Source organism: Eubalaena glacialis, chromosome 2, assembly GCF_028564815.1.
Source record: "Eubalaena glacialis isolate mEubGla1 chromosome 2, mEubGla1.1.hap2.+ XY, whole genome shotgun sequence".
Lineage (NCBI taxonomy): Eukaryota > Metazoa > Chordata > Mammalia > Artiodactyla > Balaenidae > Eubalaena > Eubalaena glacialis.
In genome coordinates, this window is record NC_083717.1 from 147,880,117 (window position 1) to 148,024,295 (window position 144,179).

The 144,179-nt window shown below is 39.0% G+C and overlaps 1 protein-coding gene, 1 non-coding gene and 1 pseudogene across 2 annotated transcripts; 2 read left to right on the forward strand and 1 right to left on the reverse strand.

Moving 5' to 3' along the window:
* Positions 1 to 35,756: 35,756 nt before the first annotated feature.
* FERMT2 (FERM domain containing kindlin 2) lies at positions 35,757 to 108,845 on the reverse strand. The gene is made up of 15 exons (XM_061180846.1): positions 108,653 to 108,845; positions 108,076 to 108,241; positions 85,057 to 85,290; positions 66,198 to 66,332; positions 56,432 to 56,657; positions 55,780 to 55,882; positions 54,302 to 54,409; positions 50,578 to 50,712; positions 49,818 to 49,867; positions 48,516 to 48,640; positions 42,189 to 42,295; positions 41,833 to 42,054; positions 38,524 to 38,648; positions 38,053 to 38,194; positions 35,757 to 37,037 (listed from the first exon to the last, which is right to left on the reverse strand). Exons 2-15 carry the CDS (start codon positions 108,230 to 108,232, stop codon positions 36,864 to 36,866), a joined length of 2,043 nt encoding a protein of 680 aa, XP_061036829.1. The 5' UTR covers positions 108,233 to 108,241; positions 108,653 to 108,845; the 3' UTR covers positions 35,757 to 36,863.
* On the forward strand, positions 47,373 to 48,381 carry LOC133085778 (Golgi membrane protein 1-like; annotated as a pseudogene).
* Positions 108,846 to 134,189: 25,344 nt separating the features above from the next.
* Positions 134,190 to 134,296, forward strand: LOC133085935 (U6 spliceosomal RNA). The gene has a single exon (XR_009699733.1). It is a non-coding gene; the product is annotated as a U6 spliceosomal RNA (small nuclear RNA).
* The last annotated feature ends 9,883 nt before the right edge of the window (positions 134,297 to 144,179 follow it).

Consider the following 144,179-nt stretch of genomic DNA (forward strand, 5'->3'; position numbering starts at 1 on the left):
GTGAAAATTTTAACCTCTTTATCTCTATTAAGGCTTCTTGCCTTAAAGTTTATTTTGTCTCATATTAATATGCCATACTAGCTATCTTTTGGTTGGTATTTGCACAATGTATATATTTTAATATCTTTTTACTTTAAACTTTTCTATCTGCCTTATGTTTTGGATGTCTTTCTTTTACAGAGGGTATCATTGGGTTTTTTATTTTACTTAGTCTGATGATCTAACCTTTTCACTGGAGCATTTAGTCCATTATCATTAAGTATCATTTCTCATATATTTAGCTTTAAATCTGTCATTTCATTTTGTGATTTCTATTTGTACAATTTATTTATTTTTCTCTTCTTTATTGAATTCTTTTGGGTTGATTGAATCCCTCCATGTTTTTCCTTTTATTTGGAAGGTATACTATACTGTTTCTCTTCTTCAGTGATGACTAGAAATTTCAACATGCGTATTAACTTACCAAAGTCCTAAAAAGCAATACTTCTGCCTTTGGTATAACATAAGAACTTTAGAACACTTTTAACTTCATTTATCTTCCTCCTTATTTATGTTATTGTGATTGTGTATTTTAATTCTCTCTTTTCTTTACTCCATAAGGCATTATTATTATTTTATATCTGTACAGTATTTACCAATAAATTTGCCACTTCTTTTTGCATCCCAGACCATATAGACAACTCCTTTGGTTAATAACAGTCTTCATGAGTTCTCTTCTGCTATCTGTTGTTTCTGTTGGTTCTTACTCATGAGTCCTTGTTTCTTGTGTGCTTGGTTATTTTTCTTACTGTAAGCTGCTCATTTCCCTGAGAATTATTTGTGGTGATTCTGTGAGGCCTTGGATGAGGGTGAATTCCCTCAAAGAGTGTTGTACCCACTTCTACCAGGTTCTTAGAGTTCTCCCAATCCAGGACCACTTTAAAACTGTAGCTTGAGGTGTCAGGAATCATCAGGTGGTGTTTTAAAGAATATTTTAAATGTTTATTAAGCATTTTTATTTGTCTGTGGGAGGGACTGTCTGTATAAATGAGTATGCCATATTGAAATGGAGGACATTGTCTACATTTTCTTCTGAGTTTTTAAAATTGTGATAAAATATACATAACATAAATTTTACCATTTTTACATGCATGGTTCAGTGGCTTTTAAGTACCTTCACACTGGTGTGCAACCATCACCACCATCTATCTCCAGAATTTTTATCATCTTGCAGAATTGCAACTCTGTACCCATTGAAGTAACTGCCCTTTCCTCTCCACCAGCTCCTGACGATTATATCTACTTCCTGTCTCTGTGAATTTGACTAGGTATCTAGGTACCTCATATGAGTGGAATAATATGGCATTTTTCCTTTGGGATTGGCTTATTTCAGATATTTTCAAATTTCATCTGTGTCGTAGCAGTTATCCTTCTAAGAGTTTTAAAATGATTTCTTTCATAGTTAGGTCCTTAATTAACCTAGGATTAATTTGTATTGAGCTGTGAGGTACAGATCTAAATTTATTCCAATATTGATATCCTGTTGTCTCAATACCATTCGTTGATTATTCCATCCTTTTCACATTGATTTGTAATGTCACTTCTGTCATATATCAAATATTCATATAAATATAAGCCTGTTTCTGAGCTATATGTTTTGCTCAGTTGGTCTGTTTATCTATTCTTATACCAGGAAACAGTATTAGTTATTAAGGCTTGAAAATAATTCTTAATATATGGTAAGGCATATCCCTCCATCTAGTAAGTCTGGGGTTACCAAGCCTCAGCTCAGCTCATAGGGAGCTGCCCACAGTCCTATAGTTGAGGGTTGAGAGAAGAGCAGGAATGTGGTACTGTCTGTGGGCCGAGTGTAAACCACCTGCATTGTCACTCTGCTTGTGCATTCAGGTCCTGTTGGGTTCAGTTCAGATATATTGTTTCGACCTGACTTCTGGAAATGGCTCAGGTTATAGCTAAGTGGAGCAGAAAACACCCACCTCATGGCACTGCTTAGACTCGGTGGTCTGCCAGGGTCCACTGTCTTTTCAGAGCCTAATAGCTGCCTCAGGAGTTAAAACATTCAACATATCCATTGAGTAAATATTTATTGAATGCCTACCATATGCTGGCACTGTAGGTGTAGTAACAATCCAAACAAATGAAGCCTCTGTTCTCATGACATTTATGTAAACTATTCTAGTTTATTAAAAGGGAAGTAGTTATTTTTTTGTTGGGTTCAGTGCTTTACTAAAAAATGCTAAGGGTCTTCTGCATGATTATTAATGAAATTTGGGCCTACTGGTCTTTGTTCTCTATATTTCACATATTTCTGAGGATATGAAGACATGTTGATTTGAAAACTGCTTGATTGCTGGTGATGAAATCTTCAACAAAGATCAGTGTTTTAAAGAGCATAGCATTCACTGGGCAAAAATTTACAGGCATTTGCATAATTGAGGCCAAATTTATGACAGCAAAAAAAAAAAAAAAACCCCTGCAGGAGTGGGCAAGGCTGCCACCAAAACCTCGGCACACTCTGAATACACCTACCCGCCTGCGTCCTTCCTGAAGATACCTTACCCCAGGGAATGTGCCTTTTTACTTTCTCAGTCTGTGAAGTGGGGTGGTTTAAAAACAAAAGTAAATTTTGCATACAGTTTTACTAATACTAGCCTTTTAATGCAAACTAGTCAGTCACACAAAGAAGTAACTGAAAAATTGCTCTTTTGGATAGATACATGCTGGCTCAGGGGAAAGTACTGGCAGGAATTTCTTTGAACAGGTTTAAGTTATTTCCCTTCATAGAGAACCAAAAGATATCACAACAAACTGTTAAAATCTAAGTAAGATGAATGGGGACTTCCCTGGTGCCTCAGTGGTTAAGAATCTGCCTGCCAATGCAGGGGACATGGGTTCGAGCCCTGGTCCAGGAAGATCCCACATGGCGCGGAGCAGCTAAGCCTGTGTGCCACAACTCCTGATCCCACGTGCCACAACTTCTGAAGCCTGTGCGCCTAGAGCCCGTACTCCACAGCAAGAGAAGCCACCGCAATGAGAAGCCCATGCACCGCAACGAAGAGTAGCCCCCGCTCGCCGCAACCAGAGGAAGCCCGCGTGCAGCAACGAAGACCCAACACAGCCAAAAATAAATAAATAAATAAATTTAAAGTAAATAAATAAGATGAATGACTCCATTGTTCATCTTACAAAGTTGGCTTTACTTAGTAGATTCAGCTAACAACTGGAAGGCAAAATTATACATTTCTGTACAAGATTGCTGTAATTAACATTTATCATGGAAACTATCAATTATTTCAGATTCTTCACTCATATGTCATAGAAATTATAGTATTCATGGTAAAAATCATCATCTTCAGTCATCTTTCTTTTCTAAACAGTTCTCTGACAGATACGTCTCTTAGATTCTAAAAGAGACTGACAAAGTATCAGAGAATATTTTAGCCCAATAAATGACATAAATGTCTTACCTTCTTGCCAGGTAATACTTATCAAAATGTTACCAAAATTAGGCTGCAGTGTTGCATTCTATCACCTCTTTTGCGATGGTCTGTGTATATCTTGTCAGGGATTAGCCTGCCATAACTCACAAAGATTAAAAAATTGTTTGCTATTTATATCTCTATTTTTATGTGAATCTAGGTTCTCAAAATCCTGTGACTCAAAAAAAAAGAAATTGCCTGGATGCTAAACTTATATTTGCTATTGGCTTCCTTTTAATTAGTGTCCAAATTTGATATACCCTATAGCCTGACAAAACAAATGGGAAACTCTTTTCCTCCTTGATGCTAAATTAAAAACCATTTTTAATATTAAAACAAAAAAAATGGATCTATTGAATAGATACAAAATTGGCATGAATTGTAATTGTTATCCTGTAGCAGGTCGCTTGAGGCAGCTAATGGTGGACTGCTCAAATGTTTCCACCAAAGTACCTGGAAAAGCAGGGGAGTGTGGATGAAGGGCTGCCTCTACCTCGGTGTATTGTCACAACAGATTAGGTACTTTACCATCACATTTTCATGATAGTTTTTCCACCAGAATGGACAAGTACACCATGTTTCATTTATTCCACAGCTGTATATTAGTACCTGGTATGTCCAAGGCTCTGTGCTAAATTCTCTGAATATAATGGTGAATAATTAAAATACATCAGAATATTCAGAGGTAAGGACTTTATCACCATTTGACATAACAAAAAACTATCTCAGATTTTCTTGTGAAAATTAAATAGGAAGACCTGTGTAACCTGGGACAGAGTAAGCACCCAATAAATGAATGCTTCAAAAACAACATAAACTACATGTAATTTGTAGTCCTTGATTGTTTTTTTAAACAGCTATAAAGGACGTCCTTGGGACAATTATGGGCATTTGGATTTCAACTGGATATTAGATATTAGGGCATTCTTGTTGATTTTCTTGAGTGTGACAGTGACACTGGGGTTATGAAGGAGAATATCCTTGTTGTTAAATGATGCTTGAAGTATTTGGGGGTGAAGTGTCATGATATCTGTAATTCAGTTTCAAAGTTTCAGAAATAAATATAGTTACATAAAGAAGAATGTTAACAATGGTTAATGGTAGGTGGTAGGTGTATGGGTGCTTATCATACTATTCTTGCAACTTTTCTGGATGTTTGAAAACTTTCAGAATAAAAAGTTGGGAAAAGCGTTTAGTCCCTTTTTCTCTTCCCTGTTAAGAACAATGTATGATTATGCATTTCCCCAAAGGGAATCTATTCCCCGAAATATGAGTTAGAAATTGGAGATCATACAAATTTAAGGCAGTTTCAGAAAGGATTTTGTTGTTTTTCTTTCAAGTCTAAGTTACATCAGTCAAGGGTAAACTCAGGTCTTAGGCAACACTCTTTCTGAACGTTGTCACAACAGTTACTTAACCTTTATTTGCCCAAGCCCCCTTTTACCGTGTACATTCACATATGCCAGAGGAATTGTGTCTGCATAGCCACTAGCAAGGTACTTGTCACTTATTCCACAGAAACGTTCCCATTATGACAGGCCTGGAAGGTGGGGGGCTGGCCCCAAGCCATCAGAAGATGCAACTTCACTTGGCGAGCTTACAGTTTAGTTGAAAGGTTAAGCATGATGAAGCTGAAGAACACACTCAGAACAATTTAGAAAGTACAAATGAAAACAGTGCAGTTCCAGAGGGGGTTACAGAAGCTGTTCTTAATATCAGCGTGGAAGCAAAGTGTTGTAATATTCTAGATGTTAACAGCAATTGGACATCCATAGACTTATCTTTCCATAGATTAAAATTTTCCTCAAGTCCAAGTAGATTCAGGGCACCACCACTGGAATTTTTTGATGCTACCTGCGTTTTCAACCCAGGCATTATTTTCTCTGAAGTTGAAGCCAGGCAGTGACATTGTGTTTTAATCATGGAGAAATTGTGTTTTTATTCATTCATTCATTCATTCATTCATTCATTTATTTGGCTGCATCAGGTCTTAGTTGGGGCATGCAGGATCTTCGTTGCAGCATGTGGGATCTTTTGTTGCGGCACGTGGGCTCTTCGTTGCGGTGTGCGGGCTTCTCTGTAGTTGTGGTGTGCAGGCTCCAGAGCATGTAGGCTCAGTAGTTGCAGCACGCAGGCTCTCTAGTTGTGGCACGCGGGCTCAGTATTTGTGGCGCACGGGCTTAGTTACCCCGCGACATGTGGGATCTTAGTTCCCCTACCAGGGATAGAACTGCATCGCCTGCATTGGAAGGCAGATTCTTAACCGCTGGACCACCAAGGAAGTCCTGAGAAATTGCTTTTTGACCATGGTTTTCATCAAGTCCACAAAGCCTCAAAGGGTAAAGAATACCTCCAAATATGCCAAATATCTATCGTACACTACGATACATCGCATTGTTAAGTTATCGTGACATCTATGGTCCTTAGAGTCAGACTTCAGATAGTGTCATGAATTTTCTCAAGCAATGCCAATTTTCTCAAGGTTGATCCCCTAAAAAAGTGATAGTAGGAGGGCTTCCCTGGTGGTACAGTGGTTAAGCATCCGCCTGCCAATGCAGGGGACACAGGTTCGAGCTCTGGTGGGAAGATCCTACATGCCGCGGAGCAGCTAAGCCCGTGCACCACAACTACTGAGCCTGTGCTCTAGAGCCCGCGGGCCACAACTACTGAGCCCACACGCCACAACTACTGAAGCCTGCATGCCTAGAGCTCATGCTCCTCAACAAGAGAAGCCACCACAATGAGAAGCCCATGCACCGCAACGAAGAGTAGCCCCCGCTCGCCACAACTAGAGAAGGCCCACGCGCAGCCACAAAGACCGAACACGGCCAAAAATAAAATAAATTAAAAAAAAAAAAAAAGTGATGGTAGGGAAAAATGAGCTAGATTTACACAGGAGCTAAGAACTCTTGCAGATGCTGTGACAGATTCATTTTAAAAGTTTGATCCTGTATTATAGAGACTATTAAAATTCTAATACATTTATTCAGGCAACTTTTGCTAATATAAAATTTAGCAACTTGATATTTTGCTGAAGACTAAAGATTGCTTGTTAACCTAGGGAAAATGTATAAAAGTATTTCTTTTTACCTCTAGGTGGTGCTGTGTATTGTTTTATGTTAGGCACAACACTGCCTACTTTTGAAATGGGAAGATTCTCAAAGATTATGCATCTTGTTTTACAGATGAACACATGAGACTCATTGAAATTTGGCCTGTTTAAGATAAAAATTCTGGTTTGAGGCAGAGCCAGGACTAAAGCCTCTTTTTTTGCAAAATGTTTTAACGTATGATTTATTTGAGGAAAAATTAGTCATTCCATAATTATTTCATACAGTATTATGTATACTGTTGTGACAGGTTTAAGAGTTTATTTCACTTTATTGATCCATGAAGTTTTCTTTAGGAAGTTCTAAAAGAAAATAAGTTGCCCAATTAATGTGAAAATAGATTGTAAGGAAAGATAATGGAATATTATTATTTATTTATATATATATATATATGTATATATATATATATACATATATATATATATGAAATGTCTAAATTACTTTACCAAAGAAGAACTCTCAATGGTTGAAGGACCCAAAGAGGAATATAGATTGCTAGTAATTATGTGAAAACATATTACAACTCACTAACAATCAAATCAAAACTGAAGAGCAGTGTAGCGCCTCTAAAGTCTGTAACGCTCATCCTCAGAGATACGAAGGCAGTGGTAAGACGGGCACCTCATCGCTGGCAGAGGGAGTGTAAATCGGTACAACTTTTCTGGAAGTTAATTTGACAAATGTTAAAAAGAAACTTAAATTGTTCAAACTGACCTAGTAGTTCAGATTCTAGGCTCCTCTCTGTAGGAGTAATCAGGAATGTGGACAAGGGTTTATGTACAAAGATATTGATAACAGCATTATTTGTAGTATTTATAAATAAGAAAATCATTATATAAATTAGGGTGGGCTTATGATATAAGGCAGCCGTTTACAAACTACTTGCAAAATAATTTTAAATGACAAAAGAAAATGTTCATAGTACTTTACTGAATTAAAGAGGTTAAAAATCTATAAACATGGGTTATCTCATATAAAATATTACTGCATTTGGAGAAAAATAATGAAAAACATAGGCAAGCATTAATAGAGGTTACCTGGATGTGCCTGGAGAAGAATGAGTGCTTTTCTTCTTTTTATTTTCTCTCTGTTTTTTAAGTTTTCTACAAAGTATACTTTCTACAGAAGTATAAGAAGTATGCTTATAGACAGAAAAAATGTTATTTTTTCGAAGAAAGAAGTAGCATTTTAAATGATTTTGAAACCTGTCACTCTGTGGATCGTCTGAGGCCTGCAGCTTTTCTGCCTTCCTATTTTGTCCCCTTGTACTGATTGTCAGAGGGAGGAAACCCTACTGCATTATTTCCCAGAGCCAGAATTACTGCGTCTGACTCGCTTTCCCTTTTATCTCTTTGATTAAGAGTGACAGAATTCTAAACCCCAAAGTCTGAAGTTCATTTTGGACAGTGGTAAACAATCACCACGTCTAAACAAACCTCCCTCAAAATATGTTGTCCACTTTTCTTCTTCAAGATTTTCCTTCTCCCTTCTTCATTTTATTCTGTGGTTGTTACTGACTCAATTTGGGGGATCTATTTTTGTGCCTTAAAATGCGTGTTAAGTTTTCCAACTAATATAAAGTTCACACATTTAGATATTTTGCTAGCTGTTCCTTAGTTCGTACTTGAACTGGTTACTGAAAGGTTCTCAGTTTAATTGAAACTTAAGCTTGTTAAATTCCCAATCCCCAACTTAAAACCCTTCATTCTTGTCATAGGAGGAAATGTTGGCTCATCTGAACTTTCCTTTTTAAATTCAGATTGTCTCGTAATGATGCAACTCATAAAAAACGTATTCAGTGTTATATAGTGAGGAAAGGCTAGAACTAAATTGCAAGAGACCTTGACATTTGTCCTGGGGATTGCTTAGAAGGACAGTGAGGAATGAACAGTTGAGCATTTCCATCTGGCACTAATTACTTGTGTGATCTTTGGCAAATTATTTATCCTCAGTTTCTTTGCCTATAAAATTAAGGTGGTGGCCCAGATGACCTATGACTCATGATCTGACAGAGGAGCAGAATATTTGAAATTGTGCTTGCAGTGAAAAATCTGGGTCACAAGTCTCCCATAGGTTTAAGTTTCCTTCTGATTCTGAAATGCTTTTCTGGTCACAGTGTCCCTTTGAAACCACACAACTCAGATTGGGACTTGAACCCACTGGTTGGGACTCAAACCCAGCCAAAACTCAGACAGACTTGAACCCACTGTCTTTTAATTGATTGCACACCTGGCCTCAGGACTTGCTGAAGTCTCAGCGCAGAAGGAATTCAGCGAGAGGCATGGTGATAGGTAAGAAGTAAATTTATTGAGAGAGAGACACACTCCATAGACAAAGTGTGGGCCATCTCAGAAGGCAAAAGGCCCTGAAATACGGGGTGGTTAGTTTTTATGGGCTGGGTAATTTCATAGGCTAATGAGTGGGAAGATTATTCCAGCTATTTCGGGGGAAGGGATGGGGATTTCCAGGAATTGGGCCACTGCCCACTTTTTGGCCTTTTACGGTCAGCCTCTTGGAACTGTCATGGCACCTGTGGGTGAGTCATTTAGCATATGCTAATGTATTACAATGTGCGTATAATGAGGCTCAAGGTCTACTGGAAGTCGAATCTTCCGCCATCTTGGACCTAATTGGTTCTAACCAGTTTATGTTGTATTCTCAACAGCTATTTCATTCTTTTAAAGGTTGTGCCCTGCCCTCTTCCCTCCTGTTTCACCTTCATAACAGTATCTACAGCAGGAGCCTCCTGGGTCCTTTGTCTTTCAAGTTTGCTCCCAGATCCCATAGTTTAGAGGCCACTGCTTCTATTTTCTTAGTTATTCAGAGAAGGAAGTACCGCAGCTTTGGAGCTGGTGGCATAGGAGCTGCTACTGAACTCCTAAAATAATGTATCAGCTGCAGCCATGAATACATCTGGAAGGGTACAGCAGCATATGCACGAATGTTCCTTTATTTTTACAAGGATGTGTTAGCAGAAACTCTAACGTGTAACAATTCCCTAATTCTCTCTCTCCAGGGCCTGCCTTAAAGTGGACAGAATACATAGCTGGCATGATTTGAGGGGACACCAGACAGGGTGCTTCATTCAGAAATACTCTACTGCCTGTTAGTCCAACATTATTAAATAGCTTAACTTTGGCTCTTGAAAGCTACCACAAATGCTTTAAAAACACATCTTTCAAAAAATGGAAAGAAATCTAATCTTAGAAGAACAGGAACATTCATAGAATACAGTAGGTCAAGTTCAAACTAAAACTTTGGTGAGGCTTCAGTGAGACGTTAAGAAAGATATTTCAGTGTATATATCCTCTGACAGGAGGCCAAGGACATCTACTTCTAACCCCACAAACAAGTACATCAGCATCTTCACATTTCACATTTCTCACTATTCGTCCCTCGGTTATCAAGTGTACCATGCTTTAATGCTAAGTCACAAAGTCTTCTCTCAGGTTGCCTGTTTGTGTGTGAGTTGCTGTTGAAAAATAGATTTCAGGTTAAGACTTACTTTGTGCCTGTTTTTAGAAGTATTTATTTGATCTGAGTCATGTTCCATTTTTGGCCATCAATGTGTTTATAGGCAAACTTCTTACACTTATTTCTGGGTGCTTTGTTTTGACTACCTTTAAAGGCATTGATAATGAAATAAACGTTTAAACAAGAGATTGTGAAAATGTATTAAATATAGGGGAAATTTTTATGCCTTGGCGTTGTAAATTGTAAACAATGAACAACTTTATTTTCTGTCAAAGTTCTTAGAGTTATTTATAGTTTATAAACATAGTGATGTTATGTAAGCTTATAACATAAATTTATACTTTTAAACTTAGCTTATATTAATCAGTGATGAAGACAAAAGTAGATTCTGAGAAAACAGAATTGTGAGCATCCCAGATGAATAGTATAGTGTGACCTTGTTTGGCCAGAGCTTGCCTGTGAGATTTATGATGTGCTTGACCCATTTTGTTGATTTTTCTGTGATCCTTCTTCCTCCTGTACATTAAAAATATTCTCTGAAGCTTTAGACACCTATCCATTGGTTCAACAAATTATCTCTTATTCACCCACTGTGTTCTGGGCACTATGCTTGTGCCTGAAGCTACAAAGATAAGACAGTGTCCCTGTCAGTGTGAGTGGGTGACAAAGACAGTGACAACGTGATGATACACAAACAGAAGTAGGTTTGAGGTTCCAAGAGGTCTCCTGGGAAGGAGCTCCTTGTTCCGCTGGAAATGTCAGGGGAGACCTAGCTGAGGGAACAGCTACCTGAGGAACACACACCCGCCATCACGAGCTAGAACAGGAGGAGGCAGGTGTATGTGGTATGCGCTTGGCTGAGGGAACCCTGGGAGGCTGGCCAGGTGCACCTCGCCCCGCCTGAGAGGTTCTGGCGAGGTGCTTGGAGAAGGACCCACTAAGAGTTGGAGGAAAAATACGGAATAGGGGAGTCTTCCAGTAAGGCAAAGTGGAGGGTCAGGGCATGAAGGTGTTTGCTAACTTATTCAAACAGCTCAGAAAGGCTGGGAGACAGGATTTGTGAGGGGAGTTGATGAGGGAGTGGGTGGTGGCATATAGACCTGGGAAAGATAGCAGTAGCTAGTACTTCCTGAGTTCTTACCATGTGTCGTGCACCATTCTAAACCCTGACGTGTCTTAGCTCATTTAATCCTCATGTAACTTGATGAAGTTACTATTATTATCTCCATTTTGCAGAAGAGGACATTGTGATGGTATTAAAATATGTCCACAAATTCTTTGAGAGGCTTCTCTGTAAGTATACCCTAATTCTTCTCCCCTTGGGTGTGGGCTGGCTAATGACCTGCTTCCAACTAATAAAATATAGCAGAAGTGATTTGTGGCTTCTGAAACTAGGTCATAAAAGGCATTATGGCCTCCTTCTTGCTTTCTCATTCACTCTGGAGGAAGCCAGCTGCCGTATGATGAGGCCACTTAAGCAGCCTTACGGAGAGGCCCACATGGCAAGAAACAGAGCCCTCCGGCCAAGAGCCTCCTGCCATCTGCCATGTGAGGGAGCTGTTTTGGAAAGAAGACCTAGCCTCAGTCAAGCCTTCAAATGACTGCAGCCCCAGCCTTGACTGCAACCTTATGAGAAAGTGTGAGCCAGCACTACCTAGCTCAGCTGCTCCCAAACTCCTGACCCCCCCCCCCGCCAAAGCCTCTGGGATAATAAGTGTTTGTTGTTTTAAGCTACTAAGTCTTGAGGTAATTTGTTACGCAGCACCAGATAACTAATACAGACACTGAGGCATCACATATTAAGTAACTTTTCCAAGGTCACATAACTCATAAATTATGAATTTGAAATTTGAACTCAGGCATTCAAACTCCAGACTCTATTCACCTCAGCTGTACCGTTCTGCCTTGAAAAGTAGGTGGGGCCTGTCTCTGGAGAGCCAGTGCTTATATTACACTTACACACACATAGACATACACATACACTCTCCCTCTCTCCCTCCCTCTCTATTTTTTTAGGACTTAATCTTGATAGTTGTAGGGAACCACTGAAAGCAGTTACATGTTGGAAAGATCCTTTGGCATAGAGGCTTGACTGTAAGGGGCTCTAACCAGAATTAAGAAGAACAGTGTCAGGTAATGGAAGTCATCCAGACAGGGAACGTGAGGTCCTGAACTAAGCCATGGGATAGAAAGAATTAGACAGGTTCAAGAAGTATTTAGTGGGTAGACTTGAAGGACCCTTACATGGCTGACTAGGTATTTGTGGCGCTGGGCTGTGAGAGGGCGAGAAGAGTCACTGGGTAGATCTGGTGCCATGGTAGGTGGGTGGGTGGGTGGGAAGGGGATGTTGGCAGCTGGTAGAGGAGTAGGGGAGGGTCGTGATGAGTTCTGCCTTGGCCATGGTGCGTTTGAGACATTTAAGAGATACCTGAGGGACTTCCCTGGTGGTCCAGTGGTTAAGACTCTGCACTCCCAGTGCAGGGGGCACAGGTACAATCCCTGGTTGGGGAACTAAAATCTCCGCATGCCGCATGGTGTGGCCAAAAACTAAATAAATAAAAAAACCCAGTGGCTATGTAAATCAACCAGTCTTCAATAAAATAAAAAAAAAGAGAGAGAGAGAAATACCTGAGAGGTGGGATCCCAGCACCACTGGACTGGCATTGCTGAGGAGAGGTCTGAGCTGAGGTGGGGACTTGGAAGTCATCAGCCCGCCTCTAGAGGATGCTGCAGTGATGGCACGGGTGACTGCACCCTGGGAGAATGTGTGGAATGAGAGGAGGAGAGTCTCTACAAGGAGGCCTGGCCTAACCTTGACAGGGGGTGGGCAGAGAGAGGAGCCAGAGAAAAGAGAACCAGGGAAAATGGCATCAGAAAACTTCGGGAGAGAGAATTTTGGAAAAGAGAGTATTTTACAGTGGCAAATGCAGGCTCAGTATCTGACAGGTGCCACTTTCTGAGCCTGTGAAACCTGGCCACTGTGACTTCTAGGCCGACCCTTTGAAAGAGCACCCCGCCGTGGGGATCTTTCCACTCCACCCTCTGAGGCATCCCTGAAGGTTCCCCGCGGAGCTTCGTATGGTCACCTGGTCTCGGCGGATCTACTTAACTTAATTCATTTCAGTTCAACAAACATTTATGTAAACTTTAGCACCTAGTAGGCACGTAATAAATGATTATTGGATGACTAAATACTTATGAATAATATGTGCAAGGCACTGGGTAGGGCAAGGCTTGACTCTCTTTGCACATGCAAAAGTAATATAAGAATACTTCTCCATGAGTCCATTGACTTATTAAGTAGCTGCAGATTTTAATGAAGGTTTGATGTCTCCTATAGAGTCATAAAATTTTGTTTCTGTTGTGGAAAAGCTATTTGTGTTAATAACAACAGAAAAAAGAGTCAAAGGCCACTCTGAAATTTTTCCTGATATTTTACGACTGCATTTACGAAGGTATTCTGGAAAGTTAACATGGCTTATTAAGCTGAAATTTTAAAAAGGGTTTCTTTAATGACATAAGCTTCTTTCAACTCCAGCTGTTCTAATGGCAGCTTCCTGTCCGAGAGTCATTATTTTTAAAAGTCGTATTTAAGGTAACTGAAATAAAACTCTTTTAGTCATTAGATATAGTGATTAGATTCTCTTTTAAAATTATGCTTGGATTTTCTATTAGGAAAACCATGGCAAAGTCATAAAATAATAGATCCATAATAAAGTTTCAAAGGTCTGAAAACTTTTATGGACTAAAATATACTGAATTTTCAAAATTGAATTCTGTGGCTTTCATATTAAAGGCAAGCAGAAGTTTCCCACATCTTTAAATAATTAAGACAATTAGAAAACTGTAAACCAAACTTTGAATTCTATAGCCCTTCAGAGTATGAAAGCTCAGTTGTAAATCTGCTGGATTTATTAACTGGGAGTGCTCATTGAGTAGGGCATAAGCCATATCACATAATGCTACCTACTGAGGGCTTGTTTTGTTCCTTTGTTTAAACACTTCCCCAAAGTAAAAAGACTGGGAAGAGAAAAGAGTTAATTGAGTTCATCTGGAAGAACCTCCCTTCCCATCCCCCAGTCAAAACCTTCTCACCCTTAAATCCGGCCTCCTTGGACTCTGAGCCCTGCCCCTTTCCAGGCTCTTCTCACCTGCTTTGAATCCCTGTGCGCTGTACCTTGGCGTGGAGCCTTTCGTTCTAGCATTTTTTAATTATTCTACAGTGATTTCTGGGGTACCTAGTACAGGTTTGTCCCTACAGTTTACTATTCTTAAAGACAGGGTCCACTCTATGCTTTGTCTCCATTTTCCCACAGGAGTTTAACCTATGCTGATCACTGAACTCTCTGTTTCCAGAACTGTGATGGTTAATTTCATGTCAACCTGGCTAGGCTGTGGTGGCCAGTTGTTTGGTCAAACACTGGTCAAGATGTTTCTGTGAAGAAATTTTTTTTAGACGTGACTAACTCTTAAATCAGTGGACATTGAGTAAAGCAGATTGCTCTCCACAGTGTGAATGGGCCTCATCTAATTAGTTGAAGGCCTTAAGGGCAAAGACTGAAGCTCCCTGAAATATGAACGCATTCTCCTCAAGACTGCAGCGTAGAAACCCTGCCTGAATTTCTAGCCCACTGCCCTATGGATCACACTCCAGATGCAATATATCCACTCTCCCCTGAATTTAGACTTCAGACTTGCCAGCCCCTGCAGTCACATGAGCCAATTCCTTAAAATCTCATTCTCTCCTAGTGGTTCCGCTTCTCCGGAGAACCCTGACTGACACAAGAATTAAAAACCTACATTAAACAATAGATACAATTATAAGAGATTTCAGTGGGCTGTATCATTTTTATAGTAATCCTCTGAAGAAAGTACCTTCTGGCTATCAGTTTGCAAAAGTGATACGTCTTGAAGGAGCCTTAAAAACTTAGCCAGTCAACATTGTCCCTGTCCCCAGATCATGCTACACTCATGCCTCATTGATGTTTTTTAACTTATTTGGAAATAATTTCAAATTTACAGAAGTGTTGCAAGAGTAGGCATAGTGCAAAGGAAACTCATATTTACTCTCCCCGACTTCATCTAGTTTACCCATCTACTTTATCACTGTGCATGCACTGTCTTTCCCCCATGCGTGTGCACGCACACACATTTGAGTGTAAGTTATATATGACATAACTCTTTACTTCTAAATGCTTCAGTGTGTGTTTCCTAAGAAGAAGGACACTCTTACTAACCCAGTACAGTTATCAACTAAGAGAAATTTATTACTGATATAATACTTATATCTATTCCATTATCTGTATTCCAGTTGTATCCATTGGTCTGACATTGTCCTTTAAAGCATTTTTAAATTCTTTCCCATTATAGAGTATTACAAGATATTGAATATAATTCCCTGTGCTACAGTAGGACCTTGTTGTTTATCTATTTTATATACAGTAGCTTGCATCTGCCAATCCCAAACTCCTCATTTATCCCTCCTCTCCCCCAGCATTCTGCTTTGGTATCCATAAGTTTGCTTTCTATGTCCATGAGTCTGTTTTCGTGTTGTAAATAGGTTCATTTGTATCATATTTTAGACTCCACATATAAGTGATGTCGTATGATAGTTGTCTTCCTCTATCTGACTTAACTTCATGTAGTATGATAATCTCTAGGTCTGTGCATGTTGCTGCAAATGGCATTATTTCATTCTTTTTTATGGCTGAGTAATATTCCATTATATATATATATATATACACTGCATCTTCTTTATCCATTCATCCGTCGAAGGACACTTAGGTTGCTTCCATGTCTTGGCTATTGTAAATAGCACTGCTGTGAACATTGAGGTGCATGTATCTTTTCAAATTAGAGTTTCGCCCAGATATATGCCCAGAAGTGGGATTGCTAGATCATATCGTAACTCTAGTTTTTTAAGGAACCTCCATACTGTTTTCCATAGTGGCGGCACCAATTTACATTCCCACTAACAGTGTAGGAGGGTTCCCTTTTCTCCACACCCTCTGCAGCATTTATTATTTGTAGACTTTTTGATAATGGCCATTCTGACTGGTGTGAGGTGGTACTTCATTGTAGTTTTGATTTGCATTTCTCCAATAATTAGCAAAGTTGAGCATCTTTTCATGTGCTTATTGGCCCTCTGTATGTCTTCTTTGGAGAATGTCTATTTAGTTCTTCTGCCCATTTTTGATTGGGTTGTTTTTTTGTTTGTTTGATAGTGAGTTGTATGAGCTATTTGTATATTTTGGAAATGAAGCCCTTGCCAGTTGCATTGTTTGCAAATATTTTCCCCCATTCTGTGGGTTGTCTTTTTGTTTTGTTTATGGTTTCCTTTGCTGTGCAAAAGCTTAAAGCATTTTTTTTCTTTACTATAGGATCGAGTCTCTCTAATCTGGAACATTTCCGCAGCCTTTCTTTGTCTCGTATGACATAGAAGCCATCAATTTTGATGCAAAATTTCCAGGGAAATTGATTGTTTAGCTAATGCTAGTTTTAGCAAAACTCAGAGTCAGAGATAAATGAATTTAAGATGTAATTCTCCTCCTCGGAGTTCATAAGGATCACACAGAATTCTGGGTATGAAACACATACCCTAGTAATGCCTGACTAAATCACTTGATGTCCCATTGCTCTCTATTACACTTTCCTAACCTCGGTTTTCCTCTGCCCTGGGCACAGTCAGTGGGTAAGGCAGACTTTGTGTCTGAAGTCCTATGACTAAAAGCTTATTCTGAATTAGAGCTGGGTTTGCAAATTAGAACCAGATCTGGTTTTCAGTTAATTAATTCATAAGAGAAAACTAAGGGCTTGAGATTAAAAAAAAAAAATTAATGAGAAAACATTGAAGTCACTGGGAATAGGCTTTTCCAAAATATGCTCCCTTCAGCTTTATTTAATATATTTTATAAACAAACTAATATAATTAAGCTAGATTTAGCCCATAACAAGCTCTGGCTTCTTTCTTTCTTTCTTTTTAAACAGAGGGGAACATTTGATTAAATTACTATTCATCTGAAAATATTATTCGATGGGAAAAAACCCATTAGATGTATAAAGACAGATAACATTAAACAGTTAATTGTGAATAAAGAATCACATGATGTAACATAGATGACTGAGAAAAAAGAGTTCTTGGTTTTGAAATACATTTTTATGCAATGTCATATAGTTAAAATCACTGTCATGCTACCTTCTGGTCCAAAAATGGAAGTCATATAGTACATCATGTAACATCCTCATTTTGGCTGACTCGCTGTCTTGGCATGGTTTTTGCTGCAGATGAGTATAGAGACGGTTCTTGTCATACTTTAGAAAAATGTCATTGTTTAATAGAGTAGAAACACAAGTGAGTAAACTTCCAAATTATTAGATTTTTTAAAATAGAGAATTTAAAGATATATTCTTATGACCAGTGAAAACTATTGTTTTTAAACAGGAAAAATATTAAATTAGAATTTGATGGGGGGAGTGGGGCAGAGTGGAGAGGGTCATGCATGTTTAGGTAGTTAACAGCTAGCTGACTATCAGTCAAAAATCCCCCCCCCCCAGAGTAGATATTACTTTTGTGAAGAAAGCTTTTTTTGTTTGTGTTACTTATAGAACTTGATGAATAAGATGATGGCCATTAAAAAAATACCGAGTACCATTCTCATTTAGAGACCAACTAATTGTGGGACCTATAACCAAGGTCAGGAAGTTAGTAATAAAGTTTATTAAGACAGATGGCTCAGTTACCTAATTTAGTCAACACCCCTTGCTCTGGAAACCAGAATGGCCTTGGGCCTAAGGAAGATCTTCCCATACTAAGTATAAAGCATCTCTGATGAAGCAAAGGTTTCCAGACGCATTTCTACAACATTTTCCATTATTTACCACACAGGAGGTTAGGTGTGATGCAAATGAAAGGTAGTTATTTTCTGTTTGTGAGAGCCACCCACGCTTCCCTGGGACACCTTGACAAAGGACAAAGACACTGCTTTCTCATCATGTAAAGGGAATAAGTTGTTTTGCTCTGAATGGGTCTGTACCCATTTGGCTCAGTGCAGAAGCAGTCCTGTGCCCAGGGGTGAGTTCTGGCCTTTGCCTTCCAGCTTCTTCAAGTGGTTTTCCACCCCTGAATGTACCTAAATGGAATACAGAGAGGCTACTCCCCACTCCCTCCCAGAGAGACAGGTCCTCCAGTGAGTCATGAAGACAGACACGCTCCAGCATCCTGGGCGTTTTCTCTCTAAGCAGACTGGCTTGCGTCGCACCAGCATCCCGCGTTGCCCACAGCGTCAGCTGTTTCCCAGACGAGACTGCCAACTCTGCCGAATGCCACCGCCCTGAGGAACCAAGGCCTGGGTCTAAGGATCCTACGGAGTGGGAGGGAAAGGGGGTAACTGATGCCCATTTCACAGGAGCAGCAAGGGTATGTGTTGGGGGATGGGTAGAAGTGTGCTGGGTCTGGGCTGAGGTGGACTGACGGACACAGTAAATGGGTCCGGACTTTGGAGTGCCTGTAACAGTGTTTCAAGCCCTAGGCACTGCTTTTTAAATCACCATGAATAATTTTTTTTCCATTCTCCCAAGAGAGCTCAGATGTGAGCATTAAATTTTCTCACTTTTAGAAGATTATGAACCTCTGGACTCAACCACTGTTGGGTTTTATTTACCAGAACACAATTAGATGATTGAATAAATTATTAGTTACTTTGCCAGTAACTATGACCCCCATGGGATTATTGCTTTTGAAATGCTAAAATTTTTTTAAACTTCCAAGGTTCCTGCTGATATGTGTTAAAGAAAAAATTATTCTGATACTTTTTAAAACAGTAAGGAAAACTTTTCCAGGACTCTTGTAAGTCAGAGCATTGCAGTAGGGGAGAGAGATGAGGCTCAACTCCAAATACAATAGACAGCCGGGGATTACAGCCAAAGAGCAGAGGGAGGGGGGCCAGTGGATGGAAAACTACCGAGAGGATCAAGGGTAGGGAGATTCGCTAAACCTACTTAACAGGATTCTTGCTGAAGGCAGGTCAAGGACACGTATGTACCTCAAATGTGAGGGATGAGGAACTTGATCCCAGCAAGGATGAGGGCCGAGGTCGAGGCCTGGTAGACCGGAGTCTGACTCAAGTTTGGTCAAGGAGAGTGTCTTTGTGATGTGTACTGGATCAGGGTTTCCACTGCAGAGAGGGGAGGAGGGGCTCTGGTGCAGTTGACCTGAGAGGGGAAAGGCCCTTCTCAGACTTGTGCTTGGCAGGTAATACACACAGGGTTGCTCTGCCCAGCACTTCCCTTCTGGGCCAGTTAGGCCAATGGTTCTCAAGGCCAGACAGAGCTTCCAGGCCGCTGCCCCCTGTGCCCCATCCCCACCCAGTCCAGCCAAGCAATCTACTGTTAAACTGGGTCCAGGGAGACTTGGAAGTTTTTATTGTGCTATATTCCACAGTCAAAATGGAAGAATCAGATCACCTTTTATTAGTTTTATGTATTAAAAATATTGGAAACACAATTTTATTTATTTATTTTAAATTTATTTATTTTATTTATTTTTATTTTTGACTGCGTTGGGTCTTCGTTGCTGTGCACGGGCTTTCTCTAGTTGTGGCGAGCAGGGCTACTCTTCGTGGCGGTGCATGGGCTTCTCATTGCGGTGACTTCTCTTGTTGTTTAGCACGGGCTCTAGAAAGCGGGCTTCAGTAGTTGTGGCACACGGGCTCAGTAGTTGTGCCTCGTGGGCTCTAGAGTGCAGGCTCAGTAGTTGTGGCTCGCGGGCTTAGTTGCTCCGCGGCATGTGGGATCTTCCCGGACCAGGGCTCGAACCCATGTCCCCTGCATTGGCAGGCGGATTCTTAACCACTGCACCACCAGGGAAGCTCTGGAAACACAATTTTAGATTATAAACTTGACCTTGTCAAGTACAGTTTATTCAGTTTTTTTAAGTTGGGGTAAAATAGACATAGAATAAAATTTACCATTTTAACCCTTTTTGAGTGTACAGTTCAGTGGCATTAAAGTATGTTCACATTCATCGCTATCCATTTCCAGAAGTTTTCCATTATCCCAAACTGAAACTCTATCCCCATTAAACACTAATTCCCCATCCCCTCCCTCCCCTTAGTCCTGGGCAAACATTGTTCTACTTTTTGTGTCTATGAGTTTCTGTCCTCTGTGAGTGCCTCTAGGTACCTCATGTAAGTGAAATCATACAATATTTGTCCTTTTGTGACTAGCTTATTTCACTTAGCATAATGTCTTCCAAGTTTCCTCCATGTTGTAGCATATATCAGAATTTCCTTCCTTTTTAAGGCTGAATAATATTCCATTGTATGTATATACCACATTTTGTTTATCCATGTATCTGTCAATGGACACTTGGGTTGCTTCCAACTTTTGGCTGCTGTGAATAATGCTGCTATGAACATGGGTGTACAAATATCTGTCTGAGTCCCTGCTTTCAATTCTTTTGGGTATATACTAGATCATTTGGTAATTCCATTTTTAATTTTTTGAGGAACCATCATACTGTTTTCCACAGTGGCTATACCATTTTACATTCCCACCAGCAATGCACAAGAATTCCGAATTCTCCATATCCTCGCCAACATTTCTCTTCTGTTTTCTTTTATAGTAGCCTTCCTAATGGGTATGAAGTGGTATTTCATTGTGGTTTTGATTTGCATTTCCCTCATAATTGATGATACAAAGTATCTTTTCATGTGACTATGGCCATTTGTATATCTTCTTTGGAGAAATGTCTATTCAAATCCTTTGCCTATTTTTAAATTGGGTCATTTGTTTTTTTGTTGTTGAGTTGTTAAGAGTTCTTTATATATTCTGGATATTAATCGCTTATCAGATATATGATTTGTAAATATTTTCTCCCATTCTGTAGGTTGCCTTTTCACTCTGTTAATAGTGTCCTTTGATACAGAAAAGTTTTGAATTTTGACAAGGTCCAATTTATTTATTTTTCTTTTGTGGTCTGTGTTTTGGTGTCATACCTAAGAATTCATTGCCAAATCCAGTGTCATGAAGCTTTTCTCCTATGTTTTCTTCTAAGAGTTTTATAGTTTTTAGCTCTCACATTTAGGTCTTTGACCCATATGGAGTTAATTTTTATGTATGGTGTAAGGCATGGGTCCAGTTTCATTCTTTTGCATGTGGTTATTCAGTTTGCAAGCACCATTTGTTGAAAAGACTGTCCTTTCCCCATTGAATGGTCTTGGCACCCTCGTTGATCATTCACTTTTATTTTACATTGAGAAGAGGAAACTGTTAGAATTACATTTCATCTTTTAGATTTACATTTCACTTTTTGATAGGTTTTCAAAATCTATCCATCTGCCACAGTTTTTTACCAGCCCTTTGCTTGAGAGTCAATGGGGGTAGTGACTTCACCTCTATTAGGGATGACAAAACTCTGCCAGTCTGATGGCACTTGGATGGTTTGGGGAATCCAGACTGCTCCACATTTTCTCTGTTGGGTATCCTACAGATTGAGCTCTCCTCCTAAGGAACATATTAACAAACTTCTGGAATGCCAGTGCACATGGGAGGAATAAAAAATGTTAGTCACTCACATGCAAGTGTGAATTCATTTACATTACTTGCCTCCCAGTTGATTACCGAGAAGAAGGCAATTTTAACTTTAACTTGATTAGAGGGTTGGGGCGAAGTAGAAGGAGAGGGAGAAACACTATTTTAAGGACAAGGCAACACTTCAAGAAGGGCAGGCCCAGGTGTGGTGCTACCCCAGACAACATGAGGCATCGAGCACTGTGGATGGACCCACAGAGAGGACCATGGCCCAGACAGGGAAGTAGGAGAATCTAAAGACAAATTTTGCATACTCCACAGCTGTGCCAGGGAGGGGCTGTGGAAGTGAGCATGAGTAACCCAGAGAGGTGCAGAGCCAAGGCCCGGCTCTTTCATGGTTATTTTAAAGCAGTAGCCCATATTTCTCTAGGCCTGGAGACATTTCTTTTTGGTATTTTCTGTCTAATCCTTCTTTTAAGGGAAAAATGAAAAGAGCGCAGTGCTGAAGAACATCTTACTGGGGGAGTGGGAGCTCTCAGACAGCTAATGTTTCTGTGACCCTCACCTCCACCTCCAAAACACACATGCGCGCGCACACACACACACACACACACACACACACACACACCTCTCTCGGGAATTTGTCCTCATTTTGTAATGATTCTAATTTGAGTTGATTGCACATGTTTACATAACAGATATTTAAAATGTAGACTATATTGTTGATGTTGATGCTGGTGTACCTCTGGTGAGTACTGGGTATTTTAAAAGTTCCATTCATACGTTTCGAGAATTAGGATGATTTGTAAATTATTAAAGATTGACATTTTGTCCTGGAAGCTCCTGTTTCTAGTCAAAATCGTCCCTACTACACAGTAGAGAAAAGTAGTTTTACAATTTGGTTCGGTTTTTTTTTTTTTTTTTAATTTTATTTATTTATTTATGGCTGTGTTGGGTCTTTGTTTCTGTGCAAGGGCTTTCTCTAGTTGCGGCAAGTGGGGGCCACTCTTCATCGCGGTGCGCGGGCCTCTCACTATCGCGGCCTCTCTTGTTGCGGAGCACAGGCTCCAGACGCGCAGGCTCAGTAGTTGTGGCTCACGGGCCTAGTTGCTCCGCAGCATGTGGGATCTTCCCAGACCAGGGCTCGAACCCGTGTCCCCCACACTGGCAGGCAGATTCTCAACCACTGCACCACCAGGGAAGCCCTGGTTCGGTTATCTTTAAAGCATCTTTTATTCACAAAGGGAAAGATGTATCTAGATCACATTCAAAATTTCACTAATGCCTCATTGATCTAATTAATTTGGCCACATAAGACTTGACCATTGCCGGGTGTTAGTCCCATAGAAAAGTATCACAGAGGCCACACCCTTAGCCGGGAGCTAAGGGTTTTCCCTTTTCTATTACAGAACTACTTATCTCTCACTTCTCGATCTTTGTACTGTTACAAGAGAGTTGACTTGTGACACTAGAGTGCAGGATATCACAAAGCACTCCAGCCAATGCTTTTTCTCTTTAACAAATCACACTTGACCGTTAAGTTAACAAGAGAGGCTATCTTATGCTATCATTAGGAAGCTGGGGCTTCCACTTTCCATTATCTTTCCATCAGCATCTACTTTCTTTTTTTTTTTTTCCACTTATGTTGTCCAACACTTCAGGCCCTCAAATTGTGTGACTAATTTCCCCTACTTTCAGGTAGACTATGTGACCATCCCCTTAGCTGCAAATATATATATACGCCAAACAAACAAAAATATATTTTAACACAGTAGTAGACATCTTGCTTGATTAGCTCTTATATATTTCCTTTATTTACATTTTGGGGAACACATTTTTTTCCTATTTGGAATTATTACTATTATTTGAGGTAATCTCTGACTAAAATAGCTAGAAAGTTTTTGAATAGGGAAGAATAGAATAGAAAGCACCTTTAACCTTGGAATAAGATTTTTCTGATAACAATTTTTTCTTTTAAAGATTCCAGTGTGGGGACTTCCCTGGTGACGCAGTGGTTAAGAATCCGCCTGCCAATGCAGGGGACACGGGTTCGAGCCCTGGTCCGGGAGGATCCCACGTGCCGCGGAGCAACTAAGCCTGTGCGGCACAACTACTGAGCCTGCGCTCTAGAGCCCATGAGCCACAACTACTGAGCCTGCGCTCTACAGCCCATGAGCCACAACTACTGAGCCTGTGGTCTAGAGCCCAGGAGCCACAACTACTGAGTCCATGTGCCATAACTACTGAAGCCCGCGCGCCTAGAGCCCATGCTCCGCAACAAGAGAAGCCACCGCAATGAGAAGCCCGCACACTGCAATGAAGAGTAGCCCTCGCTCGCCGCAACTAGAGAAAGCCCGCGCGCAGCAATGAAGACCCAACACAGCCAAAAATAAATAAATAAATAGATAGATAGATAAATAAATAAATATTTTAAAAAATAAATACATAAAAATAAAGATTCCAATGTGGTATCATGGGTGTATGCGTATGTCCAAACTCATCAAATTGCAACATTAACTATGTGCAGGGGTTTTTCTGTATCAGTTATGTCTCAATTAAGCTGCTTTTAAAAAAAATAGCTTTGTTTCTGTCAGGTAAATAGAGACTCAGTCTTGCCAAAAAAAAAAAAAAAAAAAAAAATTCCAATAAATGGAAAGAGATACCATATTCATTGATTGGAAGACTCAATATTGTTAAAATGTCAGTTCTCTCCAAAGTAGTGTAAAGATTCAATGTAATTTCAGCAGGCTTTTTAATGTGTTAGAAATTAACAAGATAATTGTAAAATCTATATGGAAATGCAAAGGACCTAGACTTGTCAAAACAGTCTTTAAGAAGAATAAATCTAGGAAATAAAGAGGAAAGTATGGAGTAAGGACAGAACAGCAAGTCCAGAAATAGATCCTCACTTACGTGGTCAGCTGATTTTTGTCAAAGGGTCAAGGTAATTCAATCCAGGAAACAATAGTGTTTTCAACAAATGGTGCAGGAATAACTGGACAACCGCATGTATAGAAATGAACCTCAACCAGTACCTCACAGCATATACAAAACTTAAGATGGATCCTAGACATAAATATAAAAGCTAAAACTATAAAGCGCTAGAAAGAGAACATAAGAGAAAACATTCATGAAGTGGGGGTAGGCAACTATTCAGCCAGGACTCAGAAAGCAATAACCATAAAAGAAAAAATTTATAAATTAGATTTCTTCAAAATTAAGTATTTGTTTATTAGAAACACTATTAAGAAAATAAGCAATCCATGGCCTGGAAGGAGACAGTGGCAAATGTATATCTAATAAAGGAGTTGTATCCAGAAGATATAAGGAACTCCACAATTCAATAATAAAGACAACCCACTTCTTCTTTTAACCTCATCAACATTTATTGAATTGTGAACCGTTGCAAATACTGCTGAAATCTCAGACTCACTCACTCCAATCCCTGTCTCAGTTTCCACTTGAAAAGGAAACCTAGAGAAGGACCACCCCAAACACCAGAGGGTAGAAGGGGGCCATGGGGGAATGCAGGGAGATGGGACATAGTGGGAAGAGGAAGGAAGGAGCAGGACCAGCATGCATGGTTAGCCTCCTGGGACACACACACACACACACACGCACACACACACAGGCAAAGACCAGGGGTGTCCATCTCTGCCCCACCCGGTGGCCGTGAGGACATCAGGGAAGGACCAGGCATCCATGAGACATTTCAGTCCTTCCTGTCATGAAGCGAAAGACAGACCACTTTTTAAAAGATGGACAGAAATCTTAAACCCACACTTCACAAAGGAAGATACATGAATGGTCAGCAAACACATGGAAAGATGCTCAACATAATTAGTCATCAGAGCAATGCAAATTCAAACCACAGTGAACTAGGACTACACACCCATTAAAATGGCTAAAATTAAAAAGACTGACAACATCAAATGTTGGTGAGGCTGTAAGCAACTCCTGTGCAATGCTAGTAGAAATATAAAAGAGTATATCCACTTTGGGAAAAGGTTTAGCAGTTTCAGATAAAAATCAAACATACACCTACGCTTTGACTTGGAAATTCCACTCCCAGAGAGAAATGAAACACATGTTCACAAAAAGGCTTGTACAAGAATGTTCACAGGCGCTTTATTCATAATAGCTCAAGAATGGAAACATCCCACATGTGCCTCAGTAGGAGAACGGATAGACAAATTGTGGTGTATTCATACAAAGAATGAACTACTGATACATCCAACAACATTGGAGAAATCTCAAAAACACACGGAGCAAAGGAAGCCAGACACAAGAAGACATGCTGTGTGATTCCATTTATAGAAATTCTAGAAGAGGCAAACTAAGGTGGGAAAAACAACAACAGCAAAGCAGTGGTTGCCTCGGAGGACGGGGAGGAACTGGGAAGACATAGAGGCACTTTCTGGGGAGACGGAATGTTCTGAATCGAATGAGGAGTGTGGATTACAGGTGTGTATCCATTTGTCAAGTTGTACAGCTGAGATTTGTGCATGTCAGTGGATGTAATTTTTACGTCTAAAAAACTGCAAAAACATAATAATTGAGTGAGGAGTAGGAAGGACATAAAGGTGACACAAGAATGTCAGGATATTGGTACTTGTTAAACGTGTGTGATGGATATGTGGAGGTTCATTATACTGTTCTCTTTATATGTGTTTGAATTTTTCCATAATAAAAAGTTTTGAAAGTGTGTATGAAATTAAAAAGTGAATTGATGGATGGATCATGGGTTGCTCTGGTTGCCATACTTTTCTGGGCAATGTTCAATTATCCATATTAATGGGGGAGAGCAGTGGTTGAAGATTACAAGCTTTGGAACCATTTACTAGCTCCATGGCTTTGAGAAAACGCCTTGATTTCTCCATAGTTCAGGTCCGTCATAGGGCTTTGTGAGGTTTAAATGAGACGAAATATGTGTAAAGTGCTTTGCCAAGTTCTTGCTCAATAAATGTTAGCTATTACGATTAGTGGAGGGAAGATGTGGCAGAGATCACTTAAAAAATTTATTTTTACTTGGCTTTGAAAAAATCCTTTTCTGTGTAATTTGAGTGTGACTGTTTCTGATATTTGAGGAGTCGATATGATGGGATCCCACTGGGGAAGTTTTGGCTGAGAAGAAATTAGAAAAGCGCTCCTGCCCTTGCAGTGAACTTGGAAATTAACACCTAAACTTTATCTCCATGAGGTTGTCTTCAAATTCCTAACGTGAAACGATGATGTAGACAATCCCAAAATCTTTTTTTCTTATTTGTTCGCTTTTCGAATTTGAACTTTCTTTTTCTTTTCTTTTGATAGCACCTGTCTCTGGGATGTTTTGCTTGGGCCAGTATTTAAATTGGCTGTTTTGTAACTTCGAAACAGCTAGTGGTAGGGAGAGAAGGCTAAGATGTTGGGACCTAAAAATAGCAAAATAAATAATCCCCAGCTGGCTAATAAAAAACCAAGTATATAACCATATTCACTCTCAGGCCTGGAGAACACTTGACTCTGAGCGTCTTTTGTTAGCAGCTTCTAACTCCAAGCCTTCACATTGTTATAGGAAATCTTTTCCTTTATGGCTGGAATTCGTAACCTCATTCATTCAGGGAAAACGTTTTGAGCACCTTGTTTATCCCGGCCGTCAGGCGCTGGGGAGGCGAGGCCGAGCACGGCCCGCGGCTCTAAGGCTGGGACACACTCAGTAAATAAGGATGATCTCATGGGGACACAGGAAGGGTTGTCAGGGAAGGTCTCTCCGAGATTCATGGGTGCACGTCCTGTCGGATGAGAAGGGCTCCGTTGGTCTCTTTTTCTTGCTTTACATACTGTTGGGTTTTGGTGTCATTTTTCTTTAAAGGACCTAAATGGAATTTGCCAGACAGAGCTGGCTTTGAAGACTGATTTGTGGTGACAGTCTTTCCACTTCCCATTAGTTTCTCTGAGCACCACACATATTTCGTTGTAGAAAAGCAGATTTCGGCCCATCTGCTCAGGGTCAAAGTTCTCCACACACCCTCACGTGTAGCAGAGAGGTTCCCACGCTTGGGCTCTGGGCGCCGGCCTGTGATTCCCTCCTTCCCTCGCCCCTGAGGATGCTCACACGCTCCGATCTGTTTCCGCCCTCTCCCTCCTCATCCTGAAATGTAAGGAGCGTCTTTTCAAATGGAAGTTGGCCTTCCCAGGAGTCTTCTCCAGGACATCTTGTTTTGGAAGCTTCAGTGTGTTATGCCCCTTTATCTTGCATTTTTATAAAATCTCTTTTGTTGTTGCTTTTTCATCTTTTTTCCTCCGCTTTTTAAAAATAGAGGCATTTATACTAATTAAGGTTATAGCTGCTGCTTTACGTGTGTGTATTATTTTCCACGTTTCTTCAGGCTGATTTTGAAGGGCTTGTCTCCCTCACATTCTGGTTTCCCCAACTGTACTTCTGAAATAATTGGCTAAATTTAGCTTCATTTGAATAACTCAAACACATATCACATTACTCCACACGATTTCTCTGAGTATTTTAATCAGTTGTTGTTTTTTTTAATCCCTCTTTTAGGTTTTCACAAATATTTATTGAGCACCTACCATTTCCTCATGTCAGGATTGGGATTTTCTCAGTAACCTGGACCCTTGCTTCTCACCCTCCTGCCTTCAGGCACCCCCCCCACACACACACTTCTCTCTGTGTCCTTCCAGGCCTCGCCGCTCCGGTGTCCCCGTGGTCAGGCGGTGCTCGGGGCTGCTCTGGCCCGCAGCCTTCTCTGCCTCGTGAGCGCTTATCACCTCCATCACTGGCTTAGCAGTTAGTCATAAACAGCCATGTGACACGTAACAAACTTCTCCTGTACTGTCTTCCACGATTACTAGAGTCTTTTCATCTCTGGGCCCTCCATCACTTAATATAGTACTCTCTTCCTCCTGAGTGTTCAAAATATTAGATTTTTTTTAAAAAGATTAATATCTCCTTGCCTTCTACTTCTCCAGCTTTAGCTTCAGGCACCTACTTTGGTTTTCAGATGACCAAGAAAAGTTTCTCCCTTTCTCAAAAGAATAGTCAACCAGGCAGCTTTACCTGCGTCACTGAGGAACTCATCTGAATTTATAGATGTGTTGGAACAAAATGAGCTTACTGGCCTCCAGTGATTTGTGACCTCTTACTTAGAGACAGAACTCCATTAGGTATTACACCACCAACAACCCCCCTTTAAATAGTTGCCTAACAGATTGCAAAAGACTGTGCCCCAGGCTTTTATGGAGCACAGCTTCTTAGTGCAGTTTCTCAGAATATAAATCAAGGGCAAGGTTTATAATCAAATCTCATAGGTTTAAGAATCATTTTTGCTTAGAAATCAACATAATTTGATCTCAAACAGTTCTTGGGACTAGAGGAAATATTTTAAATTCATTTTGTTTGCCTAAAAAACAAAAATCAAAAGACAAAAACCCTCTAGAATTTCTACATTCCACAGATTTGTCTTAACCAGTGAAGATGAAAGAAAACATCTGTCCAGTCCCCTCTTTAAAGATCTTCATAGGAGGAATTCTGGGCATGTGAGAGGAGTCAAGGTCACAGTATAGGCTTCCATCTACAGTACAGCCAGGTCTGGATAGGGCGTTGCAAGGAACTCAGTTCTGGCTTCCTGCTAAGGATAAGTAGAAGGCATTTACTCTTCATTATGTGGTTGCTTTCAACAAAATTTATGAGAAAGCAAAAGGAAGTTTCTAAACTACTGCCATATGGCAAGTACTTGGAGCACTGAAATGAGACTAAAACCCAATCAGAAAGAAGCATAACCTATTTAGGACAAGACATCCAGGCCTCTTTTGAAACTGAAGCATTTCCAGACCTTCTGTAAAGACATATAGGCTGATTTTACAAAGTTATTTCTTGAGTATAACATCTAGAAATAAAAGTCAAATCTGAGTGACAAAGATGACCTCAAAACAGTCTCCTACTTGCTGTCTGTCCTTTGCTCTTGTTAAGTAAGTTTCTTCCCTGTTAAAGCTACTTTTGAAGCTTCTTTTTCCCCATCTTTTGTACAGAACAACTGGTATCATCACCCCCTGGTACAAATGATGGCTTTTCAAAATATACCCTTGTAAGAACACTTGATATGTATCTTGTTTAGTCCATGATTCTATGTGTCTTTTTCCATTCTCACTGAAGCCATGCTGAACTAGTCTTACTAATCCATTATTTTTAACCTTCTGACAGTTTTACTTACTTGCATCACTCCTTATTCTGGTACTTTCTGTATGAACAGGGACATTTTTAAAACAAACAAATCAAAATAGATTCCAGCTATTTTCAAGATCGCCCTGCTATGTAAGCAGTGGCTTTTATCTATCATTCCTATCCTGTTGACTTTCTGTTCATATATTTATAAAGCACTTTCAAATCATGAAAGCCTAATTTCTTGAGAGTCAACATTTTGTTCAGAATTCCTCTCTTATAAAGTCAGCATCTGTAGAAGGCTGGATCTGAAGGACACACTTTAATACTAAGGTGGGCAGCAAGGGAAGGTGTCAAGTAAGTTCCCTGACTCCTCTGCTATGACCTGGATGGTTTAATAAGATCTGGGTTGACATCCTCACAAAGGCTTATAAGTAACAATGCTGTGATTTGTATATTGACCAGAGCCTTGAGCTTTTTTTTTTTTAATTTATTTATTTTATTTATTTATTTTTGTCTGTGTTGGGTCTTCGTTGCTGCACGCGGACTTTCTCTAGTTGTGGTGAGCAGGGGCTACTCTTCGTTGCGGTGGCTTCTCTTGTTGCGGAGCACAGACTCTAGGCGTGCGGGCTCAGTAGTTGTGGCGCACAGGCTTAGTTGTCCCACGGCATGTGGGATCTTCCCAGACCAGGGCTCAAACCCATGTCCCGTGCATTGGCAGGCAGATTCTTAACCACTGCGCCACCAGGGAAGCCCCGAGCCTTGAGCTTTAAGTTGATTTTCTGATTGAGCTGATAGATCTTTTCTTATCCAGTCCCTCATGTGACTAAGCCTGCATGTTCACAGAATAGTGGTGCCGCCCGTGAGCATGAAACAGAGCAAAACCAACTGGGCCGCAAGGGGAATGAACCCCTGACCCTGGGCTCATTAGCTCCATTCGTAAACCAGGGCAGCCCAACAGTCAGCCAATTAGTGATTCACTTGGCAGGATGGGCCAGACCCATGTGCTGATCCAGTCCGGATCCAGGAAAGTCTATCAGAAGAATAGAGTGGCAGCTGTCAAGAGCAAGGCTCGCTTACTTCCATTTTTAATGTTGAAAAAATCTTGTACATTTTAAAACTTGAATCATACTATGTGTTCTGCAAGCTAGATTTTTGGTTCATCATTAGGTTGAGATTCATCTATGTTGTTTTGTGTATTGGAATTTATTCACTATTTTGATTGCATTTTATGACTGTATTATATTTGATCCATTCTACCGTGATGGACACTTGATTTCCGGTTTTTTGCTATTATAAGTAGTTCTGCTGTGCATGTTCACGTTTGTGTCTTCTGGATTGCACGTGCAAGAGTTTCTCCAGGTTCTATACATACCTAGGAGTGGAATTGCTGGCCTATAGGATACATCTTTAATTTTACCAGATGATATCAAAGTGTTTGTGCAGGGCTCTGTTCCAGTTTATATTCCCACCAACAAGTATTCCAGTGATTACACATCCTGGCCAATACTTGATATTGTCAGACTTTAAACATTTTACCAATGTGGCATGTGTGAAGCTGTATTTTAATTGTATTTAAAATTTGTTTTTTCCTCCATTTTCTAGAATACTAGTAGAGTTGTACAGCTTTTTGTAGATTTACTGGCCATTCAGCCTTCCTCTTTTGTGAAGTACCCATTCCAGTCTTCTGTCCATTTTTCTTTTGTCTTCATCAGTGAGCGTGTGTACTTACATTCCAGATGGTAATGCTCTGTCAATTACGTGTTGCAAATCTCTCTCCCAGTTTGATTTGCCTTTTTACACTTTATAATATCTTTATAGTTCTCATTTTGATGTAACTGGTTTGTACTTTTTGTCTTATTAATGCACAAGCTCTTTCCCCACTGTCATATAAATGCTCTCTTATGTTATCTTTTAAAAGTTTTATTCTTTCCCTATTTAAGTATTTAATCCATCTGGAGTTGACCTGGACTACTACATTCATAGATGGGGTTAGTGGTCTAAATTCCTTCCATAAAGATAACCACCAGCACCGTTTGGTGGGAAGTCCTTGTGTTTCATGCTGATCTGCAAGGCTGGCTTTCGGAAATCAAGTTTCCCTATGTGGGCATGTTTGCTTCTGGGGTCTGTTTGGGATCTTCGATTATTGTATTTATCTCTGTGCCAACACCACACTTTCCGTCTAGTGTTATATGACTTCTTGCTGTCTGGTAAGGCCTCACCTGTTGTTCTCTAGGAGCATCTTAGCTATTCTTGGCCTTCTGTGCTCCTGGAATAGAAGAAATGCTGTTTTCTAAATGTTCCTTCTAAGAGCTAACTGAATTTGCAGTTAGGCAAGGAAGATAGAAACAAGGTTTAGATGTTCTGAACAGTAAATATCAGAGTAAATGTGTTTACTTGAATTTTACTTGGTCATAAAAATTAAGTTCATGAAATTTAGATTTGAGATGAGAATTTATGTTCAGAAAAAGTGTTTTTTTAAAAAAATTGTCCAATATCTACAAACCATATTAATACAGATATGTTAAACCTGTCTGGTTGGTCGTGCTGTTTTTATCACAAATTTAATTAACATTGAACTTGGACCACTTCCCTGAGCAGTAATGTAGATAATGCTTGGCCAGTGAAGCCACATGAGACTATAACTAGAGCTCATGAAATAATGGTCTCAAATTATTTTGAGTGCTTGTAATTTTTAGTAATATGCAGGCCCAGGTACAGATATCAAAAGGGAGGCTCAACTAGGGGGGTGTGTGTGGGGGGGTGTGTGTGTGTGTGCACTCTGGTAACTGTTCACTAAGGGAATAAATAGAGAATTTTAATGTACACATTCAGCCTGGGAAACTTTGTATTGTTTATTAAATAAAGCAGAGAAAGCAAGAGAGGAGTCAGCACAGCGGGAAATAAGGTCACCAGATAAGGCTTCTTTGCTACCCTGTTTCCTGTTCTGGATGGCTCTGCCGTCCATTCGGAGTTTCATTCCTCTTACCCAGCTTGACAATTTCCCATTTCCTGTCACTCTCTCTGCCACCTCCCCCATTCTTGAGCTGCCAAACCAAAGCAGTTCAAACAGATAAAGACACAGTTAATTTGCTGAAGAGCACAGAGCTTTCAGTAAACACCTTCTTCCTGCATAGTACTGTGTAGAGATGACAGGAGCTTTATCAGCAGAATGAGAACTGGATCAACTTCTTACTGTACATGTCTATTAGGTCTACACCCAGATAGCAAGTCAGCTCACCTCTGCCTTTCTTTGCAACTATATAGCTGCAAAAAGAGGGGATGGCTACAGTAGCCACAAAAACGTTTTGGAAGGGGGTGGCAGGATTTTTTGGAATCAGTGTCTGCATTTTTAGAATAAAGCAGAGCATAGACAGTAGCTGTTCAGGGTCATGTGTGGAGGAGAGGCATTCAGGAAGTATCAGTGATGATACTCTGTCACAAAGGGATGGATTTCAGAAAGCCCTGTTCTTATTTTCTGAATTATCAAAGTGGTGAAGACATTACCATGTTTTGATTGATGGTCTAAGAACAGCAGCAGCCCTTGTCAAACTTAATTATAGGGGGTAGAAAGAATTATGAAAGGTACAGGATAAGGATGCATTCCAGAGAATCAAAAAAGTTTTGAGTTTAAAACAACCTAACATTTTACTAAGAAACTACTACATTCAGTGTAGGTACAGTTAACTCTGTGGTTTTTCCTACATAAATTAAGGGTCAGGAACCTAGGTTGGTCTGATCCCACTACATCACTAACTGATAACTAAAGCACCTTAATAAGACTTTTAACATTAAAAAAAAAAAAAAACTATGGAATACAAAATGAAATAAGCACTATCTGCTACACTGTTGCTTTTTGGCCGGTGTAAGAGCAAGTCAAGAACTGCCAATTGGCTTTCCTTCTACAAAGTTCATGTCTCTGGGGTTATAGATGTGTTAATTAGCTAGGTGGTGGGAATCCTTTCATAGTGTGTACCTACATCAAATCACAATGTACACTTTAAATATCTTACAGTTTGGTCAATTATACCTCAGTAATACCGGGGAAAAATAAGTTCACGTCTCTAGGTACCTGACTTGAAGTTCAAGGTTTTGTAAAAAATAATTTGTACCAAGTGAAGATTACTGATTAACTACATCAGGGGCTTCCAGCTGGTCTCTAACCTCCTGATTTAAGAGAAAGAGTCAGAAGGGAGCTTAGTCTCCCATCCCCTGAGCCTTCACATCCACTTAAAGCTGAGTCACTGAGCAGAAACCAGAAACTATGTTGCTGCAGGCCCTGCCAGTGTTCTTTTCACAGACTGGTATCATCTCTGTAGAGAGATCACCACCAATAGGGTTCCCCAGGATTCTTGAAGGCTTTGTTTTTAATACCACTGGACAGGGAGATGGAAACCAGGGTTCCACTTCTAGCTCTGCCTTGGCACTTGTCAGTTATTATAGCTGTGTGACTTTAAACAGGTCACTTGGCCTCTCTGAGCTTCACCTATAAAATGAGGTTGAATTGCACGAATCTTTAGATAATGTATGTGAAAGCACTTAGCATGCCTCTTAGTGCACAGTTGGTGTGCCAAAAATGTTTCCTCCGTATTAAACTATGCTGAGGCTGAAAAATTCTAAGTTGTAATAATTCCTTGATTTCCAAGATGGCCATCACTATATTCAATAAACAACTGTATGTTAACTGATCCTAGGTAGAAACCATGAGGCTCAGATCCAGTCCTCAAGGAAGTAATAATTTATTAGGGGCAATAGGATATACTCAATAAAGATGATTGCTCTTAAGTTCCAAAAAGGACCAAATTCAATGGCAGTTCAGAGTAAGAGAAAATTTTTGGCTACAAGGAAACTTGGAAGTATTCATGGAAGAAAGAACACTTGAGCTCTTTCTAAAATTTCTAAAATGCTATAGAAAGCTGAGATTTGGACAGGTGGAGACTAGAAGGTTTGGGGATGAAGACATCGCAGGTTTGGGGAATGACATGGAGATGGGCAAGTGCAAAGTGTGTCTGCAGCCGCCCAGTTTGAGTGAAGTATGCAGAAGACTGTTGGGAGATAAGGGTGAAAAAATGTGACCTGGGAAACAGGCCACAGAAGACCTCTGAGCACTTAACTGGGGACTTTTAGCTTTTATGCTGTAAGCAACCAAGAGTTATTAGAGCATAGCCTGTTGCTGTGCTGGGGCTAAATTAATCTTGAAATCACTGGGAGGGCAGTGGGGCAACCAGAGGCAGGGAAGTCAGCACAGAGGCTACTCTCTCCCTTGTGGGGAGGCCATGGGACCATCAACGACTCGGGCACGCCATAGACTAAATATATTTTAGGGCTTTTAGCAAGTGACTGTACAAGTTGGTGATCTGTACTTAAGGGAACATATTATTACTTTTTTTTGTTGTTGTTGTTAATGGGAAGGAGCTCTTAAATTTATGTTATGACCTGGCCTTAGAGTACAAAGAAAAGCCATGGAGAATGTGACACAGACCAAAGAAAGACCTGAATTCAGGGCATGGTGAGAGCAATGACAAATGAAAGACACTGGGCTGCATGAGGGAAATATCAACAGGGCTTGGCCTGATTAACTGCAAGGGGTAAAGGAGAAAGTCCAGAACGGAAGTTCTGAGTCTGAATGATGATGGGATAGCAGTAACAATACAGAGTAAATTCATAAAAATTGTGTTTTTTGAAACTGAGTCAGTCATTTTACTGTTTAAAACCAGTTCTGCCCAAGTCAACCAGTGCGGTTCATCTGTCACATTTCTGTTTATAGCTATATTTCTAACATATAAATATTTTACAGTTCATTCCTCAGTAGTAGGAAAAATGAGGGGTTTCTGTTTAAGTGGAAGACTCCACCTTAGAGATTAAGTCTGTCTGTCTGGTGACACTCCAGAATGCTAAGCAAGCTGTCCTCACAGGCTGCAGGTAAGCACTTCCAAAAGGCAAACGATCATTTCTACACAGTTAATGCCATGTAAACAGTACAAACAAGAAGTACAAAGAAACATTAAATAAAAGATTTTGCTTTTATTTAAAATAAAATGCATTTATACAGTCTTTAAACCACGGATTATTGAACAATACTGGTAATCTACCCCTCCCTGGCACCCTTTTGGGCTACGTGAGCTAGGAATTTTCTGACTAGCACCAATGCGGATTGTAACAGCGCAACAGACTAGAACACAGCCAGTCCAGGCATTCGAGTTAAGGACACTGTGGCAAATCATGACTATAATGAAGTCATCCTTAATTTAGCAGATATTAAAACTGCACATTAATTATATTTTAAAGAGCATTTAATTAATGCAAAGAAGCAACATCCAAGCCATTTGCTAGTTGTGAGTAGTTTTTTAAAAAACTGTACAATTTTATAAAATTTGTGTTTGTACATTAGTTACATAAAATGCATACTTCATAGACCTTTACTTCATATTGTAATGCAAAAGTTGCATATTTTAGGCAGACAGTGAATATGCTGGTGAATACTAAAAGTGTTGTAATACAATATGGTGTAAAAATAAACACAAGACAATATACATACATGCTTATTCAAGGACAAAAACAAACCAGGCATGACGACTAACAGCATTTTCCTTCAAGATCAAACAATGACAGTATTAAATATCAGGCACCTTCTGCAGGCCTGATTTATTTTGGGGGGGTTGGGGGCGGACGGACGACAAATGGCAACCAGAAGTAGGCTGTTTGAAAAATACAGGTCAAATTAAACATACATTAAAACACATGCATTAAACATGATAAATAGACTTCATATAGTTTAAGCCCTGGATAGCTTTAAAGTAGATGGCTTGAGTTTCTTACATACAGTTTGGCTAGCTTGAATCAGTGATGTTTTGTTTCTGACTTGCCCACTACTTCAGTTTTCAATTCATGGCCCTAAGGAACGTGTGCCATATTCAAGTCCATATATTGTATCATGATAGCGATTAATAGTCGTGCTTGTTAGTGCACATATTAACTGGTCTGGTAAGGCAAAAATGTTTTCATGATAAAATGATAAATTTCAAGCTTACTTTATTAAGCAGCATATAACAAACAACAGCTTTTAAACTTAAATAACTGTTATGGCCATGGAGCTTCATTACACAGCATTTCTGTTCACACCCAACCACTGGTAAGTTTGTAGAACATCTCTTCATCTAAACTCTCATTTTGGTCTTTTGCACGTGTTGAGAGAAATATGTAGCCACCAATGAATTCATGAACCACTTTGCAATCTACTTCAGTACAAATGAAGGACAATCGTACTTCATCTGCAAACTCTACAGTGACCTAGAACAAAGACAGAGAACGATCAGTCCCTGCAAAACTCCAGATGGTTGGGTCCAAGTGAAGCTACTGTGCTTAAGGTCTGTCCTTATCACAAAATACTTGCTGGTCCTCAAATATTTTTTTAATCCTAAACTAATAATGCCTTTAAGTCCAAAAGCATAAGTAAAGTTTACTAGCCCCTCCCCTCCTCCTTTTTAGTTTTCTTGTTCTGAAAAGGAAGACTGAATGCAAGGGGGCTTTAGGTCATTAGGTTCCCAAATGGTCTCTGGTGATTCAATTAATGAGAATGTCTCTCTTGAAGTCCTGGGAGAAAACCTACTTCCTGTGTTTAATATCTGCTTTAGATATTTAACCTTTAGGTTTCATGTTTGAACATTTCAGAAATACAAGATTCTATGAAGTAACTGAAATCGATACAACAAACCCAGCGACCCTAAAACAGATGACTTATTAGTAAAACATTCTGTTTATTTTAAATGACAATCATGTACTCTAAGGCTAGGGTAGCATGATGTGCCAGGCTTTAGAGCCCTAAGTATCCCAGTTTGAATCCTGATTCTGTTACTAAGTGTGTGGTCACTGACAGTGACGGCCCTCAGTCCTCTAAATTCTAGTGTCCTCATTTGTAAAGTGGGGATAATCCATCAACCTTACAGGGCTGAGGTGAGGTTTAGAAATATGGTACAAATGTAAAACATCTAGTATCATGCCTGGCACAGGCATTCAATAAAGAGTAGCTGCTATTTGTGAGTGGAAAGGATTTATCCGTTATAGAAAGATAACCTTAAAGATGAGGCAATATTGTAAAATATTATGTTCTTAGAATTTAATATCTAGGCTAGTTATGAAATAGGCAAGTTTAAGGAGGAAATGAATAGAATAACCAACCACGTTTTACACTTTAAGAGGTAATGGTACAAATAATCTTCAGAATTTATAGGCCTTTTTCTTCTTAATTCATTCATTTTTAGCAGACGGACTACATACGCATTCAAGTAGCATAGTTACAGCTTACCATTTTTATTTCCCAGTTTACATTCCACTGTTTCATGTTACTGAAACGCCAGGTTTTAATTGCATCTCCTGTGCTGGCGTCCATCCTAATCAGTCTGTTGTATGCAATTCCAATAAGTTCTTCTTTTTTGCCCCCTTGGAATCTACAGCATTAAAAACATAAATAAATGTTTTAAAACATGTTGGGGGTGGGAGGGGGACATGTTGGTCTGTTTTTCTTCAAGACACGTGTGTTTTAATTCTAAAAGAAGTGCTATTCTTGCACAAAACAGAAATGCAATCATTTTGAATTTTTGATGAAACAATTTTAAGTATAGAAAATACATTCCAACAGTCTTTAAATTTTACTGTGTAACAGGTTAATGGGTCTCAGGAGGTAGCTTTAAATGTTTAATCTCTAATTAAATGAAGTAGATTAAGTAAAAAGGCACAGATTAAGGTTTACACATAGGTGCTTAGTAGAACCACTGACCTTGCAATAAAGTGTGTGATGCCGAATTCTGGTAATGACTGCCAAGCTTGAATAAATCTCATCTTGGCTTCAATAAGACTCATCTGAGCTACATTCTGATGGGCCTCCAAGATTCTTGCTGTTATCTAAACATGATTAAACATCATCTTTACCATTAGATATTATTCTTTCATGGTAGAATCAAGACAAAAACAGATTAAAACATTGAATTATGTGCCCCACCCAAAATTATGTATTGCAAGAGTTGGAATTAGAAAATATCTGAAGCTACATTTGGGAATTTTAGTAAAATAATGACTTTCCAAAATAAACCTCAATATATATTTTTTCTTAATTTTAGTTTCCATATGTCAAGAAACAGGGAACTCTTAGGAGTGCATAACTGCCATTCTTGAGACATATTCAAGTACACATACATATGATACTGCATTATAAAACTATATTTTGTAATCCTCATATACATGACGGGTTTTAAATTCACAGCACCAAGATATATGATCAGAATGAGTACCTGGCATACAAGTTTCTAGCAGGAATAATATACATTTTAGCAGCTTTAAAGTACTTGAAATCACTGTAATAACTTTAAAATTTTTCTAAAGCAATCATTAGAAAGGTTAATTTTTTAATTTAAATTATACTCAGTTTGGGATGACTATTCCCTCAAAGAGTAGAAGGAAATTAATCCATGAGGGGAGATTGTAGCTAGGGCTTTAAATATTTTTAATTATTTCTTTTCTTTTTCTTTTTTGTAAATATGGAGAACTTACCAAATCTCTTATATAGCCTGGCTGTAGATGGCAATGCGAGGAAAAGAAAAAGGAAGCAGAAAGAAAAAAAGGCAATCAGAAAAAATGGCAATGAAGCAAAGAAAAAGTTGCGGTAACCTGCAAACCAAAATTCCAGCCAAAAACCATGCAAAAAATTACTTTAGACGGAAATCAAGCAAAGTAAACGCAAGCATGAAAATGAAAATGAGAAAGCAGTGATTACTTTCCATTTAGAATACTAAGAAACACTCCACATTATTTTAGATTGTTAAGTGTTACTAAAATTAAGGGTAGAAATTTGTAGGGAGAAAATTAAGAGCAAATAACCTTTCCCCCCTCATGTACCAGTTCTTACTGGTTAGGGTAAAGCTAATTATTTTAGTAGCAAAATAAAAATTAATATTCAGAAGCCTTTAATGTTGTCTCATATTGAGTCAGATAATATATCCATGCACCGCTTTTCAGAAATAAGTTGAAGGCATAAAGTAAGTGCAGTGACCATACTGTTTTTTTTATTTACACAAGAAAAGCAAACCCCTCAATTACCATCTGTTTTTTGCATCCTTTTTCCTGGAAGGGAAAATAAAAATATGCCATACACTACAGTAGGAGTGGTGGCTATAAACATATTGGTCCATTTCAATTTGGATTAACATGGATAAGAACAATTCTTATCCTTTAAAACGTAGAACAATTCTTTCCTTTAAAATGTTAAAATCCAGTTTGGGAGTCATCTATGTAAAAAATATGCATAGCAAATTTAATTAATATACAGTTTTTGGGAATTAAAGTAGATTAACTATAACAAAGGCTATATTGATGGACCCAAAGACTTTATGCCCTGGTAGGGCTGAATGACCCCATGGCCTGCACATCTTAGACCTACCTGACTCCGGAGTGCCACTGGATTATACAGTTTAACAAACAATTACTGAGCAATATATCCAACGACTAGTACAGCACCTGACACAACTAAACTAAACTCCTGCTTCTCAGCACTTACTAGGTGTCAGGGCAATAATATGACTCAACCTCCAAGTCTAGTTAGGGAAAGGAGAACTCAAAAAGAATGTGCCTTTGATAAGATGCCAATGTGGAAGACAGGGCTAGAAAGATCCTTAATCTCAGACCACACACATACTGCCATCCTGCCAGTTAAAGACAGTCACACATTCTCTGTTCTCAAGAGAATTTTTAGCTGACATCTATTCAAGAACTCACCAACAGAAAAGTACCTTTTTAAAGCAAAAACTATCATTTTAAAGGCTTCTGAGAAAACAATACCTGTCTGACAACTAAACCAACATTTGGCAATCTTCACAATTATACTTTAAGATCTTTTTTTCCTAATACCTGATAGTGAAATGAGATTGCTAAAGATCTGAAACTATTCATTGACTTTGAAGGCAAATGAATCCACTTTTAGAAACAAGTCTCTTTATAAATAATTTTTAAATGAATTAACTAAGAATAAAAAATGAAATTAGAACTCGATTCACTTTCCCTTTTTAACTTACAATCTACATTCCACAAAGCTCCCCAGGGCAGCATTTCCTCCATTCCTCACTACTCCCACATCATATGACCGTGGGATAGACCATTTCCATACAGTTTACACAACCTCTGAAACTTAAAGACAAATACTTGGTGATTAAAACTTCTGAACATTTCTAGCTAAGTGATTTCAGATCCATATGATAAAGACTGTATTTAAAGTTAAGAATTAGTAAGTGTTCTGGATATATCACTGGGCCTTTCCAGTAATGTTTTAAAATTACTCCTTAACAAAAATAAAAATGAAACTAGATAAAAATGAAATATTTATTTCAAAGTTCTTCTTCACTCCCCTCCTAAACTGGAGCCGTTTCCTTTTATGGCATGATGCTGGGTGTAGACAATACTGGGGGCTATCCCAAGTGAAACGCCCCTGGCAAAGAACCTTTTATGTTGTACCAAAGAACCTTTTTCCTAAACAGCAATCCTCTTATGGTATTAATTTCCAGGAAAGGAATTCTAAACAGAGGGAACAAAAGCAGTGAATTTCAATGAAAATTTACCAAACTTTGTCACATTATGCAAATGTTGCTTAGGTTTTGACTGTTAATGTTAAGAAAAGACAATGTTCAACGTGGACTATATCTACCCTCGTAAAGTTTGTTTCCAAAGCTGAAAAAGTCAATTTTGACAGCAAGAAGAGTCATCACAGATTTGGTTGGGAAATGCTGGCTGTGCTTTAGATCAGACTTACAGAACATCCTGTTAGCAGAGTGATTTCCTCAGGTTGTTTAGAATAAATATGCTCCCAATATTCCACCTCATTATCTTTCATATTAAAATAATAAGGCTTTTCTTAAATGACCAATTTAAACTGACTGAAAGCTATTTATTTCTTATTTTATATTTTAACCACCTGATATGAAATTAAGACTACCAATTAAAACGAAAAAGTTGTGTTTAAGAGGGGGAAGCTAAAGTATATGTAGAAAATTATAAAACAAATCAGCAGAAAATAGCAGATGAAGTAAAATGAATCAAGTACCTGCTTGTTCTTGTACTTTTTTAGATAGCGAGGGGACACCAAACATTCAGGATTTATATCAGTTGTGATCTGCTCTGGTATTAACTGAGGATCTGGATTTAAATGCTGCATCTTCAGAAAGGAAAGAATATTTTGAACTTCTAAGCTATAAGAACTGTCCGCCATGGTCTTGCCTTTGGAGGCCAATCTGCAGGCTGCCATCCAGTGTGCATACTGTTTTTCCTGTTGAAAAGAAATACTGAGGTTTGAAATCTATCACATGATGATAGTCCTTTGAGTATAAAATATAAGAATGAATGGTCAACTCAGTAAGGAAGCAAAGAAAACTGAGGTTTACTTTTAATCAGAAAACTTACATTGTCACAACGAAGCCAGATTTCATTCATGCCCTCTGCAACTGGAATGAGGAGTTTAATGTTAAATTTTTGGCCTGAAATGTTCACATCTGGGGTAACTTCACACCCTGTAGTAAAAAAATTATTAAAATGATCAAATTTACTCTTAAGAAATCCCAAGCCCATATAGGCAGCCCTCATTTTATGGCATCTTAACATGTTGAATTTGCTGTCGTGGAATCTAAGTCAGGGAATAAATTCTTTATGCGCAGTAATTTTGTCCGGGGGTGGAGCAAAGAATCATATCTATATAATATACAAGAGATTTAACTGCACAGAGTTTGTGGCCCTTGATTGAGAAGAGAAGGAAAGAGTCCTATTAAAAGGATATTTTACCAAAAACACTTGCACTCCATCCCACAAATTTTATATGTATTGTTTTAATATCATTCAGTTCTTTGAATCTTAAGTTATTTGGGATTTTTTCCCTAAGTTTCTAAATGTACAGGGATTTTTAAATATCTTTCTATAATTAAATTCTAACTTAATTGTGTTTGGGTCAGAATAAATGACTTTTATGATGCTTTTTAAAAAAGGCATGTTTCGGGTGGATTACCCAGTTTGAGCTGGAGTCCTATATAAGGGCCTCCTTAGGACCCCACTGCTCCCTAACTCAACTGCTCTCCTCTCCTATTCCTGTGTGGAAGCAAGAAGCTTAATGGCACAGGGGAGGGGAAGCATAGGATCTCCTGATTCAACTGAATGCTCCTGGGCACAGGCCTCCTTCCAAAACTCCAGGGTGTTGGAATACTTAACAAGCAGTTCAATTCAGAGGGTGATCATTTGAACAAAAATAGTTTCTTAGTCATTTCTTTGTACATATGAAAAATTAACTGTAAGCACAATATATTAGGAGTCCATCTGGTATAGAAGGTAACATAAACTTATATACATGGGAAGTCAGTATGAAAATAAGTGGCATGCAGAATTTCACTCTACTGGCAAGTTTTCAGGAATACATACATTTATGGATTATAAAAATCCATGTAATCAACTCTGTTAACCATTAGCTGGTGGCTTTACAGAAGAGAACACAGATTTACTGAATGTATATACCCAGTTAGATAATGGGACAATGGTCAGAATAAATTAGTAACCAGTATAATATAGTGAAGAAGAGCTCTGCAAGCAGACAGATTTGGGTTCCAGACCCTTCTCAACCACTTCATAATCATGTCCAATTTATTTATGCCCAAATATCCTGACCTTAAACTCTACCTCATAGGGATGCTGTAAGGATCAATAAGATAATGAACATGTCAGAGCTCCCTAAAGAGTATTCCAACTGTTAGTACTTAGTTCATGTCACCCTCAATACGTGTTAAGACCATCCAGTAGGCTCTATGAGGAAGAATGTAAACTGTTAGCAGGGCCTGCTGTTGCCTTTCTCCTTGTACTGGAGCAACTTCTCCCGGCACAGAGAGTACAAGGAACAAGATAATAAACCTCTACGTATCTATCACACAAAAAGAACATATGTTTAAATTGTCATTTTTTTCCCCATCACATAAATGTTTTAAGTATCATATAAAAGAAACAGAACATGTTAGATAAAGGAGAGATCCTCTCCTCTCCAGAATTAACTTCAATCATTCATTTGATGGACCTTCTCCCCTCTTTGCTTTCTTTTTAGAACATTTACTCCACATAAATAGCTACCACATTAACTCCTATACAATCATTAGAAACAATTAGGAAGTTGTGTGGCAATGTGTTTAACCTTCAAAGTTAAAACAGAGATGTTTGAAGATACACAATCTTTTCCACAAATTTCATTAATCATGCAAGTAGATTTAAAGTACCCAAGCCCATAATAATTAGACCTCTTTTTAAAGTAAAATACCAAAAAAACTAAAAAGGGAGAGACCAAGTGAGTGTTAACTCAGGCACTAGTGTAAGCACAGAGGCACTCAGTAGCCACATTTCAGACAGTATTCACCCCATGCCTGCTCCAAGCACAGGCTACCTGCTTCCATGGTAACATGCTGGACTTCACTGTAACCCAATTACTAGTCCTCTGAAGCATTAAATGCAAACAGCCCACTCTGATCACAATCTTCCATCCTAAATCTCCTCAAGTTCTTTGAGAGACCCAATCCTGTGACCCCATCACTTTCTCCCCATCATGTTTCCACCTCTTCCTTCTCTGCAGTCCAGCCTGGACCCCGCTGCACCAGCTGTCACATCCAACTCCCCACACTCACTGTCTTTCCATTATACACACTCAGCAAAACCTTCACCCTAGCTCAACCCAGCCATCTACCACTTACTTGCCTATGCTCTGGCTGCTGAGCACTCTACGAGGGAAAGGGGGAGAGAAAAAAAAAAATCACAAAACTGAGCAGGTAAGTTTCACCAGAAATTCGTAAATTCCCAACCTTAGCCTGCCCCTTGACACTGGCAAGCCTTCTGTGTTAACAGACCTTCTCAACAATGTTTATTTCACATCGTCTCAGGCCTCCTATGCCACTCACTCTCAGGGGACAACCTCACACGTTACTTTCCCAAGACGACGAAAGCCATCAAAAGTGAGGTGCCCCAACTTCCTGCCACCAAAGCAGATAAACCTGGCTGCCCTTGCTTCCACACAGTGGAAGAGGTGTCTCTCCTCCCAAGGCTCTTCTGTCCGAGTGGGCTGAATTTTCTACCACCCGTCAGGAACCTTGCTCCATCACAGAGATCTTCTCCTCCCACCTCCCTTCCTTTCTTTCTACTGTGATGTTTCCATCAGCATTTAACTTCCTTGAGTCTCTCATCTTAAACCATAAAACGCCTCTCTCCTCTACCTTATACCTCTCTCTTCTATTACTGCCCTCTTTCCTCCTTCTCTGTCACAGATAAGGTGCATCAAAAAGCTGTCTTTGTTTCCTATGTATCTCTCAGTGACTGTACTTTGGCTCCCATACTTAAAAGCCCACTGAAATCTGCTGAATCTGTTCTTAATCAAGGTTACTAACCACCTCCATGTAGCTAAATCCTATGGAGGCTTAATCTTACTTTTCTGTAGCATGTGACACTATTGACTACACTGTCCTTTTCGAAACAACTTTTACCTTAACTTCCATCATGCCTCATTTCCATGGTCTTCCTATATATTATTTTTTGTGGTTTATTTCCCTTGCAAGTTCCTCCTCCTCTAATCTGCCCTGTCCCTTAAACATGGGTGTCCTGCACGGTTCTGCTCTTAGCCTTTTCATATTGTAGACAACTATTCCAGTGGCTACGTCTACCATTAATACTAACTGCTACCACATCGCTATCTGCAGCATGGATCTCGCCCGTGCTCCAAACAGATACCCCACCGGCACCTCAAATTTAAAATAACCCAATTAAATTAAGCTCATCTTCCTCCCCAAACTCATCTCTTCTATATTCTCAGTCTCAATATCACCCTATCCACCCAGCTATACAAGCCAGAATCAAGTCCCTCCCCGAGCCTCTCCCAGGTCAATCACCCAGTCTGTTGATCGAACTTCCTCAGAATCTAATGAAGTTGCGCCCTTTTCTCCACCCATATTGATAAACGTAATTTGGATCACTATCGCTGCTCTAAAATTACTCCTCTACACTGTAGCCAATATAAATATGATGGATCCCATCATTTTCATAATAATCTTTCAGTGTCACTTCATTGCTGCCAGTTTAAAAAACTTAACAATTTTATCCTCTAATTCCTGCCAATTTCTTCTGCCATTACCTCTCATAGTTAGCAGGAATGGATTCAACAGCTATGAAGGAAGGGTTCATCCTCCCCCCTTAAACTCCATATTCCGGAAGCACAACCCGCCCTGTGATTGCTGATGCTTCTCTCCACGCATGTGCACACCAGTCTCTTTTACCAACTCTCCTCCTACCTTCCACAGATCACAATTTTCTCTTTTGGATCTTAACTGTGACATTATTTCCCCCACGAAATCTCTCTTAATTCTCTCCAACGTCACTGAAGACTAACTGATACAGCACCCTTACCTCTTTGCTCCTCTGATCTATTGCTTACTTTTTAAAGTATTATTTATTGCCCGAACTGTAGCTGTTTATCTCCTGACATGCTCTAAACATCTTGAAGGATGCGACGATAATCTGTTCTTGCTCCTGTCTCTAGTACCTGGCACAGTTCATGGCAGAAGATCAATCAGCATCTGCTGAACTGCACTTTTTAGAACTGTGCATTTTAGATATCTTAGGGGCCTTAGAGAGCATCCAGTCCAATACTCTCATTACTCAGAGGAAGATACTAAGGTCCAGATAGGCTACTTTTCCAAAATCACAGAGCAGAACAGAATCTAGGCCATTTGATTTAGTTTAGTGGCAGAGCAGAATCTAGGCCGTTTGATTCTTAGTCTAGTGTTACCTTCACCAGTGTGATGTGCTAGAAAAGTGCTCCTTTGGGAGGACTTGGGAGAAGTGGGATTAGGACACCCTGTAGGCTGTTCTCCACAGCAGGACTTAACTTCTCAGTTATAGAAGAAGACTAAGGATGTAATAGGGACAGAGAAGACGGGGGACAGAGAAGACAGGGCCCAGAAGACAGATTAAGTCTCTAAATCAAGAGTGGATAATTGCAGCTGGTCCTGAGCAGCTTAGAAGGGAAGCAAGAGGACAGCTGCAATAGATTTTGAGAGTAACAAATAATGGTAAAGACTCAAAAGTTAAACTCGTGACTTAGAGAAAAAGACAGTGAGTCTTAACTAGAAGTTTTAGGAAAATTACAGAATTTCAACACATGGGCACAGCAATCATCTACCCAGGGCAGAGGTCTTTCTATTTATTAAAATGTGTGTAACGATACAGCAATAGTTCAGATGACTACTGGGCAGAGTAGAGATAGGGTAGAGATTTGGACATCTTGTTGAAATATACTAAAAATATACTAATGCACAATTTACTAAGAAAAATTAAGAATACAGATCTACAGATGTAACTCCAGAGCCCGGAAGCACCTAACTCCTTTCTTAACTGCCTCTCCAACCCCTTAACTCAGTTAGGAATTCAAGTCTCACAAGAATGCATCTGACTGGAATCTAAATCTCACTGGAAATGAGTCTGGAAAATGTATTTTAGTCTTCCAGCTTTTGCTGTAAGGGAAGGCACAGTAAAAGGAGTCTGGAACAGTGAGGAGCCCATCTGCTGCATCCTCCACCAAGTATGCTGGGTGCCACGGGGGCAGTGAGTGCTGTGGGAGCCTGTGGGAGAGCAGGCTTCCTGGAGGAAGTGGTATCTAAACTGGAAGTGAGGTGGCAGTTTTAAGTAACATCACTGCAAGTGAGAGGCTCATGAACAATCTGCAAGACCAGATAAAGGCTGCAGAGAATCACAGAAAGAGGCAGCAGGATGTCTTCCAGCCATAGAAGAACCAGACCAACCTGGAGAGGGAACTCTCCTACCACCTGAACCAGTGCATCCAACAGATGAGAGCAGTGAAGGAGCAGTATGAAGAACCAACAGAACTCACTAAAACCAAGATGAAGCTGTAACTCCACAGACCTGAACAGAAAAAAAAAAGACCAAAACCAGCAGCTCTGAGCCCTCGGCCAGGCTCAGTCTGGGCCACAGGAAGCAAGCCCGCCACTGCTGCCACAGGACCGTGGAAACAGGTCCAGCAATGTGTGCCTCAAATACCAGCCCCTGTTTTGAGACAGCTTTGGATCTGAAGAAATAAGAGGAAACCAATGAGATTCAGGTCATCAGCTAGGAGGAGCCTCAGAGGGGTATCCTGGGGCTGCCCCAGGAGCCAGGACGAGAGCAGTGTTGAAGATGACGAAAATGTGCAGGGAAGACGTGTTGGGAAAGGGGAAGAACTCAGCTAAACCCTACAGGTGGCTAACCCACTGGTGAGCGAGAAAACCAAGAGACTGGGGACCTGAGCTGGACCAGCTTGTTACCAGTGAAGGTCAGGAAGAGGAGCAGGATGCTGATGAGGAAGGGAGAAACCAGCAAAAACTGGGAGGAGATGACTACAGCACAGATGAGAATGAGGCAGAATCTGAAAATTAAGTGGGCAGCTCCTACAGAATGAGGAAAACCTAAATGTCCTAATACTGAAGAACAGAAAAGAGACATCATAAGTTTACTTGGGATAAAAGTAGAATCACACACTTCAAGTGAGGACTGCACAGAGATTACAACAAAATATTCATGTGAAATTGAATACTAAACATAAAAATGTACCTAAAGGAGTTAAGAAACTAAAAAACTAAAAAACTTTATCCCCCAGCAAGACAAAGTTTATTGAATATTAGCTAACAGATATTCCACCATCAATATTGGTCATTCCAAGGCTTTCCTCACCTCTTAGGTTCATCTGATGAGCTGGTGTGCCACTGGATTCTTCTTTGCTCTTATAGCAAGAAATAGATGTGTCTTTAAAGGTGCACCAATACTGCTTGTAACCTTTTAGAGTCAGCTTTTTTGGCCTATGTGTCAAACAGAATTAGAAGAAAAAAAAAAACACTTTTGAAATAACTTTATCAATGCTATGTTTTAGCAGCAAAGTTTCACAATGTTAAAAGTCTGAGACCAAGTTTTACATATGCTGAATTCAGTTCCCTTTTGGCCAGTGTGTTACATTCAATGTTGCTGTTACTGGATTTGCCCCTCCTTTCTGAATCTACTCAGGAAGATCTTACAGTGAGTGGGCAGAGGAAGACAGTAAGGCAAACATTCCAGTATTTCTGTCAGTTCTAGCTGTCCCTATCACTAGCAGGTCACATGGAAAACATAGGAAAATAAAGGTGAAGTAAATGTCAATAATTGGAAGGTTCCTAGGTCCTGTAATTTACCTGCAAGTTCGTGATGTCCATAGGGCTGCCTTTGGAGCCTCTCTAAACAAGCAAGTTTACCTGGCAAGACTAAAGTGAGGGAAGTGCTTCTCTCTCAGGCATGTATTTCAGTGGTGACTTTAACTTGTCACTCCAATGTCAAACATGAAGCATGAGGAAGAGAGGATAAGGAAAAGTGCAGGTAGATAAAAAAGGTGTGTAAAGGGAGAACAAAGTAGGGGTAGGGAGCAGCATTTGAAATTGTGCCATTAGCTCAGAAATGTTACATATGTGGAGCTGTTGTATGTTCACCTACAGTAAATGGTTTATTCCAAAATGGCTTTATATATCTTATATTCCACATCACCTCCTTTCCTCTTTCTGCCTTAATGCCTAGCGCTCTTGATTCTGTGGAGTATGACTAGATCGACTGTTCAAAAGTCTAGATAAGATACACTGGAACCTTGTTATAAAATGTCCCATCCACAAATGAATAGAATTCAATAGATTCTGGGGCTCTAAACAAGGAAACAGCCACTGACAATAGCAGTTCATTATGTACCGCTTTCACCCAGATGGGATGCTTTATACTGATATGCCACTGTATGTTTCAGAATCTGCATGATGCAATCCCTCTAGGTTTACACAATCTCCTCCCCCACCTTAAGGAAAATGTTTATCAGATAAAACAATAAGTACTGCAACTTTAATTTGGTAAAGATGGTTATTTTCCCTCATTTGCCAGTCAAGAGTAAATTTCAAAAATGTGAACATGGCTATAAAACTGATATTTATTCATTAATATTTGGAATTCCTCCTCTTTTGTACTTACTTGAAAACTTTAATATAGTCAGCAAGTTCAGGAATGGAAGTGATGTCACCCTAGGAGAAGAATTAAATCATTTTTTTCTCATTAAAAAAAAAATTGAAACTCTAATGTTTAGTATCTGGTATCAAGAACCAGCTTATTCAGTAAACAAGGAAAATTACATAAAACACAGATTATAAAGATTTTAAAGGTACAATCATATTATATGGTCACATAGTACAATGGTATTTTCAAATGGCATAAAAAGCTATTAAAAATTTGATCAAAATAGCAATTTATACAACCCACAAGAATATAGTGTTGATTTTAATATAGCTAAAACTGCTTATAGCTGCATATGGAACTTTTGTAACTCATAACAGTCCTTAAAATAGTGTTTCTTCTGTAATAACTAATACCTAAGCATTTAAAAATTTTCCTGAGATCTATTTTTCTCTTCTTTTTGTAATATTTCAAATTTGGAGATCACTAAATGGATTTTACCAGGACGAGATTAATTTTTCCTCTGAAGAAATATTCTCCCACTACTTGTAAGAGAATGTGCAGACTGTCAAGATCTATCTTTACTGTGTTGGAAGCACTAGACACTAGAACAATATTAATGTTAAAAATTTCCCTGAAAGTTTCTGGAAAATTGATGTCTGTATTTTCTAAAGCACTAAATATTTCTCTGTATCCCCCAAACACTGCATGAAAACCTAATTCCACAGAAAGGTATAAACATCAGTTCAAACTAAATTAGTAGGTAAAAGAGTCACCCTACCAAAATTGTTGATGTTTTACCCCCTTCCAAAGTAATCTCCAGGTCTGAAAGGGCAGCATCAACTTCATCCACTTCTTTGTCACTGTTGTTCAAATGATTCTCTGATGTCATGATCGACAGCTTATTGATATGATACTGAAACCAGAAGTGATATTTTATTTAAATGATTGTTCTAACTATAAATTTTAAAATGAGATTATTATCTGTATCTATACTGAATGTCTTTCATCACCTAATCTGAAAAGCTAAACGTCTCTAAGAATTAGAAGGATAGGAAAATAATGGGCATGGCACCTGAAATCAATGTCCTAAACCTGCTAATAAATGTTTACTCAAAAAAGTAGGGTCCCTGGACAAATACAAATGAATTCAGTTTGGGTGTCCCTAGGATTTAGAGAGTTAACACCTCTCCCACTGAACTCTACATGAGCAGAGACTTTCTTTTTTTTAAAAATAAATTTATTTATTTATTTTTGGCTGCACTGGGTCTTCATTGCTGTGCACGGGCTTTCTCTAGTTGTGGCGAGTGGGGGCTACTCTTCATTGCGGTGCGCGGGCTTCTCATTGCAGTGGCTTTTCTTGTTGCGAGCACAGGCTCTAGGCACGCGGGCTTCAGTAGTTGTCGCTCGCGGGCTCTAGAGCGCAGGCTCAGTAGTTGTGGCGCACAGGCTTAGTTGCTCTGTGGCATGTGGGATCTTCCTGGACTAGGGCTCAAACCTGTGTCCCCTGCACCGGCAGGTGGATTCATAACCACTGCGCCACCAGGGAAGTCCATGAGCAGAGACTTTTAACTGTCTTTTTTCCCCACTGCAGTAGTCCACGTCTAAAACGCAGGCTAGAACCAACAAGTATTGGATGAATGAACAGAATATGCATAAGGTCTTCTGTAGAAATGGATTAACATTGGATACCTTATATTACTACTATTATCCAGCAGAGGAAATTTAGTTATCACTATTATGTTGAAAACTAAAGTTCCACTTTCCCCCATCCTCAATTCAATGCTGAAAACCTGATCAGAGAGAGATGACATTTACCTTCTCATTCATACATTAGAATAAGGTAGAATACGTTTATATGTGAATACATATACCACCACTGACACACACGAATACTCCCATATACATATATGTATATATATAATGAGTAGTGATAACTCCTCCTATATGTAGATAGAAAAATCTTTGGGTATAGAACTAGTCATGATTTTAAATACACTTAGGTAAGTGGTTTAGAACAAATATTAATGATTAGATTTTGATGCTAAACTTTAGAGAGGTTTTATACAAAGTTAAGCAGAACTTTTAAATCATTTAATCAGTTACCTTTCAAAGCACTAAGTAGCAATCCGTATTTCTGAAGGATTCATTCACTGAATACAATCTATTCATGGGAACATTTAGTGAACTAATGCTGAGGCCAAATATCAACGTTCCTCTGTATTTTAAGATTTAGTGAATTGGTAATGACTACTCTCTGGCTGTATCTTCAGTTGTGCTGAAATGAGATCCTTATAGTGGTAGAAATTTTCATATTCACAAATCATGAAGAAAAAGGCAGGGTGAGGCCCCCAGGCAGTGGGCGCAAATATCAGAGCATATTAAGAAGCATATGGAGAGCTGGTTAAAAATATAGATGCTTAGGTTCGTTCACCCCCAGAGACTCTGATTCAGCAAATATGGGGTCCAGCCTGGAATCTGCATTTTTACTAAGTACCTTAGATGATTCTGATGCAAAAGGTCCTTCTGAGTTATACTGGAGAAATCCTAGATGTGAATGGGACTGGTCATAAAATCCAGTTTTGCTTTCAAAGGGGCATGGGGTATCTGTTAAATGTTATAATACATGACTGGACCTAAATACTTGAAAAACAGTGTTACTAACTTACCTAATTTTTTTTATCCACAGCTTCTTACTTTGAATTATTTTGTTTCTTTTTACTATTGTAGATTTATTTTACACAAGGAACCAGAAGCTCTAAGGAGAGAATAGTTCAGATTGTAACCTATGTCTAAAATAAAAAACCCTAGGGATCTCCTTGCGATACTTTCAGAGTTTCCCCCTTCTTGTACTGGATGGCTTCCAAGAGGCTTTGGGTCAGTCTCTTGGAAGGCTTCTAACAACTCAGGGGATTTGTAGTCCAAAATCCTCTCAATGAATCTAGATTCTAAAATGGTCCAGGAAAGCTATGCTTTGGGGCATTCAGTCTCCATGAATTAAAATCCATGGTTCTGAGGTGTTTTTCACTGAATCGAAATGGAATATCTAATGTTTATTGGGTTGGGGTGGGAGTTGGGCAAAGCTGAAGAATAATCCCATTTCTATGACAGTACGACTGTGTGTATACTCATTCAACAAATATTTTTTGAACACCTATGTGCTGGGATATATCTGTTGGCTTTTTTAAAAAATGCATTATTTTTACAATAAAAAGATAAGAAATACTATATAAGAAAACCTGTGGTTTTCCCCACGTACATTTTACATGTATTATTATTCTGTCATTAGCAAAACTTTCACTAGAAAATTAGAAAATTATAAGCCCATACTCTAAGTGAGAAAGATGTAGAGAGAACGCTATATAACCAAGTGAGATACTTTGAATAAAATTGCTCCAGAATTTAATTAAAGAAATTCTTCAGGTAGTCTGAATCACCCAGAAACACAATATAAGAGTCTTAACTGATTAAGCAAGTCTCTAGAAAATAACTAAACTAATTCATCTGTCATTACCAATTTTCCCTGTCTGAGCTTCATTTTGATTCCCTTCTTTCAGTGTGTAAACTAAGGAGAAATGAGCTGCTCTTCCTCTCTAAAGGACAACTTTTTTGAGTCTTAACTGAGAAACTCTTCTGGGTACATAAAAACATTTGGGAGATTGAGAGCATTTTTATTTGTGTTCTAAGGAAATAATTAAATCATTGTGATAGTGAAAGATATTCATAACTGAATGTCAACCTTGCTTCCAGTACTTAAATAGAATTCCACCATAATCTGAGAACACTCACCAAAGCCTCACTCAGATATCTGAAATTATTAATCTAGAAAAATTAATCTAGTGGTCAATCAGACCTCAGTGTCTCCAAGAATGATTTGTGGATGCCACCTTAATATTACTTTACCAGAGGGGACAGCAGTAATGAAGTGGGCAATTAATTTTTTAATAAGCCCTACTGTAATTCTGAAACAGGTGGTAAGCAAGAACCACATTTGGAAAAATACTAGTTTAACGTTAGCTACCTACTTCTTAAGGATTACCATTCTAAAAACTTACCTATGTTTAGTTTCACTAGTCTCTTAAAATTTTATCATCTTAAAAGGTATTAATTTTCTGCCATAGCCCATTTTACAAATATTACCATCCCCAGTTATTTATGAAGTTATGCAAAGCTTCATTTCAGAAATCTGATTCTTAATATAGATTTTATTTCCAGGGGAAAATTGGACAGTTTTAAGCTTATATACATCTAGGGGTGGAAGGATATTTTTCTCCTACAGGATATAGAAAAGTAACTATTAAGTATACCACTAATCTCTTATATAAGACAAAAATTAAATTAAATTCACACATATTTTGCCTTCTAAGTGTCTATTCACTTTCTACATAGCAAAAAGTAAAACACTACCTATCAAAATGCTACTGGAATTACTATGCCACTTTACCATTTAAATAATCCCCTACCCTTTCCCCTGAAAAGTCCCATTTACCAATACTCGCCACTACCTGCAAGGCTGCAAACATCATCATTTCTTCTTCGGTGCATTCAATTTCTTCCAAGAGAATAGCCCATTTGGCCTGCTCATAAAGCTGATTAATTCTGATTGCATCATACTGCAGCAAAAGAGACACAATTCTTTTGTAATATATTACCTTTTACATTAACAATAAGGAAAAAAGCTACCTATAGGGTTACGTATACCTAAATATATCCACATCTAATTTTTCATTAAAAATGGCATTAAAATATGCCAAAAGATTTTTACATATTCAGTATTAGAAGTAGATTCTGTATGTTATTTTCCAGAGAAATAACCATTAGGTATTACAGCCCTTAATAAAAGGAATTTAATTTGAAGACATTAAAGTAAGGTAGAACTGACTGTTTTTCAGTATTGTTGTTGCAATTTACCACACTAACATGTCATAATCAGACAGTAAGTTAATTATTTCGGGGAACATCTTGCTCACTGTGGAAAAGCATACCCAGACAAAGTGGCAGGTCCTTGGAAACAGTAATTATTTTAAGAATCCAAAATAGAGGGCATACACAAACATACATAAGCACACACACACATTTGTAGAAAAGATTTACTTAAATGTTATTGAATTATCCATTTAGTTATGTTAATAAAAATCAATAGTAATACTGTAACAGTACTATCTTAGAATGGTCACAAAATACATAGCCCCCTCCCACCCCATGCAAATATAACTATGTTCCCAGAACAGCTTTGGCTTTACCAAAATTAGGTATGATATAGCCTAAAAAGGGATTAAAATGATTTTTTGTAATTCTACTATATACATTTTACTGTTGTATGAAGAATTATTTAAGCACATAATTTAAAATGATAAATATATACATTAAAATCTAGGCTATAATCTAGACATGAAAAGGATGAGAAGCAGACAAGAGAGGTCCCCTCACCCACAAGGATGACATGAAAGCAAAAGACCCAAATCTCTGTGCCATGTGTTTTCTGGGGGAAAACACTCCAGATCTCTACAGCAAATTTAAATCTTATCAGAAAAGCAAAGTACTTCGGTAGCACAGATGATGCCAACCATCTGATAGTAAAAACATATTACAATGTGTGGCTATTAAATTGAGAGAAATATAGACTTAAAAAGAATTTTTTTTTGAAGCAACATCTTCTGGGATATATAATTATGTACAGTTGAAGAGAGATGTTAAAAAAAAACACATAAACTAACTTTACCAATTCTGTAGTACCTAACTAGTTCCTTTAAAATACAAATCAACCAAAAATTCAATTATTTAACAAAAAGAAAAGGGTTTAGTTATGCTTCCAACTTACTAAAACAATAGACTACTTTAAAATACAGGTGCCTTTGTCCAAAGCTTTGAGTTTTTAATATTATTCAAGACTTGCTATATATATCCAAACAATTCCTTACCCCACCAACTTCCAAAAAGCAAACAAAAAGGAACAAAAGAGATCCCTCTAAACCCTCGGTACCTTTGGATTCAAATCAAAAAAGCTGTAATACTTGAATCGGAGCAGCAAGGCCTCATTTTCCTTCACATCTTGTTCCATGAGAGATCTTGAGGAATCAAGCCACCTGGACAAATTAACAATAGTGGAACAGAGCAAGACAAAATTAATTCTACCTCTATGTGGATAAAGAAATTCTTAAATTGTATCTATACTTTAAAACTTACTCTTGGTTGGGCGGGATAAATTAGGAGGCTGGGATCAACATATACACACTACTATTTATAAAATAGATAACCAACAAGGACCTACTATACAGCACAGGGAACTATATTCAATATTTTGTAATAACCTATAAGGGAAGAGAAACTGAAGAAGACTATACATACATATATACATACACACACACATATATATATACACACACATATATATACACATATATATACACACACATATGCTATATGTATATATAGCTGAACCGCTGTATATGTGTGTGTGTATATATATATACACACACACATATATATAAGTGAACCGCTGTGCCGTACAATTGAAACTAACACAATAGTGTAAATTAACTATAACTTCAGTAAAAAAAACAAAAACAAAAACAAAAAAAACTTGTAAAGTAATTGGTAAACAGCAAAAAAACAAAACAAAACAAAAAACTTACCCTTGGTTGATTTTTGCTTTGTCAAGAAGGGCTTGAGGCTTGAACATTTTGGCCAAGATTTCCGGTGATGTTATCGGCTGACTGACAGCAAGTATACCAGGGTTGCCTTCTGACAAAGCACTGTCACCGAACCACGCAGAAGTTGGTGACAAGGGGCTTCCATCATGAGCATCGTAAGTGGGGGTCATTGTTTTACTATAAAGTCCTGGGCTTGAATATATACTTCCTAATAAATAACATGAAAAACAGGTAGTAAGTATGAAATATAGTTATCTTAGTTTTCAGTAATACATGCTATAATGATATAAAGCATACTGTGAAACACAAGCTGCATTCTGGAAAGAAAAGCTTTAGTACATTATTTTACCTCTCTTAAAAACAAGTGAAATTAACTTTACTTGTATAACATTAAGAACATGTATAAGAATAAGGTCAAAAAATATAACTAAGTTGGAAACTCTAGGGAAAAAATCAGTTCAAGGGAGTTAGAATATAAGTTAAGGATATTGCTGAAGCAGATAGACCAACACTTTTGTTTTTTAATTGTGCCAAGGCTCACCTTTCAGAGGGCCAATGTAAAGAACATCAGTGCCTATAGAAAAGGAAAGAAAGGAATTCAGAAGGTAAAGAAAGGCAATAATAGGAGACAGAAACAAAGAATGAAAATGAAAAGAAAATGGGAAGAAGAAAATACAGATTTTTTCCTAATTGTGAATTATAAACTGAAGTAAATATTCCAAGTGTATTTAAGAGTAAAGAACCTTAGAAGCTATAATCTAAGTAAAACAAGTTTTGTCCAATTCAGAACAATGAGGTTGGGCTTCCCTGGTGGCACAGTGGTTAAGAGTCCGCCTGCCAATGCAGGGGACACGGGTTCGAGCCCTGGTTTGGGAAGATCCCACATGCCACAGAGCAGCTGGGCTCGTGTGCCACAGCTACTGAGCCTGTGCTCTGGAGCCCGTGGGCCACAACTACTGAGCCCGCGTGCTGCAACTACTGAAGCCCACGCACCTAGAGCCTGTGCTCCACAACGAGAGGCCACCGCAATGAGAAGCCCGTGCACCGCAATGAGGAGTGGCCCCCGCTCACCGCAGCTAGAGAAAGCCTGTGCAGCAATGAAGACCCAATGCAGCCAAATAAATAAATAAATAAAAATAATTTTTTTAAAAAGTCATTAAAAAAAAAAAAAAGAAGAGGTTGTGCTCTAGTCATGTGTTAGTGACAAACATGTATACATTTATCACCCTTTGAAATCACTGTACCCTGTTTTAAGACAGCTCAATGTAACTGAATAAATTCACATAAATTAAGGGAATAATTTTCTCAGTGAATAGCTGAACTGGCTCCAACAGATTTACAAATAAAGTATTCGAGCAAAGGGATATATAAATATTGCCCTAGAAAGAGGCTAACAAGGTGCATTTTATAATTAACCCCTGAAGCTGTAGAGATACTGTCTTTTTAATCTTCTGCTTTCTCAGTGTTAAAGGGCTAGGTATGTAGTAGAGGCACATTAAAAAAAAATGGTTGAATTAGTCCACTGATGATCTATCCTCTGTCATTTAGACTACAAAAATTAAGGAGATTAAATTAAATTAAGACTTAAAAAAAATTCAGAATGACATTAAGTAAAAGCACCCCTTCAAAGTTCTAACTCTGTTAATATATTTTATCCTGTAGTCATAATTTTTAAAAAGAAAATGTGTAAATGGGTGTCACACTGTTAATGGATGATGTTAATGGAATGGCTGTTTTCCTTACCTAATTTAGGAATATGTTTAGGAATTTCTCTCCTTTCATCTCTAATGACATACCAACCCCAAACACACAATGATAGAAACAATTACCTATGAAAAAGTGGTGGTAATGCTAGAGATTTTTGAAGTTGTCAAGACGGAGTCTAGGAAGAGAACACAAAGTGAAAAAAAAAAAAAATCTCTTACTAGCCTCAGGGTATCTGATTTGATACCCCTAAATGTATTCTCCCAATGGATACTTAAACAACTTGTAGAATGTGAACATTGTTAAATAAGCAACAAAGAAAGCTGTGAATGCTCCTTTTCAGCCTTTAAGGAAGAACACTGGGATATTTAGTTGTACCTTTAAAAGCAAGAACCTTAAACTACAAAGGCATTTTGTGAAAGAGTTACTTATTAAAAAGGGCTGAAAACATTACTCCAGCTCATCTGGGCAAAGAATAATTCTGCTATAGGGAGTATACATGTAAATACCGTGTGGAAAAAAAACATCACCTTCTAGGCAGAATCTTCTCATTGTTTATTTCAAAGATCTAGCAAACAAATCTTTTACTAAACATGTCAGAATACTGCAAATTCATTCCTGGTATGAACTATAATTACTATTCAGAACTGAGTAAAGTTAGAATTGATTTAGAAACTTCTTTATGAAGTTTCTAAAACAGAAAATATATTCCCCTACATTACACATCATTTAATAGAATCAGCCACCCAATCAATTCCCTTCCCTCTTATTTACCTATACTTTGTGTAATCTACACGTCGTATCTGATCACTTCGTTTTTCCCGTTTGTTCTTTTTTGTTAGGCAATCTACAGTAATAACTCATTTAATGTTCCCAACAAACCTATTATTGTCATTTCAGAGGAGCAAACTGAGGCAAGGAGAAGTTAATATACATGTCCAATGTCAAGAGCTATTAAGTTGCAGAGCCAAACTGTAAATCAGCAGTCTGACTGCAGCTAAATACACTGCCTCCCAGGTACCGTAACTTATTAAGCCATTCCCAGTTGGTGTGCATTTATTCATTTTAGAGTTTTATTACTGATGTCACCACTGCTATTGCAAACAGTGCCTTCCAATAAACAGTTTTGTACCTATTCCCCAATTCTAGCAGCATTGCTGGGTCAGAGGGTATGTGTGTTTAAGTCCCAGTTAAGTGATAATCCCAGCCAGCCTGTATTCCTGATTGCCCAATTTAAGCCGTATTTGAAGCAGAAAACTAATACAGGGTAAGATGAAGTAGCAATAAAATATGAGCTTGCTGAACAACATGCAATGATAACTTAAAAACTATAAGGATGAGAAACAAAGACTTCAACAAGCACTACAGTCTTGGGACACCTACTATAAATATTAAAAACCCAATGTAACCTAATAGCTCCTGAGAGTATCTCTATATTTTAATACAGTAGAATCTGCCTCATAACTTAGTTATTATATTCACATATATCCTTTTTAGAAAAATACTGAAGTATTTAATATACTTAAGAAATTTTTCCATCGAAGTATCTAGCTCATACCATACTTAGAAAACACATTACAGGTGAATTAAAAATATGAATATTGATATTACAGATAAATTAAAGTATATAAATATGAAGTAATTATAAAAGTATTAAAAGGAAATATAGAAAATTTTCTGTAATATTTGTGAAGATTTTATTAACAGTGAAAACAGAGAACTACAAAATAAATGCCAGATTTGACTACATAAAAATGTAAGACTTTAGTATAGTAAAAAAGAGCACAAACTTAAATACAGAATGCCAGTATAGGGAAAATACTTATCACATCAAAAGATTAATATCACTAAAACAAAAACATAGATAAAAGAAAATGGACAAAGTCCATAACTGAAAATTAAGAAACAGGAATGGCTAATAAATATATGAAATATTATTCAACTATTGTTCACACTCAGTGTTTACCAGGGAAATAAAAAAGTAATTCTGAGATACCTGTCACACTGGCAAACATTTTGTAAAGATTTACAACATTCAGTATTGGGCAGAATGTAGGAAAAGGGGCACTTTCATATACTGTTGATGGGAGTGCAAAACCGTCGCCTTCATAACTCTTTCTCGGAGTACAGTCAACCCTTGAAGAACGTGTATCCACGTTTGAACTGCGTGCGTCCACTTACATGTGGATTTTTTTCAAACCTAAATACTACGGTACTACACGATCTGTGGTTGGTTGAGTCTGTGGATGTGGAACTTCGGGTATGGAGGGGTAACTACAGGTTATATGCAGGTTTTCGATTTCGAAGAAGGTTGACCTCCCAACCCCACATTGTTCAAGGGTCAACTGTATGTCTGAATCTTGGAGAAACTTTCTGGAGTATATTTGACAGAAAAATTAGATACTAGTTAGCTAGAGAAACAGTTAAATGTAGTTCTTCTACATGGAAAAATTTGACACTATATACATAGAAGTAGGGAGACCTCTACTCTGACACACAGAAAGATCACCAAAACATACTGTTCAATGAAAAAACTTATACTGCAGAACAATATATAATATATATGTCTCTCATTAATGTTATAAAAACAGAACTAGACATGCAAGTAGATATAAAACATAGAAAAGGTACTGGCAAGTTGTACTCCAACTGTTTACAATATAGTTATACACAGTGATTAAGAAATGGCTACTTCTTGATAGGGAGTACCAAGGGAATGAACTGAAGTCAAATTTTCAGCTTTGGTTTAGTACATTTTCTATACTATGGTACTTTTATTTTTTATAATGAGGCTGTACTGATGTATAACTTTTGTAATTAAAAAATGATATAAAGTCCATTAGTATGTATCACTGAGTGAAAAAAAACACAAATTATAAATGCATGTATAACACAGTCCCACTTTCATCATTAAAAACAAAAACATAATTCTGTAATATTTGAATTTTTACTATGAGCATGCATTACTTTTATAATTTTTTTTTTTTGGCCACGTCACACAGCTTGCAAGATCTCAATTCTCCAACCAGGGATTGAACCCGAGCCACAGCAGTTAAAGCCCAGAATCCTAACCACTAGGCCACCAGGGAACTCCCATTGCTTTTATAATTAAAGAATAGTTTTAAAAAAATTTTTTTGATGTTTAAAATGGCAAATTCCAGTTAGGAAAAATGGCATCCTGCATGGTGATTTTCCTGACAGTGCCAAGCAAGTTAAGTACTGATTACTTTCTCTGTTACTTTAGGACCCAGACTTTTCCTTTGTCTAGCTGCTTTTAAGATTTCTTAGGAAAGTTTCTAATGAAGTAATTTTCTATTTCTATTTACATAATAAATCCTGAAATTGGTAGTCTGTAAGTCAGTACTATACAGTAAAGTTAATTCTTACTTGGAAAAACTGTTTCCCCCAGACATGGGATCAGGCTACTTAAATGGTTCCCTCTTCACAGGTATCTGGAGGTTAGATATTTACCTAGTTACAGCTACGAAGTGGCAAGGCACTCAAGAGTGTATCACTTGAGCACAGTCTGTAAGCAAGGTATTTAAAAACTCAGAATTTTATCATAATTCTGTGTAAGAGTTTGACTAAAGTCTGAGAATCATTAATTCACTCATGATCCTTTACCTCTTGAAACATTACTTTTAAAAAAAGCTTTGTTGAGGTATAACTTACACACCAATATTTTATCAAATGTTCGTATTAGAATTCATAAAATATTTACTTTAAATGTTATAATTGGAGAGATGATGTTACATAATGGTTAGAAACATGAGTGCTAGAGCCAGAGCAACCTGGATTTGAATCCTAGCTGTGTCCCTAATTAGCTTTGTGACCTTGGGCAAATTACTTAACCCTTGTAATGTTCTTTCCTTGTAAGTAAAATGGGGATAATGCTACCAGAATCATAGGTGTTCTGTGAGGATAAAATGAAAGATAATGTATGTAATAAATAATAATCATCATTTATTGAATATATACACACATATATATAACTGTTAACCATGCTCACACTGAGATGCCCACAATTCAAGAAGCACATGGGCACTAAGGGAAACTGAGCCTGTTTCCTCCTCAGTAAAATGAAAATTACACCTACTCCTTACCACACCCTGCAGTACAGAAACATCTGTGAAGCACTGAGCACAGTATCTGACACCCCGAAGATGTCATAAACTGAGACATATGGACCTGTTGCTAGTTACTATGGGCACAACATGCAAGTGCTATTTCTCAGTATTTGGTCCAATAATTGACTAACATGACTGATAAATCATAAAGTCATGCAAACTAGATATTTAATATTTGTTTTAAAAATTAATCACATGTTGGGGCTTCCCTGATGGCGCAGTGGTTAAGAATCCGCCTGCCAATGCAGGGGACACGGGTTCGAGCCCTGGTCCAGGAAGATCCCACGTGCTGCGGAGCAATTAAGCTGGTGGGCCACAACTACTGAGCCTGTGCTCTAGAGCCCGAGAGCCACAACTACTGAGCCCGTGTGCCATAATTACTGAAGCCCGTGTGCCTAGAGCCCGTGCCCTGCAACAAGAGAAGCCACCGCAATGAGAAGCCCGCGCACAGCAACGAAGAGTAGCCCACACTTGCCACAACTAGAGAAAGCTTGCATGCAGCAACAAAGACCCAACACAGCCAAAAATAAAATAAACTAAATAAATTTAAAAAAAAAATTAATCATGTTACTTTTCATGTGTATATGGGACTTCTTCTCTACAGATAATCAATCCTCTACATGTCACTCTATCTTTGTGTACTTTCTTAGCATTTCACATCAACTCCTCAAATGTTGTTTTTAATTAATTATTTAACTTTTTTTTTTTGGCTGCATTGGGTCTTCACTGCTGCGCGCAGGCTTTCTCTAGTTGCAGTGAATGGGGGCTACTCTTCGTTGACGTGAGCAGGCTTCTCATTGCAGTGGCTTCTCTTGCTGCAGAGCACGGGCTCTAGGCACGTGGGCTTCAGTAGTTGTGGCACACGGGCTCAGTAGTTGTGGCTTGCGGGATCTAGAGCGCAGGTTCAGTAGTTGTGGCGCACGAGCTTAGTTGCTCCGCGGCATATGGGAACTTCCCGGACCAGGGCTTGAACCCGGGTCTCCTGCATTGGCAGGCGGATTCTTAACCACTGCGCCACCAGGGAAGCCCAAATGTTTTTTTGGTTTTTTTTTTTTAATTTATTTTTATATTTATTTTTGGCTGCGTTGGGTCTTCGTTTCTGTGCGAGGGCTTTCTCTAGTTGCGGCAAGTGGGGGCCACTCTTCATTGCGGTGCGCAGGCCTCTCACTATCGCGGCTTCTCTTGTTGCGGAGCACAGGCTCCAGACGCGCAGGCTCAGTAGTTGTGGCTCACGGGCCTAGTTGCTCCGCGGCATGTGGGATCTTCCCAGACCAGGGCTCGAACCCGTGTCCCCTGCATTGGCAGGCAGATTCTCAACCACTGCGCCACCAGGGAAGCCCCCAAATGTTTTTAATTAAACTGCTTGAGTGTTGAAATGTTTTTAATTAAACGGCTTGGGTGTAGACAAATAAAACCTATTTTTTTTTTTTTAATTCTTTCACTGAGAACAGTCACTTCACAGACACAAGAGAGCACACATAGTGTATGATTCCATTCACATGAGGTTTAAGAACTGGTAACACTATTCTGTGCTGAGAGAGGCAAACAGTGGCTATTTGGGAAAAGGCATGCGAGAGGCCTTCTGGGGTGTTGGTATCATGCTATACGCTACATCAAGTTCTGGGTGGTTACAAGGTATATACATCTTCAAATATTCATCTGTAATTTAAAATCTGTTCATTTTACTGTATGTAACACCTCAATTTAAAACAAGAAAGAAAAGAAACCCATAGTTACTTACTCTTAAAAGATTTGGAGCTTTCCCTTGTCTTAATTCATTATCTTTTGTCTTCAAATTGTATTTTCTTAAAGCAGTATATAAAAGCTCTCACTTGCAATTCTAAGACCAATCCTGACTGATTTCAACCACTCCAAAATCATCCCATAAATATACTTTTCTATGTAGCTCTTTGTCTTAAGAATTAAATGAGTTTCCATTTAAACTAAAAAATAACTTAAAGCAGGGATTGTGTCTACTGTCAGATGCCTTCATCTATATAGTCAAGTCTAAATCAGATTTTTTACCTTATTCTAATGACAGACACATTCTTTTATTCTCTTTCACCTCCTAATCTGTAGGCTTCTACCACTACTCTTTCCCCTCATTCCCTCCTCCTCATTTTACTGGAATTAAATTTGATATTTTCTAAAATAATGATTTGTTCATTTTGTAACATATTCAGAAACCAATGACTCTACAGTGCACTAGCCTATATTCCTCAGCCTGACATTAAATACCCTCCAGTGTGATCCAGAAGTTCCTTGGAGGTCTCTCTCCCATGAATTGGCTCAAATGGTTTATTTACGCATCTTGTACTTTTCTTTTGCCAGGATGTTCTTTGTTAATATCATTCTTTCTACTAGGATTGCCTTTTCTTCCCATCAAAATCCTAGCCACTGGAATCCTAGCTAATTCACAAAGTTACCTCCCCAATCCCAAAACTGAATATACCCTGTTTGGAATTGCTTTGTCTTCTGAATTCTTATAACATTATTTTCTGCAACACTCATTTAACATTGATGTATTACCTCCTTAAATATAGTACCTGTAATTGTGCTTTTCAACGAGCCTATGAACTACTTAAGAGTAAGGATTGTCTTATTTCTTGGTATCTCCCAAATGTAATCAGTACATGAGCAGTGACATAAAAGTTACAAGGTATGTGACCTTAGACATTCCTAAACTTACTGTGCCATAATATCTTCATCCTTATATGTGAGTAATAACATAATCCACCTCAATGGGTTGTAGTGAGAATTAAATGAGTTTCCACGAGTAAAGTGTATGAAGTAGGTCTGGGCATACATAACCTCTATGTTCACTGTGTACTTTCATTACCATCATCATCACCCCAGAATTTAAAAAACCAGGAATGAACTGAATAGTAAAATTAGTTTACTTATTTGCTGCTGGGATCTATCCTAAGAAATGGATTTGTAAATGTGTGGCCAATGGAAACATGAGAAACTAATTTCCCGGGACTAAAGAACCATGTAATCTAATTAATTAGTCATCTAGCTTCTCAAAAGACACTGCCTATGTTCCTTTTGCATGGCATATGCTGAGCTGGGTCCTGGTAACAAAAAGGTAAGAAACAGTCTCTTCATGCAGGGGCTCACGATTATTAGGGGAGCACATGTAGTATAATACCAAACACAGAAAAGTCTGGTGACTTATGACAGAAGGATAACCTAATTCAGGTCGGGGAGGTAACAGAAGGAAATCTGAGAAAGCTTCTTAAAGGAGCAACACCTTAAAGGAAAAAGAGAGGCACTAAGAGACCAGCATATGCAAAGCACAGAGACAGTTTTAAGTAACCTGATAAAAACAGTAATGTCTTAACTAAATACTGGTGGTTTTCACAAAATACCCAAAAAATGGAACTAAATGCTAAAAAAAAAAAACTGTCCAATTTCCACAAAGCAAAGAACTGAGGCCAGTTAAGGTATTGTCTCCTTTTGACTCTTCCTGAGCAGAGAACCAGCTTTTCTTTTTATTGACGCAACTGCTAACACCTGACATGATGATCTGCACATAACAGACTCTGATGATGATTTCAAGATTGAGGGAAAAGATGCTGAGGGAGAGTGTTCTTTAACTTGACCACTCTCCTGACCTACACAGTCCATTTATCCCAATCTCAAAAACACAGAGGGAGACCTACTGTATAGCACAGGGAACTATACTCAATACTTTTTAATAACCTATAAGGGAAAAGAATCTGAAAAAGAATATACATATTCTTTTTCTGATTTACACACACACACGTGTATGTGTGTATAAATGAATCACTGTGCTGTACACCTGAAACTAATACTATATTGTAAATCAACTATACTTCAATTAAACATACACACACACAGAGGCATACAGTCCATGGTTCTCACACTGAGCCCATGCTTAGTCAAAGCCTCACCAGATCCAGGAGTGATAAGAGGCCCCTCTAATTCAAGTGCCTCATCTTCAGACTGGTCATCTAGCTTTTTCTTTTTTTTCTTTGTTGGATCTCTGGGTTTTTTCAACAGAGAAAGCTCTTCAGGGTGTCTGATATCTGTTAAAATAAAAAAACATTATTTTACTAGCACAACAGAAAATTTAAACACATTACACTTGGTAAATCTATTAATCCATTCAAGAAAAGAATTTGTAATTTCCTTCTGTGTATGTGTGTGTTTGTGTTTTGCCAGATACTAATGCCATGCAAAAGACTGGAGTATGACACTTTTAAAAACAATATACCAAAGCACTCTTAATTCATAACTATGCAATAAATGTAGTTACCTCAAAGTGGAAAGATAATAATCTACTAGGGTACAGAAAGAAAATATTAGAACTCTTATTTATATATTTTTAAATCCAAAACTGTAAGAAATTAAGGTTTATATTATATGGTAGCCCTCATTCATTCTGTATGCCATAAGTTAACACAAGATATGTGAAGTAAATGTAAAGAAAATATTTTCCCATCATTACCAAATCTCAAAATTTTAATCGACTCTAACTTTTCTACCTTGATATCGAATGGCTACAAGTTTTTGTGTTTATTCTATTCATTTTCATGTGCAGAACCTGATAAGAAGCAAAATGGTTACATGAAAGTAACAAAAAGAATTAAAAATGACCCAAATAAGTATAAATATTACATTACATATTATATATTATATATCATGTTTATAAATTGCAAGAATGGTTAAGAAGTCAGTTCCCCCCAAATTGAGCTAAAGAGTCAATGGAATTCTCATCAAAATTCCAGCTTTCTCTTTTGAACAAGTTGATTGTAGAATCGTTCTCATTTCCTTATAAATTTTATGAGTCAAAGCAATTTAAAATAAAGTTGGAAGACTTATACCACCTGATTTTAAGACATCATAAAACTACAGCAATTAAAACAGTACAATTACTGGCTAAATGATAAGACGTATAAATGAATGGAATAGAAGAGAGGACCCAGAAACAAACCCAGATACAGGCGGTCAATTATTTTGGACAAAGGCGTCATGGCAATTCAAGGGAAAAGGGAAATCTCTTCAATAAATAGTGCTAAACAAGAGATTCATGTATTTTTCTAAAAGAACATTAGCCCTCACCTAACACAATATGCAAAAATTAATTCTAAATGTATCATAGACCTAAAAGAAAATTTAAGTAGACAAAGATTTCTTAGATAGGACACCCATACCTCCCATAAAAAAACTGCCCTTTACTACAAGAAAACACCACCACCACCACCCTGCTCTTTGGAAGACTGTTAAGAAAACAAAAGGCAAGCTGTATATTGGGACAAAATATTCACAAAATATATTATGCATATCTGACAAAGGAGTTGTATCCAAAATACATAAAGAACCCATACAACTCAATAATAAGCAGACCAGTGGGCTAAAGATTTGGACAAGCACTTCACCAAAGAATATATAAGAATAACCAAGAAGCATATGCAAAGATGCTCAACATTTCTGGTCAGGGAAGTGCAAATTAAAACCACAACACACATATACACCCATCAGAGTGGCCAACATTAATAAAACTGATAATACCCAGTGTTGGTGAGGATGTGGAAGAACTGGAACTCTCATAACCAGCTGTTGGGAATGTGAAATGAGAATTTTTGAGAACACTTTGGCAGTTCCTTATAAAGTTAAGCATACACAACTCAGACACTCCCCTCCTAGTTATTTACTTAAGACAATGAAAAGCATATTTGTAATAGCTTTACTCACAAAAGCCAAAACTGGAAATAACCCAGCTGGATAAACAAAATGTGATCCTTTCATATCTGTGGAATACTACTCTTACAATGTAACACAACTCATCAGTAAAAAGAAACAAACTATTAATACATGCAATAACCTGAATGTATCTCAAAATCATTATCTAAGTGGAAGAAGCCAATTAGAAAAGGGTATATACTGCATGATTCCATTCACAATATTCCAGAAAATGACAACAAATCTATAGTGACAGAGCAGAGCAATGACTGTTAGGCTAGAGTTTGAGAGCTAATGGAAATGTTCTATATCCTGACTGTGGGAGTTTCAGACATGTAAACATCTGTCAAAACTCATCCAACTGTACACGTTAAATGGGTGCAGTTTATTGTACATCAATTATACCAAAATAAAGTTAATCAAAAAATAAAGAGTGTAAGGAGAGGGAGAGCAAAGAAAAAACAATAAAAGAAAAAAGCAGCAAAAAAAAGAAGCACTAGGTCGTATCTCACAGTGTTTGGTGGCACTACCCCATATGTCACAGACAACAAAATCCAAGTCGCTGCATAACTTGTAATGATGCAGACTGCTAAGTCACTGGATCAGAATTTGACAGGGGGTAGTCTGTACCTTCAGGAACCCACAGTATTCACTAGACTCAATCCAGCATTACAAATTCAGGAAGCTTTTTATCAGTAGGGGAACTCAAACTAGGATGGACCACACCTGCTGCAGAGCTGATGAGGCACAATTTGAGGCAGAAGCACACAGCCAAACTACCTGGATCTCAGCTCCACTATTTATTAGCTGTATGACTTGGGCAAGCTACTTATTAGCCTGCCAGCATCCAAGTTTCCTCAGCTGTAAAATGAGACTAATACTACCGCAGGAGGTTTTTGTGAAAATTCAATGATTAATATGGGTAAAGTTTCTTGCACAGGGCCTGACAAGTACTTTGTAAGTATTAATGGTTTTTTCCTAATTTAAAAAAATATACAATTATGGTATAAATTTGGAAATTATGAAAAAGTATAAGACATTTAAAATCTGTTCTTGAAAAATGGAATATGACTATGTGAATCAGTGATCATTTTAATAGATGTATAAAATTGTATTAATATAACATAATTTAACCATTCTTCTAATACTGTGCCCATTATAAATAATGGTTCTACAAACATCTATCCATATACGTATTTTTCCACATTTTATTTCTTTAGAAATTCATTGGAATAGAATTACTGGATCAAAGGTTATAATAATTTTAAGGCAAAAATGGAGGAAGATGGGCACCTGTGTTATTTTTTTTAAAGCTTTATTTTTAAAACAGTATGTTGGGGCTTCCCTGGTGGCGCAGTGGTTGAGAATCTGCCTGCCAATGCAGGGCACACGGGTTCGAGCCCGCGTCTGGGAAGATCCCACATGCCGCGGAGCAACTGGGCCCGTGAGCCGCAATTACTGAGCCTGCGCGTCTGGAGCCTGTGCTCCGCAGCAAGAGAGGCCGCGATGGTGAGAGGCCCGCGCACCGCGATGAGGAGTGACCCCCACTTGCCGCGGCTGGTGGGAGCCCTCGCACAGAAGCGAGGACCCAACACAGCCATAAATAAATAAATAAATAAATAATTAAAAAAAAAAAACAGTATGTTTATCTCCTTGTTTTAATTTACATGTCTTTGATTAATACTGATGTTGCACACTTCCTCATGGGTTTTTAGCCATTTATATTATTTCCTTCCTTTACTCATTTTTCTGTTAGATTTCTTCAAATCAAAGTTAAATTGCATATAAAGATTAACATGGTAGCAATCACTGCAAACCACATTGAACTTTCTTTTTAATTTTATTTTATATATATCTTGTACCATGTTTAAAAAAAATTCAAATAAATCTTTTAATAACTATATGGATTTTTTGTTTCTCTGTTGGTTATTTGATTTTTACTATTAGGAACACTCTGGTACACATCAGGTTTTTGTTTTGTTCTGTGTATTTTTTTTTATAAGTTGAGTCTTATTTTTTTAATATTAATTTATTTATTTAGGCTGTGCCGGGTCTTAGTTGTGGCACACGGGATCTTCGTTTCAGCATGAGGGATCTTTAGTTGCAGCATGCATGTGGGATCTAGTTCCCCGACCAGGGATCGAACCCGGGCCCCGTGCGTTGGGATCACAAGTCTTACTCACTGGACCACCAGGCAAGTCCCTTGTTCTGTATTTTACATGCTATTTTGGGAGGAATATTATTCTGAAACATGAAAATGGAATCAGCAGTAAAATTGTCCTGAACAAATACTTTACCAGAGAGTAGGTGAACATAACTGCTCCTTACTTATTAATAAATTAATAAATTTGGGCTAAGTACATCTTAGGTACTAAACAGCAGAAATCACATTAAAAATAAATTCTTAAATTCTGTCACTTTCTTAAAAGCTTCCAGGCATGTCTTTTTCAAGTTAAAAATAGGACAGCATATTCTTTAGCCAAACTTACAAAATTATGGGACTTCCCTGGTGGTCCAGTGGGTAAGACTCCCCGCTCCCTATGCAGGAGGCCCAGGTTCTATCCCTGATCCGGGAACTAGATCCTGCATGCATGCCACAACTAAGAAGTCTGCATGTCACAACTAAAGATCCCTCATGCTGCAACTAAGACTCAGCGCTTCATGCATGCATGAATAAATAAATAAATAAAGTTACAAAATTAAAAAATCAAAGATTTTCTTCAGTCTTGTATATTCAAGTTGAGATAGGCTGGGACCTGGGACCCTTTACCAGAGTGCTTGCACCTGGACAAATGTCTCCTCAAGCAACAGAATACACAGAAACTATAAGGGACTAAAAATAGCTGCATGTATGTGCAGTTAGGGCAATTACGAACAATAAGATACAAAAAGGCCACAAACCAACTGCCATTTTGGAGGTGTTGGGAAGCAAAACTAGGGTACTGAGCATGATCCCTACACACAGCACCAAGGGGTGGGCAGACCATCTAAGCCACCGCTCCAGCCCCGCCCACCAACCTGCCCCTACCCTCACCCCATTTAAGGATCCAGCCCGCCCTCCTCAGACAGAAAGCAAGGGAAACTGTTGCTTGTTTTTGCTCTCCTGTGCTATAGCACAAGTCCCAGTAAAGCCTTGCTGAATTCCTTGTCTGGCCTTTTATTGATTTCTATTGATTAAAGAGTCCAAGGGCACAAGTCGGTAACAAAGTTAACCCATTTATCCTCAGAAGTAACTTTTGGGGTTTGAATCAGTAGTGCTAATTGCTATGATTATGTAGATTCAGAAACTCAGAAGATATTTAAATAAGTATGTCTTTTGAGCCATATTTATCTAATTAACAGAACTGAATCATCATTTCCTAGACTACTTTTAAAAGAAACAAGACTTAACATGCTAAGAGACCTAATGATTTACGGGTTGTACTTTCAATTCTCAATGTACCCTCAGCTTTGCTATCACTGCCATGTTGGGAGAAAATAAAGGCTTTAGAAAATTCCTAGCTTCTGAATAATCACTTGTCCCCACTGCTTCGGTATTAAGTGTGGGCAGGGTGGTAATCTCTCTCTCCACCCATTCATTTCCCCAAAGTAAATCATAAACTGGTACAGGGTGAAAAATCTAAAAAGTATGTAAGGACATAAAACTAATCACGCCTGAGAGATATGACACGCTTCTATCACAATTTACCATTAACAAGTTTAGCGGAAGAGGGGAAAGCAAGCATGTATAATTGGAAAAAGCCTCCTAAAGGTTTCTGGTATGTCGTTTCTGCTTGAGAAACACTGCACTACATGATTCATCCTTTGAGATTTTTGTTCCTAGGTCATTTCCTGTCAGCTCACAAGCCAACTATTATTAGAAAAATCAGTATTGTTAACTAGCTTTTTGGTCAGTCATAGGCAGATGAAGCAGCTCCTAACTTGTATGTGCCCATGAGAATTTCCTGTGATGTAAAAATAATTATATTAAAAATATATGCTTAGGCCACACCCCCAGATAATACTGTTAGTGACTCAGGGGTTCCAACAGCTTGTTTTATGAAAGTTCTAGTGATGGATGTTAACTAAACTTACTGTGGTGATCATGTCACAATATATACAAATACTGAATCATTATTTTGTACACCTGAAACTAATATAATGTTATATGTCAATCACATCTCTATTTTAAAGAAAGCTCTACCGGTAATTTTGATTCCAACTTTTCCTTGAGAACTAGGAGCTTAGGGAAAGGGGAGGAGGGAGAAGAACGACATCTTATTTCTCTAATGACAGGTAGTTCTATATTGGAGCAAGGTAGCCGTTGGCTACACATGAAGTCTGTGAATAAGTGGTTTTCATTTCATTACAACAATAACAGAAAAAGTGAGGTAAATCCATATAAAATACTACTTCATTGATACAGGAATTTAGGACTTCTTATTTACTGTGTCTTATATCAAGAAGAAATTAAACTAGTGAATTTAGGAATCTGAATCACATGTATAAGACTGGATTTGGTGAAGAGCATAAGTAATTAAACAAGGTTTATACTAAAATAAAATACACCTAGAGGACTATGAGTTATAAAAACTTTAAAATAGGCACACCAAAATACAATGCTATCTTTCCTTTATGCTAAATTATAGTTCAATAATAAAGATATACTAGCATTATGAGTCACTACACAAAGCAATAATCCAGGATCTATTTATAACAAAAGGATAAACTACATAGCAATAAAATTTAACATTCAAAATCAATATAATGTTACCAAGTAGAATACAAATCTAGTGGAAGACAGACTACATAAATTATCTATATAATTATGTAATTATATATAGTACACATATGTATCTCCAAAACTATGGGGCTGAGGAAGTGGGAAACTAAGGAGCAGAGAAGGGTCCTCAGGTAAAATAATAATCATTTTAGTTTAAAAATAAAATTTTCTGGAGTGTTTCCAGTTAAACATGTATGTTGAGTTTGTGCATTTACTTTCACTCCTTTCCAAAAATCATACCAAAATGTAAAGAAATAAAACATGAACCTAAAAGGACAAAAATAATAGGAGAAAACATCAGATAAGCAACATCAGAAGAATGCTGAGACAAAAGCCAGATGGGAAAGAAGCAAATGACTTAGCAAAGTGGACAAATAGAAAATCAAGGTGTTTGCAGGAAGTACCAATGGGAAACACACTGACTCACTGTGCCAAACATCAAGCATGATCATGTACTGAAAACAGAGAGACAAGAAAAATGAATCCTGCCCCACATCGGATTACACCTACCCCTTTGATACGCACCCTTTAGAATTCCTTAGAGGAAAATCTGAAAAGCCCTAGGGAAAAGATCTTTTAGATACTGACATTTGAAAAAGTGTGCTCAATGTCTAAATACCCTGCAAAAGGGTGACAAGCTGAACCCCGTTCAACTAGAGTTTCCTATTAGGTATATGTATGAATGGACAATTAAAATGGACAATCAATGACTGACAGACCTTATAGAAAGGACTCTGTGATAGGCAGAATTCTAGAGATATCTCCTTAAAATTCCTGTCCCTGGTTATACAATCATACGCTAATCTAGGGACTGCTGTGAAGAGACTTTGCAAATGGAATTTAGGTTACTGATCAACTGATTTTAGGGAGATTATCCTGAATTCTCTCAGTGGGTCCAATGCAATCACAGGAAGCCTGCCTAACAGGAGAGAAAGGCAGAAGAGGGAAGCAGAGGAGAGATAAGAGAGAAGAGGTCATATAGATTTGAGGAGTAAGAAGAGCTGGACTTGCTGTTGCTGGCTTTGACAAAGGAAGAGACCACAAGTCAAGGAATTCAGGAGGCCTGTGGAAGCTAACAGACAAGCCAAGGGGAGTGTCAGTCCTATAGCCACAGGGAACCCAATTCTACCATGCAAAATTCTTTCTCAGGGCCTTCAGGAAGGAACAGAGCCCTGCTGACACCTTAATTTTGGCCTTATAACATTCTAAGCAGAGGATCCAGCTGAGCCATGCTGTGCCCAGACTTTCCACACAGAAACTGTGAGATAATAAATGTGTGTTTTAGGGTGCTAAGTGTATGGCAGCAATGGAAAACTCACAGACCTTCCAATGTGAAAGAGAGCAAATGAAATGAAAAAGAACAACTTAGGGAAACAGAAATAATGCAAAGAACAGAATAGAATAAAACAAAAACCTCTTAATTACAAATCTCAGAAAGATAAGACAATGGCATCCGTGAGAGATGAACAGGATGTTAAAAAATAACCAGACGGACTTCCTTGGTGGCGCAGTGGTTAAGAATCCACCTGCCAATTCAGGGAACACGGGTTCAAGCCCTGGTCCGGGAGGATTCCACATGCCACGAAGCAACTAAGCCTGTGTGCCACAACTACTGAGCCTGCGCTCTAGAGCCTGTGCTCCACAACAAGAGAAGCCACCACAGTGAGAAGCCCACATACTGCAACGAAGAGTAGCCCCCGCTCACCGCAACTAAAGCCCGCACACGCAGCAACAAAGACCCAATGCAGCCAAAAATAAAAAAAATAAAAATAAAAAAAATTTTTTTTAAATTAAAAATAAAATAACAGAGATAAGAAGGGGCTCTTGGATATTAACAAGGGGGAGGAAGGGTCCTTTCCATTTTTAAAAAGAACTATTTTGTTAAGGTTTAACTTATATAAAGTCTACAACTCTTAAATGTATTCATGAATACCTGGGTAACAAAGATCCAGATAGAAATATAAAACACTGAAAAATAAAATTTGAGAGCCACAATAAAAAAGCAACAGACAAAATATAAAGTCAGGTAAGAGGATCAATCCAAGAACAATATCGGACTAATTACTAGTAACAAAAAGAAGAAAAAAAAAACACGGGAGGAATTAGGGCACATTACTATGAAATTTCAAAATGGCAGGGAAAAAAATCCTAAAACATTCCAGAGACAAAAAGCAGTCTACAAAGAAAGGATGAAAATAAAAATTAAGAACACTATCAGGACTATAAATAGCAATACTGGAAGCTAAAACAACTGAACAATGAATTCCCAATTCTGAGGGCAATTAATTTTCAACCCAACAATTCCTATCAAAGGACAAAATAAAGACATTTTCAAATATAACATCTCAAAAATTTACATCCCATCCACCTTTGATGACGGAGGATATAGTCCATCAAAATAAAAGAGCAAATCAACACTGAGGAAAATGCAAGGATCAAGTATGAGAGAGAAGACACTTTCCTTGGACAATGGTGGAGGGAAGTTCTGGGGCTATGACTGTACAACTTGCCCTAGAAGCCATCTACTCCAGATTGGAGCAGGAGGATGGAGGGACTTCACAGTGTGTTTAGGAAGAAAAAAAAGGAGGGAGGGAGGAGATTATTATCAGATAATGTATTTGATCATGAAAATTATAGAGAATCTAGAATGTAGAAGAATCAACAGAGCAGTTTGAAAACTAAGTAAATGATAAACAAAAAGGCATATAAGATAGAAAAGGTAAAAGTATACACTTTGGTTCAGCAAGTAAAAATATTTACCTTGTTAAAATAATGCAAACTGATACTGATTTAATAAAAAATTATAATAGTTATAATAAAGTGAGAAAGAAAAAGTTGAGAAAAAAGAAGTGAACAGATATCTAAAATGGATAAATCAAGAAATAACAGCATAAGCACATTATTTAAATTATGGAACTAAACGAAACAGTAAAAAAGTAGAAAGTGGTAGGGAATGTGCTTGGGGTTGGGGAGAAATAGGACAGAAAAGTCCTTTTATGTTATATGCTTTTTTAGCTTTAACTCTGTATCTATGGCTTTGATTAAAAGAAGAATTTCAAAATCTTTCTGCTTATTGTGTAAAGAATAAATTGGAAGGAACAAGGATGGATAAAGCAGACCACTTAGGGGCTGCTGGACCAGTCCAGAAGAGAGATGGTGGTGGTGTGGCCTATGAGAGCAGTAAGGATGGTAGAGATGGAAAGATGTGAAAAGATTCAAGACATATCTTGGAGGCAAAATTAACACTTCTGGGTGATGGATGAGATGTGTATAAGGAAGAGAGTGGTGCTAAGGATCACTCCCAAGTTTCTGACGTATATCCGGGGATGGTGCTTTTACTGCTATGGAGACTTCTGAGGGGCAGAGTGGGAAGGGCGGAACACAGAGATTTGGAAAGGAATACCATGAGCTCAGTTTTGAACATGTTCAGTTTGAAATTTCTGTGAAAGAAATGGTTTTGTTATTACAAATAATGCTTCAATGAGCAAATGATGGCTTTCTAAAAAAGGTACATGGCTAGAAGAAAATCAAGGATGAGTTAAGAATGGTCTCAACTAAGACGGAGTAACAAGAATTTGATTTACCCTCCTGCTTTATTTAAACAATAAGAAAGAAAAAGAAACTTTTTCAGATATTAGACAACAAGGAGCACAGGAGAGAAGAGAAAAAAAACAGAATGAGCTCTTTGACTGTACCAGCTTACTGCCTAGAAGTAGTTCGGGGTGGAGAGGGGGCAAACAGAGTCAGGTCTTGCTGAGTTGAGAGATCTGAGATGGAATCCAGGGAGGCCAAGATGGCTAAAATTTGTGGGTCAGAGTACCAGAGAGAAGAGAGCTCCACAGGGAGATCTGGAGATCTGTAGTTATCCGCTGGGATCTGGGTGAATACTGATCTGTGCATTTGTGAGGGGGAAGTCTTCCTAATACACAGGATACTGAGAAGAATCCCCAGAAGGAGATTAGCCCTGGACTAATGGTGGCTCTGGACCTGCCCTAACAGACCTTAAAAGCAAATGTCAGGGCTTCCCTGGTGGCGCAGTGGTTGAGAATCTGCCTGCCAATGCAGGGGACACGGGTTCGAGCCCTGGTCTGGGAAGATCCCACATGCCGCGGAGCGACTAGGCCCATGAGCCACAGCTACTGAGCCTGCGCGTCTGGAGCCTGTGCTCCGCAACAAGAGAGGCCGCGACAGTGAGAGGCCCGCGCACCGCGATGAAGAGTGGCCCCCGCTTGCCACAACTAGAGGAAGCCCTCGCACAGAAACGAAGACCCAACACAGCCAAAAATAAATAAATAAATTTAAAAAATTTAAAAAAAAAACTTAAAAAAAAAAGCAAGTGTCAAAAGGATCCAACTGATTCCAAATAATTTGACTGAAAAATTTGACAGAAAAAAAGCCAATGCTTTTTTAAATTAATTAATTAATTAATTAATTTATTTATGGCTGTGTTGGGTCTTCGTTGCTGTGTGCGGGCTTTCTCTAGTTGTGGCGAGCGGGGGCTACTCTTCGCTGCAATGCGCGGGCTTCTCACTGCGGTGGCTTCTCTTGTTGTGAAGCACAGGCTCTAGGCACGCGGGCTTCAGTAGTTGTGGCAAGTGGGCTCAGTAGTTGTGGCTAGCGGGCTCTAGAGCGCAGGCCCAGTAGTTGTGGCGCACGGGCTTAGCTGCTCCGTGGCATGTGGGTCCTTCCCAGACCAGGGCTCAAACCCGTGTCCCCTGCATTGGCAGGTGGATTCTTAACCACTGCGCCACCAGGAAAGTCCCAGCCAACGCTACTTTAAGGAATACAAAAAGAAATCCAGCCACCAACAATGAAAAATTAACAGACTCTAGCACTCAATCAGAAATTACCAGACATAAAAGAAGCGACCCATTACCAGGAGTAAAAAGGGGGCAAAAGTAGCAGAAGCAGAAATAACTAATGATAGAATAACTAATGATAGAATCAGTAATAACTAATCAGTAATAACTAATGATAGAATCAGTAATCAAAGATATTAAAATATCTAAGTACACTCCATATGTTTAAGGAGAGAAAAGCATAAAAATAAGGAAGAAAAAAATTAAAGATTTATGTATTTTTTAAAAGGCCAAAATCAAACTTCTAGTGATGAAAAATACATCTGAAATGAACACTGGATGGGATTAACAGCAGATCAGCAGAAGACCAATGAACTTGAAGACAACAATGGACACTATCCAAGATGAAACATAGAGAATAAAGACCGAAAAAAGGAAGAGAGCATCAGTGACCTATGGAAGAATAACAGTTGCTCTAACATATATGAAACAAGCCCAACAAAGGATAGGTGTGGGAAGGGACACCAAAAATTATTTGAAGACCTAGTGGTTGAGAATTACACAAATCTGACGAAAACCGTAAACCCACAAATCTAAGAAACACCAGGACCCTAGAACAGAATAAACCTAAAGAAAACTATGCCAGGACACATCAGAATTAAATGCTGAAAACCAGGATAAAGATAAATTCTTAAAAGGTTAACAGAGAAAACATTCAGAGGGGAACAAATAGAAGAGCCGTAACGGACTTTTCTGAAATTATGCAAACCAGAAGACAAGAGAAAATTACTGAAAAGAGGAAAAATCTAGAATTCTTCACATAGCTGCAATATCTTTCAAAGATTTTTGTAGACAAAAGGTAAAAAAAAAAAATTATCACCAGCAGACCTGCACTATAAAAAGGTCATATGAAGTTCCTCAGATAGAAGAAAAAGGATATCACATGGAAAGTATTCTTACAAAGAACAGTGAAAAATGATAAATGCGTGGGCAATTATAAAAGACCATTTTTCTTATTTTTTAATATTTAAAAAGACAATTATTGTTTTAGGGGAAAATAACGTTGAGTTTTAGCATATTTGAAAGTAACACATATGACAATAGCACAAAGAACAGGAAAGGGGAAATGGAACTATACTGTTTTAAGATTATTATACTATGTATGAAATGGTATACTATTTGAGCACAGAATGTGAATAAAGTTAAAGTCATACACTGTAACCCCAGAACAACCACTAAAAAGACAAAAGTGGTAATAGCTAGTAAGTCACAGGTGACAATAAACATAACTGTAACAAACAAATCCCCCTCAACTTAAAAGAAAAGAGGGAAAAGAAAAAAAATAGAACACACAGAAACCTTAAAATAAATACCATATAAAAAACAAATACCAAGGTGGCAGATTTAAACTCAGCGACACTGATAATCACATTAAAAGTAAATGGTCTATCAACTGTGTTGCATGCCAATTTGATAGTATCATTATAAAGCAATATTACACTTAGAAACCTAATTGTTTTCCCATAATCACTGAGTTCTCTGATATCTTTTTTCCAGCTTCCTAGCATTTCCTCTCTGAAGTATTTAAATTAACTGTCCTGGATGAAGTTTCCTTTAAAAGGCAATGTCTATAAAGTCCTATGGCTTCAACATATTCAATTTTGTTTTGAAAGGTAATAAAAATAGTGAATTTCTATTCCTACATCTAAACCACTGGAAAAAAATAAAATAAATAATCTAATGGAAGCAACCTAAATGTCCATTGACAGATGAATGGATAAAGAAGATGTGGGGTGTGTGAGTGTACATGTGTGTATGTAATGGAATATTACTCAGCCATAAAAAAAGAATGAAATGATGCCATTAGCAGTAACAGATGGACCTAGAGATTACCATAGGAAATGAAGTCAGACAGAGAAAGATAAATATCATATGATATCATTTATATGGGGAATCTAAAAAAATGATACAAATGAACTTTCCATTTACTCTTAACAAGGCTCGTCATTTGTAAAGCCTGCATGTCAGAACCCACCTTACATAAAAGAACTTAGCATGCTTTGCCAGCAGTGTTTCCTTCAAAAAGGAAACGAAAATGTAACTAAAAACCTCATTTAATCATTACACAGAAGCATCTTCTTAAGAGTTATGTTATAAAAAAAATCAAGATAATTTTTACCAAATAAAAAACTTAGACAGCAGTCTGCCAAAACTCACACAAGAAACAGACAATCTGAATGAGTCTATATCTATTAAAGAAATTGAATCAATAATTAATAACCTTCCAAAACAGAAAGCACTAGAGCCAGACAGGTTCACTGGTGAATTCTACCAAACATTTTTTCTAGTTTTACTGAGGTATAACTGACATAACAACACTGTGTAAGTTTAAGGTGCACAGCATAATGACTTGACTTACATAGTATTACCAAGTAAGTTTAGTTAACATCCATTATCTCATACAGATACCCAAAAAAAGTTTATTTTCCTTATGTTAAGAACTCTTATGATCTAGTCTCTTAACAACTTCCAAATAAACCATACAGTAGTGTTAACTCTAGTCATTGTGCTATATACCACATCCCCAGTACTTACTTATCTTGTAACTGGAAGTTTGTACCTTTTGACTACCTTAATGCAATTCCTCCCCTTAGGTTGTTTCCATGTCTTGGCTATTATAAATAATGCTGCTATAAACATGGGGGTGCAGCTATCTCTTCGATACAGTGCTTTCATTTCTTTTGGATATATTCCCAGAAGTAGAACTGCTGGATCATATGGTAGTTCTACTTTTAGTTTTTTGAGGAACCTCCATACAGTTTTCCATAGTGGCTACATCAATTTACAATCCCACCAACAGTGCACAAGGGTTCCCTTTTCTCTACATCCTTGCCAGCATTTATCACTTGTCTTTTTGATAACCATTCTAACAAGTGTGAGATATATCTCATTGTGGTTTCAATTTTTATTTCCCTAATGATTAGTGATGTTGAGCACATTTCCATGTACCTGTTGACCATGTGTATAACTTGTTTGGAAAAATGTCCATTCAGGTCCTTTGCCCATTTTTAAAATTGGATTATTTGGGGGGTTTTTTGCTATTAAGCTATATGAGCTCTTCATATATTTTGGGTATTAACTCATCAGATATATGGATTGCAGATAATTTTTCCCATTCCACAGGCTGTTTTTCATTTTGTTGGTCATTTCTTTGGCCATGCATAAATTTTTTTGTTTGATGTAATTCTACTTGTTTATTTTTGCTTGTGCTTTAGGTGTTATATCCAAAAAGTCATTGCCAAAACCCATGTCAAGGAGCTCTTTTCTTGACATTTGAGGAAGAAATTAAACTAATTCTCTATAATCTCTTTCAGAAGATAGAAGCAGAGGAAATACTTCCTAATTCATTCTATGAAGCCAGCATTACTCTAATACTAAAATCAAACAAAGACATTGCAAGAAAAGAAAACTATAGACCAATATCTCTAATGAACATAAATGCAAAAATCTTTAATAAACTATCAGCAAATCAAATCCAACAATGTATAAATAGAATTATACACCATGACCAAGTGGGATTTATGCCAAGTATGCAAGGCTGGTTCAACATCCCAAAATCAGTACAACCCATCACATCAAAAGGCTGAAGAGGAAAAATCACATGACCATATCAATAGACGTTAAAAAAAAAAAAAAGCATGACAAAATCAACACTTATTCATGATAAAACACAGTAAACTAAAATAGAGGGGAACACTTCCTCAACTTTTTTTTTTTTGGCTGTGCTGTGTGGCTTGTATGATCTCCCTGGTGGTCTAGTGGTTAGGATTCAGCACTTTCACTGCTTCAGTCTGAGTTCAATCCGTGGTTGGGGAACACTTCCTCAACTTGATAAAGAGTATCTACAAAAAACCTTCAGCTAACAACGTACGTAATGATGAGAAACTAGAAGCTTTCCCACTAAAATCAGGAACAAGGCAAGGATGTCCTCTCATATCACTGCTTTTCAATATTGTACTGGAAGCCCTAGCTTATGCAATAAGACAAGAAAAGGAAATAAAAGGTGTATAGATTGGGAAGGAAGAAATCTGTCTTTGTTCACAGATAACATGATCATCTCTACAGAAAATCTAAAAGAACTGACAAAAACTCCTGAAACAAATAAACAATTATAGCAAGGTAAAGGACACAAGGTTAATATACAAAAGTAAATTGCTTTCCAGCAGTGAGCATGTGGAATTTGAAATGTAAAACACAATACTATTTACATTAGCACCAAAAAATAAAATACTTTATAAATATGACAAAATATGCACAGGATCTATATAAGGAGAACTACAAAACTGTGATGAAAGAAATCAAAGAAAGAAATAAGGGGAGAGATATTCCATGTTCATGGTCAGGAAGACTTGATCTGTCAAGATGTCAGTTCTTCTCAGCTTGATCTATAGATTCAATGCAATCCCAATCAAAATCTCAGCAAGTTATTTTATGGATACTGACAAACTAATTCTAAAGTTTATATGGAAAGGCAAAAGACCCAGGATACCCAACACAATATTGAAGGAGAAGAGCAAATTTGGAGGATTGATGCTACCTGACTTCAATTCTTATTGTAAAAAGCTACAGTAATCAAGACAAGGTGGTATTGGCAAAAGAACAGCAAACAGATCAATGGAAAAGAATATAGAGCCCAGCAAGAGACCTACATAAATATAGTCAACTGGTCTTTGACAAAGCAGCAAAGGCAACACAATGGAGAAAAGATAATTTTTCAATAAACAGTGCATAACAACTGGACATCCACATGCAAAAAAAATGAATCTAGACCCAGACCACACACCACACACAAAAATGAACTCAAAATGGATCACAGACCTAAATGTAAACTGTAAAAGCCTTAAAAGATAACATAGAAAAAAATCTAGATGACCTTGGGTTTGGTGATGACTTTTTAGATATGATAACAAAGGCATGATCCATGAAAGAAATAACTGATAAGCCAGACTTTATAAAAATTAAAAACTTCTGCTCTGTGAAAGAAACTGCCAAAGATAATGAAAAGATAAGCCACTGACTGGGATAAAATATTTGCAAGACATATCTGATAAAGGACTGTTACCCAAAATATACAAAGAACTATTAAAACTCAACAGTAAAAAACCAAAAAACTTGACTGAAAAATAGGCCACAGACTTCAACAGATACCTCACCAAAGAAGATGTACAGATGGCAAATGAGCGTATGAAAAGATGTTCCACATCATATGTCATCACGGAAATGCAAAATTAAAACAATGATACACCACTATACATCTATAAGAATGGCCACAATCCAGAACACTGACAACACCAAATGCTGGTGAGAATTCAAAAGCAACAGGAATTCTCATTCACTGCTGAATGTGAATGCAAAATGGTATAGCTACTTTGGAAGACAATTTAGCGGTTTCCTACAAAACTAAGCATATTCTTACCATATGATCCAACAATCATACTCCTTAGCATTTACCCAAAGGAGTAAAAAACACATGTTCACAAAAAAAAACCTGTACATGAATGTTTACAGCAGCTTATTTATAATTGCAAAACTTGGAAATAACTAAGATATCTGTCAGTAGGTGTGGAAAATAAACTGTGGCACATCCAGACAATGGGATATTATTCAGCGCTTAAAAAAATGAGTTACCAAGCTATAAAAAGACATGAAGGAAACTTAAGTGTACATTACTAAGCAAAAGACACCAATCTGAAAAGCTACATATTGTATGATTCCAACTGTATGACATTCTGTAAAAGGCAAAACTATGGAGACAGTAAACAGATTAACAATTGCCAAGGGTTGGTAGGAGAGGGATGAAAAGGTAGAGTACAGATTTTCAGGGCAGTGAAACCATTCTGTATGATATTATAATGATGGATATGTCATTATACATTTGTCCAAAGCCGTAGACTGTACAACACCAAGAGTAAACGCTAATGTAAACCATGTAGTCTGGATGATAATGATGTATCAATGAAGGTTTATCATTACAACAAATGTCCCAGTCTGGTGTGAGGTCTTGATAGTGGGGAGGTTTTATGTGCGGGAATGAGGGTAAATGGGAACACTCTGTACTTTCTGCTTAATTTTGCTGTGAACCTAAAACTGCTGTAAAAAAAAGTTTATTAAAAAAACTGATAAATGATATAAACAGGCAATTCAAAAAAGAAACTGAAATGGCCAGTAAAGACATAAAAACATAGTTAGCTTTATAAACTAAAATGAAACACTGTATTTTTTCACTCAGAGAAGCAAACACTAAAAACTGACAACATTCAAGTGTTAGTGACAACTTGAGGCAATGGGTTTTCACACATTGACGGTTGTAATGTAAACTGGTATAACCACTTGGGAGAGCAATTTGACGGTATCTGAAATGAATTACGTGTACACTTAAAACACAGCAATTCTACTTTCTACTTCTACACAAACACAAAAGAGAAATTCCTCCACACTCGTGCAAAATGGCATTAAGAAGATACCTGCACAGCAACTACAGTAACATTTTGTTTTTGGATATATACACTCACAGATGTGGATACATGTATGTATGTTTACATATTTTCAAAAGTACTGGAAAGATACATACTAACCTTATGACGGTAGTTGCTTTGTGAAGGGAGATGAGAGGAGAATATTAATCAAGAAATTTACCTATATTATTTTGACTTAAAAAATAGTTTAGCAAAATGATAAAATATCAGCTACTAATTCTAGATAATAGGATTTAGGTAAATGTTACATAATTCTTTGTATTTTTCTGTATTTTAATTTGTGTCTTAGAAATTCCATTAAACATAAAAAAACCTTGTAATTTGAGTCATTAGAACAAAACAGTAACGTCCTGTATCTCCCCAAATCTATGGTACAATGGAATTATGTACTAATGATAATGACAATGGTTCACATTTTCTCTGATGGTTGAATATTTCCTGTCATATGACAGAACTGGGTCAGCCAAAAGTAATCTACATCTCATTTCAGAAAACATAAACAGAACTGCTACAAGAGTGTTCAAATTGTAGACTGGTTCAGGACGATATCACTCATGGTCATTTCCTTAGGAGCTGTGTCAGGCCTTCAATGAAGGAACACAATCTGCCTGAATCACTAAGATCAAATATTGACTTACGTTGAAGGAAATACTACAAAAGCTACATCACTCTGAAGATAATTGCCTGTTCTCTTCTCCTTCCCATAAAAATAAAGTCATCAGAATGAAGTATTAAATAATAATATATATTTCTAATAAGGAAATACTAGACACCTCCTGTTCTACCTTAACTCAACATTTCTTTACCTTAAAGTAATATAAAAACTTTAAAGAATAAAGTAATAATTTCACAAATACACAAACACAGATAGCTTACCCCAATCCCTACTCCTTGAGATAAACTCAATGTCAGTCATCAGTAATATACATATCATGCAACTCATAATTTCATGAATTTATCTAATACTTACTAAAAGTCTTACAGATGTCAGAAACAGCTTTGAAGACTCTGTCAGAGAAATTCACTTTCACCTTCACATACTTCATGTTGGGAAGTTGCAGGCGGAGCAGCTTGTGCTGGGGGGTGAACTGAAGCTTAGCATCTGCCTGAACGCCATACTTATCCAAGGTCCAATGTGTCTTGAGGAGCCAAGTTCTCTTCTTTTCCCACCACAGAGCATGGTCAGACCAATCTTTTTTTACATCTATTAAACAAACAAACAAAACACTTCTAAAAATCAGCAAGATTACCTTGAGAGAAATCATAAGCAGAAAACTAAATAACTGGGTATTTAATATGATCAACTAATTAAATACTAAGTGCCTGTTTTGTGATAGGTACAAAAAAATACTAAATAGCTGAGAAAACATTCTGCCCTTGAAAGCTAGTACAGAAGGGAGCTGAGGCAGAATACACAGGGTAACTAGTAATGCTTAAGGTGGACACACCAATGACGAGGAGAGTAAGTACTCTCTGTAGGCATTCCAAGAACAAAGGGAACCCTGGGGACTAGAATCAGAAGGGTTAATGATGAGGTGGAGCTGGTGGATTCTGAGCCCAGCCTCGAGGGACGGACAATATTCTGATGATAAAATAGGTGAGAAGGCTGAGGTATATGAGGCTGCAGAGGCATGCTGAGGTTAATGAGTGGTGAAAAGTAGTAAGATGGAACCAAAGTGAACAAAACCCAATATCTTAGGTAAAGAAGAGACTGGAAAAGAAAACATCCACGAGTAACACTTAATAACTTATTAAGAGAAAACAAAAACAAAAAAACTACATTCCCAACCACACACCAAAATACATTCCAAGAAAAGTAACTTATAAGTCACACTGTCCAACTTTTTTTCCCCAATATATTTCAGTACAAGAGAAAACATTAGTATCTGTTATACTCTTTAACATCCTTATGCAATTAAATTAAATGAAAATAAATTTATACCAAACAAAGAGTATAATTTACACAAGATTTGGCTACCCCCAGATACAGCAGATCATAACAATAAACTTGCAAATGAAAGCCAACTTTAGCTAGTTCTTAAAGTAGCAATAAAAGTAAAGCCTTTTTGGATCAATTATATGATAAACTAAGAACCAAAAAAGGGGGACAGGATATTAAAAAAAAAAAAAAACAGTATTAGCCAAACAAAGCTTTCCAGGGGAAGAAAATAAAAATGAAAAATATTATCATGATTCTGATACAAAGTTCATTTTAATACAGTTTTAAAAAGAATTGGTCAATTTTAAGAAGATAAATTTAAAAGTACACACTAACCTGTAATGTTTTTTTAGCACCTGTCTACCAGAAAGCTTCAGAGTAAAAAGTCAAACTACCACATTGATTATGAGCCTAGAAACACTTTCTATAATGGTGAAATTTACTTGATATAATTAACTTCTCCTCATTATGGAAGAAACACATCACAGGTGGGAAAAAGACTTTCAATTCCCCCAGACATTAAAAGAAATATTTTACTTAGTAAGTACTTTAATGGGAGAACTGTGATTACTTGTGATTATACTGCCATTTTGAAATTTCAATATTTGTTTCGGGAAAGCCCAGTCAATTATGTTATTTGAAGTTTGGCTGCAGAAGTACATATTTTACAACTACTTACTTAGTTGTGACACAATGTATATAGTACCCTGCATCTTAAATTATTTTCCAGCATAGAATTTATCAACTAAATTTTAGAAACAGCAAATCTGATCTAGCTCACAAGAAGACAACCAAGGTTGGGACCTTTTCATATACTATGAGGTAAATGTCACACACGTTACAGATGGTTTACTTTTTTCTTCAGGAATAAAGAACCCAAGGCAGAAAAAGATAATTTGTAAAGAATGATAGTAACCAAGCAGGGCAAGGCTGAGCTGAAATGAACTAATTGTAGGTAGGTATCTAATACTTTCTTCCCCATATCTCAATCCATTCACTTCCGCTGCCAATATCAACCATTAAGGAAGCTACAACATATATTCCCAGTGGGGGGGAGAAGAGAGGAAAAAGCTGTACACCGCTAATAATAATAATAGTTTTGTAAATACTGACTTAAGTCATTTGGGTTCCCTTTGACTTAAATCAAAAGACAATCCTGAAATAAGAACTTTGGCACAAGTAGCTTATTTGGGGTGGGGGGGGACCCCAGGAAGCATACCTGAGGGGATTAGGAAAAGTGAAACAGAGGGAGAAAAGTCTATTAAGGATTCATTAACTTCTGTGGATAACTGGAGTTCAGTACTGTGAGATACCCTCCGAGGAATCACACAGAACATGACTTAGAATTATCCCCCTAAGGAAAGAGAAAGCTGGGGTATCTATCCAATTCCTTGGTTGAGGGTTGCTCCTAGGGCCATTAAATTCCCAGCATTTCCCCAGCTGCCACACATGGGCTGGCCTCCCTACACTCAAGCAGTTAACTCACCAAGGCTGAAATATTTACTACATGGACTTTTACAGAAAGACTTTGTAGGCCCGGATGCAATAAAATCTCAACTTTGCATCAATTAGGCTTCAAACGCTGACCTCAGAAACAGGTACTTCCCGTGATCTTCCTCTTTAAAAATTTAACCCTCCCCATCAATTCCACCTTGGTTTTTTACACCAAAGGAACGGCACCCCTGCATCCAATAAGAATAAACATTGACAAGAAGGACATATAATCCAAAGACTGTGTACTAGAAACCTATGAATAGTTTGTTTACCCACAGAAAGAGAGAAAATCTTTTACTGACTGGCAACACCAGTAAAATCAGTCTTTTTTACCCACAGAAAATAGTAGATAAGTAACAATATAGGAAAGAAAAATTACCCCAAATAAAAGCAGAAACAGGACACCAAAAAAGATCTGAAGTGTCGACAGGGCACATGCCAAGAGACAAAAACAGAGAAAAGCAGGCATTCTGACAGCAAAAGAAGTAGTTAGTGCTAGAAGATGAAATGGTTGGACTACGGGAGCCTGTGACATATGTTCAAATAGTATAATTTTTGGTAGCATTCTTGAAGACTCAAAATATCAGCAACCTAATCAGCATTACTTATAAGATAATCACTACTACAGAACAAGAACAAACAGCATCTATAAAATATTCATTAATTCCACAAATATCTACTGAACATTTACTATGTGCCAGAAGGCACTATTCTAGTGCTAGAGATACAGTGATGAGAAGAACAAAGTTCCAGCATCTTTGAAGAAGGCCAATATGACTAGAATTGAGGAGGTGAAGCATCAGAGAGCTCGGCAGAAGCCTTGTATATTATAAAGTTGTTTAGCTTTTATTATGTGTGTGAGAGAAGCCACTAGAGCAGTGTTTTTCAGCTTGTTTGGCATTAGAATTATCTGAGCAACTTTTCAAATAGAGTAATGCCTGGACTCAGCCCAAACCACTCTGGGTGTGGGTCTAGAAATTGATTTTAAGCAGGGGAGTGATTTTTTATTTCAAAATCATCAAATAATTCTGAAGAATGCAGGGGCAGGGGTGTGCATGAGTGAAATTCAGAGGCCGTGCAAGAAGTTAACATGGGAGTGGACAGGATGAAAGTTTGAATTACAATGGCTGCGCAGTAAGGAAGTAGAAATAAGGAATACAGACAACTTTTCCTGATTATTTTGTTATAGTGGGGAGCAGAATCATAGATGGTAGATGAACGGAAAGGGGATGGCAAATCCAAGAAGTATTTTCAGTCTTGTTTTTAAGAACGAAACCTATTTCAGCATTATTTAAATAGTGACGATCCTATAAAGCTTAAAGCACATTTCCAATTATCATTCTTTCCTTTGACTGCCCCTCCACAGAGAGTCATTGTGTCACAGTGTCATTTCAAAACTTTTTAGAGACTTGATTGAGCTCTCTTAAATATGCAAGACAATATTTTCCCACTTACTAGAAAATCTTTCTTTGGTTCTGGCTTTGTATCACACTATGTATCTTATTTTGAAACTAACAATATCTACACATCAAGTCCCACAATTGGCTCCACTACAGATATCATAAGAATCTATTTATTCTATTCAGAAGTAGCAAAAACAATTTTACACTCTGATCAAAATCCTGAGAAAGATGGTATACCAACTGAGAATCATTCACCAAGGCAAACATAAGCACCAGCTGCACATCAAAAATACTTAACTACACAAGGTGTGTGTGTGTATGTGTGTATGTGTAAAGCTGTATATCTTAATGCAATAGCTCCTTCATTTCAAACCAGGTAGACTGAAACAACTATTATAAATTTATGGCCAACAGGATCCAAGACAGCACCAGGCAATCCTACCATGTTTCTTCTATCCACCTCTGTATTTCAAACTTGGCATCCCTCCTCACTGCCTGAGTATCCTCCTTCTCAGTAGACAACCACGGATTCTACTTTAGAAAACAGAGAAGCCATCAGATTGGAACTATTTCACCTAAGTGCCAACCAAATGTACAAACCTTCTTGCATCTGTACCTGTATGGGTCTCCTGCCTTTGTGTTATGATGAGAGAAGCATCTCTCCTGTTTATCTGAAACCAATCCTGCTACCTATGCTCTGCTGCCCTTCCCACCTTCTAGAAACCATGCACTTCCCACTCTGACTCCTAGGTATCTCATCCATTCTTATGGCTTTACATGGTATCTATACACTTACCTTCCTAATTTTTATCTCTAGCCCAACCTTCTGCTTAGAGCACCAATTTATACATCCTACTGACTATCCCACATCTCCACCTGGATGTCTCACAGGCATCTCAAACTTAATATGTGCAAAACTTAACCCAATTTTCTCCTAGCCCTACTGTTATTAAATAGCCCTAACTGTCAACCCAAGTTGCTCATGCCAGAAATCTAGTTTATTTATTTATTTGGCTGCACCGGGTCTTAGTTGCAGCACACGGGATCTTCATTGCCGCGTGCAGGATCTTTAGCTGTGGCGTGTGAACTCTTAGTTGCGGCATGTGGGATCTAGTTCCCTGACCAGAGATCGAACCCGGGCCCCCTGCATTGGGAGCACGGAGTCTTAGCCATTGGACCACCAGGGAAGTCCCATGCCAGAAATCTAAAAGTAATGAATTCTTCTCCTCCCCGTAGTCCACACATTCATCAAGTCAGTTCCACTTCCCAAAATCTCCACTTCAGTCTGCACTGGCACCATCCTGTCTTTCAGGTAACCATCATCTCTTACACCGACTACTCCAACAGCCTCCTAACTGGTCTCCTTGATTTCGTCCAGCACTTTCCACACAACACCCAAAGTGATCTATTTAACGCTTTCATGTCATTCCTCTGCTGAAAATCTTTTAACAGCTTCCAACTACACTGAGAATGAAATCCAAATGCCTTTGAGTCTACACAGTGCCACACAGTGTAACACACCTCCTATTCCATGTTTATCCTGCGCTATTCCTCCTCTGCTTCAGCCACACCTGCCTTCTTTCTACTCTAAGAACTGTCAAGTAAATAAGCTCTTTCTTGCCTCAGTGGCTTTGCACGTGCCATTCCACTCTTTGAATGCCTAATTCCCTCTTGTCTTTCAAACTTTAGTTTAAATTCCACGTTCTCAGAGAGGCCTTTCTTAACTACCCTATCTAAGATGAGACCTCCAATGTCCTATGTCCCTCCTTTATTCTCTATTTCAGTACACTGTAATATCACTTATCAAAATTTGCATTCATTTTGTTTGTTGTTCATGGGATGGGGAGGTATCTTTCTTCCCTACCAAACTCTGAGAAGACAAGGACAATGCCTATTTTGATCACCATTGTATTTCTAGCACATTGCACAGGTGACTGGCACACATTTGATATATGAATGAATCCTCATATTGAAAATTTTAAAGATCCTTCATTACTTCAAGAAAACATTAATCCCAACGAAAAAATTATTCTTAAACCAACAAGAAAAATTATAATAAGATTTATTAATTTAGTTGTATGTTTAAAAAAATGTCTTATCTTCTTCAACTTCAGAATTAAAAGGTGTCTACACTAACTAAAAGTATGGCACAGATTCCGCTGGACACGGGGAATCAAACCCTATCGACTTCCTCTTCTTTCTCACATCTTCTTTTGCTCAAGACAATCCCTACTATATGAAATGATTATGTTCCAAAAGTTCTTTTAAGTCTTAGAATTTAGATTTGCCACAAAGAAACATTATAAATAGGTTCCAAATCAGACTGTTACTCAAATCTAAAATAGCCCAAAGTATACTACTAGCAATATTACACTAAACTGATATCATAAGGCTTTTGCAGAATATATGGTTGATGTTCAACTAGAGATGTAAGGAAAACTGCTAAGTGGCACCTGCAGACTGTGGGTTGGATGGAGAGGAAGAAAGACAATGTTGCTGGTAAGTTGTGAGGGAGACAAGGGCTTCCTGCTAAAGTAGGGCACTTGGCTACTCCCTCGTCATCCTTCCATAAACTCCAGGAATTAACTGGCCTCCTTCCTCTTTCCCAGCTACAATTTGTTGTCTTAGGCCAAGGTTTCTTTCCTCTACTAAAGCTCCTAAAAACAGAAGAGATTTACCTTCTGCTTTCCTCTCTAATTCCTGAAACATACAACTATTCTAATGTTTCTAATAAAATGTTATTGCCAATAATGTGTAAAGACAAGGTCTACAAGTAAAATTAATGCTTAAGTAAGTTTAAAAAATTATCTCTATAATGTTATCCCTAATGTTTATTGAAATGTAAAGGACATTAAATATTAATTTCACTTTTCGATCACATAATCTTTTGTTCTTAAGAACTCCTCACTCTCACTCTTTTAGGTCTCTCTCCTCCCAAACTCCTTTTAATTTCAGAGGTGAGGCAGCTGAGGATACTGCTCCCTTGTTTTTAGGATGTGCCCTCTTGTTCTTGTTTTTAATCACTCAGACCTTCAAAAAAGGAAATAGGCAAAATGGACGAAGTGCTGCTCTTCAGGTACACAACCAATAAATGAATCAATAAACATTTTCCAAGGACCTACCATATGCCAGACACTAAGCTAGGCCATGGGAATATATAATTAGTTACGTAAGAATTCCCATCAAAGAGTCACTTACAGTCCAAGTGAGGGACACAGACAGTGGCAGATAGATCAGAATCCTGTTCTAATAGGTATCTAACTGATAACTGAAGAGTCAGCATGAAAAAATGGGCTCAAAGACTAAATTTATGTTCACTCAGCTTTGCCCAAGGTAAACAAACTCTGTCTCCCAGGCACACAGAGACCTGGTATTTCCACTTTATTTAATAATTTCTTTACCTCCCTACAGATGTCCAATCTGTCCTCTTCCTCACTCCTAAATACCTATTTCCTATAAGACTGCTATTTCATTAGGGTCTCAAAGAGCTACGGGGAAATAGTCACTCAAACCACTCCATTTCTCTGTTCCAATACTATCCATACTTTGGAATGTCAATTTATTTATATATAATGGACCCCAGTCCCCACCATACACCAAGAAGCTAATCAATTCAAGATATATCCTAAGAAAGATAAGGATTACACCAGATAATTAAGGACTAGACCATGGAAACCGTGATTCAAGTGAGGGCTGGTTTCAGGAGGTCCTGCCTAGAACCGGCCAACACTACAAAGTCACTCATCAGTTCACTCTCAAAACACCAGGTGTGAAGGAATATTTATATTATGCATGTCTTTAACTGATTTAACAATGGCAGCTACAGACAATAAAACTCAAAAAGGTTATGGTTAGTAGCTATTTTACTACTTGAAAAATGCATATAGTACTATGTAAAATTAAACTGAGTTCCAAATAAGTGAAGAACACAAACATATCAACTGCAAAGACGCAATTTAGAAAAATAATGTAATTAACCACTCTTGATTTTACATTAGAAACTAGAATTATATTATAAAATGAATACTCTATCATCTAAAAATAATTGAAATAACTTCCAAGTCATTCCTCTCTTCCTTAAGACTGTTCTACAGAGACCAGAAGTAAATTCCTCAATTATTTTTAATCTTATTCTAGAAGAGTAACCCTCCTTTCCAGACTACGCTTCATTCTAGAGGAATAATCCCCAACAGATTCTCAGCAGTGTATTCTATACTACATTACTACAACGCTATCTATGACTGAATCAGAGTTACTATAATAGGATTATTAGTACACTAGAAAGAAGTATATTCCTGATTTTCCACAGCTATGAAAAGCAGAAACAGACTGCTTTAAAAGAAGTCCCAGAGCTAACTCAGCTGACATCCTTTAGTTAATCAATAAAATGAAAAAAGGAAACACTAGCAATGAAGCATGTAAATATTCCATAATTCAGTAACTGTCCCCCACTCACCCCGTCCATTCAACAAATTAAGGGAGACTACACCAAGATCATACAAATAGTAATTATATTAACCTAATCTTTAAATCTTTAAAATTGAATCTCTCTCTCCAAGGTCTAGTTTCTTCCTCAGTTTTTCTTTCTATCCGAGTACTATGGAATTTACCTCTCAAACAGCTGTTAAATTTGTCCCTTCCTTTCTTTTTATTACACTGCTTTAGTTTAAGTCCTCAGCATCTCTTGTCTGAACTACTATAATCCCATTTTTTACAAAACTATCTGAGTTATCTTTTAAAATGCAAATTTGATCATTTTACTTCTCTACATAACTTTACAGGTCCTTCTGTTGCTGAAGTGTTTTATCACCTCTTAGCAGGTTGCACAAATCTTAACCATCTGTGCCCCACACTGCTTGGCTATCCCCAGGTACAGCTCATGCTCTGGCCCAGTTTGTGAAACAACTTGATGTTTTGTGCAACCTTGATTGGATACCTTTCTCTTCCCCCCTCATCAGGCTGACAAAATCCTACACAAAAACCAAATATTACCATCTCCAAGCCTTCACTGACCCTCCTGTTAAAGCAGTTACGTACATCTTAGCACTCTGAATAATATACCACACTTCATTATAATTGATTTTATGTAACTACCTTCTTCCACTCGATTAAGGGTCTTTGATCTTATTTATCTTGTACCTCAAAGGCAGAGCCCAGGGACTTTGCTGGTGGTGCAGTGGTTAAGAATCCGCCTGCCAATGCAGGAGACACGGGTTCGATCCCTGGTCCAGGAAGATCCCACATGCCGCAGAGCAACTAAGCCGTGCGCCACAACTACTGAGCCTGCACTCTAGAGCTTGCGAGCCACAACTACTGAGCCCTCATGCCACAACTACTGAAGCCCACGTGTGCCTAGAGCCCATGCTCCGCAACAAGAGAAGCCACCGCAATGAGAAACACGTGCACCGCAAGGAAGAGTAGCCCCCCCTCGCCGCAACTAGAGAAAGCCTGCGTGCAGCAATGAAGACCCAACATAGCCGAAAATAAATAAGTAAAATAAATAAATTTTTAAAAAGGCAGAGCCCAGGGCCTGGCACATGGAATTAAACCAATAAATATTTGTAATATGCAGGCAACGTGTAAACTCTTATGTGTATACAGGCAAATGAAAAATAAAACTGGTATTTACTATACTGTAATTTAAAACATTAGAAATATTGAGAAGTGTTACACTTCTTTGTAAAAACTTACCAAGAGTAGTTTTATTCATTTATTTATTTATTTTTGCTGCACCAGGTCTTGCTGCATGAGGGATCTTTAGTTGCAGCATGCAGACTTCTTAGTTGCAGCATGTGGACTCTTAGTTGAGGCATGCATGTGGGATCTAGTTCCCCGACCAGGGATTGAACCCGGGCCCCCTGCATTGGGAGCGTGGAGCCTTACCCACTGGACCACCAGGGAAGTCCCCAAGAATAGTTTAAATACCACTTGTCTATGCCCTGGCAAATTATCATACTCCTTTCTAGGTTTGGATCAATTTCCAACATTTTATCCTGCGTACTTTCAATGCCATGATATATCTCCGAGAGTTCCTTTAATATGCAGTTTTTTGCTGGTGTCACTTCCTCTGAGACATCTTTGTCTTTTTTGTCATACCACTTATCTCATTTATGTCGATAAGTTTGCCTTCACTAAATTCCTCTGGCTGTATATCTAGAGTTTCTCAAATGGCGACAGCACCCACATTCCCGTGGTGAGCTGTTTCTTCTATAACTCCATTTATGCTTGATTCAAATTTCAGTTCCGGCATCACCACTTTTTGGGTTTTTCTGCTGCACATTTATCTTCGTTGGCCAATTCCCTCTTTCAGTTATCCGTTTAAAAAAAAAATCTCTTGAGTTTATCAGTGTGAGAAAAAGAAGCAACACAACTACATATGCTGTCTATGCATGAACACAAATATACAGTAACCAATCATGGACAGACTGAAATATGTGATATAACTGGTCACTGATCATGATGCAAACGTTATTGACACAGTGAAGTGTAGACTGAAGAGCTAGAAGCAAAGTTGGTACTTTATGCAATTACTCAAAGTATGGTGGTAACTAAAATGTGAACCATGTTGTTGGATAACTGGTGTTAACTAAACCATGATAACTGAAACATGTGCATACTGAAACTGCAAAATACTGATGGTTTCCAAAAATCTGATATGTCCTTTTCCTAAAAAAAATGTTTTTCATCTGTTAGCATAAGCAGTAAACTGCTTCAAAGTTTACATATCATTCAAATTGCCAAAGTATTTCAATTAAAGTACCCCATTCAATTTTAGCTTAAGAAAATTACTGGTTTACATTAAGACTTCAATGACTGACTAAAGCAGATGCATCACCCAGTTTTCAAAAACATTTAGAAACTAAACTCCTGATTAAAAAGTGACTGATATTTCTTTGACGTAGCTAACTTGATTGAAAATTAGGAATTCACTCATCAAAACAAAACAAAATCAACTAAGTTTACAAATGGCCTTCTGAAGTTACTCACAAACCCAAAATAATGTTTATCAATTTCAATATCAATTATTTCCTATTACAAAATACACTAACTCAAAGTAGTTGAGAAGCTTTACCAGACGACATACATGCATGCAATTACAGAGTGCGCACAAATAGAAGTCATGTCAATTATTCATTTCCAGAGGGTGGGTAACTTTCTATCCAATCCAAAGGCTTACTACTAATTTGGTTCAACTTGACTTAGTTCCTAGAAGACTGGACTCAGAGTCCATGCAATGTCAACATGTAACAAATTCTAAGAGAGTTAACATCAAGGCTGAATTTATCAGTTAGTATTTGACTCACAGAAGTAATAACTGGATTTGTCTTTTAAAGTTGGTCAAAGGCACTAGCTATTCTATAGTTCAAAAAAGAAGTAACTTAAGAATATTTTATTGGCTTTGACATTTAAAATTTATCTCAGAAACAAATTCTAATATAGGACTGGAGTGCAGACTACTGAAAAAATATTTCTTGGAATCCAAGAGGCTTATTACTGCTTGTATCTTATGTTACTGACACATATGTACATGATGAACTCCAAATTTGTAAAGATCTAATGTCTCTTCCAATTTAAAATCTATTATTGGTATCTCACAGCTCTTAGTACAACACTAAGTCTTTTAAACCTGGTTTACAATGCACTTTAAGCACTTGCTTATTTCTTAAGCCTGTCAAGTCATGGGTTCCCCAGGATCATTCCTCCATCATCATTAGACTTCTTTCAGTTCCTCAAATGGCAGCCTTCCCTTGTTCCCATGCTCTCATGCTGGGACTTCTCATCTTCTCCCAACCTGTTGTTCTTTTATCCCATGCCCCCATGCTAAGATCCTCTGTCACTCTTCTGGCTAATTCCTACTCTACCATCAGCCCTCGTTTTAAAAGTAATTTCCTCCAGAAACCCTTCCCCATTGACTAGGTCAGGTTCCCCAGTACATACTCTCATAACTATTTCAATTATCCTAACACTCATCACATTATAGCAATTACTTATTTAAAGACTGTCTTGCCCCTAAGACTACAAGTTGAATGAGTGTAAGGAATAAGCTAATTTTGTTCACTTCTTGTCTCTCCCATTCATAGTATGGTATCTAGCATTCAGCAGGTTCTCATTTAAAACATTAAGTGGGTGAGTGAAGGAATAATAGAACAGAATATCATTTCCTCACTTACTTAACTATAACTTTTCTCTCTATAATTATTATCTTCTACTTCTCTAAGCTAGTCTCCAGAACACCATAAACACCGCAATCCTCAATCCAGAATGCCTTTCTTCCTAACTTTTCACCCTGGCCCTCTTTAAATAAAGCCAGTCTCTGTTCATGCTTCTAAATCTCCACCACCTTCCTGTACCACTTATTTGGCACTTCACAACCAGACTGTCAACTCAAAGCGATCTTCTGTTTTCATTTTGGTACTATAAAGCTGCTCACATTTTGAGTGGGGACTATGTCCCATTGCCTAATATAATGGTTGGCCCTCCATAAATGTTTTGCTTGCTGCTACTACTGATGAGGTCAAGTTCACGTACCTCTTTAATCCCCACAAAAGTCTCATGTTATAAACCTCTCTAACCTATTGAAAACAGAATATGAGTGTACAGACTTTAGGTAGGAATATTTACATGTGAATGTCTCCTCTTGCTCTAAAGCCCCTCTTTCCTAGTCTTAAGTTCTTTAAGGCATTTATTCCCCAAACTCATAAGGTAAGATATTTAATAGTGAGATATCCCAGAGGTCCATTAGGACCCTCAATAAAATAACACCAGTTACTCTAACAGAACTTACTATGTGCCACTGTGTGCTTTACACATATGTATTCATTTAATCCTCACAACAACCCTATGAGGTAAGTATACCATTATCTCCATTTTACTTGTAAGGAAACTAAGTCACAGCAATGCTAAATAACTTGACACAAGGTCACAAAGCTTATAGGGAGTGAAGCCAGTATTTAAACCCAAGGCAGTGTGGCTTCGGGGAATATATTCAGAGTTCAGAACCATTAAACAAAACTTATAAAAGCAAGAAAATAAGAAGGGGTTTCTGGTTAAGTACTACATAAATACAATGAAAATGAATTAGCCTACTTCAATCCACAGTTCAAATTTATGTTTTAGGTTTACATAGTATTTGAAGGACAACTGAGGATGACATTTTTTTGAGCTCTTAATATAGGCATTCTACTTATTACCAGGGATTCTGTTAATACTTTTAACACCATACTCAGTTGGTTAACTGAGTAACTCCAAGAAACAGGTAAGTAAAAACTAAGGTTAAGGTTAAATGAGACTAATAATCAGGAGAGGTTAAAATAACATGCCAAGGTCATATATAACTCTAAGTGGCATGTCTTAGACTTAAGTTCTTAAACACTAACAAAGTTCACCTTTTAAAGAAGGCACTTGCCTAAACCAGAATATTAAATTTATTGGAAATACCCTCCATTTAAGCATAGTTTATCTATAATTTTGTACATATTGAAGCATAAAATCTACTGCTTCTAAAACATGTTATACTTTTTAAAAATATTACCCATAGTGATGCAAGTTAGCATAATAAAGTTAAAATGCATTCCTAATATGGTAGAGAATAAATCAGTACTATTTGGCTTACCTTTATAAATGACACTTTCTCAATCTTTTATAAAATATTATTTCTCTAGCTCAGTAAAAGGGAACATTTTACACAGCTACATTTCATCATCAACATAGCTACATTTACAAAGACTATTCTAAAACACTTCATATATATTAACTAACTGAATCCTTATAATAATGCTAGGATAAAGATACTATTATTATTCCCATTTTACAGATGAGCAAGCAGAGGCACAGACAGGTAGGTCACAGAGCTGCACAGCTAGAATATGGTAAAGTCAGGACTGTGACACAGTCAGGAGGCCCTCCCACAGTCTATGGTCCACAACAAGGGCATTCTATCACAGCAACAGATTTCATCAACACCTTGCATAAAACCTTAAAATGATACAGCAATTGTTTGCTTTCTTCAAGTTATTTTTAATTTCAAAGGTTATGAAATTCAGGAACTGCATTAAGGAACAATAAGCTGGGAGGCACTTATCCAATAGACATCTTCGTCTACAATAAATAATGCTGGCACTTTATTGGTGATTTATTCATAACCTTGAGTGTTCCATTAAGATATCAAAACCATCAATACACTGATGCTTTAACATCACAATTGATCTTTAAAATACTTAATGTAGTTTTTAGTTACAGCATAATGTAAGATAGGTAAATATCTCAGAAAAGATTCACTACAGATTCCAAAGCAAATGCCACCTCCTCTGGGCTGAAGGTTATCGGCTCCATAACCCCGAAAACTGTATAAGGGTTGCCCAAGGATACACTGAAACTGGATGGTCCTTATACAGCTAAATAGTAGATAATCGAGACTGAAAACTGAATCGTGAAAGGAAAGGAAACTGAAATGTAAACTCCACATTTCAATGATTTATTGCTTATCTTCTTCTCTTAAGTACACTGATTCACTTCGAAGCAGAATTATTGAAACTGAGAGAAAATATCAGAAAATAAAATTTTCAAAACATTTTACCACGTAACTCTGAGTCACTATGAATAAATAGTATAGTATTCTCAATGAAGGAAGGTAGACCAGGATTCGAATAATGACTCTTCATACACAACAATACTGTTTTAGTTTATCTTCTAGTTTAGAGAGATCATATTTGAAAAATAATTTTCAAAGAACTCTAATAACATTACAAAGGTAAGGGAACAAACATAAATGAAGGCTTATTCTGTGTTTATCTATATTGTACAAATAAGGAAACTGAGATCCTTAACGTGAAAACCCTGACTTAAAAAATTAAAAAAATCACACAGCTATTAAGTGGGATGGTCAGGGTTGGAATCCAGACTTAATTCTTTCTACAACATTAAACCCTAAAACTTTTATTATTCAATGATGCTTTACTATAGATCTATTTTTATGACTAAAGTTCTAAAAAATCTAACTTTTCTAGTAGATTGATGATAAATCAGTTTTCATTGGACTATTATTTACACCTCAGATTCTACCAAATTAAAGTTGTAATTACATTATTTTAAATTGATATGATGCAATCATTTCCTTTCTAATACATTATCACTACTGTACCTCATACATTCCTCCTTATTAACATACAAATAGAAGCTATACAACTTACAGGACAAAATCTTTGAGACCTTGACTAGGCCAATTTCCCTGCATGAGACAATTTTTTAAAAGTTCAATCCAGAAAAGAAAAAAACTTGATAAAATGGACTTCCTCAAAATTTTTAAATTTTGCTCTTTGAAAGATACTGTTAAGAAAATAAAAAGACAAGCCATAGACTGGGAGGAAATACTGCAAAACACATATCTGATAAAGTACTTGTATCTAGAATAAAGAACTCTTAAAACTCCGTAAGAAAACAACACAATTTAAAAAAATAGGCAAACGATATGAAGATTGTTCACTGAGATATACAGATGACATATAAGCATGTGAAAAGCTTCCCATCATTAGTCATTAGGGAAATGTGAATTAAAATCATAATGAGATACCACTACATACTTTATTAGACTGACTAAACAAAAATAAAAACAAAAACACCTGACAATACCAAGTGCTAAGGGAGGACTGAGAGCAATTGGAACTCTCAAAAAAATTTTTTTTAATTCTTATGCCATGCTGATAGGCATGCAAAATGATGTGGTCACTTTGGAAAAGCTTGGCAGTTTCTTAAAAAATTTAAGCATAGGTGGATGGTGGGCGTGGTGGTGGTGGGATGAACTGGGAGATTGGGACTGACATGTATACACTGACATGCATAAAATAGACAACTAGTGAGAACCTGCTGCATCAAAAATAAAATAAAATTCAAAAAATAAATTTAAGCATATACTTAGGATACTACCCACCAATCCCTCTCCTTGGTAGTTATCCAAGAGAAATGAAAATACACATTCATGGAAATGTTTACAGCAGCTCAATTCATAATCTCCCCAAACTGGAAACAATACTGGTAGACTGGAAACACTGGAAACAAGTGGCAGATGGATAAACTGTGGTACACATCCACACAATGAACTACAATTCAACAATGACAACAAAATACTACTGATACACACAAATCTAAAATGTATTATGCCAAAAATATTTTTTAAATAAAATAAAATGCATTATATCAAGCGAAAGAAACCACCCTCAAAGCTCCATGGTTCCATTTATATGACATTCTAGAAAAGGCATTCAGTGGTTTTCAGAAGCTGGGGTTGAGGGGATGGGCTGATTATAAAGGAACACAAAGACATTTTCTGTAGTGTTGGAAAAGTTCTATATCTTGATTGTGGTTGTTTTACATGACTGTATGGGTTTGTCAAAACTCAGCACATTATACTAAACAGTATGAATTTTACTATATGTAAATTATACCTCAGTAAGCTTGACATTAAGAAAAAATTAACAAGCAAAAAATGCAATAATTATGCAAAAATTTGTTACAAATGAATTACACTGGATATGAATTTGTAACCACAAACCCAAGTGTAGAATGTCATTTAAAAAATTTAAACATCTCGTTTAAAAAATTATTTTATAATATTCTTTTAGAATATTTGTTTACCTCACACTGGGCATATATACCATTTTGTAATGTGGCATTACAGTGGCATCAGCATTATTAATTTTTATTTCAGTAATATAATTATTCAAATAAAAATACTGAATACGTTACCTCTTTTCTTAAACCACTTTCATTAGTTTCTAAATGGGCTTAATGTTTTCATATGCCAAGACACAATTTTATATCATTCCTTTGCTTTAAGTGAATAAAAAACATACTACTGAGGCCTTCGTGGTTATAAATTTTTCAAATCTCTGGAATACCATCGTCCACTTGTTGGTCCATTCCATTTCAGAAATCTCATGAAAACAGTAGTTAAATAGCTCTTCGCTACATTACAGGGGCAGGTGTGTTTGGAAGTGAGCGAAAGAGCGGAATGATAGCTATTTTCCTTGCTGTTTAGAGGGTGAGAGCACAGTGCAGTCCCAAACTAGGCTCCTTCTGAGGAGTACAGTTCTCCACGATTACAGCTGGAGCCTATGAAACAGTCTAGATTATATCTTAACTCTTTTCAAAAGGAGTCCCTCCCCCACCCCCACCCCCAGTTCAGGGTATACAGGGACTTTCAATGCCACTGTCATTTGTATAGCACAAAGAGTCCATGTAATGCATTTTCACATGTAGTATCTCTTTTCCCACCAAGACCTATGAGAAAGTTTTCTTAAATTTGCATTTTACAGATGTCAAAACCCACTCAGCAGATTGGATTAGTTGTCCAGTGATCACACAAACCAATATGTGGCAGAGCCAGAATATTGTTTATTATTCTATGTATGCATTAACATTTACTACAGTCTAAAGACAACCAACACTATGAGAAATCTATACCCAATGATGTCTAAAACTATTATCTATACCTTATCCAATAGAAAGCTAAGAAGAAAACTGAACTTTAAAGATAAAAGTATATGAAAAAGAACCTATAAAAATATCATTCTGAAGTGAAATTCACACTGATAAAGAATCTTATGATTGAAAAAAGGTAAAACAATGTCTTGAAAAGACAAAGGCTAAGGAACTGTTCCATAGGGTGGCTATGAAGCCTGAAAACAGGTACAATTGCTGTACACGTATCTTAATGTAATATTAATAGGCCACATATTACATACTCTCCTATGTTTCTAAACTTGGTAGCCATTGTGTATATTAAAGGAAACTAAGTAAAGAGGTCAATTTAGTGACAGTTAAATGTAGAATGAAATCCTGGATGGAAAAGACAAAGGCCAATACTGGAACAACTGGCAAATCTGAAACACGGATCCATGTCAATTAGTATTGAACATGTTAGACATGTTAGTACTGAATCAATGTTACATTTCCTGAATTTGATAACTGTAACGTAATACCTAAGAGAAAGTCCTTGTTCTTAGGTGATACATATTTTAAGTACTTAGGGATGAAGGGTTATGATGTGTGCAACTACCTCAAATGGTTCCCAAAAAATGTGTATGTGTTTACGTGTACAGAGAAATCAAATGACAAAATGTTAACTGATGGTCTAGATGAAGATTATAGTGTTCACAGTTATTATTCTTGAACTTATAAGTTTGAAATTTCAAAAAACAAAGAGTTGAAAATAAAAAGCAAAACTTTAAATCTTCTTTCAATTTTCTTCAATAGCTAATAGACGTTTCCAACAAGATCTTTCCTAAGAAATTGAATAAAAAAGATATATTCTTTCTAGTGCCTCTATAAATAAGTTAACTCTAGTTGGAATCAAACAGTATTTGATCTTTTAAAAACTGGGTATAAAACACGGGAGCAAACAACACATAATGTATCCAAGGAATAGCTTATACTTTATTAGGTGCTATGAGAATTTCAGTAAAATTTACATACTGTCCTTTATTTTAAGGAGCTTAAGATGTGCTGAGAAACATAAAATTCAATGTCCAGCTCCTGTGGATCATTAACAGTACTCTAAACACTTAATAAGACAGTACATATTTAACTAAAATTTTACTCACTCTAATATATATGATTTCACCATTAGGTGTTTCTCCCACCCCACTCCAAAAGATTTTCACATTTATTTTTATCTTAATATATTTCACTACGAATGCAGTGAGGCTGCATCATGTAGACATTTTACTTCCATGAATTCAACCATAAGCTCTCAGGGGGAAAAACTGAGGATTTCAACAGCACAGCACCATTCCACGAAATAAGCATACCTTCCCCAAGGAGCACTAAGCAGGAGTATAAGGGAGCTGTCCAGTAACATATGTGTCTCTCCCTGTGTGCATCTTGCCAAGCTCTGATCCTAGTATTCAAAGTATTTTTGTGTAACAAAACCCCTAATGCAAGCCAATTTCTTCATCTGGTGCTCAACTAAAGAAATTTATTTTTGGAGTTTCTGAAGGAAAAACTAGCTATTTTGCACTTCTGTGAGACGGAATGAATGTATGGAAACCATACTTCATGAGGACTTTAAGAGATTTTTAAGGTAATTTGAACCAAAATCTTTTTTTTGGGGGGGGGGTCATCACGTGTGCTAAATTCACAGTTTACCTCAATCTTAACATGCAACTCCAATGCAAATGTACTCTATTTCATTATTATAGCAAGAACATGACACACTTTAAAGCAAGGATGACTTCTTTCCAAAGGCTACATCCAGAAGCATAGTCCTCAAATTTTCTAAGTCAACTCCATGTATTTTTTTAGGTACTCCTGAGTTTGCCAATTTACATTTTTTCCTCTAGATTATCATTTAATCTGATTTAACCCAACTTCTACATTCTTCCTACTCATAGAATCAGAGTTAGAAGAAACTTAGAAATCACACAGCCTATTCCTCCCTCCAACCTCATAGAGCTGTTGGCTGGAGATTTCCATTCACTAAGTTCCATGTTATAATAAATTCCTTACTCTCTAACTACCATAAATTTTTCTAGAAAATTAAAGATCTAATTGTACACAGTTCTAAAAAGACAATTTTTATAAAGTGATACTAAAATGCAGTGAAACAAAGCATCTCTTTGGCATTTTGAATCCTCAACACTTACTAACCTCTGAATCCTATTGAGTAGAACAGTTTTAATAATTCTCAATGATCTCCAGAGGAACGTCAGGGAATCCCATAAAATTGGGCCTCTTCCTTACAACATTTATTTTGAATACAATTATTTTATAATTTTATCCTCTGATGTCTTATTTTTATAATCCTTAACCCTGATGTCTTATATTTTAACTCTTTCCTTTTAAAAAAAAAAAAAAAACTAGGGACTTCCCTGGAGATCCAGTGGTTAAGATGCCGTGCTTCCACTGTAGGGGGCGCGGGTTCCATCCCTGGTCAGGGAACTAGATCCCACATGCCGCCTGGTGCGGCCCCCAAAAAAAAAAACTATAAGCTTTCAAAACTGTTTTTAACAAAAAGTACAATAAGTTTTAAAAATTCTATTTAAAGCTTCTAATCTGGATTTTTTTAAAAATAAAGTGAAGTAACTTTTCATTTTCAGAATGAGGTCGAAATTATTTGTCTAGTAGCAACCTAAAGTCACAGATGCAAAAAGTTTCTGTGACATCAGGATATAATTCCCTAAAGCCCACTTTTTCACGGTACACACTCTTTATTTTCTTGTAAAAGATTAGTGCAGAATGACAAATGTGTTGTGTACTAAAATTTAAAAGGGATCGTTCAGATCTTTGAATGAAAGTCATAAATCTAAGAATCATGGTTGAATGACCTTAGCTGAAGAAGCACACAAGTTCTTTATAAAATTCTAACTAAATATAAAGATGTTGTTGACATTCTAAGGAACCATTACTTACTTTTATAACTTGCTTAATTAAAGTGCCTAAGTCTGGGATGAACACTGTGCCTTCAAAATAAGGCTGACCTTCAAGGGCCAAACCTTAGAGTTGTATCATAACCCTTTTTTTGATCACAGACCTCTTCGTGAATCTAATGAAAGCTAAGAAGCCTCTTCCCAGAAAATTTCACATGTGCACATACACGCAAAATTTTAACACAATGTTGAGGGAAGGAGTCATCATGGACTCTATCCATCCCAGAGAAATAATTGCTGTCACTGATTATATGGAAGACAGCCTTAAAACATAATGCTTTGGTATTCATACACACTCTGATGAGAATAAGAAGGGTATCAAACACGCATCCCGGAGTTTGAAAACGTAGGTGAAGGCGGTTCTGCGGTACCGTAAGTGTTCTGAGGCCAGAGCACCCTGGTCCTGCTAACTGTCCATCCCTGCTCTGCAATCCCCTCCAACATGAAACCCTGCGCCTTCTCATCCCTACCATGACCTCCACCTCTTATCTAGACTCAGCAAGCTGCTTTGATCTACTTCGTTGACAAGTAACCATCCAGTCTGCCCTTTAATACCTTCAGTAACACAACTTAGGGCTTCAGAAGGCAGGCCATTCCAGTTTTAGGCAACTCTGAAGAATTATAAAGTTCTTTTCTAATCTGATTAGCCTGGTTTGTAAATTTTAAATGCTGTCCTGAATTTCTCTTCTATTTATTTGCCAATAGGTAACAAAATAGCTTGCCATTCAAAGTATCTAATCCTAAAACCAGGAGCAAAAAATCATTTAGCCTTACTTTTTACCAAACAGGAGAGTCAGAATTACGCTGAAAAACACTTTCTATTTGAAAGTCAAAATCTAAGAGGATCAGTATTGGCTCAGTTCAAGAAAGATGTAAGGCTTTCACGTACACAACATCTCCTACCTTGTTGGGCTTCTTTTCACTGCATAAAATATTTAAAATGCATCAACATTAAAAGATTAAAATTATAGTCACTGCAAATTAACATCAGTTCTGTCTAAAAAGTTTATTCTCTGTATTTCTATTTATGCCTGTGATTCTGTAATAAACAGCTCTAATCAATGCAATATAAATATAGAAGTCATTATTTATTCATTAGATAAAGACTGGCTTTCAAGAACTACAAGTTATCTCAGTCACCTTCAACAGGTCCTTTTTCACAATAAGAAATATCTCTTATTGAAACCGGAGTATTAATAAGGTCCATTTATCATATATAAAGCAATCTCTGAAGAAAATGCTTGCTTCCTTTGAAAACAAAGGAAATACAAACAATTATATTTGATATTTTCTTCCTTAACCGTAATCCCTCACTAGTGCTGAACAAAAAAGGTTCAGAAATATTCTGCACAGTGATTGATTAATCAGATAAGAACAATGCTAACCAACAGTTAAGTGGATAAACACACAGCAAAATCTCACTTTCAAAGGGCCACCCAGGGGGGCTCTGTGCTGGGTTATGTCTCAGAGAACCAAACAATGCACAGTCCTATGGAGGAGGCTACCCTGCAAGGAGCTTCTTTATGGTCCTTCAATAATTAAACTTCCTGCAGGAATCCAAAGAAGGCCCACCTAAATGAATGCTGTCTTACACTGCAAATTACATTGGAGCACTATTTCGGTAAGTTTATGTGGTAGGTATACACTAATCCCTCGGTAAGAAATACATTTCCTGATAAATAACCACTTCTCTACTTTTCCAGAATGGCCAGAAGAAGGAATGCTATGTTTTAAAAAGACACACACACAAAGCCTAAAAAGATAATGCCATGCATTTCCACTTTTCAGAACCTGTATTACAAACAAATGGCACATTAAAGCTCAGCAACAGTCCTCCAAGCACTTCTCTTGTAATAAAAGCATCTACTGAATCATTTTAGTTGATTCTTCCAGCTGAAGATGGTTTCATCCATCACAAATGTGTACTGAAAAATTTTCTTACACTTCACATTGTTGGATATCCTATTATTTAAGACTAAGTCAGTTTTAAATCAATCAACAGTTTTAAATCAATATATTTGTACCTAAGCAAAATATTGTCAATCTCGAGTAAGTTCAATAATGTCTGCTTTTTAAAACAAAATTCTTTCACCAGCTTGTTATTCATATAAAATCGAACGCGGGAAATAACTTACTTCAAGCACGGACTACTATAGGTAGTCAAACACTGCCCTACCCCTTGTAAGAGTGGATGACTGCAACATTTTAACATACTCCATCACGTAGTAGTACAACTACAAAACCTTCATATCAGCGCCAGAAGTTGAACAATTTCCAGTAGAATTTATTCTTAAATAGATTTTGCATCATCCTCAATACCAAACGTCACCAACATCCAGGTACACTGAAGGTAAGTAATTGATAACCACAAACCCTGTAATATAACCCTCTCAACATTCACTTGCGCACTCTTCTCATTTCTTTTAATGTGAAATCGCTAAGTGTAAAGAATTAAGGAATCTTCTCCGTTTACTACGCAGTTGAGCGTATTAATCGGGAGGCTGGAATCACCACATTATGAAAATTTCAGAGTAGCAATACAAAACAAGATTCAAAGGGAAAAAGGTCTATTTGCTTAAATACTGAGAGAGCTTACATTTTTAAAAAAAGTATTTGCGGGATGCCAACCAAGATTTCCAAAATCCACCCCTCCTCCCGCCTTAGGTCACCCCCCCAACACCCGTGCCCAGTCTGGGTAGTCGTTACTTTGACGCGGCCGGGATGCTACTCACCGAGTTTTTCCACCAACTTGAGCATCACCCCTCCAATGTGCACCTCCCCGGTCACTCTTAGGGTGACATCGCGATTCAGGTCCGTCACATGAACGCTCAGTTCCCACGTCCCATCCGCATAGCAGCCATCTGGCATCCTTATCCCGTCTAGAGCCATGGCTCCTTCCTGCAAGCACGGAGGAAATGGCTCTCTTCAGCGTCACTCCCCCAAAGGAAGGCAAATCCCACCGAACTCGCAGAGTCGGCTGCGGGGTGAGAGAAGGTGGAGAACGCGAGGGTTTCCGCACGAACCCAAGTACGGCAGAGCGGCGGCGAGACCAGCTGCAGGCAGGATCTTGCGCCCCGCGCCCCTTCCCGGCGGCCGCCCCGCTCTCCCGCCCCGCGGGGGCCCTCTGCGGACACGGCGCCGCCCGCCCCGCGCGGCCCCAGCCTAGCGGCCCTCGCCTAGCGGACCGCGGCGGGCTTCACCTGCCCGCCTGCTGGCCGCACCCAGGCTCGGGAGACGCCGCCTGCGGGCTCCACAGTCCTCCTCCCCGCCCGCGCTCCCCCTCAGTCCCCGCCGGGCCCGGCCCCTCACCTCGCGCTCCTCGCGCTCCCGGCCCGGGGCTCGCGCTGCAACAGGCGCGGGGCGAAGGCTCGCCCGGCGGCGGCGGCGGCGGCGGCGGCGGCTGCGAGTCCCCTCCTCTGCGGGTGAAACGCTGCGTCTCGGCCGGAGCGACTAATGGAGTCCGGTCGTCGCGGCCCCTCGCCTCTCCCTCCGCGCTCCACCCCTCTCTCCCCGCCCCCTCAGTCCGAGTCCGGCTCCCTCCCCCTCGCCCCTCCAAGGCGCACGCAGCGGGTCCGGCCGCCTCGCCCCTCCCCCCGTCCCCTGCGTCCGCACTCGGGGCCGAGGCCGCGCGGACTCCCGGGCTGGGGGCGGGGCGGCGCGCGGCGGGGGAGCGAGCAGTGCGGGGGAGGCGGGGGCGCCCTCGGCGGCAGCAATCTCTGCCCCGCCGTGCCGCTGCCCTTTTATGGAAATGAAGGACCCGGCGTAGGGATTGAATCCAACATCCGGGCTCTCGGCGGCGGGACCTGAGGAGGGGGAGCCACGGGAGCGCAGCTGCTTCGCACCGGGGCGCGGGTGGGCGCCGGGTGCTGTGTTCCGCGCTCGCGTCTCTGGCTCGGCGAGGGCCCGCGACGGTGGGTGTCGGCGCTTCCAGCCGGCGGAGGGGGCTCGTCCGTGAGAAACGGCCACAGGAAATTCCCAGGGCAATGTCGTTTGCAGGGAACAAAGTCCCCCCGCCCCCTTCCCAAGCCTGGAGCGAGCCCAAAAGTCTCAGGGCGGTGAGAGGGGCCGCACTCCGGGAGCTGGGAGACAGGGGATTGGGGACGTAAAAACTTTAAAAAGTAAATGCCCAGGCCAGCTCCGTGAACCTCCAACAAAAGAATGAGAAAACCCGGAGGGAGGTGAACCACAAAAATTGCTTTGCAAGCAATGTCCGGCACAATCAGCAACTCCTACTGGACTCCCAAGAGTTTGCTTGCGCTCTTAACCCATTCGGAAGCTCCAACCAGAAGTGAGTCATTGAGGTCCTACGATGCGCTTGTTAGAGGCGAAAAAAATCAGGGCAGTGAGTTTTACTCCAGCCTTTTCAACTCTTTGTATGTATTTGTGTATTTTTATATGCAAAGCACTAACAGCCTACTAAGGTATTTAGATGGATATACAACCATTCTCAACCGCACCCTGAGCCACACCTTGAAGGAATTTTAATAGCTCTGGACCGGTGCCACCAGGTACGGGAAGAACTAAAGAATGTTACCTGTGGAGACTGACCAGTGATGTAGAACGGTCCTCCTGCTTCCCACTTTACTTCCACTTCCCCCTTTTACTGGCGCACCCTGTGGAGAGGGCTCCGGTCAGAAGCAGCTAGCCGGGGAAATTGCCTCACTGGCAAATGCATGGCTCGACGAATTTAGGTCAGGAAGACGCAGATAAGATATCCCGGATCCCACAAAAGACCCCAGTTTTAAAAGTCTCAAAGTCTTCTTGAACTGTGTCAAAAAGACGGACCTCACCCCCCCCCCCCCGGCAAATAACCCTGTGTTCAGCAACACAATTGGGAAACGAGGTTAGAGGCCTCAAGTAAGGGGTGGGACCCATAAAGGAGTGAAAGAAAAGCAGCGAAATTTAGTCAGATGCCAGAGGTTTGGCACCAAAAATAGGGAAAACCACTACAGTATTTTCAGCTAGTCATCATGGAGAAGTTGATGCCTCGAGTCTGTAGTCGCTCCACTCTCCAATCATTTCTACTCATGGAGGGTCTAAATAGTGCACTTGGAAGCAGTATGAACTTCCTGAGAGGAGGGATGTTTATGTAAATTATGGTGTTGGAAATATATAGGAAAATATTTTTAATAAAATAGAGAATAGCTTGTTAGGGTAAAAGAAAAACTACAGAACTGTACATGCAGCTGTAAAATCACAAGCTATCTAGTCCTAAATATTCAGAGAAAAAATACTGAAAGGAAATACACCAAAATGTTAAGAAGCTCTCTGGGTGTTGAGATCAGGAGATTTTTTTTTTTTCTCTCTCTCTATTCTTTGTTTTCCGAAAACTCCGAAGATTTGCATTCACGACTTGTCTGTTGCCGGCTTTAATTGCATCCAGCATCTCGATTTCTCTGGGCATGCCATTACCTTCACAATGATAGACACAACTGATAGAGCAGATGCTGGACACCTGGACAGGACTTTCAGAGGTTTCCTTTTCTGTTTTTTAATATCCCCAAATAAAACATGAGTTCTTTGAGAGCAGGGACTTCAAATTCTTTGCGTTGCCCACAGATTCACAAATAGCTTGGCACAAAGAAAACGGAAAACATGCTGGTACCAAATCAACACAAATGTCAAGGAAACATTAGGTCTGCCCCAGGGAGAGATTTCATTTTGGGGGAAATCCTGGCTTTTAAATCTATGTGGTTTATTTCCACACGTTATCCCCCAAAGACTTATGGCAATGTATAAGATGCATAAACTATGAGATAGCATACATTATAAAAGGCACAAAACAACAGGAAAAAAGGTGGGAAGTGGAGGGTTAGAAATTTCAAATAGAGCCAGGAATGAGGCTAAGAACTGTACCTTAACAACCTTTGCAAGTGCTCCAGTAAGCTCTGAATGACTATGGCTTCTCAAACATGCCTTTATAGAACCAAAAATATCCATGTCCTTTCTGAATATTCCCTTTTCTTCAGACAAATTTGTTGAAGCCAACTGTCGTGTCTCAGAAACCCTCTTAATGCTTAGTTTCCACATTCTAGTTCTTGTTTTCTCACTCACTGGAGAGTTACTTTCTGAACAACCTCCCACCACAGTGCCCACTACTCTGACTGCTGCCCACTTCTGTGAATGATCCCTACATTAGGGACGGGGAGCTGGAAGGGGAGATGTTAATATTGCAAATACCAGCCCCATTTCTTAGCATTTGAAACAGCTTCATTATATCTTTATAAGAGACTTTACTAGCTTTAGAAAGTCAGCAGTTTGTGTTTGAGCAGTATAAAGCACAGGAAGGCAGTGACCCTCTGAAAGAACCACTGGAGGAATAGTTAGGCTGAGATGGGAGCAGCTGGTCCCTTTCGGCCTTCTTTTTGAGTATTTCAAGCTGTTGATTGCTTTGAAGATTAAAGAAGAGTCAGACTTGCATCTCTGAAACTGGGGATTTTTTTCTAGATTATCGAGTGAGACGTTCAAGTGAATTTCTTAGATGTTTACTTCTACCTAACGTTTCCCAGTGTGTTCAGATGTGGAATCTTATCTGAAATCCCCCACTAGAACCTCTAAGACAATGCAATACTTCTGGTACTTACATCATACTGAAAAGTAGCCGAGAACTCCAGTGTTTGGAAGAACAGCTCAAGCATTGAAAGCAGCAATATCCAAATAAGGTACCAAGCACTGGGCTTAGGTTTAGACCAAATGATACCTCACAGATCGGCCGTCAAATGCAGCCCTTCGGCTTGGTAATCCGCAGGTTGACTTCAGCTTTTTCTCTGAGCCTGCTTAAACTGTGCTTTATATTCTTAAAAGGTTAATACAAAATATAACCACTGAGTTTGAAAGAAAGAAAGGTTGGGGAAGAGGAGAACATAAGGGAAGGTTTGTGTGAGTGTGAATGTGTAAGGGTAGTTTAAAATGCACGTAAAAATGCCATATGAGGCCAGCAAGACGAAATGTAATGAATTATTCCTGTCAAATACCAGGTGAGCAGAATTCCTGTTTGTCTCTGGGATTACCAAAAATGGAGCCCACTGGTAAAGCTACTAAGGAGGCAGAAATCAAGGGGCATGGAGTGTGAACTAAGAATGGGAAGGAAGGTTGCAGGGGCCACTTTTTTGATAGAAGTGGATACTCACGGTAAACAACAAGAAAAGGCCTGGCAAACTGAGCAGCAAGGAAGACTTGCTTCGGAGTGGGGCTGTTCTGACACAGATCTAAAGAAAGCCTCTCAGATAACAATGAAATCTCTACTTCAAGGGGAAAGAAACGCACTGCTTGCATTTACTGGTCTAGATTATAGAAAGCTTTTCCTAGAAAACCATGCTGGGTGATACTTAGAAAACAATTTTTGAGCACCACGTCATCTTGTGAAATGTTCTGCCTCTGACAAAAATATGAACGATTCACACAAACACACGAACAAGGCAGCTCACTGTGTGCGTAGCACAGTGCAGGGCGCTGAGACACACGTGTCGATGTATAGCACACGCCACAAGCGCTTAAGAAACATCTATCTAATACAGGAGACATATTTAAAACGCCAGAAAGGATGTCCATATGCAAAAAAGAGTTAAATTAGACCGCTGCCTTACACCATATACAAAAATCAACTCAAAATGGATTGTAGACCTAAATGTAAGATCTAAACTATAAAATTCTTAGAAGAAAACATAGAAGTAAATCTTTGTGACCTTGGATTAAACAATGGCTTCTTAGATAGGACATCAAAGCCAAAATGATGAAAGAAAAACTAAGTTGGATTTTATCAAAGTCAAAAATGCCTGTATTTCAAAGGACAGCATCCAAACTGTGAAAAGAAGGAGGGAATTCCCTAGCAGTCCAGTGATTAGGACTCCACACTTCCACTTCAGGGGGCCCCAGGTTTGATTTCCTGGTCGGGGAACTAAGATCCCATAAGCCAAGTAGTGCGGCCAAAAAAAAAAAAAAAAAAAAATGTGAAAAGACCCACAGAATAGGAAAAAATATTTGCAAATCATTTATCTTTTAAGGGACTTATATCTAGACTATATAAAGAGCTATTACAACTCAACAATAAGAAGAAAAACAAGCTGATTAAAAATGGGCAAATGATCTGAATAGGCAGTTCTCCAAAGAAGATGTACAAATGGCCAATAAGCACATAATAAGATGCTCAACATCATTAGGCATCAGGGAAATGCAGATCAAAACTGCAATGAGCTAACACTTCACACCCACTAAAATGATATGATAAAAAAAAAAGATGACAGTAACAAATATTGGCTAGGATGTAGAGAAATTACAACCCTCATACATTGCTGGTGGGAATGCAAAATGGTCAACTGTTTTCAAAAAGCAATTTGGCAGTTCCTTAGAACATTAAACATAGAGTTACCATATAACCTGGCAATCCTACTCCTAGGTATATACCCAGGAGAATTGGAAACATATGTCCACACAAATACTTATATGCAAATATTAATAATAGCCAAAAGGTGGAAACAACCCAAATGTATTTCAAGTGATGAATGAAAGACATTTGGGTTATTTCCATCTTTTGACTATTATTAATATTCATATAGAGGTATTTTTTAGTGATTCATTAAAAAATCAGAAGGGAGAAAAACTCTATTACTCTAAGGACTAAATTGTGAAGTACAGACCCACTTTGAAGACTGTGATAACCTAGCCTCTGAAAGAAAGTCATCAATGCAGTCATGGAACATTTTATGAAGAAGATAAATCTAAGCAGATATGAAGAAGTAGATGGAGTTTGGCCTTTCCAGGGGAGTGATATGTGAAATCATGAGGCAGAAGTGAGCATGGCATGATCACCAGCCAGGGAGAAGAAAGGAAGAAATGTCAAGGAGATGCTCTGAGGAACAGTGAGCATGGAGTGAGGCTGACTAGGGAGGACAGAAATTTAGAGTCTGAGATAGAAAATGGGGAGTCATTAAAAAGTTGGCCCATAGTAGTAGCATCATGAAAGCAATGTTCAAATGAGATTAATCCAAGAAAAATATGCATGGTGGATTGGAAGAGCAAGGGACTAGAATTCAGAAGGTAGGCTTGGAATCTGTTCAAAACTTAGATGTAAGAAAAAGCCTTTGGCTGATGAGGTAAGTAATAGGGGGTGGGAGACAGAGGAAATTTCAAAAAAGTTACTATTATCAAAAGCTTTTGTGCATTTTTGATGTTCTAAGTGCTATGCAGGACACTTTACTTGTTCCTCACAACAACCTTGAGTTTTTATTATTATCTTTATTTAATGTGAGTTAACTGATAGCCAGAGTGATTATCTGGTTGTATAACTTGTTCTAAACCACACAGTTGGTACGTGGAAGAAGTGGAATTAAAACCGAGGTCTGAAAACAGAAGGTCATAAATCCTTCAAAGTTTTCACGTTTGGGTGACCAGGAAAAACAGTGGAGTTGCTGAACTGGGAAAGGGAAATTGGGAGGAGCTGATTTCAGGGACCAAGGGAAAGATGAGGCTTTTAAAAACAGAAATATTGAACTTGGGGTGAAAGCTGTATATCTCAGTGGAAACATTTAGATAAATAAGCCTGGCAATCTTGTGAGAGGATCAGATCACACAGAGAAAAATCATTAACGAAGAGGTGAGCCTTCATGGATGGCTCAACCCCCCAAATGAGACTGACCCTTGGGGAACTGCTCCCCAAAGGCAGAAGCTGGAAGAAGAGGCATCTTAAGGCAACAGAGAAGAAAGGATCAGAGGCAGGAAAACAATCAGGTAAGTACAGTGTCAGACAAGCCAAAACAAAGAAAGAAAGAAACCATTTCAAGAAGGAAAGGTGGTCAGTAGTATCAAATGATGCCGAGAAGTCTAGGAGAATAGAAGTGCTTAAGAACACGAGGCTGGTGAAGATCATTGTTCACCTTGCAGAGACCACTTTATAGCTGACCGACCAAAGACAGAGTTCAAAGAGCTAAAGAAAAGGGAAGTTTATCAATGAAAGGAAAGCAAGAAATAGGATGGTGATTTGGAGGTGCCACAGGAGCAAAGACGCTTTTGTGAAACAAAGGAGACCTAAGCATTCGTAAAGACTATGGAAGACATAAGGGGGAAATTGTTGCTTAACACTGAAACCGGGATTCCCTCCAGGATTATATGGGATCATGCCAAAGATTCAGGGGGAATAGGAGCAGCCCTTGCCAAGACAGAAGAAAGACACACCAGGTTGCAAGGATAGAATTGGGTTATTGGAAGGCTGAAACCATCTTATAAGTGTGGAAACACACCACAGGATACAACAAATCAGCGCATAAACATTTAAATAAATAATGTTTATATTAGGCAATAAGAGGGTGGGTCTGGCTGAGTTACTGTGCTGCTCGGATGGACACCCTCCCAGGAGGTCAGATTAGGGCCAGGATGTAAGAAAGGAAGGATGTGATTAAGAGATTATTTCAGTACAACGAGGACAGAGATTCAGAGGCTCACAAGGGAAAACCAGTGTTAACAGCACAGATGCCAACTTGCCTGGCCCGTAGGTGCTGCTGGGGATCAGCTGGCCTGGGGACAGTACAGCCGTCACATGTAAGTCACTGGAAGGCCACAGGCCAATGAGGCCAACCCCCAGAGCTGCCTTCATGCAGTCAATTCCTGCAACACAGCAGAAACTCCCACTTGATTAGTGTTTCCTTGTTAATGAACACACTAGACTCCTCCCAGATTTTCAGTGTTATTTACAGTCTAGCAAGTTCCTCCCTGTTTTTCCTGGCTGGTAAACTGCTTACTCCCAGCCCTCATTCTGAGAAAGGCTCCCTATCCTTTGTGCTTTGTATCACAATGTCCTCTTCAAATGCATAAACCCTCTATTCTTCCCAAGCCAGGAGTTGCAATTCCACTAAAAGAGCCAAACCAGAAAGTCACCTACAATTCCAGTTGCCCTAAGGCCAACTCAGTTCAACCTGGAAGGACAAAAGTGCCTTTCATCAGCTTGCTCCTAGGCAGGTACTCAGGTGACAGAGAATTGACCTCAGCTGAACATCACCACCTGGTGCCTGGGAGGTGTCACTGCAAATCTCTTCTCTCCCTTGAACCAAATTCAACATAAATTTCAGTGTGAACTTAATGAGCAAATGGAAAAAATGCATCTATTAAAAGATAAACTCTTCATTTTGGGATCCCATCCTTTCTTTAGGATAGCGCTCTTGGAGGTATCCACCTATTCCTGCATCAGCAGTTTTTCCTGCTTCATCTAATTCTCCCCTTGCTTCTAGATCATTGCCATCACCATATAAACAGACTCTACCATCTCCCATTTAAGGAAAGAAAGAAAAATGTCTTTCTTGATGACATACATCCCTGCACTACCCGTTACTGCTATGGTCCCTTTGAACTTAAAACCACTCAAATGAAATACCTATATGCAACATCTCTACTTCCTCAAGTCTAAATTACTTTTTAACTCACCCCCAAATTGGTCTCTGTTTCCACCACTCCACTGAAACTAATGGCCTCTCTGTTGCAAAACCCACAGTGCTTTTTCCATCCTCTTCTCCCTCGACCTCTCAGCAGCATTTGATGCTGTCTGCTCTTTCTAAATGCTCGCTCCTCTTGGACTCTTTCTTCTACCTCTCTGTCTTCTTTTTTCAGTCTCCCTTGCTGGATCCTTTGCCCCTAGCCAATCTCTAAATTCAGCATGGTAGGTAGGGACCCAGCTTGGGACCTCTTTTCTTCTCTATATGCATTCTCTCTCTAGCCTACCTCCTTCTACCTCGAGACTTTAAATACTGTCTCTATGCTGACGATTCCAAGTCTCTAGCCCAGACCTGTCCTTGGAGCTCCAGACCTGGAGATCCACGTGTAATAGATATTTCAAACTAACCTGTGCAACGTGAGACTGACTTTCCTACAATATCTATTCCCACTCCAGTGTTTTCCATCTCAGTAAATGACACCATCATGCATCCACTGGCTCAGCCTAAAAAACTGGGAGTCAGCCTTGGTTTCCCACATTCCTTCACCACCCCTCCTCCAGTGACTCAGTTCATGCTAAGTCTGTCTCTACAATAGATCCCAAATTCACCCACTTCTTTACATCTCCACCATCATCTGCCTGGTCCTGGCCACTGTCTTCTCACTTGGATTATTTATTCAATAGCCTCCTAAATTGTCTCTCCGCTCTTCCCCTTTCCAGTCCATTTCCTACACAGTACCTACAGTGATCCTTTAAATATGTAAATCACAACATTTACTTTTTTTTTTTTTAATTTATTTATTTTTGGCTGCATTGGGTCTTTGTTGCTGTGCGCGGGCTTTCTCTAGTTGCGGTGAGCGGGGGCTACTCTTCGTTTCAGTGTGTGGGCTTCTCATTGCGGTGGCTTCTCTTGTTGCGGAGCACCAGCTCTAGACGCCCGGGCTTCAGGAGTTGTGGTGCGTGGGCTCTAGAGCGCAGGCTCAGTAGTTGTGGCGCATGGGCTTAGTTGCTCCGCGGCATGTGGGATCTTCCTGGACCAGGGCTCGAACCCTCGTCCCCTGCATTGGCAGGCGGATTCTTAACCACTGAGCCACCAGGGAAGCCCCTACTCTTCTCTTAGAAACATCAACAGCTTTCCATTGTGCTTAGAATAAAATCCAAACTCCTTACGATGTCTTAAAAGGCTTCGCCAGACCAAGACCAACCTACCTTGCTGACCTCCCACTCACTGTCTCCAGTCAGACAGGCCTCCTGGCTCTTCTGTCTTAGCGTTTGCCACTCCCCTGCCCCCAGGCTTTTCCCTGGCTCTTTCCATGACTCTGTCTTTCTCAGCCTCAATGTCATCAACTTAGAAAAGCTTTCCCTGGCCACACAATTAAAGTAGCCTTTGCCCCCGCCCTCTACTGCCCAGTTACTTTCTAATTCCTCATCTGCTTTTTTTCTTCAATAAAATTTATCAAAAATTTGAAATTATCTTGTTTGTTTGCTTATTTGTCTCCTTCCCACCCAGACTTCCCCTCTGCCATTAGAATGTAACCTCCTTGAAGGGAGGAAACTTCCAACTGCATCGCGATGCACGTGGGCACCATTTGTGCTGTAGTCTGTGGGAATGGAGGTCCCTGTGGCCACTTGCCCTCCTCTGCCTTGTGCACAGCCATAGCCCCCCAGCACCTAGCACAGTGCCTGGCACATGGCAAGTGCTCAATAAAAGGTTGTGGAACCAATGAAAGAGTGAAATGTAGTGAACCAGACGATCCCAGATGTACATCTCAGATCCAAGCCTCCAAGAAACGTACACTCTAGAAGACCATTAGAACCAAAAGTAGAAACATCACATATAAATATTGATGGGTTTCTTGGAGCCACATGCCTATTTAGTAGCATGGTGCCTCTGGTCTTTGAGCTATAAGCAAGTGTATCAATGTACATAGATGCTGTCCTCATCCTCACACAAGGAGAGTCCACTTGAGAAAGTCAGTTTGAATTCAAGCAATAATTTTTTTCTCCAGTGTTTAAAAAAAAAGTCATTCTCCAATCTTCTCCACTGTCCTTGAATAGTCAACACTGGCCCCTTCCGTCCCAGCCTCCCTCCTCACTCTCCCCCGTCTTCATCTCCTATCTCAGAGTGAATGTTAAAGCCATCAGGGTAGAACTGCCTTGACTTACATTACAAATCTTTCATCCTGCCTGCATCAGCACAAGGTGCCCTCTCCTCTTTTGTTGCCATTAGGCAGAAGAGACATCCATGTTCTTATCAAAAGCTAATCCACCTGTGTCCCGCATCCCACTTCCTCCGATTCTTAATTCATCAATTCTCAGTTATGCCTCTCCAGGGTCTTCAAACTCTCTCCTTAAACCAGAGACTTCTCATCAGCATTTTAATACACTCAAGTCTTTCCCAACATTTGAAAGGCCGGTGGAGAACAGGTCAGGAAGCCCTCCTGGACCTCACAGTCTCCCTAGTTGCTCTCCTCCCCTTCATAGAGAGCAAAACTTCTCAAAAGCATGTTGAACATTGTCTATATACTCACTGTCTTCCTTTCCTTACTACTCTCTTACTATGGAACCCATTTCATCCTTGTTTCTACCTCCACTGAAGTGGCTCATGTTGGGGGCACAATTACCTCCAGGTCATTAAACTCAAAGGCATTTTTAACCCTCATCTTACTTGATTTCTTGGCCACTCTTTTTTTTTTTTAATAAATTTATTTATTTTATTTTATCTTATTTATTTATTTTGGCTGCGTTGGGTCTTCGTTGCTGCACGCGGGTTTTTCTCTGGTTGCGGCGAGCTACTCTTCGTTGCGGTGCGCGGGCTTCTCATTGCGGTGGCTTCTCTTGTTGTGGAGCACGGGCTCTAGGCGCGTGGGCTTCAGTAGTTGTGGCACGTGGGCTCAGTGGTTGTGACTCATGGGCTCTAGAGCTCAGGCTCGGTGGTTGTGGCGCACGGGCTTAGTTGCTCCACAGCATGTGGGATCTTCCTGGACCAGGGCTCGAACCCATGTCCCCTGCATTGGCAGGCAGATTCTTAACCACTGCGCCACCAGGGAAGCCCTCTTGGCCACTCTTAACACTGGCAATCACCTCTGTCTTGCAACACTTCCCTTGCCTCCTGTCACACCATGTTTTCCTGGCCCTTCCTTGCTTCTTCTCAGACCCCTTGGCCGGCTTATGTTCTTCATCATGTTCATGATTTGTTGGAGTCCTTGAGGTTCTTTCTGAACCCCTTTCTCTTCTCATGCAAGGATCTCTTTCTGGGGTCTCACCCTGGCCCATGGCTTCAAACACCAGCTCCATGTTAATAACTCCCAAATTAAATCACCAGCCCAGAGTGCTCTCTGAGCACCAGTGTTCTATACCTAATTGCTCATTCCAGATCTCTACTTGGATGTTCCACGTGGACCTCAAACTGAACATGCACACAAGTGAAACCTGGGTCTTCTCTTGCCAGTGAGATTCATCAATTCAACTGTACAGACCAGACACTTTGGAGTCATCTTTTATGCATTCTTAAACCTCTTTCCTCTTTTTTTTTTTTTTAATTTTTAAAATTAATTTTTATTGGAGTATAGTTGCTTTACAATGTTGTGTTAGTTTCTACTGTACAGCAAAGTGAATCAGCTATACATATATGTACATCCCCTCTTTTTTTGGATTTCCTTCCCATTTAGGTCACCCCAGAGCATTGAGTAGAGTTCCCTGAGCTATACAGTAGGTTCTCATTAGTTATCTATTTTATACATAGTATCAGTAGTGTATATATGTCAATCCCAGTCTCCCAATTCATCCCAATTCATACGTTTGTTCTCTAAGCCTGTGTCTCTATTTCTGCTTTGCAAATAAGTTTATCTGTACCATCTTTCTAGATTCCACATATATGCGTTAATATACGATATTTGTTTTTCTCTTTCTGACTTACTTCACTCTGTACAACAGTCTCTAGGTCCATCCACGTCTCTACAAATGACCCAGTTTCATTCCTTTTCTCTTTCCTCTTCTTAATCCATCACCAAGTTCTGTTGACTTTTTTCTCCTACGTATTTATTAGATGCACCTACCTCTCTCCATCTTCACTGCCACCACATTAATCCAAGCCACCATCGTGTCCCATCTGGATTTGCAGTAGAAGCTTACAGGGGTCCTCACACCCGCCTTTGCTCCTTCTAATGTTCTCAGCGCTGTAGCCAGAATGCAAATCTGATGGGCTCACTCCCCTGTTTAAAACCACTCGAAGCCTTTGCCTTTCTCTTAGGAAGAAGAACAAAATCCTTCCCACGCCCCAGGCCCTGACTCATCTGACCCCCGCACACTTTGCCAGCCTCATCTTGTTCTGCTCTCTCCCTTTTGGCACTACCTTCCGGTGGTCTAGCCACACAGACTCCCTCCAGCCTCAGGGTCTTTGTAGAGGGTTTTCTCTACCTGAACAACCCTAGCTTCCCTCTCACCCTTTGTCTCCTTAGCGCCCACGATCCCTTAGTTCTTAGTATGTAGCAGATACTGCTGATGCTCTGCCCCATAGCTGGTCTGGAGCAGTGGTTCTCAACGTGTAATCCCTGAACAAGCAGCATCAGCATCGCCTGGGAATTTGTTAGAAATGCACATTCTCCAGCCCCACCCCAGACCTACTGAATCAGAAGCTCTGCGGTGCGGCCCTGCAATCTGTGTTTTATTCAGTCCTCGAGGCGATTCGGATGATTTGAGAACCACTGGCTTGTAGTGTCTGTGTAAGCTTCCTATGTCCCTCTGCTTAAGGGGGTGGCTGCGAGCGCGGAGAACTGAACACCCCTGGAGTGACCCTTAACTAATGAGGAACGGGGGTGGGTGGATAACTGTCCCAGCCTCATACCCCTTCATGAGACGCTCTTAGGGATGTTCCACAAAGTCTCCCAGAGGGTCCCCAGGAGAACTGAACCCTGGTTACTCATAGTGGCAACTTGCTCATTAATGGTTTTCCTTCCTTTCTTTACTCATTCACAGAGCTTTCTGGAATCAACTCTTAAATAAGTCATCTGTGCCCAAATCTTTGTCTTAGGGTCTGCTTTTGGGGAAATGCAAACTAGGATACACAGTGCAGATACCCCATGTAAGGGAAGCTTTCCTTTACTCCCAAACTAAGTCAGCTCACTCTGCCACATGCTCTTTTTAAGCCCTCTTCTTTCACCTGCCAGTGCCAGGCACAAAACTAGACACCCAGTAAATGTCTGTCGAATGAATGACAATGAATGGATAGTACCCTTTCATTCATAACTTGCTGAAGGGCTAGCTGAGAAATTCTCAGGTTTTCTGTCACCTACATTTCAACATATTTTTCTTTTACATTCCTTCTAGTCTCCTTCTCTCTCCTTTCATAAAATTCAGTATTTTTCATCTCATGTTTAGGACAATGACGTTCTCCACATAATACTATGACTCTCCCTTAGTTTGGTCCAAGTTTATCTTTTAAAGTATTTCCTTTCCAACCAAAACATTTGTCCTCCTATTCTAACTATAGAAACGACTCCTTCTGTAATAAGACTTTAAATTTCAAATCACAATATTCCTGGGCATCCATCCTCAAAGCCTATAAAGGCTTTTCATTGAAGGCTTCCATTGGCTTTTACACTTCTACAGGAGGTGAACATATGAATACATATTAAATAATTTTTGCGTTCCTGAGAATCAGCCTTCATAAATAATTTACCTTTGTGTGTGAGAAAATGGGAAAGGACACATCCCCCTTCTCCCCACAGCTTTAGGTCTTTGCCCACCTCTGTTGCCTGCATGCCCCAAGGGAGGAGTTGTTAGTTTGTAGTTTAGATTATGAGTTGGGGCAGTTTTGTTAACAGGCAAGTTTACTGTATGTTCAAGTTGGAACCTGTATCCAGCATCTTTTGCATGGCAGGCATCCTCCACCTGGGGCAGGCTCTGTGCCTCCTCTCTTCCATTCTATATGGCTTCCAGAGACTCAGGCGCCTCCTATTTGGGAGAAAGAAATGAGACCTCACCTAGACCTTAAGCAGAAGCTACATTCTCCAATCCAGCCAGCGACTCCCTCCTTCTCTGTAGGAGTATGAAGTGCTTGCTCAGATATTAATGAAGGAGAACTTCACTTTGCATTTGGCTCTTTGTTTTCATGTGGTCGAGCCAACTGGGCATGAAGGATGCTCGGCAGTGCAGGGTCTGGGCACGCCTAGATCTCTAGACTAATACACTCAAAATAGGACTCAAACCCTACCTCCAACCTCTATGAAAATACTTGTTTTTTTCAGGAACTCTGAATAGCAATTTCAGAGCTTATGCCTGAAACTGAGCACGTGGGGTTTGCTTCTTGGCAGAACCTTTCAAATAAATAATAGAAAAGGCCCAACAAGTCTCCCAGTCTGTCTCCCCAAAACCAGAACAGGATCATTTCCTACATTAGGCCTACCTAATGTTTTAGCTGATTTAATTTTTAATATTTTGGATGATGACTTTCACAATTTCCCTGAGGAGACCATTTCATAATTCAATATTTATCTCCTAGACAGGGAGTGTTTCCAGTAATCAACCCAAATTTTTAAATTTCATCTTGTTCTCATGGAGATTATTTCCTCTCTGTGTGAAGATAAAATTTTCAAATATGGTATAAGTATACCAACAATTTCCCAGTAGGCAATCTATTCCTTCAGTCTCTTCAATGAAATTAATACCTCTAACCATTTGTTTTATGAACACCTATCATTTTTTCTATCCTTATCTATATCAACTTATTTTCTACTTGTAATCTCATTCTTTTTTTAAAATTAACTCTTTTTAGTAGTGACTTCTTGGTGATAAAATATACATAAGATAAAATTTACCATTTTAGCCAATTTCCAGCATACAGTTTAGTAGCATTAAGTACATACACATTGCTGTGCAACTACCACCACATCTGTCTCCAGAACTTTTTCATCTTCCTAAAGTGAAACTCTGTACTATTAAGCATTAACTTGCCATTCCCCCCAACCCCAGTCCCTAGTAACTGTTTTGCTTTCTGTCTCTATGAATTTGACTATTGTAGGCACTTCATATAAGTTCATTCTTATTTTTTAAAGGAAGTAACACCTCTAAACTCTAACAACTATGCTTTTAAGTGATGACAAAAATAACAATAACCTTATTACAGCTGTATTAATTCAAGGGTGACATTCAAAATATTTAACAACTGGCATGGCAGGGGCACTGGGCAATGAGAACAAAGCTCAGCCCAGGCAGAGTGGATGACGGATGTAAAGAACAGCACAGCCTGGCCAGTTCCTACACCTGCACGGCAACTCTTTTTCTCTCATATAACTCATGCTAATGTTGCTGTTTGTATTGTATTTTTAGATATTTTCTTTTCATGTAATATAGTTGTGCAGCTGATTTTATTGACTCTCTAGATTTTTTTTTTTTTTTTTTTTTTGCAGGCCTAGTGGAGTTTTAAGTCCCCTAAAGTACTTGGGGGAGAGGAATAAAATACATGTCTCAAGGAGAATGCTGTCAGTGGCAAGGCACAGAAAACTCCCTCAGAGTCATCCCATGGAGGACAGGGTTGAAGCCTTGGTGTAAAAGAGCATTCTGATCTATAAATTCTAATAAGAGAATTTATGGTGATAAGCAAAAGGAATGCATTTTTTACAAAGGATACTAGGAGATGGCAGTCTGTGGGAGGTCACAGTATAATTTTCAAAAACATGACTTTTATATAAATGTATAATAAGCATATGTCAAAAATTTATTTAACTTATTAATGAAGAAAACAGTACGATGGTGAAATTGATCCAGAGGGGATCTAGGAAGCTGATATATAGGATTGGTGAGAAAAAGAATGCTGGAATAAGATGGCAAAATTAGATACAAAACTGGTAGATGTCCTAAGGGCAGTAAAACCATAATCTTTGAGGTTATCTTATTGACTGGGCAAAAATCATTATCAATTTTCTATGGTAATATTTAACTTTACAGAGCCTAGGCTCTGATCAACAGTAAATGGTCAACCAAACAAAATTACATTTCCTAGACAATCAGCCTTGTTAGGCAGTCTCGTTAGAGATAACGCTCTAGTAGAATATTGAAAGGGCACACAGTACTTTCTGTTTTACTTGTTAAGTTTTGGGTATTTTTCTTTACAGTGATGTGCAGAGAGCAAGTCCTCAAATTTCCCCACTATCCTTTTACTAAAGGCATGTCTGTGTTGGTGGAAAATCCTTCCTATCCAGAATGAAGTCTGAAAGTTGGGAGAGGACCTAAGAGGGTGCTCACCAAGTTTTTTGTACTCCCCAGTCATGTCACCATGAAACTCTAGCATAATTACCTTAGATAGTTATAAAATCTGCCTTTAACAAGTCATGTCACCTAGTTCTAGCATTTGGGTTCCAGGTACAAGCTCTTATACTATGTCACCTATGCCATAGAAAAATTGCAAGAACAGTACTATGAATACGCATATATCTTTTGCTTAGTTTCACTAATTGTTAGCATCTTGTAAATTTGCTTTATCTCTTTCTCTTTCTCACACTCCCACAAATATTTTTTCTGGAACCATTTGAAAGTTAACTATACATATTATGAAATTTCACTCCTAAATACTGTGGCATATAGTCTTAGAAATAAGAACTTCTTTTTTTTAATAGTAGATACTATGATGCTTTCCCCAGATGCCCCTTGAGGGATGAAGAAATTATTCCTCCCTATTTTGGGAGTGCCACTGGCAGATGGCCCTAAGCTGTCGGCCTTCCCTGGAAATTGTCTTAGCTGGGGAGACCATGTAAACCAAGGTCACACCCTCCCCAGGGCCATCTGTATTCCATGAATGATTGATGTGAGTTATAAAGGCCTGGACTCCTTCCTGAATGAGGACAACTTGGAAAGGCCATTCCAGCTTCAGCCCCCCAAGGGGACATGAGGCCTTAGCTGAGACTGCATTGCAACCCAAACTTTCCCTCTGTTCATTTCTGCTTTTTTCCCTCTTCCTTTCTCTTCCATAGGTGTTGATTCCAAGAGTACTTCCCAGTGAAATTCCTGCACATTAATCTCTGTTTCAGAGTCAGCTTCTCAGGAACGTCAACCAGAGTGGTGCCAGAAGTGGCTTGAGAGAGCTGAAACTAATATTATCAGTGTTAGTGACTCATTCCAGAATTTTATCATCATGGCAGCTAAAAAGTACTTTCTCATGTTAGACTTAAAACTCTCCTGTTTCAACAGTCTCCAAGATATATTAATTGAAAAAAATTAAGATACAGAGTGTTGTATATTATGAGCTTCCATTTGTGAACAAAAGAGAGAATACAAAAAAGGGAGAATACATTTACATATAGGCTTATATGTGCATAGAATATCTTTGTAAGGAAATACAAGAAACTCCTAATAGAGGTTGCCTCGGAAGAGAAGATCAGGGGTCTGGGGGCAGGTGACTTATTTTTTACTGTAAGCCCTTTGACATTATTTTAATTTCTGTCATGCACTGTATGACTTTTTTTTTTAAGGCTGGAAACAAAATAAGACAAAATAGTAATGGTTACTAATTCTGGGTGGTAGGAATATGGGTTTTGTTGTAGCGGTTGTAATTTTCTGTAGTTTTAAAAATTAAAATTTTTAACACCAAAACTCATCTGTTTAAAGTGATTTCTTCTTGTGGATATAGAGACCATCCTACTTACTGAAACATTTCATTTATTTGAATGTGTTCAGTGAATGAATGAATGAATGAATGAGAGTTCATCAATTATTATACAAAGAGGGAAATACGCTATCATCGGATACAGGGCCACTGAAATCGGGCCCCCTGCCAGCGACACAAATGTGAAATGTCATGAAGCGCTTGTTAAAGCTGGCTGGATCCTCTCCCTTCTGCTTCCTGTTTGCCCAGTGTGCACATGGCAGAGCTTGATGAACTCCTCCACTGATGAGAAGGCCAGACATCAAACCACAGAAAGGGAAGAGCTAGCACAGCTTTGCACTCAGTAGATACTCAGTAAATGTTTTTGACTCTCTGATGACTATTTGGACACTATCAATGTATTTGAGTCTCCGGGCAGGGCCTGAGGGTTTGCCTCCTGGGACGCATCATGAATTAGTTAAGGTCACAGTGGTGCTGCTTTGCTTGCAGCGGCTCCTGAGGACTAATACATTCCTGAAAACTGGAAAAAGGCCAACTTCATGTCTTTCTGAATGAGGGATGAAAGGGATGACCTTGAAAACTATTAAGCTTGCAGCAATACCCTGAAAAGTAGTACAATAAATCAGCCAAATATCAATTTAGAAATGCTGAGAAGAGAACAAAGCATAAGGTATGGTTTTATAATAAATGATCCTTGTCTGACTCGTTTAATTTCCTTCTAGGCAGAGGGATAAGCCTGGTTGAAGGAAAAGAAACAATAAATTAAACAATTTTTAACCTACCAAAAAATTTCATTTGTCTTGTATAACAAATTAAAATGAGAAAAATATATTCTAGGCAGATATACTGGTAAGAGGATTAAACTCTAAGAAGAATCATTGTCAACCTTACAACAAATGTGTTCCAAAGGGATTTCAAAGGGATCATGTAGATACTGGCTCTACATTCATTTTCAGGAAGACATATTTATTGAACACTTACTATTTTCCAGCCTCTGTTCTAGATGCTGGGGACACAATATTGAACAAAGCAGACTAAAATTCTTGCCCCCGTGGAGCTTACATCCTAGGGGGAAAGAGAATATATACAGACACTATGTTAGATAAAGTTAAGAGTTAAAAAGAAAAAAAAAAAAGCAGGGATAGGGGATAGGAAGTGGGGGGTAAAGCCTTACAATTTTAGATAGAATAGCTATTGGAAGGCCTTATGAGAAAATGATGTTTGTATAAAGATTTGAATAAGGTGAGAGAGAGTCATGCAGACATTTGGGAAAGAGCACTTTAGATGCGAAAATACCATGTACAAATGTCCTGAGGCAGGAGCATGCTTGGTGTTTTGCATTGAGGCTACAGCAGAGTGAATAGGGGCTGAGGTCAGAGAGGTAGCAGAGGTCAGATCAGGATAATTTACTGACCCTCAGCCCCAACCTTTGACGCGGAAAGGACCCTCTCCCCACTTCCTGGTCATTGAGGGAGCAAATAGACTGGGCAATTGATTGTTCTTAGGACTTGGAGCCATAAGAGAAAGAATCAAAGCCTTTGGCACAGGCATGGTGGCAGTAAGAGCCCCATGGCAGCCGTGTCCACTGTGCAGTGTGTGCAGTGCCAGCAGCAGTGCCCCGCCCAGAGTGTCATGGTGGAGTCACCATGGATATACCTTCCACCCAGCCTTCCTTAGGTTCTGTCTGTGTTCTGAGTCTAGTTCTCCAACCTTTCTATCTTCTATGAACTAACTGGTAAACCAACAAAAATTCCCTTCTGCTAAAGCTAGCCAGAATCACTTCCTGTGCCTTGGAACTGAAAATACTGATGGACAGTCATGAAACTCAGGATTATAGTTCAAAACCTCCTTTAGAGCTGAGGTACTGATTAGTAAAAAGCAGACAGACACAGAGAGAAAACAAATAAACTAATACTAGATTCATTACTACTGCCCACAATTATGGTTTATAGTGGATTAACAGCTAACATAAAACAGGTCTGTACAGTAGTTCATGGTTCTAAAGATGGCTGCAATGATATCACCCCTCCCATGTGCTCTTCTGCATCGTGACCTTGCCATTCCCCCAACAAGAAGTGGTGTATGTTTCCTCTGTCTTTGAATCTGTGCTGGCTCTGTGAGCTATTTTGACCAATGAAATGTGACAGAAGTGATGTGTAATTCCCAAGGCTGGTCTTCCATCTTGGAAGTCAGCTGCCATGTAAGAAGTTTCCTCGCTCTGCTGGAGACCAGTGGAGAGAGGCCTGAAGACACCTTGAACACTCCAGCACTGACCAAACTCCCAGCTGAACACAGTCCCATGAGTGAGCCCAGCCAAAGTTATATGAAGCAGGACCACCAGCTGAGTCCAGCCCAAATTCCTGATCCACAGACTCCTGAGCAAATAAAATGGCTGTTATTTTAAGTCTCTTCATCATGGGGCTGTTTGTTACACAGCAATAGATAACTGAAACATACAAATATTGTCACAATACAAAATTTTAATTAATCAATTGCATGAGGGTTCAGTCAGGAAGTTTACAAAGACAGGTGTGTGTGTGTGTGTTTGTGTGTGTGTGGGTGTGTGTGTTGGGGGAAGGTCAAGGAGATGTCTAGGAAAATTGAAGGAGGAGGAAGAAGAAAAGGGAAAGCAGTTAACAGAAGGGCTCACCTTTCAGGACCACATTTTAACTTGAGAAGCACTGGAAACCAGTTTATTAAACTGATTGTGTTCAACTATTGATCATAAAAAACCATTTATCTACCAGCCCACCTTTCAGTGGAGAAATTGGTAGAGACATGATTTCACTGGTTTTGCTCACTGATGTATCTCCAGGTGACTGGAAGGGGAACTCATAAGTGCTCACTGAGGACTTGTGGCAGGAACTAAACACACATGGAAACCATAATATAATTAAAAATTCTTACCTAATAAATATCAGAAATGGAATAGAGTAGTTCATCCAATTTAGGGTTTCCAACCTGATGACTGGTGAGATGGGAAGAGGCGGAATGAGTTACTTGGAGAGAGCTCCAGAAACCTATAAAAGAGATATAATACCATTACCAGAGGCTCAGAAGAGTTAGGAAGGCTCACAGTCAAAATAAAGCCAAGGTTTGTGAAAACTATTCATAAAAAGGCTTTAAACCTATATTTTTCAGCAGTAGTTCTCTCTAATTTAGACCTCTGACTTTACCTTCATCTTTTTCTTTTGTTTCATTTTCTTAAATCAGAAAAAGACCTTCACTTTGGAAAGTATAAAATATACACATACAGAGATAAAGGAAACGGAGCATCTCACTGCTTTAGATGAGTTTAGGTCTCTAGGCTCCAAAGTAAGGTTTGGCAGAGGGTGGCGTGGCCCCACTGAGTGTCCTCAGTTGGTTCTGTCTCAGAGGGCCTGGAGGTCCAGCCTTCTTGAAGGGAGATGTGTCTCGTATTGAGGTTGAGTCTAAAGCTCAGACATTGTTTAGGCTGAGTAGCTTCATAAGACCCACGGTCCTTCTCTTTGAGGAAATGAGCTCCTACAAGCCTTTGGTAAGTTCTAGTAATACTCATTTGGCCCTTTCCAGCCCATCACTGCCCTCCAGCAGATGTGGCATGTGCCATGCCTGAGGGCTCGCCTCATTAATCAACCCTGCCAACCAGCCACATAGGAGGGAGCCGCTGGATGGAATGCCCTGTGGCCAAGCGGGACACCAGTCTGCACAGCAGCAGGTATGTACAGGATAAACATATAGAATCCCACACATGTCTATTCCGTACTGGGCAGTAGACAGGGAACCCACAACTGACCTCTCAGCCTTTGGAATGAGCATGGTTTGACACTGATGCATTATGCCTTCCTTCAAAGGCTTATGGTGCTCTGGATGGACACACTGAGTCCTTCCTCTTTTTGTAACTTCTGCTGAATACAACACATTAGCATCCCAAGTAATATTAAAATATTACTGATCATCAAAAGTACCAAAATGATTAAGATTTTTCCCAAGGGGAATCCCGGAATGCTCCTTTGTCCAAATGACCTTGGCAGAACTGCAAAGCTTACACATGCGCTGCCTGCTCCATTGAAATGAACTCATACTCTGCTATGTCGTCCAACATTCTTATGGGTAAATGCCCAGAAATGAACTCATAAGGTTAAATAACTTTTTCAGGTCATTGATTTGTGGTTTAACCTTAATGTATTCTTTAGCAAATGTCATGTATTGATTGGTCCACAGATGAAAAGTTTCTTGAAATAAAGTATAAAGTCAAAATGTTAAAAGAATTATACATTGAATAGTATAGCATCATGTCAAGATTAAATGTGCATCATTATCATAGAAAACAAACTTATGTTTACCAAAGGGAAAGCAGGGGAGGGACAAATTGGGAGTATGGGATTAACAGGTACATACTACTATATATAAAATAGATAAACAAGGATTTACTGTATAGCACAGGGAACTATATTCATTATCTTATAATAAACTATAATGAAAAAAATGAAAAAGAATATAGATATATATTATAGATATATGTATAACCGAATCACTTTGCTGTACACCTGAAACAAAAACAGGATTGTAAATCAACTATACTTCAATACAAAAAAATAAATTTAAAAAATTTGTAATGTGCATCATTATAGGTGTTACAAAAAAAGACTAGAAGCAACTCAAATGTCTAGCAATAAAGGTTTAGTTAAGTAAATTATGATGCATTCACATACTGGAATACTGTTCAGCTGTACAAAAGAATGAGGAAACAAGTTATGAACAGGTAAGGAAAGGTTTCCAAAACCTGTGAAGTAAAAAACAGAACAAAACAAAACACAGTTCAAAAAAGTATGGCATGCTTTGGTAAAGAAGTAAGAAATATAAGAATGTATATTTGAAATTTGCTTGTATTTGCACTAAACAATTCTGGAACTAAGTATATGTAAGAAATTAAGAAGAGTGGTTACATATGGAGGGTAGGAACTGGGTTAATGGAAACATGGGTTGGATGAGGGGAGACATTTCACTATATAACTTTTTATACGCTTTGGTTTTGACTCATGAGGATGTATTACCTATTCAGAAAGTTAAATTAAAAAAAAAAAAAAACCCTAAAAGTGTGTAACAGCAAAACTTGAGTAGCTCAGGTCCTACTCATAGGGAATTTGCGGTGAGTTGAACATGTTAAAGGCAGGGGTGGTGAGTTTTGTCTTCATTCCACGGGGAGGAGGGAAGTGCAGAGATGCTGGAAGAGAAACAGACTTTTCTCCCAAGTCTCCAGCTCTTGTAGTGGATGAATGGGGAGAGAAGAGGAACATGCCTCTATCTTGGTCCTAGCTTTATCCAGGTCCCCTACAGGAAGTCCAGTGCACATGCAAGTTTTTAACAAAAGCCTAAAACTATTGGAGACATGCATTCGACAAACATGAAGTACCTACTATGGGCATATAGACATTAATAACAGTCCACTCTAGTCCTTAAAAGAATCATGAGCCAGGAGTCAGGGGGCAGGAAAGTAAAGTGGTGTGAGACAGCGTGAGAGGAGCGTCCTCCAACCTAGGAAGGCATGCACGTGTGCGGATGGGGAGAGGTGTGGGTGCAGGCGTCAGGTTTCCCCCAGCAGGAGAGAGGTGAGCTGAGTTTTAAAAGACTACCAGGAGTTAAGTGAAGAGGAAGATGGGAGGGGATTCAGAGAGAGGGCTTGTGATGTGCGGAATCACAGAGGAACGATTCTCCCAGCTCATGGTATGGGGGCAGGGGGTGAGAGGGAAGGAAATGGCGATGATAATGCTGGAGAGGAGACAGAGACCAGATTATGAAGGGCTTTGAATGCTGGGCTAAGGTTCAGATTCTGGCGTAAAGGCTAAGGGGACTGACATATTAGGTTTGGGTTGTGGAGAGAGTTCCGCTGCCACTAAAGACGGAGATGGAACACTTTGCCTGTGAATTACTGCTTGTGACGATTATTGTCCTAAAATGTACAATTGCCTTACTAGGTTCTGGTAATATGTACAGTATTTGCTACTATCATTTTTGAGAGTTAAAACAAAGCTATATGGTCTCAGTCAGAGTGCTAACAGGAAACAGATGGCACATTCAAAGGAGGATGATTCTAGGAGGGTGTATTTACAGAGGGACAACACACAGGTGTGGGCGTAGGCTAGGTGTGGGCAGGGGATGCTATGGCGACCTGGGTCTCATAGCAGCCTGGCTGACAACACATGCCTAGGCCTGTTATGGACTAAATGTTTGTGACCCTCCCTACCCTTCTGCAGCCCCTAACCTCCCAGTGTGATGGCATCAAAGAGGTAATTAGGCCTTTGGGAGGTAATTAGGTTCAGATGAGGTTATGCAGGTGGGGTCCCCGTGATGGGATTACTGCTTTCATGAGAAGGGACCAGAGAGTTTCTCTCTCTCTCTCTTTCCCCACCATGTGAGGAGGACAAGGAAAGAAGGCAGCTGTCTGCAAGCCAGGAAGTTGGCTTTCACCAGAAGCTCACCATGCTGGCACCCTGATCTCAGACTTCCCAGCTTCCAGACTATGAGAAATAAATGTCTGTTGTGGAAGCCACCCAGTCTATGGTACTTTGTTATGGCAGCCGAAGCTGACTAAGCTGGGATGACCAACGCAAAGCCCATGTGGACAAGGGCAGGGAACTGCTACTTGAATCCGGAAGCAGTGAGACAGTCATGTGAAACAGCCAGATTGAGAGGAGTAGTGAACTTCGGTTAGGACCTCACAGGGAGCAAACCAGGGCCAGAAATATCCTGACCTCCCTACCCTCCCTCCCACTCATCTCCCAGGCACTCAGAGGGCCGAGAGGCCCAGAGATGGAAGTCAGTCTTCAGGGACTGAAAGCAGGGTACAGAAGGATGGAGCATGGGTTTAAAGGGGCAAATGACAGAGGCTCAGCACAAACATTATAATTAAATTTCCCTCAACTTGTCCCTTCTTGTGTGTCTCCTCCCTCCCCCAAAAAAGTAAGAGGGAAGAATTTTGCTATGCAAGTGTATGACTTAGAAAAGGCTAACTACTGGAACAGACTGACCCTAAAATATATCATGGCTGAAATACCATAGAGTTATTTCTTGTTCACAGAACAGGACTGGGTAAACTGCATGGGTCAGTGGGGCTCCTCCTTGTGTATCATTTGGGCAGCCGAGCTGATAGAGGCTCTGCTGTCTTTAACTGGTGGCTTCCAAGGTGGTCCTGGGGGTCATCTGCATTCCAGCCAGCTGCAAGGGGCAAAGAGCAAGAAGGGTCAGCACGGGGTTTTCATGGGTCAGGCCTGGCAGTGGCACACGCCAATTTAGCTCCTCCCACTGGCTGGGACTCAGTCACAGGGCTACTCCTGTTGGCAAGAGGGGAGCTGGGCCATGTGGTCTAGCCACGTACCCAAGAAGAAGAGGAGAAGCAGTTAGCTTCTCTGCCATAGAATGGAAATGATGTCCTTTTGCAAAACTTTGTACTAGGTTTGTACTAAAATATTTTTTAATTGCAAAAAATTTTTAAAAAAATTTTAATTCTAAAATCAAGACTAAACTTTTGATAGAACCACACTATTCAAAACAGTTTTATAAAGTTTCTGTCTAGCTCCTAACAGTGAGAATTGTAAAGTGTAGTACAGTGCATGGACCCAATTACTAAAGTTCTAAATTAGCCAACAATGTCAAATTTTAATTGCAAAATGTATAGCTCCTTCATTTTACTTTCCTTACAGAGAAATCTCTCTCTGCTTCCAATTTATACCTCTTGTTTAATGGTCATCATCCTCCCATGACATATGTGATTGAGCCCAGTGAAGTCTTTGAAATTTGCTAAGAGCACATCAGGAATATACACTGCCAAGAATCACAGACATTCAGTGCTCGTTTCGGCAGCACATATACTAGAATAGGAACGATACAGAGAAGATTAGCATGGCCCCTGCGCAAGGATGACACACAAATTCGTGAAGCGTTAAAAAAAAAAAAGAATCACAGACATTCATAATATAAGACAAATAAACAATTCTGTTCAGATGGCCTGGTATTACCGTTATAGTATAGTAATATAGTCCATCCTGGAGCCATTAACAAAATTAATCATCTCTATGACTTTTACTGTCTGAGGTCTCCTCTTTAAGCTCCTCGCTGGTCCCTGGCATGGCAATTCACTCCTTTCATGTGGGCTGCTGTGTGCTATTACTGTACCCATTGTAGTGAATCATGCATACTCAGCTACAAGTCCGTCACCATCTTGAGAGCAGATTCCCTGCCTCATTGCTTTTGTCCTTAGCCTCTAACACATTACAAGGCACATGCAGGCAATACATTTGAATGAAAGAAAGAAGAAATGAATATCAATGAGTGCAGTTTTATTTTGGATCTCCCAAAGTGCTTACTTATTGACAGACACAATGATCATTATCCTTAAATTTAACATTCACACATAAGCCTGTCTCAGCTCTCTGTACGGAAAAAAAAAACCCCAAAAAGCAAAAAATGGCCTATGTTCTGGGGTTACTTTTCTTTTTTAAAGAGAATCCAGTGGTAACAATCATCCAGCGTGCCCTCACTTTTATCTAACCATATTGTGGAAGGTGTAAACATACCCGAACAGTCCAAAGCTACAACAAAGAAATTAAATAAGTGGAGGAAGACAAATTTGATTTGCCAACAGATTTCAGGCAGCAACAATGTAACAAAGCACCAAAATCTCACAACTGTGTGCCAAACTGTTATTAGTAATATCAGTGTCCTTTTAAAAAATATTTTTAGGGCTTCCCTGGTGGCGCAGTGGTTGAGAATCTGCCTGCCAATGCAGGGGACACGGGTTCGAGCCCTGGTCTGGGAAGATCCCACATGCCGCGGAGCAGCTAGGCTCGTGAGCCACAACTACTGAGCCTGCGCGTCTGGAGCCTGTGCTCCGCAACGAGAGAGGCCGCGATAGTGAGAGGCCCGCACACCGCGATGAAGAGTGGCCCCCGCTTGCCGCAACTAGAGAAAGCCCTCGCACAGAAACGAAGACCCAACACAGCCAAAAAATAAAAAAATATAAAAATAAATAAATAAATTTTAAAAAAAAATTTAAATTGAGTATGCTTGATATACAAAAAAAGCTGTACATATTTACCTGGATGAGTTTGAAAGTAAGTATACAGCCATGAAACTGTCACCACAATAAACACTGCCATAAACATAACTATCACCTCTAAATATCTCCTCCTCCCCTCTTTTTCGTGATAAGAACATTTAATACAAGATCTACCTTCTTAACAAGTTTTGGAATATGCAGAACAGTATTATTAACTATATGCACTATAGTGTAGAGCGGATTTTCTAGAACTTACTCATCTTGCATAACTGAAACTATGTACCCTTCGGCCAACACCTCCCGATTCTCCCTCCTCTCCACCGCCCCCCATAACCACCCTGCTTCTATTGCTGTTTTTTATGTAAACAAATGAATAGTTTGATAGTTGTTTGTTTTTGATTAAGCAATTGTTGGCTAAAAGGTACTCTTACATAACTCTGTGAAAACTACATCCTAGTTTATAGAAGCAATAGGAATACTATGCTATTTTTTTCTTAACTGTGTGTTTGTATGTTAAGGAAGGTGCAAGATAAAACCTCAGGTAGCACAGAAGAGTATATACTTCAAAATGTCTCCCTCCTGCCCTTGCCCCCTTCAGTAGAGGCATCAAATGATACCATTTCTTATACATCCCGAAGTAAGAATTCTAAGCATATATAATAAGCGAGTTGTTTTTAAAAAGTTATATATATGTAGTTAGCAATACGATTTTAAAGGGTTTTTATTTGGCACGTAAGTTATGAAAAATGATCTGAGTCATACATTTTTATGTAAGTCTTGGAGATGATTCTTCTTAATCACTTATAATCAGAGGCCCAAGGAAGAGGGTCTCAGAGAAGTGCTTAAATCCTGTATTAGTTTCCTAGGGCTGCCCTAACAAATGACCACAAACTGGGTGGCATTAACCAATAGAAATATATTCTCCCATGGTTCTGGAGGCTCGAGAAGTCTGCAATCAAGGTGTTGGCAGGGCTGCGCTCCCTCTGAAGGACCAAAGGGAAAATCCTGCCTTTCTCCTTCTGGCTTCTGGTGGCTTCAGGCTTTCCTTGGCTTACGGCAGCATAAATACAATCTCTGCCTCCATCTTCGCTTGGCCTTCTTCTCCCTGTGTCTTTGTGCTTCAGATCTCCCTTTCCTCTTATAAGGACACCAGCCGTTGAATTTAGGGTCCACCCTAACTCCAGGATGATCTCATCTTGAGATCTTAATTGCATCTGGAGAGACCTTATTTTCAAATAAGGTCACATTCACAGGTAGTAGGGATTAGGACTCCGACATATCTTTTTTGGTGACATAATTTAACCTATTACAAATTCCCATGGGTAAATAAGCCACCAGTTCCTTTCTGACCTGCCATCCAGCACCTGGGATTCCTCTAGACCCAAGGGGCAGGGTCGGACGGATAGTTGACTCAAGACATGAACCAGGTCTCCATCTGGAAGACACTAAAGACAGGGACCCCTTTTCTGGGATTCCATTCTCCCCTTTCTCCTCTCTCCCTACAAGTATTTACTGAATGCTTACTATATGCCAGTCATAATTCTAGGGTACTGGGGATTTAACAGCAAGCAAAGCAAAGTTCCTACACTTATCAAGCTAATATTCTAGTGGGAAGACAAATTATAAACAAATAAAACCTAATGTGTCAGATGACAAGGGCTATGAAAAAAAAAACAGAGGAAGGGAACAGGGAATGATGCTGTTTTAGACAGGAAGGTCACAGGAAGCCTCTATGATGAGCAGAGACCTGAATGAGAGAAGGAGTCAGCATTTCAGTGACCCCCCCCAGCAGATGTAATGGGTGCAAAGTTCTTGTGATGGTTACAAAAAATATGTCCATGAATGCTTGGTGCTCTTTTAAGAGGTGGAGCTTGACTCTCCTCTCCTGGATGCTGAATTTGAAATAAATAGAATATGGCAAAACTGATGGTATGCTACTTCTGAGATTAGGTTTTAAAAAGATTACAGCTTCCACTCTGGGTGCTCATTTTCTCTCAGATCACTCTCCGTGGGGAAGCAAGCTGCCAGGAGAGCTGCCCTCTGCTCTACAGAGAGGCTCACGCAGCAAGAAATTGAGGGCTGTGTCTGGCCAGCAGTCAGGGAGGAAAGGAAGCCCTCAGTCCCCAAATCCACGAGGACCTGAGGCTTGCCAACAACCTCGCGAATGAGCTTAGAAGTAGCCCCTCCCCCAGTTGAGCTTTCAGATGACACTGTAGCCACAGACAAAAGCTTGACAGCAACCTTATCAGAGACCTTGATTCAGAACCCCCCGGCTTTCTGACCCTCAAAAACTGAGAAATAATAAAGCTTTGTTATTTCAAGATGCTAAGTCTTGGGATAATTTGTCATGCAGAAAAGTATAATTCATTAAGGCCCCAAGGCTGCAGCTTGCTTACCAAGTTGGAATGTGCCTGGAACAAAGTGAACAGGAGGGAGCATGGTAGGTGATGAGGTCAGAGAGCAAACGGGGAGCCAGCTCCCATGGAGAGCAACAGTAACACTCTGGCTTCTAAGCCGAATGAGGTGAGGATCCAGAGTGCAGAGTTTTGAGTAGCTGAGTGACATGATGAAAGGACAGGCTTGACGGGACAGACTGTACAGGGGAGTGTAGAATGTGGGAGACCAACTGGAAGGCTACTGTCATAGGTGACTGCTTGGATTAGAGGAGAGGACCTGGGTTATAGAGGTAGTGGTGACAGTGCTGAGAGGGGACTGGACTCCAGATAGATTCTGATGGTGGAACCGGTCATGGAGGAAAGAATGGCAGAAACATTTCTGAAGAGGCTGCCCTCTCTGCTAGAATTAGGATAATTTTATGAAAATTTAGGGAAAAAGATGAAGTAATAAAATTGGTTTCCAAAGCATCTGGCAGCCTGTCCTTTTGGCTTCTTGCAGAGCCTCTTGTCCTTACATGTATCTTCATGTTCTTTTTCCTTCCCCCTTTTACCTACTAAAATCTCTCCCAGGGAAAAATCTATGGAACCTGTCCCCAGTAAGGTATAAATAATTGATGAGACAAAAATCAATAGCATTTCTTTACACTAGCAATAATAAACTAGAAAATATATAATAGAAAAATAAGACATATTTCACAGTAGCAACAGACTGTTAGAATATCTAGGAATTAACAAAGAATACACTAGAGCTCTATAAGAAAAAGTTTTTAACTCTATTAAAGGACATAAAAGAAGATCTGAATAAATGAAGAGGTATTCCACACCCATGAACAGAATGGCATAATATGAAAATGCAGATTCTCTCCAAATTAATCTATAAATTAAATTCAATCTCTGTCAAAATGGCAGGGTTGGCTTGTTTGTTTTTTGAGAAACACTGAAAATTTATCCTAAAATTTATTTGGAAACACAAGTCCATGATTTAGCTAAGTCTACTTTGAGAAAGAAAGGCAAAGAGTATTTAAGAATACTACTAAGTTATATGATTCAAACATTATGGTACTGGTTCAAGAACAGACAAAATGGACAACTGGAACAGAATGACAGAACTCAGAGATAGAACTGTGTTAAGATTGGAACTTGGTCCCCACATATAAGTCTGGGAAAGGATGGACTGTTTACTAGATAGGAAAACTGGCTCACTATATTGAGAAAAATTAAACCAAATCCCTATCTATTACATAAACAAATGTTGGCTCCAAAAGGGTTAAAGACTTATTTTCAAAGCTATCATGAAGCTAATAGAAAAAAATATATATATACTTGTGACCTATGTGTGGGAAAGGACTTCTTAAAACGCAAAATGCACAAACCATGAGTGGAAACAAGATTTGCTTGACATTGTTGAGGTGGCCCTTCCTGCTCACCGCTGCAGCTGTTGAGTGCTGGGCCTCCAGGGTCACCTATTAAGACAATTTTATCTGAGCCAACCTGATAGCTCTTCAGAGTTGTCCACTCTGCTGATGGGTAAACTCACTCCCAGAGACACAGGCATTCCCTCAATCCCTTACCTGAGACACTGTGCAAATGGAGTCCCATCCCTGTCACTTCCTGGAAACCTGTAAAAGCTGCCCTTTCCCAGCTACCCAAGTTTGGGGAAATGCCTAGTTCTTTTTTTTTATAAATTTATTTATTTATTTATTTTTATTTTTGGCTGCGTTGGATCTTCTTTGCTGCGCGTGGGCTTTCTCTAGTCACGGTGAGCAGGGGCTACTCTTCGTTGCAGTGCGCGGGCTTCTCATTGTGGTGGCTTGTTGCGGAGCACGGGCTCTAGGTGTGCGGGCTTCAGTAGTTGTGGCTCGCGGGCCCAGTAGTTGTGCATGGGCTCAGTAGTTGTGGCTTACGGGCTCAGTAGTTGTGGCTCGTGGGCTCAGTAGTTGTGCACGGGCTCAGTAGTTGTGGTGCATGGGCTTAGTTGCTCCGCAGCATGTGGGATCTTCCTGGACCAGGGCTCAAACCCGTGTCCCCTGCATTGGCAGGCGGATTCTTAACCACTGCGCCACCAGGGAAGCCCCGAAATGCCTAGTTCTAAGCTCAGCCTTATCCCATCCTCCTCTACACTCACTTAGATCAATCCTCCATGCTGGGCTTGAAGTACAAAAACTCTTTCCTTTTCTCTGGGAGAAGAAGAGTAGTAAGGACCACTCAGACACAATATACAACAAATTTAGCACCAACAACACAAGGAGTAATTGAGGAAGAAAAACCCTGATGTAACATTTCCTCCTGCACTCCACCATAATTACGGGTTTTGAAAATTCAGAGAAGTCCTTACTTATTCAGCACCTCCCCTTATATACTCAGAGTGCTATTCTGATTTCAGTTTTTATACCTGGGGCATCCTAAGGGCTTTTGGAATTACTCTGAGATTTGGAAATGAACATTGGAGTGTTTTGTGCCTGGCACTCATTCTTAAGTTGCAGGTCCTATACAAAGACATTGGACAAGAAGAACCCAATCCCTGCCTCAAGCACCCCACACCCCCCAGTGCGGGTGACTGGCACATAGAGAGATAAATACAGTGGGAAGTGGGAAGTCTAAGGAGGCCTGTACACGTGTAATGCTGTGGGATGCCCCCTGCTTCCTTGAGTATGACAATTACTGCAAAGCTGAGCTTCCCTTGCTGCTCTGTGTTTTGAAGCTGATCATACTTTTCGATAGTTTAAAATTCTGATTGAACTAGTAGAGTTCATGAAGGTAATTTGAACTCCTAGTTAGTTTTGAACATCCTCAAAAATAAGTGAAAAAGCTAAAACAATAAAAATACAAGATATATCTTTCGCCAAACTAGGCAACTTCTTTAATTCTGTACTAATTAGGAAGCTTTTGACTGCAAGTAGCAGAAAGTCTGACTCAGACTGGCTTAAAAAATAGGGAAATGTATTAAGTCATATAACAGGAACTCCAAAGATATGTCAGGCTGGACAATATCATCAGTCACCCAGATTTTTTCTGACTCTTTTTGCTGTTGTCCATAGGATTCATCTGAAGGCTGGTTCCCCTTGTGTTCCTCTTGTGGCTGCCCATAGCAATTTTGGCTACCTGATTTCTTGTTCACATCCTCTAGTTGAGAAAGCCATAAAAGTCCTGATGGGCCAACTTAGTTCACATGCCTGCCTCTGGATCAATAACTGTCACCAAAGGGATTGCCACGTGCTGTTTGGCTCAAACCTCGGTCACTGAACCAAACACAGGTGAAGGAGGGGGAAGAATTACTGAAATCGGTTTAGGCCAACCACAGCCCATTTCTTGACTGAGAATCGAGGGATGGAGCCATCTTCCCCTGAATCTCCTGGGCTGTGTGTGGACATGTTGGATGCCTGAAAAAAGTTGGGGTTTTATTAGAAGGAGAGAAAAGGGGAATGGTACTGAATGGGCAACCAAAGTGAAACTACAAGCCCTGATCTACAACAAAGAGGAAGTGATGTCAGATGCAGTGAGGATCAGTGAGGGCTGGTGCAGGTGCCAGGCAGAGAGGCCTTTTAGCGTGGATCCCAGACAGATTCCTCCGGGTGGCGTGCCTATGTCGCCGGGGAGAATTCCACACTCCCTTGTCAGAGAGGGATGCGAACAGGCTGGCTTAGGCGGCTGCAGGAGTTCCCAGGTGGCACTGAGGAGTGGCAGGGTAGGGAGGGGTAAAAGAAGAAACACACACCCTTGCTGTATTTACTGGAAACAGCCTGTCAGTGAAATAAGGTAGGAAAAAAAATACCTATGAATTGTGAATAGCCCTGCAGCTGTTGATCGCTACTGACTGGGGAACAGAAAGGGCTAAAGCATCACACACACGCACACACACATGCGCGCACACATACAACTTTGTGTTACAAGGAACAGGGAAGAATTTTTGCCAGCTGACAACACCGGTTCAGTTCCTCCTTCACTCAAACCTCCTATAAGTTATTCTTCCAGGAATACTCATCTTATGTCTGACTCTGCCACTTACTACCTGCACGCTCTTGGAAAGTTATTTAACCTCTCGGTACTTCATTTTGCTCTTAGGTAAAATAAGGATAACAATAGTACTTACCCTCATCGGGCTGTTGTGAGGGTTAAATAAGTTAATATGTGTAAAGCACTTAGAAAAGTACTTGGAATCAGTAAGCACGATGTAAGTGATAATGATGAAGGTGGTGACTAAAAGAGGAGTAATAAAAAAGAAACTATATGCATTTATAAAGAAAGGAGCAGGAAAAAACAAATGCACGAGATAGAATAATATTGCTATTGAGCTCTGGAAATTTTGAACAAACCCAAACCTGTGAGTTGCTATGGACAGTGGCTCCTTTGCACACCCCAGTTTTCTCCCTTTTTGAATGGGAGTGGCTCTGGCTGTCATCCTTTGCCATCCCACCTCTGTATGTCGGGTATGTGGGCAGATGACTTGTCTCATTAGTCTCACAGGTTCACAGGCAGAGGAATTGTGCTCTGGGGGCTGGACTTAATGAACCACACCTGAGGCATCTCAGCCCCACCTGGGACTGATTTAGATGTTGAGATTCTGGACCTCAAAGTGATGCTGTAATGGGATGAGACTTCTGGAGAACTTTAGAGGTGGGTGCATTTTGCATGTGGGAGGGACACCAATCATTGGGGCCCAGAAGCAGACAGACTCTAGGATGGCACCCAATCAATCCCTTGTGTAATCCTCTCCCCTTGCATGTGAGTGGGGCCTGTGGCTCTCTTCTGACCAACAGGTTACGGCATGGCTGATGGAATGTGGCTTCTCTATATTGTATGTCCACCTCGCTAGTAGACTCTGCTGACTCTGCCCCTTGCTGGCGTTGATGAAGCTTCCTGCCATAGGTGAGGCCCACGTGGCAAGAAACTTAGAGTGGCCTCCTCCAGCCAGCCAGCAAGAAGCTGAGGCCCTCAATCTGACATCCCCTCAAGGAACTGAATCCTGCCAACAGCCACATGAGCTTGGAAGCAAATCCTTCCTCAGGCCAGCCTCAGATGAGACCCCAGCCCTGGCTGACACTTTGCAGCTTTGTGAGAGACCCTGAAGCAGAAGACCCAGGTAAACGTGTGCCTGGATTTCTGACCCACAGAAACTGTGTGGTAATAAATGTGTGTTATTTTGGTCCTAAATTTCTCGTGATTTTTTATGTAGCAATAAAAAACTACTGCACAAATTTATATGGAAACTTAGTTTCTGAAAGAGGTAGCATGGGTGAGGATTGGATTATTCAGTAAATGGTGTTGGAACAACTGGCTAGGCACCTGAGGAAGATATAGATGGAGCCTTACTTATCCTGCCACTACAATAAATCCCGGCTGGTCAGATTAAAATGCTAAACATAGAATAACAAATCTTCAAGGAAATGATATGGGGGGAAATTTTGTCATTTCAGGGGACATACAATCTAAATGCTAAACTTTCTGGATGCCAAGAATAAAAAGATAACTTCAACAACATAAAACTAAAGAGAGTTCAGTATGAAATAAACAATGTAAGTACAAAGGGAAGAGAAAAATCAAGTGGAAAACAATTGTCCTGTATATACATTGACAAAGGACTATTTTCCTTAACATACAGAGTTCAGTGAATCAGAACAAACAATGCCATAGAGAATGGGCAGAGAACATAGTTCACAGAACAGAAAATGCCAGCAGCTCTCAAACATAGGTAAAGATGCTCAGCCTCATTTGTTAAAGAAGAAACTAAATTAAAATTACAATGAGATACCATTTTTTAACTTATCAATTGGCAAAGGTAAAAAAGTTGAATAGGGGAAACTCTCATGAATGTGCGTATACATTTGTATAATCTCTATGGAGGGAAATTTGACAAAATATCTATCAAAATGTCAAAATGCGACATCCCACCTCTAGAAATCTGACCTACATGTATACCTGCACATGATATATGTTCAAAGATATTCACTGAAGCACAGTTTGGAATAGGGAAAGATTGAAAATAACCAAAATGTGTATTAACAGGCTATTGTTTAAATATCTAGTTAAAAATCAACAAATAAACAGGGGAGTTCTTTTTGTACTGATATGAAACAGTTTTCTAAGTTTATTAAAAACAAAGAATGGAACATTGTGTAACATATACTCTTTGTACAAAAATTTACATACACCAGACATGCTTGCACATGCAAAAAACACTTCTGGAAAAATATGCAAGAAACAAATAACAATGCTTGCTTCCAGGATGGAGAACTAGGTGACTGGGGTGAGCCCAAGTGAGAAGGGCACTTACTTCTTATTTTACAGTTTTTCAAATATTTTGCATGGATATTACGAATGTATTCTCTATTCATAGTTATCAATAAAAACACTTAAAAGAGGGTAGTGTTTTGACACCAAAGGCT

Excerpts from the sequence above, each read along its gene's own strand:
- FERMT2 (XM_061180846.1), bottom strand. The coding sequence starts at position 108,232 with ATGGCTCTAGACGGGATAAGGATGCCAGATGGCTGCTATGCGGATGGG. Across the intron at positions 54,410-55,779 it reads TTTTTGATTTGAATCCAAAG|TATGATGCAATCAGAATTAA; the intron begins GTACCGAGGGTT and ends CTTTTGCTGCAG. Across the intron at positions 49,868-50,577 it reads GTAAAACATCAACAATTTTG|GGTGACATCACTTCCATTCC; the intron begins GTAGGGTGACTC and ends TTCTTCTCCTAG.